Raw genomic sequence first — 144179 nt, forward strand, 5'->3', positions numbered from 1 at the left:
GATGGATGGATACGGCTGAACCCTTTAAATCGGGCGGTGGCTCAAGCCACATAGCCATGTCTTGTGAAATTTTACTCCTGTCTTGCTTTTAGCCACCAATCAGATAACCTTCGCTTGGTTACTTCTAACCTCTTAAAATCCACTTTCCCTTCACTATCCCTAAACCTCAATGCCTTGGATAAGTCAACCATGCAGCTTTCCACTGTAGGGTGAAGCCCTTTACAGAAAAGTATCAAGTGTTCAGCCGTTTCCTCCTCCTCTCCGCACGCAATGCACAAAGTGTCTATCTCATGGGACCTGACTCTATACGTCTTAGTCCGCAAAACTCCAGTCCTGGCCTCAAACAACAAAGAGCTTCCCTACAATTATCATAGATATTTTCTTTGACAATTTCCTGTTTAAAGGTCCGGTATGTTCCCAGTGCCGATTTCGTCAACATCCCTGTTTTCCACAGAGCTCTCTCTGTTTCTTTAACCTTTTTCTTAACCGATAATTGCTGAATTGCCCCCTTACTGCGGTCCAGATATTTGCTTGTCAATTTTCTAGCTCACTTTCTCCATTTCGAGTCAACATTCTTTATATACAGGTATCTGAAAACTTTCCTAGCCCACTGCTTTTCCTCCATCTTTCTCAATCGTTCCTCAAATGCTATCTTACTGCTAGCCTCTCTGCTCTCGAGCGAGCCCATCCCATATCACCCTGTACCCCCTGATTTGGTGTATTGCCATGTGCTCCCAAAGCTAGCCTCCCTACTCCCCGTTGTTTAATTTCCAGCCTTGCTTGAACATCTGGCCTCATACACAGGACCGCATTACCGAAGGTCGGGCTAGGGACCATCACCCCTTTCCAGATCCCTCTTACCACCTCATACCTATCGTAATTCCACAGTGCCCTATTTTTCATGACAGCTGCATTCCTACTAGCTTTATTCATTACATATTTTTCATGCTCTGTCAGATACTCAGCATTGTTATTTATCCATACCCCAAGATACTTGTACTCATTCACTACTTTTAGCACGAACTCCTGTATTCTATGCTCGCCGCCCTCTTCATTAAATATCATGACTGCAGATTTTTCCTTACTATACTTGAAGCCTAATCTATCTCCCTTTGTACTGCATATGTCAAACAACTTCTGCAGGTCTTCCTTGTTGTCAGCCATTATCACTATATCGTCCGCGTATATTAGTCCCGGTAATGTCTGTTTAATCAATTCCCCTTGCTTGAAAAAGATAGGTTGAAGCCTAGTCCGCTCCCCTCTAGCTTGGTCTCCAACCCTTGCAGGTACAACATGAACAACAAAGGGGACAGAGGAAATCCTTGTCTAAGCCCCCGCTGTATCTCTACAGGCCCTGATACATTTTTTTCCCATTTTGTGAGCACTCTGTTACCTATATATATATATATATATATATATATATATATATATATATATATATATATATATATATATATATATATATATATATATATATATATATATATATATATATACACCAGGTGGCGCAAGCTGTCCGCGAAGACGATGAGGTTGCGATCGTGCTATCACGGATCGGCCGCCATTACCGTCTCCTCTTGCCGACTCCAGTTGTTGAAGCGTCTCTCCGTGAGAACTCCGTGACAATTTGGTGGAGCCTGCTGGGTACGAGTATCCCATGCAAGAAACCCCTCCAGGGAGCCGTGCCGCCAGCCCTGCGCCGATTGACACCCCGGTACACCGCTTCAGCCGGAGGCTGCAGGGACTTTCACCGGAGCTTGGACCACTCGCGACAGTCCTGATGCCAGCCACCGGTATTCTCACGCAAGCTGCCGGTGCTACACCTGCCCACTATACCTTGCAGACCCCGCGGGTTCCCAAGGCCTTCCACGGGGACCTTTTCGAAGACGTGGAGGACTGGTTCCTTCACTTCGAGCGTGTGGCTGCTTATAACCAGTGGGACGACGCCGCGAAACTAAGAAACGTCTACTTTAGCCTAGAGGATGGCGCCCGCACGTGGTTTGAGAACCGTGAGGAAGTTCTAACTTCCTGGCGAGAGTTTCGCCGTCGCCTGCTGGAGGCCTACACCAGCGCGGATCGCCGCGAAAGAGCGGAGCGGGCAATCCAGTCCCGCGTCCAGCTACCGAACGAAAGCGTACAAATGTACGTCGAGGACATGACGCGGCTCTTCAGGAGAGCTGATCCTGCCATGCCTGAAGAGAAGAAACTTCGGCACTTAATGAGAGGCGTCAAAGAGCAGCTGTTCGCAGGCCTCGTGCGCAGCCCACCATCTACAGTTGCTGCATTTCTTTCGGAAGCCACAACGATGGAGAAGGTCCTGCAACAGCGTTGCGCCAGTTACGACCGGCCCGTGCATGCTGCTGCAGTCACATCATCGTTTGCCACCATCGGACAGCATCCTGATGATTTGCGGGAACTTATTCGCACAATCGTGCGTGAGGAGCTTCACAAATTTTGTAGCCCGTCGCAGCCTGCGCTCGGTTCCATCTCCGCTCTTTTACGAGAGGAGGTGCAACAGGCGTTCCGGGACCCTGTTCCTGTGGTCGACGTACCACCTCTGCCTGGGGACTACCGCCGTCCGACGTACGCCGAAGTTGCAAGGCGTCCGGCTCCCGCTTCGCCGCCACCAATTCACGCCACGCCTCAAGCCCCGCGGCCCTCTGTGCAACCGGTGCAGTACTTCGAGGATCGTCGAGCACCCCTCCGAAAGGCCAACGTTTGGCGTACACCTAACCGACGACCGCTCTGTTTTCACTGCGGAGAGCCAGGTCATCTTTATCGAAATTGTTATTACCGACGCATCGGCATCCAAGGCTTCCGCACCGACTCACCGAGACCCCGTCAAGGTGAACGACCCCCTGAAATTGAAGAATTCCTTGCGGACCAGCGCAATCCATCCCGAGCGCAGCGGCAGTCGCGCTCACCCTCACCGAGGCGCTCTTCCCCGACACCTCCCGGCTTCTCGCGAGCGGCACCGGGCCGATCGCCAAGTCCTCGTCGGGAAAACTGAAACCCGCGACCTTCGGGGGCGAGGTCGCTGGGGGGGGCGCTGTGCTGAAGACCTCCCGTCGTCGCCGCTACAATCCGACAAAAACCCGCCGACGCCATCACCAGAGTTAAAAAACCGCGTTTCTTTAGAAATACCCGTTCTTATCGATGGTCGCAGAGTAAGCGCATTAGTTGATACCGGGGCCGATTATTCGATCTTAAGTGGACAACTGGCGACCATTCTGAAAAAAGTGATTACCCCTTGGCCTGGCGCGCACCTTCGAACTGCCGGCGGTCATCTGGTTACGCCCAAGGGTATGTGCACTGCTCGCGTTCAGATCAGCAAGTCCACGTTCGTCGTCAGCTGCATCGTCCTGGGCGAGTGTTCTCGGGACCTAATCCTCGGCATCGACTTTCTGCGGGAGTATGGAGCAATTATCGATCTGCGCAACCGAATCGTCATGTTTTCCACAGAGCAAGCCGCCGAACTCGACAACTCCTGCCAACGCAGTGCCGCACTTCGCGTTTTCGCCGACAGCGTCACACTTCCGCCCCGTAGCAGTGTTTTGATTGAAGTCGCCTGTGCTGAGTTGCACGACGCTGAAGCAGTCGCCGAGGCTAATCATTCGCTCCTCCTGACTCAAGGCATCTGCGCCGCTCGAAGCTTACTAACAATTCGCGCTGGCCGGTCTGCGATCCTTGTTACAAATTTTTCTCCAGAGCACCGGCACCTTTTCTCTGGAACTGCGATCGCTACCGCTGAAGCGGTTGTGGATGTTCCGGTCTGCTTTGCGTTCGCGGCAGCGGCCCCTGACGACCAATCATCGCGCGCCACTGACGACCAATCTGTTCCGAATGTCGACATCAACTGCAACCTCCCCGAAGGAAAGCGCCTGGCCTTAGAGCACTTGCTATTGGAGTATAAACAGTGTTTCGCTTCTTCGTCGAAAGTTCGTCAAACGCCCCTAACGCAACACCGGATCATTACGTATGACGACGCTCGCCCTATCCGCCAGCAGCCTTATCGTGTTTCCGCCAAAGAACGGGAAGTAATCCAAAAGCAAGTTCAGGAGATGATTGACGACGGTGTAGTTCAACCTTCCCGAAGCCCGTGGTCTTCGCCTGTTGTCCTTGTTAAAAAGAAGGATGGAACACTTCGATTCTGCGTGGACTACCGTAAATTAAACAATGTGACTAAAAAGGACGTCTACCCGTTGCCCCGCATTGATGACTCCCTGGACAGATTACGGCGTGCTAAGTACTTTTCATCCATTGACCTGAAGAGCGGTTATTGGCAAATTGAAGTGGACGAACGGGACCGCGAAAAAACTGCCTTCGTTACACCAGATGGCCTCTATGAATTCAAAGTGCTGCCTTTTGGCTTGTGCTCTGCGCCAGCGACGTTTCAGCGGATGATGGACACTGTCCTCACCGGCCTCAAGTGGCAAAGTTGTCTTGTATACCTGGACGACGTTGTCGTTTTTTCAGAAACTTTTGAACAGCATCTCGTGCGCCTGCGAACTGTCCTCAGAGCCCTCCATTCCGCTGACCTTACGCTGAAGCCCCAGAAGTGCCACTTCGGTTACACAGAGCTCAGGTTCCTCGGTCACGTTGTGAGCGCCGACGGAGTTCGACCCGACCCCGACAAGACAGCCGCCGTCGCCAATTTTCCTACTCCGACTGACAAGAAAGCTGTCCAGCGTTTTCTGGGTCTCTGTGCATATTACCGACGGTTTATTGCGGACTTCGCAAAGATTGCAGAGCCGTTGACGCGCCTCACCAGGAGCAACACCTCCTTCGTTTGGACAATAGACCAAGAGACGGCTTTCTCTTCGCTCCGCCAACGCCTTCAGACATCTCCCGTTCTTGCACACTTCGACGAAGAGGCCGACACCGAGATCCACACCGACGCCAGCAATATCGGTCTTGGAGCTGTCCTTGTCCAACACCAAGAGGGCATTGAGAGAGTTATAGCCTATGCTAGCCGTACTCTCTCCCGCGCCGAACGCAATTACTCTACGTCAGAGAAGGAATGCCTTGCTGTCGTATGGGCCACCATGAAATTTCGCCCTTACCTTTACGGCCGCGCATTCAAAGTCGTAACCGACCACCACTGCCTATGCTGGCTGGCTAATTTGCGAGACCCGTCTGGACGATTGGCCCGCTGGAGTTTACGGCTCCAAGAATTCGACATTACCATCGTATATAAGTCGGGCCGTAAACACGAAGACGCCGACACGCTGTCGCGTGCACCACTCGACTCTTCCGGTCCCGAAATCGACGACGACAGCGGTTTCCTCGGTATACTTAATGCATCGGACATAATAGCCCGGCAGCGGGCTGACACGGACCTCCGACCGCTGATTGACAACCTTGAAGGTCACGCCATGCCTCTACCACGACACTTCGCTCGACGTCTCGGCTCTTTCTGTTTGCGCGAAGGTATCTTATACATACAAGAAGAACTCGAGAGGCCAAGAAAGAGCTTACCTTCTGGTACTTCCGGCAGATCTTCGCGCCGACATTTTATTGGCATGCCACGACGAGCCCACTTCAGGCCATCTGGGTTTTTCCCGGACGCTCGCCAGGATACGCAACATGTACTACTGGCCCGGACTCTCGGACGATGTCCAAAGGTACGTAAAAAGCTGCCGTGAATGCCAGCGCCGGAAGACGCCACCGCTTAAGCCGGCGGGTTTTCTCAAGCCCGTTACTACACCCCGCTCTCCGTTCGATCAAATAGGAATGGACCTTCTCGGTCCTTTTCCGTTGTCACTCTCAGGAAACAAGTGGATCATAGTCGCTACTGACTATTTGACTCGCTACGCCGAGACCAAGGCGATACCCTGTGCCACAGCTTCAGAGGTCGCCAACTTTTTCATGCAAAACATCGTCTTGCGGCACGGAGCCCCTTCGTGCGTTATTACCGACAGAGGCACAGCGTTTACAGCGCAGCTAATCGACCATATATTTACGTTGAGCTGCACTAGCCATCGCAAGACCACAGCTTATCATCCGCAGAGCAATGGGCTAACCGAACGCTTAAACAAGACCATTGCGGACATGCTGTCAATGTACGTAGACGTTCAGCACAAAACTTGGGATGAGGTGCTACCGTACGTCACATTTGCGTACAACACGGCCCTCCAGGAGACTACACGCTTTACTCCCTTTCGTCTTGTATATGGACGTGAAGTCCAGAGCATGCTTGACGCGATGCTACCATGCCTCGATGACGACCAACTCGCACCCGATGCTCATGAAATTGCCCAACGCGCTGAAGAAGCCCGTCAGCTTGCCCGCGTACACATCGGCCAGCAGCAGGGCACTGATGCGCGCCGTTACAACCTTCGACACCGACAGGTCGACTACAATCCCGGTGAACAAGTTTGGGTGTGGACACCTGTCCGCCGCCAGGGCTTGTCCGAGAAACTACTCTGCCGGTACTTTGGCCCCTATAAAGTGCTACGGCGTATCAGTGATGTTACCTATGAAGTGGTTCCCGACGGTGCCGCGCAACCGAGACGTCGACAGCCCAACAGCTCTGACATTGTGCACGTTGTGCGGCTTAAGCCGTACTATGCCCGGCCCTCCGTTGTGACTCTGTGTGTGCTCTGTTTTCCTCGCGTTCTTTCTTCTCTGTTTCCCTTCTGAACCTTAGCGCGCCTACGCTGCTGGCGGCCCCACTGCGATGCCCTTCTTTTTCGGAGGGGGGAATAATGCCACCTAGTGTTGCCAGGTGGCGCAAGCTGTCCGCGAAGACGATGAGGTTGCGATCGTGCTATCGCGGATCGGCCGCCATTACCGTCTCCTCTTGCCGACTCCAGTTGTTGAAGCGTCTCTCCGTGAGAACTCCGTGACAATATATATATCTTTTAAAAGATTAATTACTCCATTTTCCACATCCAATGTGCCCCGTATGTCCCACAAATGCTCCTGAGTAACGTTGTCATAGGCTCCCCTAATATCCAGAAATGCTAGCCATAAGGGCCTATGTTCCTTTTCTGCAATTTCTATACACTGTGTCAATGAAAGTAGATTGTCCTCCAACCTCCTTTGTTTCCGGAACCCATTCTGTAGTTCCCCTAACACCCCCTCGTTCTCCACCCAAGCCTGCAGTCTATCCTTTATAATCTGCATCACCACCCTGTAAACCACAGATGTCACTGTTATGGGACGATAGTTACTTACGTCTGCTTTGTCCCCCTTTCCCTTATATATCATGTTCATTCTACTTAATCGCTAATTCATCGGGGACTTTCTCATCCACTATCATTTTGTTCACTACCTGTATTAATGTTTGCTTGGATTTTGGTCCTAACTTCTTTATCAACATAATCGGGATACCATCTGGTCCTGTTGATGTGCCACTAGGAACCTTCTTCTCTGCCCTTTCCCACTCTCCTTGCTCAAGTGAAGCTATTGCTGTAACCGGTCTATCCTCCTTCGATAAATTATGTACCACGTGCTTTGCTGTAAGTTTTTCCGTCATCCTTGTTCCTATGTGTTTTATTGCTTCATCCCCTTCAAGTCGAATACCCTCATCTGTAACAATAAACCTTTGTTCTAGCCTAGTTTTATTACTCATTGCATTTAGATGTTTCCAGAATTTTTGGTCTGCATTTCTATCCTTTTTATTTACTTTTGACATCCATTGGGCACCCTTTCTTCTAATTTTCTCATTACTCAAATAGGATGCGTCTCTTCTACACTTTATAAAGGTATCCCATTTTCTGTCTACTTCGGGTTTTGGTTCCCCCCTCTTCTTGGAATATCTGTGTTCCCTGGATGCTTCCTTGCGCTTTTCTATTGCCCTCTTGACCTCCTCATCCCACCAACTCTTGGGGTTGCATCTTTTCCCTTTTAGCTTTACTCGCACCTTAGCTAGCTCTAGCTCCAGTAATCGAGTTAATTTGGTATAAGTCCATTCTGTTTCACTATCCTCAAAAATTACTTTCTCGATTTGCTTGGCTACTGCTTCCAATTGCTTTTCTGACTAAAAATTCCCTCCTGATTGTTCATCTCGCTTCAGTCCTACATTGCTTTTTCTTCTGAAGCTCAACTTGATACGCTTGTGGTCACTACCTAGACTTCTGGAACCATCTTGATCTATGTTCATTACCCCTAATCTATTATACATCATCTGTGACATTCGTGCATAGTCTATCCTCGAGTGCAGACTCCCCACCTCCCATGTTATGAGCCCTTCACACTTCTCGGTGCTGTTGCATACAACTAAATCATGCCTGTCACACATGTACTGCAGCATGCTTCCCGTCGAATCCGTGTACCCATCCAGGTCTTCTATGTGTGCATTCATGTCGCCTAATATAATTATCTCGCCCAGTCCTCCTAGCTCATCAATGTCGCTTGCAATACATTCTAACATTTTCCTGTTTTCCTCTTTGGCATTAACCCCTGTCCACAGGTATACAAAGCCAAGGAGTGTTTGCTTGCCTGCCACTGTTCCTTTTAGCCATAAATGTTCCCTGCATCCCAGTTTAACCCTTTGAAAATTCAAACTTTTATGAATGAATGCCCCAATTCCACCTCCCTTTCTGCTGCCCTCTGTTCTATTGCAATATTCCCATGTGTAGTCTGGGTTACAGGGTGGTTGCTCCATGTCTATAAGATGTGTTTCCACTAAACCATATACCATTAATTCCTCCTGCCTTAACTGTTCTTCTATTTCCTCCCATTTCAGTCTATTCCTGCCACCTTGCATGTTAATTAAACCTATAAATGAATTAACTTGGCCCTGGCGCTTGCGTCTCTTTCTTCCCCTATGGTTCCATTGTTCCTTTGATCTTAATTCTTCCTTCTCTACACTGGTTCCCTCAGAGCTCTGGGTCCCCCCAAAAAAGCTGTTGCCTGGCGACCTATCCTACTACCCACCCTCTTGCCAGTGGCAGCACCGTAGTGGATGCCATCCTGTGCAAAAGGGTGGGGCCTAACCTTGTACACTTCCCTGTTGACTTCCATCACCCCGTATCTTAGTCGTCGACTCAATAGCCTAATTACACGGTTAGCCTCAACGACCCTCCTTTCCGTTTCGCGAGCCTGCCTCTGGACCTCTGGGATTGTGCATATGGTCACATGCACACTCTCAGAGGCCTCTTTAAGCCTACGCATCCCCACCTCCAACTGCGTCTCAAGATTCTGGCTCCTCCCCTGCAGCACATCATTGAGACCAGCATGGATAACGACAAGGTGTTCGCCATCCATGCTGCCCACCACCACCTTCCGGGCTTTGGCCATTGCATCCACCATGCACTTCCCCGACTGAGCCTCCACCTGCACCCGCCTGTCTGCCTTCACTGCCGTCAGAACGCCTCCCTCAACCCTCGCTACGTTCGAGCCCCCGACCACCAAAACCCTCCTGCGTCCTAACCGTTCGCTTCCTAACTCCATCTGTTGGCCTCCGGATCGCTCTAGCTGACTCTCCTGCCGCTGTACGCTATTGTCGCGAGTCTCCGTGCCCGCTTTAGCCTCTTTCATCTCTTTCTCATTTTTCTCACTCAATGCTCGCTGCGCTACAGCTCTGTAGGATCGACGAGCCTCGTCCCCCACCTGACACTTCTCCGAACTAGGGTGCCCAGCCGGCCGCGACCTGAGCACTTCAACCTGTTTTTCTAGCTGGGTCCGCTTTTCCCACTCTTCTTTCATCTTGCCCACAATTCGCTTCAACAGGACGGCATTATCCTCCTCCTTTTTAATCAAATCGGCGACCTGAGCTTCCAGCTTAATCCGTGCCTCTCGTTCTACCTTCAGGTCCGCACTAAGTGTTTTAAACCCAGCTTCCCATTCCCCTTTTAACGTATGAACGGCGTCCCCAAACCGCTGACACATCTTACACGCGAAGCTAGCCTCATCCGCCTCGGCTAAGCTCCCGAACCCAGTCTCATCTAAATAACACCAACGGTTGCACTCCTGGCACTGTACTAACTCACCGTCCTCGTCCACCTTAACTTTCCTAGCTTGCCGACCCATCGTTCGGCCGACTACGCCTTGTGAAAGCCCGCCAAAATTCCTATGCCGATAGCCCTCAGCACTGCGCAACGTAAAAGCCCGTCAAAAATTATTCTCACACACCTCCGTTGGCCTCCCTACCCTTAACTCGGTCTAAAACTACCGCCCGACAGCATGTATACAAGCGCAAATACCAAAAGCACTTAGCTTCGGACGCAGTCGCTGCAGCTCCCAGGAAAAGCGTCCTCTGCGTCTACTGCTCACGCCGCCATCTATGGGAGCCTCTTGTAACACTGCGGGCAACACTGCACAATTTTTTTTCATGCTTAAATTCGTCTACTATGCTTCCTGGCTGCTCCGTTTTTTTTCTTTTCGCGGTCCCATGAAAAAAGCGACTACAATGTGCTGTTACATTCAACGCTCTGGTGCGTTCAACAACTATATGTGGACATGAATGCATACTCAGCTCTCACCTTAGGTTGTACATGCAGCCCAAAAAGCCTCATATTGTCTGTGGCATATTTTAAATAAAATAAGTAATGTTTTGCTGCATATCCAATGAGATAAAATCATCTTTGGAACACCAACTTGCATCTATATGATTCAGCACATTCATCACCATCATCAGTCTGACTACACCCACTGCAGGGCAAAAGCCTCTCCCATGTCCCTCCAATTAACCCTGTCCTTTGCCAGATGGGCCCACCCTATGCCTGATAACTTCCTAATCTCATCCGCCCCCTGCTATGCTTGCCTTCTCTTGGAATCCACTCCGTTGCCCTTAAAGACCAGCGGTTCTCTTGCCTTCACATTACATGCCCTGCCCAAGCCCATTTCTTCCTCCCGATTTCGACTAGGATGCCATTAATACGCGTTTGTTCCCTCACCTACTGTCCGCTTCCAGTCTCTTAAAGTTACACCTATCATTTTTCTTTCCATGGCTCGCTGTGTTGTCCTTAAGCTGAACCCTTTTCGTTAGCCTCCACATTTCTGCCCCATAGGTCAGTACCGGTAAGATACAGCTGTTGTACACCTTTCTTTCTTGAGGGATATTGGTAACCTGCTATTCATGATCTGAGAGAACCTGCCAAATGCGCTCCGTCCCATTCTTATCCTTCTAGTTATTTCCCAAAAAATCTCATATTTAGATATCAGACTTTTCGCCGCTCTTCCTGTGGGCTAAGGGGTGATAGCAACTGCTTTGAGAGAGTGGGAGATAAAGGTGTACATCGCCCATAGGGGCATCCTCTTCCAGATGCACACAAGTCTCGTACATCACCACCTGGATGACATGACCACCGATGTCACATGTACCCAAGAATGCTGATTCCATGGTTGCTGCAGCTAAGGTTTTCGGCCAGAAGCATGGATAATGGTGCGGGCTGGTGCAGGTTGATCGCTTCCAACAGAGAAATATATAATCACAAGAGAAATGCATCACAGTATGTGCACTGACAATTGCAGCTGAACTGGTTTTTATTGCAATGCGAAATATGTAGTAGTTACGGAAGAAAATAAGGCAGGTATTGCACAAATAAAAAAATAAATTCCAGTCAACGGTGAATGCGAGTTTTCAGTTGCAAAATATATATGCCAATTCCAATTTTGCTTCTTGAAAGTACTCTACATGCTAATATCACTCCAAATTTGGTGGTCTACTGAGTGTTTCACCAAAGACGTAATTTTTGAAGATTTTTTTGTTAAGAGTGCATCAAAATAGAGCTAACATGTGTTATTTAACCAGCAGGCTAGTAATCTAATATATAAGATTTAACTTTTTACCAATTAAAGTAATACGCCTTATTTATTGAAAGGTTCATTATATCTGACCGTAATATCTGCCTCAGGTTTTCGACTTTTCAAAAAGCAATTCTCATTGCGGCTACAGCACAAGTTTAGGGTGCCCAAAAGGGCGAAGCCGCATGAGCCAGGAGGGCTTGCACCCACGCCTATGAGTGGATACCCAGCTCTCTCCTCCAGCAGTTCCTGCTGCAGGCACTAAAGTATATATACACTTTATTATCTGTTACCGTTTTTCATGTTAAGCCGGTGTCAAAGCAGGTTTCTTTAAGAGCTGTTCCTTATAAAATAACGAATCCCAGCTAGGACGCATCCCGCCCAGAAAGATTACAGCAGAAGCCTTAACACAGCTGCAATGCATGCCTGCAGGCTTTCGACTGGTAACAAGTGAAAAATGTAGATTTTATTCTGACATATCTGAGCTGAGACCATACACAACCCTGTGGTTTCCATAGGTGTTAACGTATTGTTGGTCCAAGACAGAAGTATTGAGCTTCTATTAAGTCGCTAACGAACTATTTGCAATGATGCTTCAGGTGCACCTGTTCTGATTATATTTTCACTTATTTCCAGCTGGAACAATGAAGCTGCTTTGCAAGAGAAGGTGTGCCATCACATATTAGCAAACAACTATGATTCTTTGTTTGAAACTATGGCCAATAGGTTTCTGGTTGAGACTGGGTGATTTTGGTTGATTGTTGATTTTCTGCTGCACGTAGAAGTGTATTATTTAGCTCAGGTGTTCATGACAACACAATGCATGACTGAGCGAGGTGATATGCTCACCTCGGAAGGTGTTTTAGAGCCCTTTTAAAGGTGCACTGAGGAGGATTCTAAGACCGTCTTTCTACCTCAGGAACTCGATCTACACGCTCCAAGCATTCTTAGAAACTTTGAATTACTGCCCTGTGTGGCCGATGTCCCTATCAAATCAAACGTCCCGGCTTCCGCCTTTCTTTTTTAACTCTCCTCCGAAAGTAGCAGTCAATCAACACGTGGAGTGCCTTTAAGTCAGTCACATGACGGATTGCCGCTGTGCCATCAGCAGAACAATACAGAAAGCAAAGAGTCCAAGCGCATTTTTATTTCCGTGGACCTAATTTACGGCTATGTTGCCGAAGACACTAATCATGAAAACTTCGAAGCAAAAAAAATAGCCAGAGCCTTTGGTGGTATATGTTTGCTTTACAGCACTTTTATCTAAGGGAAACAAGTTGGTCTTGTTGATATAATAAATGCAATAACTTAACAAAACGTATCTTTATTTATTAACACAATTAGCAGTACATTTACTGCTTGTCCAATCACCAAGCTCCAGCCAAGTGATGTCATGTCCACTGCTAAAAACCGCCACTGTATGGCGACACCATAAGCGCCATGAATTTTGTTTTTGAGAGCGAATTAAAATATTAAAAACCGGAGTACACATGGTTCGACCGATGCTAACAGCATCGCTATAACTCATTCTATGCAATTAACAGGCAAAACAATGGGCTGATCTGTTTCGGGGCACCTTTAAGGCATTCCTATAACTTCTATTTTTGATGGAAATGTCATATTAAACAGAAACAATACAACCTGCATCCACGTGGTCAAAAGGTATGAAATACCTATAGGTATTAACCACTACCCCTATCCTTTCCGAGTTTCACTCCCCCCATTCTTTCCCGCTAGTCCCTGCTTAGGTGCTTCAGGTTTCGATAACAGATGGTGCGGCTAGCAACTTCTTTTCCTTCCATTGTAATATTAATAAGTAGCCACTAACAACATACCACTGACCAGATATTTGTGGTCTCTTAATGTAAAACCTCTTTTTATAGATGGTAATGTCTTAATGGCAACACCCAAAGCTTCTAAAACACCGATCCAAACAGGTGATGTGTAAAACCCTTGACGAAAGAAAGCTTTTATTTCTCGCATCTTCAAGCTTACATACAAAGAAAAACATGACAACACAACATTATTTTGTGAAAAAAGCAAGTAGATGTGCAAGTCACCTGCACAAGATGAAAAAAAAGTAAAAACAAAACCCAATTGCCAGTGAGTGCCTTGACTATCAGGCTGACTGTAAGCAGGGGTTGAAAGCCTGCAGATGAACTTCAATTTTTTCTATCAACAAAGACGTTAACACCTTCATCCGGTATGTCTTCAAACTTCAACCCCAACCTCCTTGAAACAGCACGAATATAATCCAAGTGTGACTCAGTGAATCCAGCTGTGAATGTCAATGAAGTTCCAGATGGCGACTGCTTCAGCTTTTCCAGACGCTCATTGATTGTGCTTTTCGAGTACTGAGTTATTCCAGACGTCTCAAGGGCAACAATTCGTTTTGCCTCATCCTCTGGTGACTTTTTGTCAGTAGCAAGCATTCTCCTGGCAAAAAAAGAAGCAACAGCAGGTTAAGTTTTTGTGAAAGTCAGGGAGTCCAGCAACATTTATAAACTATAAAATGTAACAATGGTTACATTCTTGAAACTGATGTCCCCTGATGCCCCGATTTTTTTTTTTTTCTACGCATCTAGCTTGCATAATGTGACAGAGCAGTGTAAATGACAGAATGACGTTCGAGGTAGTTATCAAACCAAGATGGCTTACCAAACAGACAAAGAGCTGCAGCTTGGGATACAACACAAGTGGGACCATCCGTTTCTTTCAATCGCAATGCATGGTGGCAAGCGACAGAACAGAGATGCTCCCCTAAATGTGGTGCTTTCGAATAGACGTAAGTCGCTTATTTATTTATGCACCCTAAGGGCCCTTTCGGGCTTTACAATGAGGGCAGTTAATTCAACAATGTTGATTACACAAAGCATGTATCAGTTCCACTGCATTTCAATGACAAATAGTGTAGTTATCTCTGCAGGCAATTTTTCCCCATGATCTAATCAACGATGCACGAGTGGTTCTGACCCTCTCAGCTTTGGCATTTAAAATTCCGCATACAAATTTTCGTTTTGCCTTCAGTTTCGCAAGAGTCGCGTGAATTTTCTTGCGGCTGATGATAAAGTCCCATTACCACAGTGAAGTTGCGCAGGCTGACTCCAAAACTTATTGTTTGAGTCACCCATTTTTTGCTGACTCAGAGCTTAAAATACGGAAATTATAGATTATGATACTGCAGCTGCACATGCACACTCATACAGCAGCTTCGCTCACCCTGTTATGCCCCTTAGGGCCAATTTCTGCATGCAGTCATCGTAGTGGCCAAAAATTATTTGAGCACTGGAGCTGAACTACTGACCGCCATTCGCTTTCTTCGCCAAAGTGTTCATGCCCAGTCGACTGTGTTATGGTATGTGATGGCTGCCCAAACATCTTTTTTTTCAAGACCAAGTATACCATGCATGTACTTTTGCCGTACATTTGCAACTGGCCCTAAAAAAACAAATTTTCTGAATTTTGAACATTCCCCTACCCCCCTCCTATCTGTAGCACAGTCGAAGGTGTGCAGCAAACTACTGAGAGCACGGGTGTCTCACAAGTGCGCAAGCTAACCACAAAAAATGAAAACCCAATGGCTAATAGCTTCCTCTGCAATGCCACAGAAAGATTTCCCGGCACATTAAGTCATATGTCCTAGCCTCTCAGCCTTGGCTACAATACACTGCAGCTGTGATGCATCCATCCACTCGGGGACTACACTTAAAAAAGCATCACTGGACCAGGAGCACAGCAATATTCATTTTGTTTTCACTCTTTCAGTGACCCTTTGGTACAGATATAATGCAAAAGAATGAAAAAAAATTCAAGGAGGCACTTAAGACCTTAACTTAGGAGCGGTAATGCGAAAGCATTTGTACTTGCATTATGGCACCATCCGCAGGGCTAGCGTCATATATTGTGAGGGGGGTTTTAGTGGGTGCCACATGATGGCGCTACATGCCAGGCATTTGAGGAGCGATTGAGAAAAATGGGGGAAAAGCAGTGGGCTAGGAAAGTTTTCAGGTACCTGTACATCATGAATGTTGACTAGAAATGGAGAAAGTGAACTAGAAAATTAAAAAACAAATATCTGGACAGCAGTAGGGGGGCAAATCAGCAATTATCGGTTAAGAAAAAGGTTAAAGAAACAGAGAGCTCTGTGGAAAAGAGGGATGCTGACGAAATCGGCACTGGGAACATACAGGATCTTTAGGCAGGAAACTGCCAAAAAAAATATCTATGATAATTGTAAGGGAAGCTCTTTGTTGTTTGAGGCCAGGACGGGAGTTTTGCGGACTAAGACGTATAGAGTCAGGTACCAGGAGATACACACTTTGTGCGTTGCGTGCGGAGAGGAGGAAACGGCTGTACACTTGATACTTTTCTGTAAAGGGCTTCACCCTACAGTGGAACGCAGTGGGACTGATTTACCCAAGGCATTGAGGTTTAAGGACAGTGAAGGGAAAGTAGATTTTAGGAGCTAAGAAGTAACCAAGTGAAGGTTGTATGATTGGTGGCTAAAAGCAAGACAGGAGTAAAATTTCACAAGACATGGCTAGGTGGCTTGAGCCACCGCCCAATTTAAAGGGTTCAGCCTTATCCATCCATCCGTCCGTCCATCCAAGAATTTACCAGAAACGTACCATTGTACTCGGTTAATTGCAACATCTGTAATTTATATCATCTTAATTACTCAGGTATGCATCTAAGACAACTCTGCATTCACTGCACTGCAGTTAACGAAGTAGAAAAGTACGTTTCCAGTAAATTTACTTCTTGCTTGGCGTGTCGTAGCGCCATCATGAGGCACCCACTGAAAACCCCCTCACAATGTACGGCACTGGCCCAGCAGATGGTGCATGAAGCCCCATGCACAAACAGTACAGTTGAGCCCACATATAACGGCTCCACTTAAGACGAACTTTCACTTATAACGAACGAGACCTGCGCAACTGTCAAAATATACATTATTTTAATGGCACAAAATCACACGTATAACAAACGGCATTAAGCCCTGCTGATCGGTTACAGCAAACGGACGGCGTAAACCCAGCACTGCGATGCGAGATAACCTGCCTCCGACCACTTTGTGCGCCCAGCGCATGGCGTTTTCCTGATCCTCATCGCAGGCGAACTGCCTGCCTAGTTTCATGCTGCTCTCATGTGAGCTACCCTTTCCCCTGCAATGCGCCTTCCAAGGCCGCCCTCCCGCCCCTTTTCGCAACTCCGCTTCCCTCCTCTCTCGCAAATCTGTGCATGGCCTCCGCGATTAACAGCTGCGCCACCTCGGCCAATCTTGGAGGCCACGCTCCGTGAAGTAAGCCTTCCGTGGGAGCCAAGAGATGGTTGCACTGATGCTCACGAACACCTCTCATTGGTCTCTCCGCTGGCGCTAGCTTGACTGCCGCTTGTGCACGTTGCAAGTCTGCCCTGTCGCGTGCTTTTGTCACTCTTGTTGCAGTGCGGACGTTTCGTTGGCTTCGTTCAAATCTCTGGCCCTGGTTGCAATTAGGGATGGCGGACGGGAACACCGTGCCCATTTCCATTGTATTAAGCGGCAAAAATGATGAAAGCGGCTTGAGCGGAGGTGGCGGCCACTTGCGTGCAGAACTGCTTCCGCAAGGCCGGCTTCGTCGACACATTGTCTGATGCCCAGCCTGATGCTTCGGAAGATGACCAGCCCGGCAGCGATTTGTGGCAGCACGTCGTTGACCCCGCCATGGGGGTCACGACATTGGTTGGATTGATTTTATTTCTGTCGATGATGACACCGACACCGCGGAACCATGCACGGATGAGGGCATCATTTCTGAAGTGCAGGACGAGAGTGACGTAGAGGAATCAGATGGGGATGAAACTTCGGAGCCAGTACCCATAAACGCGCCTGTAGCAGTGGGCTACATAAAGAGCCTCAGACAACTTGTCTATGCCAAGGGCCTCGGCGAAGAGCACGCTCCTGCTGCACGTCCATCATAGACTTTCTCACAAAGAAAAAATTTTGTTTTGACAAACAACTGTCTTTAATGCTTTGGTCCACTTACTACAAACTTTGGGATATAACGAACGGGCGCCGTCTGACGCTCATGTTCATTATAAGCGGGCTCGACTGTATTAAAAGAACAGCACCAGCAGAAGCAGTAGCAGAAGCAACAGGCGACCAGTCATAATGCAGGCACAAATGCTTTCGTATTACCGCACGTAAATTGTCTTAAGTGCCTCCTTGAATTTTCAGAGAACTGCAGAGTGCACTAGGTCATTCCAAAAAAGCAACTATTCCGCATAAAGGCTACCTGTATAAGTTATACTCACCATGGCACCGAGAGCTGGCAATTAGCTAGACTATCATTTTCAGACTGCATTGTGGTTCGACACTAGATGGCAGAACGTGCTCCATTCTGTTGCCTTTTTTTTGTTTGCTATGGTGACAGTGTCACAAAATTGCGGTCCGCTTGCCACAAGCGAGTACTTAGAAACAGAACAGCTGCCTCATTTAACATGGTGCAAATGTCTTTCAGAAACTGAGTGACAATGCTTCAAGCAAAAACTCTGGCACTGGTGATTAAACACATTGCCCATGAGTCGTACTACATCAAATTTTTTTATCCTTCGGTCAAACTGATGTATTTCCCATTTCTCATGCTCTGGGAATCGTAAATATACCACATGAAGTTGATAGCGTCATAGTGTGGTTTGAACACATCTTTCTATTAAGAGAGTGTTCATACAATCACATTGTATAGAAAAACCCAAACGGAATCATTTACTTCAGAGGTTGCACTGCGATTGATTGACCCTAGTCTTTTCGTGCATTTCCATGTGTCTGCATATTTTTGCATGTGTGTCAGCCAAAAAGGGACGGAATCCATGACACACAGGACTCCTCAGCACCTTTTGAAAACTGTTGGGGATCCCAAAGGTTTTTCGATTAAGAACCCATGGTTTACTTTTCTGCACAATTTTAAGGCTCCTAAAATAACATTCCAAAATAATTTCAAGACAACAGGCACAAGACTACACAAGAAAAAAAACTTCCACAAGCTGGAAGAAAAAAGTTAACATTCCAATAGTTTAATATAGTTCTAATAACAAACAATAGTGAACACGTTAAAAAGCTCTTCTCCCATCTAACTAAAGGTGGTATGCCGAAACAGTTATGCTGGCAAGTTCTTTCGTCATGCAATGGCTTCATGAATTTTGTAGGCTTTATAAAAGTGGGCGTCACAAAAAATTTGAGAAATCGTCCCTTATCAAATTACACAACTTTGCTTTTGCAGTCTATTAGGCCACTGCTTCCATATTTTACAGGTTGATTGACCATTGTACGATTTCTGATTAAAAATGAACAAAATAGTTTTTATAGTCCCACAAAAATATTTAAAAAAAATAAGCAAACTTTAGATTTGAGAAACAATTTCCGATGTACGACCTAAACCTGCTGATGCTTTCATATACAAGGCGAAGTTCCACCTTTGAATTCTGTGTCCTTAACATTGTGACCCTCCCTGTAAAGTCTGTGGCGCCTCCTCTTGTAACAAGTGAAAATGGACGGCATTACGTTTTATGATGAGACAAATAAGTAGTCTTTATTTTTGCATGATCTCATTAAATGGCTGTGAATAATGCAATTTACTATTTGGAATGTGTCAGTAGGTTAACGCAGAAATGGCGCACCAAATTTTCAGTGTCATAGACTAAGAAAAAGTGCTGCGGTGGATATTCAGAGTGGCGTGTCCACAAACACGGACATGGCACCTTAATGGCAGAAACATCAAAGTGCTGTTTCCTGGCTTCTATGCACCGTTTTTTTTTTTCTGGGGGGGTGGGGGTGGGGGGGGGGGGGGCGTGTAGCACACAAAATTGGCTTTCTGCTTACAGGTATTGAAAACTGTGCTTCTAAAAGGAGACATTTGGACGACTGCAGTGCTGAAGCGTTGCTCATGAAAATATTTGATAGAGAAGCACCTCTAAAGAAGCGCGGCTGACCAAGCAATGAAGGCCCACAGGAAGTCGCAAAGAAGCCTCACACTGCTGAGCTGCTGCCGACAAGAACAGTGCGCTATGATCAGTGCTTGAAGTCAAGGCGATCTAACAATACTGACAAGAGATTCGAGAGCCTCCGTGCTAGAATGTAGGGACTGCAGGAATACAAAGCATCCAACCAATTTTTATTCTTGTCAGTGGTGGTCAGAACATTCCTTATCTATCATTTTGTTCCTTATCTATCATTTTGAAAATTACGCTGTGGTTTTTAGCAAGAATCATTACCATGCTTTCTAAAACCCGAGACAAAGAAAAAAGTGTCTGCAACTCATGGAAGTCTACGTAATACATACTCAGACCATCATGGGTCGCATTATTTTGGCGACTGGTTAACCTTGAACGCGAAAATTGGAGGGTACACTAAGCTCTGCCTTAAGGATATTGCACGGTAGTGTTAATGCCCATATATACAGAATTGGTCATTCTGAACTTAACATTCATATGTTCCTGGGAGTCCTCATACCAGTCCTTCAGCAATAGTGCAGCAATTAAGGGATGCGCCTGCCACCGGTGGGTCTTGTGCGACCCAAGTTGCCCTTCCTGAGCAACCTCTCGCGATCAACCATTAACTGTCCCCTGCCAGAATGTCTAGTTTGCTCACAATCCGGTGCGTAGGTTGGGATGACCCCACAAGGTAATGTGACGTACGTTGCCCACCGAAGTTGCTGCCTGGGCCACCCTATTTATCGCTCACAAGGCAGACAATGCCAATGAGAGATTTTCTGCGTAACAGTGCGTTTAACAATACTGCGTTAATACAAGGCTGGCAGCACTTCACAAGGGGTAGATGAAAAAAAGAAAAACCTGTGCCCTCACACCACGAGTCAGTCCAGAGCTAGCCGCTCAGCTCCAAGGCTACACAACAACATTGAGCACACTGGTGGAGGAAGGGGATAGTTTGTTTCAGGTCTGTGACATAAACTGAGCTAACAAAGATCTTTAAAAATGATTTCTCCCCTTGTAAAAAAATGCATAAACCAGGTCTCAAGCCACTTTCTCTCCCTCACCACCTGTGCTCAAATCACTAGAGATCCCATTCAATGGAGCCAGACTTCCAGCACTGGCTATGATGGAAGCAACCATTGGTCGCAACTTCTGAACATACCTAAATATACCTGAACATAGGCTAAAGTTTTTTTATCAGCTTTATCACAATATGTTCAATCTGGATTCCAGCTTGTACTTGCGGCCACCCGGAAGACTGTCATCGTGTACTAACCATCTTTTTGCAGTTATGCTGTACATGCCGAGAGTTGATTGTGTATAAGTTTTCGTTTCTACCTAAAACATGTATAGAATGGAATAACCTTGACCGACGCGTATTCGACAAAACACGTTCACTTGAAACCTTTGTAAAACAGCTAGAACTGCGTTGTATTGACTGATTATCTCATTCCCACCTTGTAACAGCCCGCAAGGGCTAACAATATTTGTAAATAAATAAATAAATAAAATACCAAATGCAAAACGATGCAGACATGAAGGCTCCACATCCAAGAACTCTACCTGTCGTCACAGAACGACTGTTTTTATCTGCTTTGTAAGTCATGAGCTAAAGCATATATTCTCACAGCAAAACATTTATTTGTGTAATAAGCAGTTAAGGCAAGAAAATGTTGCAGTGTTCATGTAGCAGCTTTGAGGCGCTATATCCACATATGTGGACGCGAATAAAATGTGCATCAAATTCTCGCATTATTGTTTACACGTCACTTCTCGGTCTACTGATCGTGACTTATGCAAAAAAGATTTTTCCTTTCAGAATTAATTATCGCATGAAGGGGCTAAAGATGAGATCCGGTGCCTGAGACAATTTTTCCGAAGGCTCGTGGGCTCAGTCTGCGCTTGCGACCCGCAGCCATTGGTGCGAGGCAGCTTGCGGCTTTTAGACTTGCTTTGCTGACGAATGCGTAATGACAATCAGATGTGCGTCAACGGTCACAGGTAACAACTTCAGAAATTTTATGCTATGCAGTGGCTAGTTCCAAATCACTTTTGCTGCAGCTTCAGTGGGGAGCACCTTAGGCCTAGAGACACCAAGCAAGTTCGGCACAACAATCCACCATCACCAGGTGGGTAGCACATCGTTACAAGTGCGCCACTGCCGTGGGTACACTAGTCTTGCTTTGACATGAGGCGAGCATTGTGCTAACGTCTTGTTTCCCACCCCGCTTCTGGGGTACCTAGTAGAGGCACTGCGGTTCTATGCACAGTTCGAACAGAAAGTCACATCGTCGGTATGTTTGCACCATGTGTCTCGAAACGCCTTCGAAGAATTGGAACAAACAAATAAACAGTCAAACCTGGATGCAACGAAATATAAAAAAGTTCTCATTTTTTCGTTACCTCCAGGTTTTCGTTACATGCAGTTTCGGGTTGTGAGTGGTAAGGATCATGCATAAACGAAATAAAAATGTGACAGATATCAATTCAAGTGAACTCGCCATTTAAAGAAGTTATTTAGTACAGAAAAACTCGTAATTTTCACTTGCTGCTTTTGCCCGATCGCGGCCACTACTCGGCCCTCCATGGAAACTAAGGCATCCGGGGCTGCTTCATCGTCCTGCGAGGCGACGAAACAGTGCAGAACGTCCACCGCATCCATCAGTTCCCTCGCGGTAGGCACCGCACAAAACTTATCAGGCTCTGACGAACTGTCACCTTCAAGGCTACCTTTAACGGTTTCCCCAAGTGCCGCATCAGTCATCTCTTCCGCAGACACGGCGCCGTTGTCTACGAACAAAAATTCGCACAGTTTGACACCGTCAGGAAAACCACCGTTCATGCGTAGTTCATCCCACGCTTCTGCGACCTCGGGTAGGCTTGAAGGTTTGTCTTCACTGACTAGCTTGAATGACCTTATTTACCTGAGCCTTGGCGAAGCAATTGGCGATAACTTATGATCCGACCTTTTGCCATGACGCAGCAAGCATTTCGATTCCTTGGTAGATGCCACTTTCGTCGGCCGTTCAAGGCGGATGTCCAGGAGCATCTTTTGAATCAATCGACGGCGGTAACAGCATTTAAAGCTGTTAATAACCCCTTTGTCTAAGGGTTGTATCAGAGATGTGCAGTTACGTGGCAAATACTGCAGCTCGACGTTCGGAAGCTGTAGGCCTTCCACATGGTGCGCGGTGCAATTGTCAAGCAGCAAACAAATGCTGCGGCCTTGTCGCTTAACATCTAGGTTGAGCTCCTTCAGCCAGTCAGAAAAAATTGCCTGCAACATCCAAGCTTTGGAGTTTACCACATATTTGACTGCCATCCGCCTTGTGCCTTTAAAACATTTGGGCTGGGCATTGCGGCCAATAACCAATGGGATTCGCTTGTCGCTGCATCAGTGTTGGCGCAAAGCAAAACTGTCACGCGGAGTTTGCTTTCTACCACCGTGGCCGTCTTCTCCCTTTAGTGACAACGTAACATTTGGCAAAAGAGGGCCGTCTCATCAGCATTATGAATGTCGGCAGCTTCATAGCGGCTGAAAATGCCGGGAAGCTTCTCAGCCACCCACGAGGGAGCAGCATCGCTGTCTGCGGAGGCAGACTCGTCAGATATCACTTTTCCGACGACACCGTGCCGGCTTTTAGATCCTTGCAGCCAGCCGTTACTCGCTTTGAAGTCTTCGTGGTCCAGGATGCAAGCAAAATCTATGGCTTTCTGCTGCAATATTGCACCACTTATGGGCACGTTTTGTGCTCGTTTGTCCAAATACCATGCAAACACGGCGTTGTCCACATCAGCATAAGTCGACGTCTTCAGTCTTTTCTTCTTGGCACTTGTGCCCGTCTCCATCGCACTGCGGATGCTTTGTTCTGCAGCAAGAATGGTTGACAGAAGCTGGCTGGTATATTGAAGCGGGCAGCGACATCCTTCTTTTTTTCGCCGGCGGTAACCGCATTGAAAATTGAGAGCTTATGTTCAAGCGACAAAACTCTGCGTTTCCTCACAGCGGAACTCGTCATAACGAACTGACACCGTAAACACACACCAGCACACACGTCAACACACTGATGAAGAAGGCTTATCGTAAATGCATCGCAAGACACCACAAAGAATTATTCATAGTAGTGCCACCTAGTGTCAAGCTGCAAAATGAAAGTTTAACAGTTGCTACGCTTGTCATGGAGCTGCGCTCAACATCATCATCATCAACACCGAAGTTAGCTTGTTTGCTGCGATTGCAAGTGTTCTGCTCGCAGTCTACTTTACCTTTTGATATAAAAACTTACTTAAACAATATTCATAAGTTGCTCGGCCGAATTTTTGGCAAAACATTACAAGATACAGCTCGATAATCAGTGCCGCAAATTCGTTATAGTCAACCGCCGCAACGCATTTGTTACATGGAGATCGCCTATACATGGGCTTCAATGGGGGATGTGTTGGGGAATTGAAAAATTTCGTAACATCCAGGAATTTGTTACATAGAGGTAATTTACATAAAGGTTCAACTGTATAGCACGTCGTCCAAAGCCTCGGTTATGATATGCATGTGACACCCATTCAACACACGGTGATGTGAACGCATGCTCGCCTTGTCCACGTCAAAATGTCCCGAAGTAGCGTGATCTAAGAACAGGCTTGTACGATGAAAAAGCAGGGACATTTTTATAACATGCACGGGAAAAAAGTTGTGTTTAGCGTTTTGATAGCCAGTGCAGCGGGTGCGTTTTTATTAAGTGGGCATTATCTGAGATTTCCACCACCACAAAAATCTCGCAGAAGCACCAATTTTGAAATGGCGAAAGACCAATGATGGCTTATTTTTAGAAAAAAAAATGTTGTTCGGCAATGTTCTGATCCTATTTTAAGACTATGAATTAAGTTTCTGCTTCAGAAAACTTTTCGCAGGTCCTGTGAATTTCATTGCAGGATTCGACTTTGGTTACTGTTTTAGAAAGCCTGTGCATACTCTCTGTGCACCATTGTGAGGAGTCTGTAAATTTATACTTGGTGTTTTGGCATGCACAACACCTAACCCTTTAGCACTTCGCCTACCCAAGCAAGAAATTTTACATAAGAAAATCCTGCTGAACCCTGCTGAACCCCCCAGCAGTGACCCATAAATCTCCACCCTCCCGACACTTGTGCGATTCTGCTTTTGCCAGAAGTAGAACTGTTTAGATTTAACAAACCACTGTGCTGCTAATTATACTTAGCTCAACACCTTCACCGAATAAATAAATACAAAAAGGCTGATGTGACCTGTATTGTACCGTTTACTATAACAATGCTGCATTAAACTTTTGAAAAGCAGAGATGTTTCTAACAAAGCTTTCACGCTTTGATTGTAACGTGATGCTTCCAGGAAAGATACAAGGGTGGCTTGTATAAGCCAGTTTTTCTTTCAGAGCCACTCTCCCAATATACAAACACACAGTTATTTCTTTAGACCAACCAATCACCTGCAAAAAAATGTCGTCATTCACAACAAACACACAGCAGTCTGTAAGACTGTTAGTCATGCATTCTGAATAACAGTATACATTTGCAATGCCTCCAATGGCAGAGGAAAATAGCAACAGCCCATGACACTGACTCAATGCCTGAAAAAGATAAGTTACCTGCACATGGCACTTTCATCGGCGAGTAGCTGCTGCTTCAGAATACTGATTTTGCGCAGCTGTTCTTTAATGGCTGCTGAATTTGGCTCAATCTTGAGAGCTTTCTGTAGATACTTGGTAGCATCATCAAAGGCACCTTGCATCTTGAGGGCTACGCCACATCGGTAAAGGGCACGGGCATCGTTAGGATGGCTGAGCAAAGCTCGCTTGGCGTATGCAACAGCCACTTCAGCCCTGCCAGTCTTTATGTGGCACAGTGCAGCATTATTCAACAATCCAAGCAGCACTTCACAACGCTCCTTGTCCTCTGCTTCGTCCCTTGTGCGAGCCTCCTCCAAGGCTCTTATGGCTGATGAATAGCATCTGATTGCATGTCTTAGTTCACCTTGATGATAAAAGGTGTTGCCATTCTGCCGCTTGGCACGGCACCTCTGAAAAAAAAAATTGTAAATGGTAAATTGTGGGGTTCACCGGTCGAAAACAACACGTCGGATAATGGGCCATGAGGGACGCCGCAGTGGAGGGCTCCTGATTAATTTAGACCACCTGGGGTTCTTCAACATCATTGCACAGCACACAGGCACCTTTTGCATTTTTTCTCCATCAAAACATGACTGTCGCGGCCGGATTTAACCCACGGGGAAAAAAAAGGCTGACACAAGTTTTGCGAGTGTAGAAATTTAATATCTTAAATTCCGCCCACACACCCGCCTGTTGTCTTTCTACAGATTATCGGCAAAAGCCCACGATCAGCCGCGTCTGTGTCGCCAGCGTTTAGCATCGTTCGTTTAAAATATGTTTGCTGCTAACACGATGTGACCTGACGACTTTGTAATAGTTGACAGCACAGGCCATTCATAGTGAGATAAAGTGAACATCCTGAACACTGGCCCTGAAGGTCAGATGCGAGTTTTGTATGCAAGTTTAAAAAAGCTCGCAAGACAGTTGCACATGCGTAATGCAAATTTTAATGCGTTAGCGGTGGTGTGAGAGGGGTTATGCATTTTTTATCCTGATCTCGAGCTCCTGAGCAAATCGCTTGGAGGTTTGAAGGTCTTGCGGTGTAGACTGTGTTTTATAGTGTCCCGGTTCTAAACTGCTATGATCCTCTCCGATGTTAGAGTGCTCAATGACTTTCTGAGCATACATGTGGTGCAGCCAGGCGCGCAGCAGCACGCAGAGTAACCCCCTGCACCAGTGCTCTTGTCAAGGGTGCACTGAGTCTTGGCACTCTGCAAGTTCGCATAGGATGCCAACCCCACATGAACTTTCGTCAAAAGATAAAAGCACATTATGATGTTATCAGCCTGCAGCATCTTGGCGCCCTGCCAAGGTCTGCACTGAGATGGCGCGAAACTGACAAATGCGATAAGAAAATCAAAACGCTTAAAACAAAAAGTGAATTCCCAACAACAAAACTGGGGGCGAGTTCATTATATGAGTGGGTTCATTACATGAGAAAATGTGGTTCCTCTATCCTTGCTCTGCTGCCATAGCTGGCAAAGGGGATGGGGTTAAGAATTTAGTATGATGCTGGCAATTTCGGCTCACAGACAAATTTTGAAAGTAACTTTTGGTCATGTTGGTTGTGCTTAGGAACAAGCAACACAAGAGAGAACAAAAGAAAAAAAGAATGAACACAAAAATATCACCCAAAACATAATACTGCACACAAGAGCCAGAATAAATAATACATCACAAGTTATCAAACATTTCGTAGCACTCGGCGACAAATTTGATGACTATGACTCCTGCGTCAGGCAAACAATTGCCTTTAAATCAAATCTCATTTTCACTGACCCAGCAACCCAAGGTTAGATAAAATATTGTTCTGACACAGCTTATTGCAACCATTGGTTTGCTTCCCATAAGACCGGTTTATCACTTACAATGTAGTTGTGAGAGAGAAAAGATCAGATACCGTAGTGCGGGTTCTGGAAAGCGCAGTGACACGTTTACAGGAAGGAGTGCCGAGTGTGCTCCACTGTTTGCCAAAAGGAGAGATGGAGTGATGGTCCATGGTAAAAAGTGAGCTAGGGCAAGAATTTAGAAAATAATACCCCTGCTACATGGGCACTTCAAATGCCTTCGAACTGAATGTCATGCGACTCGACTGCCGAACTTGCACTGCTGCATGGAGTTTTTTGACAGCATTAGGTTCCGATAACATTCAAGTCGACAGAGCTCCACAGAGATACTGTAAAAACCCGCTTATATTACGAGGTGTTTTTCCAGATTTTAGCATGTCAAATTTCTACTTTGTATCATATGCGGATCCAAACAATTTTCAGCCAAAATCCGCAGTTCCACTTTCATTATTATCGAGCACCGTCACCACCACACTGGATGGATGGATGGATGGATGGATGGATGGATGGATGGATGGATACGGCTGAACCATTTACATCGGGCGGTGGCTCAAGCCACCTAGCCATGTCTTGTGAAATTTTACTCCTGTCTTGCTTTTAGCCACCAATCAGATAACCTTCGCTTGGTTACTTCTAATCTCTTAAAATCTACTTTCCCTTCACTATCCCTAAACCCCAATGCCTTGGGTAAGTCAGCCCCGCTGCCTTCCACTGTAGGGTGAAGCCCTTTACAGAAAAGTATCAAGTGTTCAGCTGTTTCCTCCTTCTCTCCGCAGGCAATGCACAAAGTGTGTATCTCCTGGTACCTGACTCTACACGTCTTAGTCTGCAAAACTCCAGTCCTGGCCTCAAACAACAAAGAACTTCCCCTACAATTATCATAGATATTTTCTTTGACAATTTCCTGTTTAAAGGTCCGGTATGTTTCTAGTGCCGATTTCCTTTGGGCGAAAGGAGGCGCCATCTAGGGGTGGCGTAGGTAGTTTCCAGTGATGGCAAGTTGGTAGTTCCAATTTCGACGATAGTTCACTATGCTGACCTGACCTCGAGAGTCCCGGGACAATCGCACCTCCCAGGTGTCCGGACCGCGAAAGCAGTCCTTGGCTGCCTTTAAAAGGTAAGTAATCGTAACTGACGAAAGCACAGTACTGCATCAAGTGCTGCTACATGATTTTGTCTGAAGTAGGGAGAGCCTGCAGTGACTACCGCCGGACATAGGCCTCTCCAGCCATGCTGTGCAGTTGGATGGTGGACGCTTGGGCCAGCAATTCCGAGGAGCCCACAGGTTGTAATTTCAAGAAATGCGGGATATCAAACCCGCTCGGCCGGCGGAGCCGAAGACTTGTTTCTGTGGAAAGATATCTCTGACAAGAGCCTTTCGGAAGACTGTACACCCGACGAGCACGATCACTAAAGAACAGACTATGGATACTTCGGAAGCGTGCGCGTTTGTATGCCCATGTGTATGCTGGAACCAGTCTGTGCATGCTTGCAGCGCAGGACACAAGTCGGAGTGAGCGCGGTGCCCAGATCTGTATCTGCCATATGTTTGGTGCCCGTGCTACACGTGTCGTATCCAGCATGCTGGCTTACTCAAATAATAGGAAGACGCTTGGCTTTCGCGACTTCCAGAATGCCTTTGAGCTGACTGCGTTTCCTTACTCGCATTATACATGGGTGAGAACCTTTTTTTCCCGATTTGCTATCCCTTAATTACACCTCATGTTATTTGCAGGTCTGTATTATACATGGGTTTTAACAGTAGTTGAGATTTTGAAATGCCTTCGAAACGTGAGCACAACCTGCACCGACCAATAGCAGTCGCCACTGGTTTGCCCTGCCCATAGCCACGCTGCACAACTGCTTGGGCTCTGCGGCTGTTGATATCAATATCTGCTGCTCACTTTATTCTGCTGCTTGTCCAGCAAATAGGCCATGTACTCGTAAATCGAGTGCCTGAAGATCATAGTGCACTACTGAGCATTTACTGTATGAGTGCGAACATTTCCCAGAAATGTGCCACCGATGATGACTGCACTCCAGTAATCATTTACAACCCTGTGTACTAACAGCTAGTACTCGTTTGCATAACATAAAACGCAAGCTGCACTTTAGTGATATTAAAGAGTCATGACACCACTATTTAGACTAAAGCTCTTTATTGCATGTTGTTCACTATACACGTCAGATCAACTCGACAGACAAAATATGACCTCATTCGGTGCTGTGAGTAATTTGTAATTAAAAGTTCTCCAGAACTGTATGGCAGTCAGGCAACAATGGCGTGCTCACGGTTTGTGACGACATAAACCGACAGTCACATGCTTGCTCACAACTAAATGACTGAACTATGCGTAGTGAGCATAGGGGAGTGAGTTGTTCGTTGGTCAGGCTTGGGGTGCAGTGGGCTGAAAGGGGGAAGTTGGAGGGGGCACACCTCCTCTGCGCACCACATCGGCAAAGTTTTTTTTTTGTGTGTGGAAAAGTTGAAAGTAGACTTCGCATGGAAAGGTAGTCGCGCCTGCTTAAAAGTGATATTTTGTTTTGTCTTAATAATTATAATCTCTTTCTCATTCTTCCACGACCTGACATGACCTTGAATATGAAGGGTGACCACCTTCACAGTTTGCACAGCAAAGTGCTGCTCCTTCAGTTTTCGGAAGCACGCTCTTTTGAGGCGCATTCAGCGCAAGTTTTGTGGCCACAGCAGCTTTGTGACCGATGATCATACCTTTGGAAGTTAAAACACCTTCGCGGATTTGGCATGTAATGACTGACATTTATTTTCAAGTACCCTGCTTCTGTGGACTTCGAGAGTGTGCTCAAGTTGAAAGTTTGTACTAGATGCTTTGTAAGTATTTGTCATTCTTCCCGATTTTTATGCGATGTACATTTATGACATTTTGCTCCATGCAACCTTCCAGTATCTCTTCCTCAGTGAGGTGAATGATCTGTTTCAGACATCACACCATGGACGGTGTTCATGGATCAGTGTTCAGTGATTGACACAGCGATGTCCCCAATGGACACTTGGTTGGAAAGTTTGGACTATTGGACAATGTCTTTTAGCTCTAGTAATAGGTCACCATTGGGCATTTTTGACAGTTAGTAGCCTGGACCCAAGGCATCAGTTAGAGATTTTGAGACTAGGAATGGGGGAATGGTTCTTGCAGTTTTTTGTGCTTCCGCACTATGAACGACATGGTATTTTGGAAATGATTCTTTCGTTGTCATCAGTCCGCACCCTTTTCAGAGTGTGATCATTATGTGTAGGAAGTGAAGCCATAGAATATGATTCATTATTCACAACAGCGCAGGAAAGATAGACAGAAGGAGAGAATAGGCAACACAAGCGCCAACTTCAACTGAAATTTATTACCGGAGGGGAAGAATATATAAATCTCTAATCTTAAAAAAAAATAAACAAACGGAATCGGCATACAACGCGTGAACTAATGCACACGTGTCCAACAACAAAAATAAAAAACACTGGCCAGAGGAAGATAACACTTGGACACGTCCTTAATCGCGCTGTGAATCAAGATGGGCACCGTTGAGGAAATCTAGTTCCTTCTGTGGCACCACTACTGAAGGCCGACTGACACAAGTGTCTCCAGAATTATGCATGTGATAGCCTTCCATTATTTCTCTAGCCAATTTGAATACGTAACAACTCGCCCAACTGTTTTTATTCATCACAGAATATGAATTTATGTTCAGCTACGGTGCCAGCCACCTCCACGGAGCCCAATGAGAGGACGAGAGAGGAACCTGCAAGCAAGTGCTGCCCACACCAGCTGTACACCCTATATAAAATATGACACAACTCAGGGGAGTTTGCCACATAAGATTAACCCTGGCCGCTAGGGGAAAAAAAGAAGGAAAAACCAAGAAGTGAGTAGGAGACAGGAGAGTTGTGAGAAATAAAATAGGAAAGTAAAAGGTGGAGGGGTGGACAGGAAAAGCCGACTGCCGATTTCCCCTGTCGTTTCACGCTGGAGGTGCCGTCTATAGGAAGCTGGGGCCAAAGTGGTGAGTTGCCTCTGCCGAGGGGCCTTAAAGGTCGAAATGCTCGGAATCGGCTCAACCACCAGGTTCTTTTTTTCCCCGGACACGGCTGAGCCATGCACAGCTAAATGGGGGCGCTCAGGTCTGTGGTAGTCCACTGCTCACTATCATCCCCCAGCGGGGATGTCTCTGCGGATGCTTGGGACCTCGTGGTGTCGTAACTCACCATCATCTGTATGTAGCAGATGCCCCTTCGGGAATTTTTAATATGGATTAGATAGACACAAGCGCAGATATATTCTTGTCGCCACCTTATTAGCATGAGATCTCGCTCAGCCACCAATCTGCCGAGGACTTGAAGGGCGTCCATTCTCCACACGAATTTGTTGGTGTCGTTACATGCCACACTACAACAATATGCAGCTGTTGGTTGCGGTGGTGTTGTTGGTCTAGTGTGGCTGCAGTGACCACTGACATCGCTGTCGCATTGTTGCGCACACTGAAAATAAGTGAATGGGCAAATGCGAAACTCATTTGACAACAGCGCCACTGCAATATGGTGAGTGAATGCTGAATGAATTTGGAAATTGTTGTGTAGCACCGTTGGAGTCTATCGAGCCCAAATGCCATTCCCAAGTAGTCTTGAATGCCATTAGACTCTGATGCCATCCGAACGTACCTGCGCAGCATGGGTATAACTCGGCAGAAGCAATAGTAACTTATGCACTTGAATGTCATCTGATCAGCACTACCGTGATGTGAAAAGGTCTTTACTCTAAGTCCTATGACTCCGGTTCAAGTACATGCCAACAACCTGCAAACAAAACTTAACAGCAGGCAACATTCCTTTTCTCCAGTAAAGTAATTTTTTTAAGCAGACAAATGTTTTTAACTGTTCAATTATATTCGAACCATTTTTTCAGTCCCACTTTGAAGACTCCGGTTGTTACCTGTAGCAAGAACATTTTCACCAAATGGTAGTACCTCAACTGAAGCCTGCTGGCACTTGTTTTCCATTATAAAACAAAACAAAACACTCCCGCTTGCTTCACTGGTAGCCATTCCCCTTTTGTGCTAGTTGTATAGTGAGCTCATTCACTCACCTCAAGAAGTTTAGGGAATGGCATGCGCCGCTCTTCCTCGTCAGGCACTAAGTTCTTCAGCTCAATCTCATCCTGAGCACTGACCATATGTAGCAGTTCCACCTCGTACAAGATGGTTGCACTGGCTGGAATTCGTGGTGGGCAGCCCATACGGCCAAATGCATACTCTGGTCCAATCATGAATCGTGAAATCTCCCCTTTGCGCATAGTGGCCACAGCAATCGCCAGACCTGGAATGATCATATTGTCCAGCCTGCAAACAAATAGACGTCTTAGTTTCATGCAGCACTGACAAACCTGATCAAGCCCTGCACTTTTACAGCTAAAAAACCATAGGTCCCCTCGATTTGGCTGCACTTTCTGCATCAGTTCAGGAGGTGCAGCACTCTGGCACTCGATTTGACAGTGCAGCTAGCGCCACCTGCCCTTTGACTTTGTGCTGCACGAGTTCTTCTGCACTTGCCTCCCAGCGAGCTCTTTTCTCGAGCAAGTAGTGCAAGGTGCTTGGCGCGCTCCGTAGCAGCTGGCTCCACGTCCATGCTTGTTTTAAGGAGAAAGGCTTTATAGGCTCATGACTCTCCAGCAGGGATGTCCGCAGAAAAGTGTCACACTATAGCTGTCAATTAAAAGTGTACACAGAGATTTCGAGATCTGAGAGTTACTGCGTCCTTTCCTCAAAAACCTTTCCTTTCCTCAAAACATATGCTTTCGCATTCCTCCACTTAAGGAGAAAAATGTCATCACAGTTAAATAGTAATTAGTTAATTAGTAATACTAGTGGTTGGTGTAGTATGTCGCAACTGGGAACTCAGTTACAATAATGCACTGCGCATGCGCAAGGCGCCAGCAGATAATGAACCTGCGAACGACGAAGCCAGGTAGCCTCAACCACAGTCCTTGCTTGAGCAAGAGGGCCGAGGCGTCTGGCAGCTATGGGTAAGCTCAGCACTCTCCTCAGCAATGAGGAGGTGCTGAGGTTACTTTGAATACGAAATCTCTCTTAAAAAAACCTACATCAGCTAAAATTTAAAAACTCTATCCAATGAGAACATGCGGTGATCACCTAAAAATAATGAAGGGTGCATTGGTATGTTAAATGTGTAAAGTTCATGGAAGTGCTGTCGTCTTTGCATATCCAGTCTGGGGCATATGATTAATGTATGGACAACTGAGATGTGGACTCCACATCTCGTGCATTGTGGTGCCGGAGTATCCTGTAAAAGTTGCGAGTGTGTGATGTATGTATGCCCTATCCTCAGTCTGCAGAGAGCGACTTCTTTGAATCTATTTTGTTTTTCTGTGGCATACCTCCCAATCCGTGGTTTTATTGTGTGCAGTTTGTTGATCCCAATCCTGCTGTCACTCTTTGCGAAGTGCTGTCCTAATATATAGCCTGAGGTCCTGGTATGGAAGTTGTTTTATATCCATCTTACTCAGTTCGGCACCTGATGCTGCAAGCCTATCGCCCTCTTCATTTCCGTCTCTTCCACAGTGACCTGGTACCCAGCATACTGTAATTTTAAGGTTCAATGTGTGTGCAGACATAAAGCATTTCAAGAGTGAATTCATTACAGGGTTTCTCAGAAGACAGGGCCATAATCACACTTAAGGAATCTGAGTATATAACAGAACCTGGGACTTTCTTTTCCAGGATGAATCTAACAGCCAACAGAATACCATGGCATTCTGCAGTAAATATGCTTGTGTGTCTATTCATTGTTTTTGTTTCAGAAAATTGACAACTGTTCACTGCACATGAAACTGAGGATGTCTTTGAGGCATCAGTGTAGAACTCTGTGCACTGATACTTTGCTTGTAGGAACAGGAAATGCTGTTTTATGCCAATTGGCGGCCCATTCTTACCAACCTCACGAAAAGATGTGTCGCAGTCAATTGGATACACTTGCCAGGGAGCAATTATGTCTTTAGAAGAAGTTATCAGAATGTTGGAGACTGGTATGTCCATGTCTTGGACAAGTGTGGCGACTCTAACGGGTAAAGGTGGGGTTTCAGACTGTCGGTTTGAAAAGAGCAGTTTACTGGTTGGGTTTCGCAAAAGCGCATTGCATGGATGGTCAGCATGAGATAATACCTTCGTAGCATACGTTATACTCATGTATTTCCGTCATCGTTCAAGTGACCATCGGTCCGCCTCAACGTACAAACTTGCAATTGGGCTTGTACGGAAAGCACCAGTAGCCAACCGCAGACCCAGGTGGTACACAGCGCCGAGCATTTTTAAGGAGCTTTTTCGTGCTGACTCGTACGCTACTGAGCTGTAGTCTATACGTGATAGAACTACACTATTTAGAAAACTCAGCAGGCAGTCTCGATCTGTACCCCAAGACTGGTGGGACAGGATTTTTAAAAAGTTCATTGATTTTATGCATTTAAGTTAAAGGTGCTTAATGTGTTTGATGAATGCAAGCTTTTCGTCGACTATGACGCCAAGAAATTTGTGCTCTTTTTGGACAGCAATACTCTGCCCGTTAAGTGTGATGTCGGGTTTAGGTCTAATACCACGCTTTTTTGTGAAGATTACGCTTACAGTCTTTCTGATGAATTGAGTTTAAATCCGTTTTGGTCTGCCCACTTTGCTACTCTCCTTACTCCTAGTTGAATTTGCCGCTCACAGATGGCCAAATTACACGACTTGTAACTTATTTGTACATCGTCGACATAAACAGAGTACGATATAGATCTAGGCAGGACACTCTTCAATGAATTCATTTTCACTGTAAAAAGAGTGCAGCTAAGAACGCCGCCTTGAGGGACACCATTCTCTTGTATAAACTGTTTGGATAACGAGTTCCCTACACGGGCCTTGAATGTTGCAGAATTGACATCTGAACTAGTTGGTTTTTCATTTTCGAAAATTATATAAAATAAAAGCGCTTGTGTTGTTTGGTCTCCCTTGTCTGTTGTCCTAAGTGCGCTTTATATAATTCTTGAATGTTCGTTCAGAAAGATAACTTTGAATGGTGGACAGCATATTTCCCGAGATACCAAAGACGATACCAAAGTAAGCTTTCTCTAAATCAAAGAAAACAGATAAACAGTGCTGTTTATGCACAAAGGTGTCCCTTACGTAAGATTCAAAGGCAACGAGCTGGTCAGTGGTTGATCGGTTAGCTCTAAATCCAGCTTGGTGCTGATCAAGAAGACCGTTGAATTCAAGAAAATACACAAGGCGACGATTTACCATTTTTTCAAAGAGCTTACATAAGCAGGTGGTTAGGGCAATTGGCCGATAACTGGCCGCAAGTATGGCTTCTTTGCCTTGCTTTAATACCGGGATAATGATCGCTTCTTTCCAGGCTTTTGGAAGACGTCCAGCAGCCCATATCATATTAAACAAGCACAGGATAGTTTCAAGGGTTTCTTCATGCAAGTGCTTGAGCATTCCATATGTAACCCTGTCAGGGCCTGCAAGTGCCTAAGGCAACTTTCAACTCTTGTAAAGTAAATGGGCAATTGTATCCTCCTACTGATGGCCTTTTATTATTGTGAACAGGCTTACGCTCCTCGGCTAGTTTGTATCTCAAGAAGGAATCTGTATAATGTGCTGAGCTAAAAGTGTATTCGAAGTGTTTGCCTAATGCATCTGCTTGGTGCTCCAATGTATCACCAGCAGTGCTAACAAGAGGAATTAGATGCGAACTATGCTTTTTAAGTGATTTAGTCTACTGTACACTTTATGTGTATATGTGTAAGAATTTACAGACGAGAGAAACGATTGTCAACTTTCCCGTTTAGATATACGGCGAGTACGCCTGCCATTTGCTTTAGCTCGCTTAAAGTTTATCAAGTTGTGAATTGTGGGATAACGGCGGAATTTTGACCGTGCATTATTTTGGTCCCGACAAGCTTTCTTGCACTGCGCATCCCACCACGGTCTTCGTTTGTTTTCTGGTTTACCTGATGTCTGTGGGGTGGATTTCTGTGCAGCGTCTATTATATGCAGTGTAATCAGGGATTGAAATTCATCTATACCTAGTTCTATAATTGATGAACAGGGCAATGCTGATAGTTCCTGGAACATCTCCAAATCAGCAATCTGTTCTTAAAACTTCCTAGGGTTATTTACCCTCGGGTTGATATTTTCTGTATATTTTAAAGAAATGGGAAAGTGATCACTTCTATACAGATTTTCAATAACAGCCCACTCAGTAGCTGCCAAGAGCAATGGAGAGCCAATCGCAAGATCTATCGCTGTGTATGAGTTGTGTGTTGAATTAACGTATGTTGGTTCTTTTCTATTGTATATGCATGAGCCAGATGACAACAGGAATTTTTCGATTAGCGCTCCTCGAGAATCTGTTCTGGTACCTCCCCATAATGGGTGGTGAGCGTTAAGGTCACCAACCAACAGGAATGGCTCAGGAAGCTGAACAATGAGTTTTTCGAGTTGATCAGTCGACAGCTGATGATCTGGTGAGATATATGGGGAAAATATGATTATTACTCTGCCAAAAGTTAGGGCTCGTATTGCCACTGCTTCTAAATCAGTCGCAGTGGAAGACATTGCGAGGCAATTGAATTCTGCACCACAATAGCAACGCCACCTGATGAGTGCACACTGCCTTGCCTGTCCTTCCGGTATACTGTGTACTTATTTAGAAAGTTTGTGTGTGTTGCGTTTAAGGGCGTTTCTTGTAGACAAAGTACGCTTGGTTGATACTCCACGAGTATTTCATATATGTCATCCAGGTTCTTAAGTAGACCTCGGCAGTTCCATTGAATAATTAAAGCTGCGAACTGGGCGAGTTGGTATTGATTCATATTTGAACAGCGCAATAAAACAACGGGACACAACGAAGAAAGGACACCACAAGCGCTTGTGGTGTCCTTTCTTCGTTGTGTCCCGTTGTTTTATTGCGCTGTTCAAATATGAACCATTGGATAATGCTCTCTAAAGCCATAGTTCTTGATGAGGAAGCGAAGATTAGTGGGAGTTATTTAGACGTCGCCGCCTTTTATCAGGCGGCTTGACTGGCGGATGTCTTTTCGGTTTAAGGCGGTCTAGAAGACTCCGCCTTTCCATGGGGGCCTCCCTCAGCGCCTCCGACGCCGAGTGTCTTGCTGTCATGTCCATTGTTTCCGGTGGAGACGCGGAAGCAGACATGGAGTTTTCAAGATTGAGGCACTCCCTTTCATTTGTCTGTTTTCCCAGACGTTTGCGAAAAGTTGACCTCTGGGACATGGAAGTCTGGTGCAGCCGGAGGCTGCTTGGTAAGGGGCCGTAGTGGACGCGCACCAGCAATGCTGAAATGCGTGCCCACTGAGACGAGACGCCGCCCGGCCCCCCGGCGTGCTGCGTCAGCTTAGCTTCTTCCGGAGAGAAGAGAGAGCTTCTTCCGGGGCTTCCAAAAATGTGATGTTTTCTGTTACTTTCAGGTGAATTATTGTTTTCTCGTTTTGAAATTTGTGACATGATCGCGAGTAGGCGGCATGTGGCCCGTGGCGGTTTGGACACTCTACTTGAGCGGCACTGCAGTTGTTGGTTGGGTGCTCATGGGCACCGCACTTCGCACATGTGAGTTTTTCCCGGCACGTTTTTGATCTGTGTCCGCATTTTTGGCAATTGAAACATCTTCTCGGGTTGGGGACATATGGACGGACTTTGCAGTGGATGAACTCTGCATTTACAGCGTCTGAAAGACGGGACCATTCAAAAGTCAAGACAATGTGGGGTGTCACCACCTCTTCATCATTCCGCCTTATGGTGATGCTACGAAGGGCAATGACACCTTGATCTCGGAAGCCTTCTAGGAGGTCAGCTTCTGTTTCTTGGATCAGATCACGTTCTGATATGACACCTTGCACAGTGTTTAGATCCCGGTGGGGAGTGATGGTCACCAAGAGGAGAGCAAACTGCCTTTGCCTCAAAAGGATGTCACAGTGGTCTTTCTGGGACACTTCAACAAGAAGGTCACCAGATGAGAGTTTCTTTGCTTTGTACTTTTTCCCAATCAGTTTCTCAAGGATTCGAGCGATAACGAAAACAGACATCGCTGCAACAGGGTCATTATCTGTCAGGGAGTGTATCACTAAGAAGTGAGGAAAGTGGTCAACGTCAGGTCGGGTACTGGTGAATGTTTCATCTGTGCGGTTCCTTTTCAGGGACAGAAATGTCCCACTATTCAGTTTGCCTTTCAATGCTCCTCAGCAAGCAACGAATACTCTTTATTCCACTTAGTGTTGCGCTGAACCTATTAAAGGACTATAGACACCCAATTTTATTGCTTGTTTTCTTCTGTCAAACGATGCATTAGACATTAGAATATGTATTTCCGGGTGGTATTTGCCTACAACTGCAAAATTATTTATAACTGAATTTCTTCTCATGCTGTTTCGGTTTCAGTTTCGTTGACCGAACGACGACTGATGTCAAGTTGATGTTTTGGTCACATGATCCACTAGAAAACCTGTAATACAATCGCTAATATGTAGTTTTAATTCACTATGACATTTAATCCAGCCTCTTCTAAGACCTAGAATGACAAATGACCTGTCACCGATTATTACAGTTTTTCTAGTGGATCACGTAACAAAAACACCAGCTTGACATCACAGTCGTCGTTCGGTCGATAAAACCGAAACAGCGTCAAGAAGAAATTCAATTACAAATTATTTAGCGTTCAAACAAGAATACCGCAGGGTGCTCCACATATAAAAATGTCTAATGCATCGTTTGGAAGAAGAAAACACAAGCAAAAATTTGGTGTCTATAGTCCTTTAAAGGAACAGAGAAGCTATTCCTGTACTTTGGAAGTAATCAGTAGATGTCACTAGGATGAACAAAACATTGAAAAAAAAAACACCAAATTTCACTCAGTTCTTTTGGATCAGTATTTAGGAAGTTACCTTTTGCTGCACATATGCCTGGCAAGCCTCCCTTTTTACCGTTCTTGAGAATGGAGTCACTAGGCCTCAGATTTTAAAAAATAAGCCCATATCATGAATGGTGCAGTGAAACTACCACTACTCATGAATGTTGCCACGAGTGCGACATCTCAATAAGTAGGCTTAACAGAAGCACTGACTGCCTCGCCGCATATTCTCTTTTCGCATGTGCCTTAACACTTTGCCGCCCGTCTGAAAAGTAGTAATTTTTGGGCAATGTAGTAAATATTTATTTTTTCTGCCTTTAACAAAGCACGCTTGATTGAAAAGTGTACAGTATTTTAGAGGAGGAAATTCTCTTTCCAATGGTATTAGTCCCAATCAACACGTTTTTAAAGAGAATAATAAAAAATTGTAACGAGAATGAAAAGCATCATTTCTTCACACAAGCAAAACATAAAAAAAATTTCAGAAAAGTTTTATAAACAGACAGGTCGATGCACTATTTTCAGCAAATATCAGCCTCCTATATAAAGAATTTCTTAAGAAGGATAAGAAAACGGTAACCCTATTGAATATTGTCACGTAGTGGTGACGGCAGTCAAAGCAGCGATGAAGACGGACGAAAGGGTCTTCTAAAAGAAAACTGTTAATTGGGCTGACTTGCACCCAAAATAGACTGAATCACTCGGCGGTGGCGAAGCTACAAGCCTGCTCGGGGGTCGTTGAACAGAATGCCCGCCACTGTCGGCCGTACTCAATTTAAAGCTGATAGCGAACTTTCGAGATAAAGCGTGCAAAGTTACTAGAACATTCCGGAACAATGTAGAGTCAGCTCTGCCTGGCTGCAATCAATCGAGATAAAGCTAGTCGCGTCTTGCGTTGCAAACAAAGAGATAAAGTGGCGGATATTAAAAACGAACAAACACTGCAAATATTCACGGCAATATCATGCTACTGCGCATAACAGTTTCTTGATGTTGTGAAACACAAAGTGGCTTCACATGCCAACAAGCCAAAAATTTTTTCTGCTTGAGTTTTGTTTCACGAAGTACATTTCACATTTTCTGCATTTCTGCCTTCTCTGGAGCTTGTGATGGAGACCCTGAGATGCACCTCCAGGAAAAACCACAGAGGGAACCTTGGGGTTCACAAGATGTTTACCCGAAGCTGTGTGCTGTGTCACTGCTGTTGCCGTTATACAAGAACTTCCGCAGAGATCCATGGTGCGTGCAGTCTGCATCATCAAGGAAACTACGAGTGCTCACCACTCGACTCTCGAGGGGATGCTGGAGGGGTTTTAAATATCACCACATGATGGAAACACAAATCAGAAAAGCGAAATTGAAAATTGTTCCTCTACTACCCGCTGGACGGTGCTAGCTGTCCAGGAGAGCTTACAAAGCAGGAAAGTACAAATTTGAAGCCATCGATAACAGCTTATTGATGGTAATAGGCGTGGGCAGAAAAGTGTTAAATATACTGTGCTTAGATATGTAAAACTGTGTGTGCAGCCTTCAAACCTCTGCACCCATTCTCGCGCTGTTTGAAATGACTAAGTGCCACTTGCTCGCCCAAGCTTCAGTCAGCACTGTGCATGCGTGTGTGCACCCGTCAGTCCTTTGCATTCATTCGTGCGCTGTTTGCATTCATGCGCTGTTTGCATTCACTATATCCCACTGACTCGGCCTACCATCCCATATTAGGTTGGGGCAGCCTAAAAAGAATGAAAAATAATAAGCCCCTGCCTGCACCACTTATGTATAACAGGCTTAATCCAATCTGAAAATAAATGAAAAGGCCCGAAGGCAATGATTAATTTTACCACCCGTAGGTGGGGAAAATGAAAAAAAATAAGGGGGGGGGGGGGGGGGTAAGCTACATAGCGACCCACAGCCGGGGGAGGGGGCCAGGGGAGACTCCCCTGATCTCCCCTGGGACGTAGCAGAAGGGGGTTGGATAAAAGGGTTATGGGAAATAGGAAGGGAATGAGGACAGTGAGTTTTTGCTCTGATCTTTCATAGATCTCGACTCCTCTACTGGCCCGCCTGGCCAGGAGAGGGAGGGCGTCGAGATTGCCTAATGGTGCGGCCCCGCTCACGGGATGCTTGATCACCCACAAACGCAACGGGCTCCGACCGCCGGAGAAAGGAAAACCTAACACAGGGTCAGCCACCTCAGACCCTTCCACGACTTTCAGGGTTTGTTTCGAACCTGCCAGCTACTAGCTGTCGAGTGCTTTCCGTGGTTTTTCAGACACCGAAAGTATGTGTGCTGTGATCCGGCCAGTAGAGGCTTGAGTCGTCAGCCTATCGGCCCTGCAGCCCTCGGCGCCATGACCTAACACATCCGGGAGGACCCACCTGTGCCTCCAACCAACCAACCATGCACTTATTTTCTCCCCTAGCATCAGTCAGCACAGTGTGTGTATCCTTTAGTCGTTTGCGTTTGCTCTCGTGATGTGACTGGCACTAGAATTATTAAATTCTCGGACCAAGCCAACTCACCGAAGAAGCCCTCGAGCTTTACTTCAGCCTACCTGACCACCGAGTGCCAAGTGAAGTAGAGCCTTATATGGCACCGAGTGATGATGATGAGGAAGATGTGCAAGTACCTGTCGTGTCAACCAGTATGAGGGAAGCAACGGCTGATTTATTGGCAGTAGTGTCAGGGAACGATAGGCTGCCTTGAGGCAGCCAGAACAGGCTAGTGCAAGGCTGCCTCACGAGGCAGGAGCCCAACTAGGATGCTCTTCGCATAGCTGCCAACCTGGCTAGATCAAAAATCAGGAGATTTCTTATGCACACCAGCAGGGGAGGGGGGGAAGGGGGGTGAGAATGTTCTGCACAATGACGGCCTAGCTAGCCTTAAACAGCAAGCATGAAATGCAACCAGCCACAGCTACTTTGGCTTGGCTTGATTTGGCTTTGATCCGTTGCTTAGCCGATGGTGCGGAAGGTGATAGCATGCAACATTACTAAATTACTTGTTCAATTTGCAAACTCCTACGCAGCGGATGTTGCCTTTCCCTGTACCGCCGAGTGGGGGCACTCTCATCGCTGCTTGACCAGCTTCTCAGCAGAGTAACCATGCTGACCACGCCAGCGAAGCGTTTTTGCGCCAGGTTTCTTTGTTGGGTTAAACTGAACTGCAAATAGATCGCTGCTCCTGTGTGCCGTTGCCAAATTTACATAAGTGCGTTTGGAGCGACACTGCTTGCGCGGAGTTGGCTCCGGCTGAAACTCAACACAGAAGCCGCAATAGTGTCCGTGCACCCGAGCTATGCGTCCGAGTGTCAGTGTGCCCAAGCTTTCGACCCGTCTACTCTCAAACCAAGACAAGACCAGAGTTCTACGTAATGCGGGACCACAATGCCTGAAAAGCAGGAAGATAACCTCAGCTACTTGAAAAGAGCAGTGGACGAAGCTGTTGTCTGCTACTTAAGCGGATGTGTAGTGCACAAATTTTAAAACCACATGGCATGCATTCTGTGCTTAAGAGACATAAGCAGTCCAAATCCCACTCTTGGCTCAGATGCATAGCTTACCACTAACAGGAGTTTTAAGGAAGGCTGCATGATGCCTCCAACAGTTAAGATGTTGAGCGTGATGAAAGTTATCCCGAAGTAGTTTCTGCTACATCAGACAAAACATTTTCTGGAAAGTGCTGAAGAGCTAGAGAAGTGCAGACATGTGCAGAGCACATATCGGTATTCACTTGTCATATATTGAACTTTGTTATTCTTACAAGAATGCACTTTTCCTCTAGAGACGTTAATTACGATGTAGACAGCAAGGAAAGGTGGCTGTTGCGAACAAAAAAGCATGCGTTTATAACTATTTGGCCCATTAAAAGTGGCTCCCATTCAGGTTTATATGTTTTTTTTCCTATATGGATTGAATAAATTGATTTCAATATGACTTTTGCTATTACTGTCCTTTTTTGCACTTTATGTCCTCAATAAAGTCGAAGTTTCAGGGTGGTAGTGCTGCACATTCCTTTTAAAAACCGTGTATGCAGCGTTGACTGTGCTGGTTTAAACCGATGGTACTTGGCTTTAGGTTTCGATATTTTTGGCAGCATGCAATTCATCTACCGTTTCATGGCGCGCCGTAAGCAAAGAGTCTTTAGTTTTTAGGGAAGCAAATGAAACAAAATACCATACCAAGATCCAGATGTCTCATCGAATTAGCTAATGATTCAGACATCCTGACCGTACCTCTGCCGCCCAGGACCATTCTCACGGTCTTAATGCCACTGAGCGGCACATTCAGAATAATACTTGTGCACTAACTTGAAAATATCTTCATTAAACCGGAATTACCGGCGTAAAGCGCCATGAAACACGGCGCGCTCGTCTCGTCTCATAGCGATAGTTCTTGCGACGAGACCGGCCGGACCGGGCCAACAGCGTCAAAAGCGCCACCTCGTGAGAGGAAGCGGAAGAGGGCCAAGTTTGGCTGCCGAAATTCAGCGCAGTTTGCAAACTGACCAGGTAATCCAGTAACGTTGATAGTGTGCTAGTGCGGCCATTGATGGTGATGGGCTATTACGATGTGGCTGCCGATTCTGCCGTGCCAGTTTCGCAAAAGATCGGTGACAATGTGGAACTGCCAACCTGCAAGGAGGTGCTTGAAATGCCAGACGGGCATGTACATGAAGCGAAGCTCACGGCCAAAGTACAGTAGTGGCTTTCTGCAGGGGAAAACTTCCGGGAGAAAAAGGGTAGAGGGCTCCAACACCGGTGTTGGATGTGTCAGTCATGAGGCGTACAAGTGCATCAGGACATGGATGGGCAAAGAGAGCAACATCGGATAGTTTTGCTTTGGCGGCTTGAAAAGAATCCACAGCAGCTGAAGGCCATGTAAGTCGCGCAGAGTTTGGTTTCCTGCCTTGAAGCATGTCCGTCAATAGCTTGTGCAGTACTGCACAGTGACGTATAAAGCTGCGATAAAAACTGCTCAGACCATGAAATTCACGGAGTTTTTGGACTGAGCATGGCTGCGGAAATTCTTGAACGGCCTCGACAGAAGAGGTCAAATATCCAAACGGTCGACACGACGACCACGAAAGCCGAGCTTTGACTCGCCAAATTGCCATTAGAAAATTATCATTTAAAACTCGCATTGGAAATGTGATTAATTGGATTAACCGTGGTGCTATGAAAATCTGTTAATGCTATTGGCTGGAGGGCCTCCTCTGAGGGGCATCTGCTGCTTCATTCTTGAGTTGTATCCAACAATAGTTGATGATTGTGAATCTTTTTGTTATGGCGCAAGAGCGTCTCAGGCCAGAGAGCGCCACGGTGCAAGGTATTTTCATCTACTCAAGGTCAGGTCAAAGACCCATTTCCCAAGCAATTCACCCTAAAGAAGCCGAGCACCAGACCAGGAGGAAGCTTGTATCCATTGCATCACCAGTGGGCACCCGGTGGCACTGGGGTCGAACCCCGCACCTCGCGCATGCGAGGCAGATGCTTAGACCACTAGGCCACCGCTGCGGTACATGAACAATAGTTAGCAACACTGTGAATTAATTCTTGATTAATACATTAAAGGAACATTCAGGACAAATAAACATTCTTTTCCTGACATTCTAGTGACAAAGAGGCTACTTAAACTAAAAATAGACCTTTTATAAGCTGCAAAAGTCCAAAAATGAAACACACGTGTCACTGCCACCAGCCTTTTTCACAAGTAAAATGCAGTGGCGTCAAACTTTTGAATCCCGATATCTGAGGCTCCACTTTTTGCCAGTGATCAGAGTTTGTAATTCCCTTAATGTGATCAGCGTGAACTGAGAGCCAGAAAAAAAATTCATTTTTAAAATTTCTTAGCAATAAAATTTTCCTTTGATGCTGAATGCGCGTCAATGGAGCCACAAAAGGCCACACAAAGATATTTTACAAAATGCGAAAATTGGATGAAGTATACACAGTATATATAGGGCCTTCCGTTTTTGGGTAAAACTTGATTTTACCTGATTCTTGTACCCAGAAAAGATATATTGAAAATCAGTCAAACCTGATTTCTACCCAAAAATGCACTTTGAAGAGAACATAGTTTTAGAGTGCAGAATGCTCGGGACACACATAAAAATTAGCAGCAACCTTGCACTTAATCAAGACAGGGTGTTTTCAATTAACTGACGATTTTAAATCTCTTAAGCTTGTTAGTCATGACTCAGCTTAATTTCAGAACTAGTTAAAAAGTATGTTTTCGAAGCGAGAGGCCAGAACAGGTAGTCAGCTTACGTCTTACCGGTATTATTGTCTCAAGCTCTAACCAAGCTTATGGCATGCTGCTCACAGGCTCTTGAACGTTTAAAATAGTTGCCATAATATTAAATCAATGTTTTTCCACTGTATGAACAAAGGCAGAGAAGCCTTGCATGGATGCGAAAATGCTATGTAAAATATGGTAGAGTAAGGTATGGAAAAAATTGCATAAATAGAAAAAATTAATGCTGATTAAATATATGGTAATGCAGATGATGAGCACTAGCTATGGAGACATAATCACATTTTAATCACTTGATTAATGTGATTTAATCATGTTCATTGTCAATACCATTCACACAAGCTACTCCGGATTTCCTCTCAATTTCCTATCCTCAGAGCATCATTATCATCATCATTATCCTAACTACGTCCACTGCAGCGCAGAGGTGCCTCCCATTTTTCTTCAATTAACCCTGTCCTCTGTATCCCCGCAAACTTATTAATTGCATCCGCCCACCTAACCTTCTGCCACCCCCTGCTACGCTTGCCTTGTGTTGGAATCCACTCCATTACCCTCAAGGATGAGTGGTTATTTTGCCTTCGCATTACATGCCCTGCCCAAGCCCATTTCTTCCCCTTGATTACAGCTGGGATGTCATTAACTCGCGTTTGTACCCTCACCCACTATGCCCACTTCCGGTCTCTTAATGTTACGCCTATCATTTTCCATTTTCTTTCCATAGCTTGCTGCACTGTTCTCAACTTAAGCTGAACACTTTTTTGTCAGCCTGCCTGTTTCTGCCCCATAGGTGAGTACCAGTAAGATACAGCTCTTGTATACTTTTCTCATGGGGGTGTATCAAAATTCTACAAAAGCCAGCGCGTGGGGAATAAAGATGACAAGGAAAAAGCTATGTTCTGGAGATGTTGCGGACGGCTTCTCCAACAGCTGGATCATAATGACACAGTTGACCACATCTGTTATTGTATCTTGCCAGTACTCACCTACGGGGCAGAAACGTGGAGGCTAACAAAAAGGGTTCAGCTTAAGTTAAGGACAACGCAGCGAGCCATGGAAAGAAAAATGATAGGTGTAACGTTAAGAGACTGGAGGCGGGCAGATTGGGTGAGGGAACGAACGCGTGTTAATGACATCCTAGTCGAAATCAAGAGGAAGAAATGTGCTTGGGCAGGGCATGTAATGCGAAGGCAAGATAACCGCTGGTCCTTAAGGGTAACGGAATGGATTCCAAGAGAAGGCAAGAGTAGCAGAGGGCGGCAGAAGGTTAGGTGGGCGGATGAGATTGAGAAGTTCGCAGGCAAAGGTCTGGCAAAGGACCGGGTTAATTGGCGAGACATGGGAGAGGCCTTTGCTCTGCAGTGGGTGTAGTCAGGCTGCTGATGATGATAATGATTATAAAGAGGTACCAATGTTTAATAACACTGCTTAGAAAGGCATTACGTACACACAGCGGTGGGGTTGGTTCCGCATTCGTGAAGAATCAAATGGCTCGTCAGACATTTCAAGGTAGGCGTTATAGTGAAAGCACACACCGCTTCCTGGTGCCACAACTGGCCCTGCACCAGGTCGAAGCACCTGCAAAAGTATTAACGAAAATTTTTAAAAATCAGAGCTCCGAGCACACCTAAAAAGCTGCAAATTTTTACCTATGACCGATTTCAAATAAGAGCAGGATGTGCATCGTAGACACACGCACACACACACACCACACACAAAGAAAAATTATTCTTAACTGAAGCTTTGTGTTACAGTATGGTATGATGGTTTTAACATCTTGCACCTGTCCCTGGGCTACAAGTGGCTCTGTAAAGATCGTAATCAGGCTCATGATGATAATATTGCATAGCACATGGGCTTCTAGCATTTTGCCTCCACCGAAATGCGACTCCCGTGACTGGGATCGAACCCGTGTCTTTCTCGAGTCAGCAGCCGAGCGCCGTAACCACTGAGCCACTGCGGCAGCCAGAACAGAGTAATGTTCCACTGTATAGCATACACACCCCACATGGCGCTAAAGCAAAAGTAACCACCACTACAAGAATAGAAATGCTTGTGTACATTATCATCAAATTCTGGCAAAAAAGAATCCGCCAGCTTACTTTCTTGAGGACTCCTCGGTCTTTGGTGACAGCTTCCATTAACAAGGCCATCCTCTCAAATGGCAGAGCCAAATCAGCATCTGAGTCTGCTTCATCTTCACTCTCACCTCCATTTAATAAATCTACACGAAAGTTGTCTAATAATTCTTCAGCTTCGAAGACTGGCTCTTGCTCTGTGCTGCTTGATTCTTGTTCTATCTCCAATACCATTCCATTCTGCACATTCCTGCAAGAAGAATATTGAACATACTATAATAATACCCAAGTCAAAGAATAACGTTTTTTTATTTTACATTTTCATTCTGTGAAAATTCAATGAGCAAAGTGAATCTGCAAGAACAATTTGAAGATTACTGTTTAAAGGAGTATAGACCTCAATTTTAATTGCTTGTTTTCTTCTTTGTAATCATGCGTAAGGCATTATTATACATCAATTACCATGTGGTATTCTCCTATGAGCACTAAATAATTTATAATCGAGTTTATTTCTTGTGCTGTTTCGGTTTCTGTTTCAACAGCTGAACAATGACAGTGACGCAAAAAAGTGGTTATAGGTCACGTGAGGCATGAAAAAACTGCAATATAATTGCTGCTTCTATATTCATTGTCATTCCGGATCTTGAGAAAGGCTGGCTTCAGCACTGTGGTGAATTAAAACAATGAAGCAGTGATTATATCACAGTTTTTCCATGCCTCATGAGATATATGACCACATTTTGATGGCATAGCCACCTCTCGGTTGTCGAAACCAAAACCGAAACAGTGTGACAGAAAAATTCAATTGTAAATTATTTAGCGGTTGTAGGCGAGTGCCACCACATGGTGATTGATGCATATAGTGTCTCCCGCACCATTGTAGAGAAAAAAAAACATGGCACCAAAATTAGGTATGTAGCCTCCTTTAAAATACTGGAAGAATTATATCCATAGTTCAGGCAGTGCTTAAGGGGGGAGCCGGGTCTTGAGGGCGAAAAAATCGCGAAAAAGGCGATTTTCCCATTTCATTATTTTTGGATTCCTTATGCTTTCCTGCATCTACTATGTCAAATTCAGACCCCAAAGACGTTATAACTGAAATATTGGCTATAATATAGCTCAAATGACAAGGATCGCGCGCATCCAATACGCCAAATTCGCCCGTTTTGTAGCGTCCGCGACTTCAAAACCCCGCCGCGGATTGTGGCCATCTTGGTCTCATTCGAAGGAGCATCCTTTCGGCTTGCTTTCCCGCCAAGCAAAGGCATCCCAGACTACCCAGCAAACAAAATGCAAAGCAAAAAAGAAAACCAGCATAGAGCTACTTCATTGGTCCCTGCGTGGCGCGAATTCAAACGGCCGCATCTGATTGGTCGGAAGCCGTTTCCGGCTGCTCCATGCGGAAACACGGACAACTAGCGTAGTCGCGATGGCTCGAAAGTTCCACACCGTGCACAAATTTGGCAAAAAACGCAAGAAACGTGCCGAAAAGCGTCGCAGAGTGCCTCTGTCTTCAGCGGAAACCACCGCGGACCTTTCGCAAACGTCGGAGCGCACAGCAACAGCGGAACGCGGTTCGGCAAGTGCGGCGGCCTCGGACCCGCCGCGAACGCCTCAACGCGGTCTAGCGAGAGCGGCGGCCGCGTCGACAGTTCCCGATATGGATGTTTCGGCTAGCTTCAGCTTGCAACCGGAACGCACAAGAGTGGACACGCACTTCTTGTCAAGCGAAGAGTGCGAAGTTCTGACGCAGCGAGCGACGGAGAGAACGGCTGAGTTGGCATCAGTTTCGGCGACGACGCGAAAAACGGAACTTCTCGCAACGACGCCTAGTGCGCCGGGCGTTTCGTCGACGGCGTTCACGATTCTTGACCTCGATGCAGTGAACAGTTTACCGCAATCTACTGCGTGCCGGACATGTCGTGGGACCGTGAAAATCACGAAGGACAATGTCGAGTATGGACTAGCTGCAAAGCTAAGAATGAAATGCTGCGGTGAAATTGGTGCTGAATGGAGCTCGCCTAGGGTCGCAGGGCAGTTGGAGGCAAATTGCAAGCCTTTCGAAATAAATTTGCTCGCGGCGCGGGCTGTTCAAAGCACCGGACTGGCACAAGCAGCTCTAAACGACCTTTTCGCAAATCTGGGAGTGTCGCATAGAGGACTTCATAAAAAGACCTATCACGACTACCTGAAACAGAAACTGAACCCGGCAGCAACACGAGCGTGCAGCAAGAGCCTGGATGAGTGTGCCAAAAGAGTGAAGGACATCTACAAAGAACTGCACTTTGGAAATCCAGGGAACATTGCTGTAAGCTTCGATGGAACCTGGCACACGCGAGGTCACTCGTCTCACATTGGAGTTGCCGCAGTCATCGAAATTTTTTCTGGATATGTACTGGATTATGTTGTTTTGTCCAATTTCTGCCTGGGATGTGAATGTGCACCAGGAACTGACAGCCAGGAGTATCCTCAGTGGAAGGAAAAACATGAGTGCCAGAAAAACACAACAAGCAAGGCAGGCCAAATGGAGGCTGAGGCAGCCCTCATTCTGTTTCAGAGGTCCCTTTCTCGCCACGGCCTGAGGTACACCACAATGCTGTCCGATGGTGACAGCAGGTCGTACCTCGCTGTACAAGAGGCCCAAGTGTATTGGTTCATTTTAGTTGAAAAAGAGGACTGTGTAAATCACATCCGAAAACGAATGGGCACAGCACTCAGAAACATCGTTTCAAAGAAGGCCAATGAGTGCATCGGTGGCAAGGGTCGGCACACTGGAGACCTCATTTCAAAGCTGACCAACTACTATGGATGGGCACTGAAATCAAATATAGGAAATATTGATAGGATGCAGAGGGCAGTCATGGCAACGTATCATCATGTTACATCAAATGATGAGCAGCATAACCACACCCTCTGCCCAAGTGGTGCTGAATCCTGGTGCAAGCACAATGCAGCCATAGCCAGAAATGAGCTCCCACCCAAACACAAGTACAGTCTGCCTCAAAATGTGTGCCAGGCATTACTTCCAGTGTACGAGCGCCTTGCTGACAAAAACCTTTTGCAGCGATGCCAACGCTGCAAGACTCAGAACTCCAACGAGGCCCTTCACTCCCTCATCTGCAACCTCGCATCTAAAGACAAGAATGTGTCTCTTTTTGCAGTGCAGAATGCTGTAGCAGAAGCTGTCATGCGTTTCAACCATGGCACACAGCATGCCAGCTCTAGCATACTGAGGGAGCTGCCGTTGGAACAAAGTGGCAACTGTAGCTCTAGAAATATGGTCTAAGAGCACTTGCTGCTGGGCTAGTTGGTTTTGGTTTATAATTAAATAGTTTTTAGGCGCAAAAAAGGACAAGACACATAGGGTAGGTGACAGGACGAAGCGCCAACTTCCAACTGATTTTATTGCATGCGTGAAACGTACTTAAATAGCTTGTCGTCACATGTGCAGATGGGTCACCTAAAGCTCAAGTACAACTTGATAAGGCGCGCTTCCAGGAATTTCTTTTCACAGTCGTACAATACTATCGATGTGTCACTTACGCACAGGTCGCCTTTCTTTTTGATAAAAAACGCTTCTATCAACTCCCTAGCATTAGTATTCCAGCTTTTGCCCAGAATGCGCACATCAGTGAAGCAAGGCTCACAATTGCGGGACGGGCACTTACTAATGTGCTTAGTTAGATGTGTGCCTTCCTTTTTCTGCTCTACGTTTCTCTCATGTTCCCTCGTTCGCTCATTCAGGCACCTGCCAGTCTGGCCTATGTAGGAGTGCCCGCAAGACGGGGATTTCGTAGACCACCCCTTCAGCACATTTGACGAACGGTCTCCTGTGCTTAGTTCCGCAGCCTCGTTCCTTGCTGTTCTCTTTATCAGTACGGGAGCAAAGGCCACCTAGCTTTCTCGGTGCCGAAAAGGCGAGCCGTACAGCATGGCGGCTGGCAACTTTTTTCAAATTATGGGCCACACGATACACGTATGGCACCACCACTGGTCTTACCTCTTCTCGAAGGACCTCTGGCCTAGCTCTACCACTCTAGCTCTACTGGTAGAGCTAGGCCAGAGGTCCCTCGAGAAGAGGTAAGACCAGTGGTGGTGCCATACGTGCATCGTGTGGCCCATAATTTGAAAAAAGTTGCCAGCCGCCATGCTGTACGGCTCGCCTTTTCGGCACCGAGAAAGCTAGGTGGCCTTTGCTCCCGTACTGATAAAGAGAACAGCAAGGAACGAGGCTGCGGAACTAAGCACAGGAGACCGTTCGTAAAATGTGCTGAAGGGGTGGTCTACGAAATCCCCCTGTCTTGCGGGCACTCCTACATAGGCCAGACTGGCAGGTGCCTGAATGAGCGAACGAGGGAACATGAGAGAAACGTAGAGCAGAAAAAGGAAGGCACACATCTAACTAAGCACATTAGTAAGTGCCCGTCCCGCAATTGTGAGCCTTGCTTCACTGATGTGCGCATTCTGGGCAAAAGCTGGAATACTAATGCTAGGGAGTTGATAGAAGCGTTTTTTATCAAAAAGAAAGGCGACTTGTGCGTAAGTGACACATCGATAGTATTGTACGACTGTGAAAAGAAATTCCTGGAGCGCGCCTTATCAAGTTGTACTTGAGCTTTAGGTGACCCATCTGCACATGTGATGACAAGCTATTTAAGTACGTTTCACGCATGCAATAAAATCAGTTGAAAGTTGGCGCTTCGTCCTGTCACCTACCCTATGTGTCTTGTCCTTTTTTGCGCCTAAAAACTACTTAATTATGTAGCTCTAGAGCTGCTGAGAAAGATAGGTTTCGTGCTGTGAAGTCCGAGAAAAAGCGTGCTGCCTCGGCAGCTTTCCAGACTTCCATAATAAAAAGGCAGCGTGGAAAACCTGATGAAGACTATTGCCCTGGGGCTTTCTAAGCCTTCACACTGCATAAGTGAATGCTTTCCTCCTCAATAAATCCTCTCATCTCATTGTAATTAGTTTTTTGTGTTTTTCTCAAAATCAAAATTTTGCTAGTCTCAAATTTTGTGAGAGGTGGGGCTTTACAACTATTCAATAAATTTTCATCATTCTTTTTTTATTTGAGTCCTATATGTGTTGGGCTTGCAATAAGAGCACAGTGCAACTAATATTTGACTTGGAACATTTCAAAATTTTATACCTATTACAAAAAGGCTGCTTTCAGTTATTGACTTGAAAATTAGAACTTCCACAACTTTGTACAGAGTGAACACAAAATGATGAAACAAGTCTTATTGCAAACCTTAGCCTTCCAGGGACATGCTCATGCAAGTTTTACCTATTTCTATAAAGCAGTTCTTTTTCTATTGTTTTCATAACAATCAGACTAAGTTATTAACATAAAATGTGATCTATACACCAGAGAATACATCTGACTGCATAATTTAAATCAGCATGCAAAACTACATAATTCTGGAAAGTTTCAGGTTTGTAGCTCTAAAAATAAAAAACATGCCACCAAAATTAGGTGTCTAGCCTCCTTTAAAATACTGGAAGAATTATATCCATAGTTCAGGCAGTGTTTAAGTATTTATTGCTCCCTCAAGCATTTTTTCTAGGGAATCCATCATACTGTATTTACTCGTGTAATTTGTGCACTTCTTTTGTTTAAATTAAGGCTTCAAAAAGGGGATTCACAAGTTACGCGAAGGTTTTGTGAACACATCCTACAACTCTTCAAAAGGCCGTAGTGAGCAATACATACTGTTTATTGCTACCTATACGTCACCACTCGCAACGCATCCCTCGCTGGCCAAAAACAAGCCGACTCCAAATATATGACATATTCCTTCCCGACCAGCCCCATGTTACGTAGCTCTCTACGGGGTGGCATCGCAGTGCATGCGCAGCAATAAACGTGCAACAATACAACCGCAAAGCCAACAGTCCGAGGAAAATGGAAATAACAGGTGATAAAACGGGCCCCTCACATGCAGCCTGGCTGACTAGCGGCAAACCGAACAGCAAGCGGTTCGGTAGTTTCAGACTTCAGTGCGCACGCTACTGTTCACTCGGGAACGCTACTGCCAGTGTGAGTGAGCCGGGTAAACGGAATGCAACTCGTCCCCTTGCCACTTTCGCAGCCGCACTAGGCGCCGTAGCTGCGAAAGGTGTGCACATGGCGCCGCAGCTGCACTGATCTTCCCAAGCCACATTTCCAGACATCCGTGTGATGCAGTGTATAATGTGCGTGCAAAAGTTTTTTGTTTTTTTTTTCATAACCTGGGGTAACAAATTAGGGGAGTGCAAATTATGCGACTGAATACGGTATCTGACAATTGCTACTTCTACAACCAATTCTGTATGAAAAGAAAAACTTACGGCCCAGTGGTCGTCACGAAAAATTCTACATTGCAAAGGGCAGTACTAAGCCATACATTGACAGTGTAGTCCACTTATAACGATACCACATTGTGATGCGCCACCAGCGCCCTCAGCACTAGCGGCGGCCTGACGCTCGCTCAGGCGGGAGAAGCAAGGTGAAGAAAAGGAAGTGAGACGCGGGGCGCGGCGCGAACGGCACGAGGAGACGAGCTCGAGCAACGGAGCAGGCGAGGTCACGGCTGAACGGCTTCCTGAACCCGGGTGACCAGGCCTGGGGAAGCTGTCCTCGCCCAGTTCTGCTCAACCAGGAGCCTGCTGTCTCGTGTCTCCTGCCTGTCACTCGCTGCCTCGGAGTGCGGGCGCCGTGCCGGGAACAGGCAGGTGCTGCCTGCCCGGAGATCCTGCCGGCCTTGCTGTGGGATCGTGCCTGCCGTCCCGTGGCTGGGACCCCCTGCCGTGAAAGGGTGCCTTCCTGGCCGTGCCCGGGTGCCCAGACCTGGGCGGCCGTCACCTTTCTGGTGCGTCGTCAGCGCCACCGGTGCTGGTGCTCCGCGCCCGGCTTCCGGCCGCAGGAAGAACAACCCTGCGGAGGTACCTGGCCCCGGCGCCTTTCCGGCTACGGGCCGCGGAACCTCACACCGGAGCCACTCCTCGACCCTCAGCCGCACAGCTCCATACTCATCAGTGACTGCTCTCATATATTAAGTAAACCATTTTTGTTACATCTACGGACGTGCACGGTCTGGGACGACTTTTCTGGATCCTCCGGGGCCCCACCTCGGAGGACGCTCGAACCTGCTGGGGGCCTTTTCCCCTCACACACATGTAACGATATACCACTCATAACAATCAAATTATTTAATTTATCAATTCTCCAATTGCTCCTATGTAAAAATAAACCAAATACAACGATAAAATTATTGGCGAAACAATGGATGCACGGTAGGATTCTGGTCGTGAGGAAAGTGTTTACCACCAAAATTTGGCTGCAAGTTTGATAAAAAATAAAATAATTAGAAGCAAATGATGTGAAAACTCCGAAAACCCACCAGCGTGGCGAAATCCACAAGGGGCATTGCGTACAGCTTTGGTTTATGGGGGCTTAACATCCCAAAGCGACTCAGGCTATAAAGGACGCTGAAAGGAAAATCTGACTACTCGAACCAAGTGCCATCAATGTCGACACAATCGCTGGAGGGATGAGGAAAGAACATAAAGAAGAGCTTGCTTGATGGCCATTGAGTAACACTTTCTCACATGAACGCAGTTGCTGCATTTCCGCCCGTCTGTGGGCTTGTGAACTGGGTAAAAATGGCGGCGACTATGTGAAAGGAGATATCTCTGAACCCCCCTTTGCATACACACATACACTTTGGTCTGAGAATTTACTACATTTCTTAAAGTGTTAGCTTTTCTTAGCACGTTCCTCAGTTTCTGTCCCGCGCGAAGATGCTGTCTGCCGCTAACATCACATCAGGGCGTGTTTATCTTCTAATGGGAGCTCCGGTGGGGGTTTAGCAGCTGCCTTTATTAACATTTTGCTGCTGTTCTTTATCTGAACATCGGGCCATACATTCTCTCCTCAGAAAGCAGTGTCATAGCCAGAAATTCCTTACGAATCTTGGGACAGGGTGAGGATGAAACTGCTATTTATGTAAGGTCTCCTCAGTTCAGTGGCACCAGTTCAGGTGGTGTCTACTCTCATACTCAATTTGTGAGTGCAGCTAGTACCACTTGCAATTCTGCTTTAGCCTCCCCATGAGTTCTCTTCTCATGCAAGCATTGAGAGGTTCTTCGTGCACTCTGAAACAAACAAGTAGCAGATGGCTCTGTGGCCATGCTTGTTTTAGTAAATGACATTGAAACTGTCTCATTTCCCGTGCTAGATGACCATGGTAGCCACATGCAGCGTGATGGAGCGTTTGTATAAAAGAAGGAATGAGAGCGCTGTTTTAGTGTGAAAGGTTTGGTTTACAGGGGTTTAATGTCCCAAAGAGACTCAGGCTATGAGGGACGCCGCTGTGAGGGGCTCCGGAAATTTCGACCACCTGGGAATCTTTAATGTGCACTGACATCGCACAGTACACCGGCCTCTAGAATTTTGCCTCCATCGAAATTTGACCGCTGCGGCCGGGATCGAACCTGCGTCTTTCGGGTCAGCAGCCGAGCGCCACAACCACTGAGCCACTGTGGCAGCCCTTTAGCACTACTTCAGGAGGTCTAACCGGCCCATAGAGTTTGTATGAACTTTGACCTTGAAGGTGACCTTGGAAAAACCTAGCATAGCAACACCCCATTCAGAAAAAAATAAATGCTGCAACTGAGTTTCGAACCCGCAGCAGCACGAACAGATCACCTTCACTGGCCACTGTATGAGGGCACTATGCTATTACCGCAGCCGATCACACCTCATGTTAAACTTCAAAACACTCTCACGCTATGCATTGTGCATCTTCGTCTTCATCAACTTCCATCTGCGACACGAGCAGATCAGATCAGCTTAACTCTTTCCTTCCCACGGCACTAAGCGTGGATCACCGGTAAACGAAGTTTTTGAGCGCACATTTAAAAAAAAACGCTGCGCCCCTGGACTCGTGGCGGCATCTCGGTGATTGTATACAAAGTAGAGTTTCCGTTTCTGCACGGTTCACATTTTAACCGTGTGGCGGCGATTTTTAAAGGGCGCGCGAGCTCGAAGGTTGATGCGCACTTGAGAGGAGTGATGGCGTTGACATCTGGAACTGCACGCGCTCGAAAGATCGCAGTTTCGCTCGATCCGACGATCCGGCAAGTGATCTTGAGGACTCATCGAGCACAGATGACTCGGACATCGGTGTAACGTCATCGGAGTTCAACTCAGATGACGAAGACACAGTTGATCAGCCGGGAACATCAGCTGTTACCTGCAGGTGAGTTTCGGATTCGCCGTCTGCTTCATTTATGGATATCTAGAGCGGGTTCCATTGCCCTGTTGGTGTCCAAACTATTATTTTCTTTATTTATAGAGTGTCCACTTCATTTGGGCACGATGCGCTTCCACCAGCTTAAAGAAGCATGGAGTTTCGATTGCAGAGAGATCCACACCGTATCTAGCCGTAACGCGATCTAGCTGTATCGCGAAATTTCAGTGGACGAAAGAATGGTAAAATCCAAAGCGTGCTCTGGAATTCGGCAATACATTAGAGATAAAGTTGATAAATTATGGGTTCTTGCGGACCCGGAAACCGGCTACACCACCCAGTTCACAGTGTATACAGGGAAGCGTGAGAAACCAAGTGCCAATGGGCTGGCCTTTGATGTGGTAACGAAGCTTTGCAACAAGTACCTTGATCGTGGGTAAATTATCTATATGGACAATTTATACACTTCGACCTCTCTTCTTGTGCACCTCTTGGAACGCAAGACACTAGCGTGCGGCACAACATGAAAAGATCGCCGGGGATTCTCCACAGAACTGAAAGGCGTTACTTGGGAGAGGAGAGCTAAAAGAGGAGACATCCGCTGGCTGAGAAACAACGGAGTCTTGTATCTTCAATGGAAAGATTGACGTGTTGTCCATATGGTTAGCACTGCACACACAGCTAACTCGCACGTGCTTGCCAAACGGTGAGGAAAGAAGGATGGGAAGTGGCATCAAATCGCCATAAAAAAGGCACAGCTTGTTGACGAATATAACGCCGGAATGCTTGGAGTCGATAAATCTGACCAGCTGATTGCCACGTACAATGGTTTGAGGAAATGCATCCGCTAGAGGAAAACATTATTCTGCCACTGCATCAATATCGCAGCTGTGAACAGCTATACTATTTTTCAAGCATATCGCACACAGCATCCCCAAGCATCCGAGCTTTCTAGGCCTTCTTGATATGACCAGCTGCCCTTCAGGACAGAGCTGATTGGACAGCTCCTAGAACTAGAGGACACAGCACCAGTTCCTCTCCCTCCCTCGCCAGCTGCACAACGCACAGCTGTACAACACAAGCCTGAAAGAAACGATGTCCGCCAGAACTGCTAAGAGGAAAAAAAAGTTGAACACAAGACGAAAGTGTTCTGTCGCACATGCAATGTGCATTTGTGCTTCACAATGATAAACTGTTTCGGCGAATGGCACACCAATCTGGCTGAATGAAACATTTATGACTCCAAAAGCTATTGAGCTATGACTTTCAATTTTGCTGCGATATTCTCCTATGGAGTGTTAACTGTTTTGTATCTATAGTAAGCTTTGTAGAATTTATTGCTCTGAAAATATAAGTTACTCATTAAGAAAGTTTACGGTGAATTTCATGAATTATTTGTGATTGCTAATTTTTATTACACATTTTGTTATTACTGTTTTTTTAATGTGCTTTTGCAATGTGTATTTAACACATGCATTTTGGTATGTAATATTGTGTTATAAGTTAATCTTTTCCTTGAAGAAACAAATTGCTAAGTAGGACCAATCAAGAGCTTGAATATTTCACTGTGTCTTGTAATTTTTCTTAACATAAAGAGTACTTAATATATGGGTATAGTTTTTTAAAGAAATGTTGCCTAGTGACATACCCACAATTTGTATATTTTAAAATTTCGCAAAAAATTTTTTGCCAGAAATATTACTCCTTACTCAAACTTATTTTTGAAATTTGTTTTTTTGTTCAATAATTTTTATGTAAATGGTTTTTTTTGTATTTTTAAAATAAATACTATTTGAAAGCATGTTCATTTACCTTCACTTTTATGTGTGATAGCGTCAAGTGCATGACGCGTCACTTTGCCATGACGCGCACTGATAACAGCAGCGGATAAGCAACCGCTGCGTATAAAAGAAGCGTCAGACAAATAAACGCTGATTCCTTGTCCTGCACCGGTCTTCGCTGGTTCTTTGGTGCGGCCGCTCGGCTGCCGCACGCTACAACATTGGCAGGCTCAAAAGTATTCTGCGTCCTAGACCTTGCTGCCGCTTACCAGCAAGTAGAACTTGCCGACGATGCAAAGGCGATTTTATCTATAAACACCCACCAAGGCCTTTACCAGTACCAGCGGCTCCCTTACGGCATTGCCAGTGCTCCTGCCATATTCCAGTCGCTCATGGACGGGCTTCTCAAGGGTATCCCTCAAGTAGGGTGTTATATTGATGATGTCATCATTGGAGGTTCAAGTGAGAATGATTGTCGGAAAAGGCTGGAAGAAGTTTTGACACGATTGCAGGAGCACAATGTGACGCTGCGCATGGAAAAATGCAAGCTCTTTTGCAGTGAAGTCCGCTATCTGGGCCACATAATTTCAGCGGATGGAATAAAGCCACTGGAATCGAAAACAAGGGCAATAGAGCGTGCACCGGAGCCTACAAATGGTACTGAACTGAAGTCTTTCCTGGGAATGGTAACATTCTACTCCAAGTTCCTGTCGAACTTGGCGACTGTGGCTGCGCCGCTCTACGAGCTCCTGAAGAAGGGCACGCGTTGGAAATGGACAAGCGAGTGTTCTCGCGCGTTTCGAAAAACAAAGAACTTGCTCACGACCAGTCCGGTACTTGCTTACTACAATCCGAAGCAACCCTTGGCTCTAAGCTGTGATGCGTCGCAGTATGGGCTCGGCGTGGTTCTTTTTCACATACTTCCCAGTGGGCAAGAAAAGCCTGTCGCTTTTGCTTCCAGGACGTTATCGCAAGCTGAGCGCGGCTATGCCCAGATCGAGCGAGAAGCGTTGGCAATAATCTTTGCTCTCAAGAAGTTTCATCGTTACCTATATGGAAGGGCATTCACGTTGTTCACGGATCATCAACCATTACTAGGCATCTTAGGGCCACGGAAGCAGGTCCCATCTTTGGCGGCTGCTCGAATGCAACGGTGGGCGTTAATCCTGGCTTCTTATCGCTACGACTTGAGATATCGGAAAGGATCTCAAATGGAAGTGGCAGACGCGCTGTCCAGACTGCCTGTTGCAACCGAAAACAGCGTTGATGAGCATGACGCAGACGCGGCAGTACCCCCTCTCCGCGATGATGCACCAACCCCGACCCCGCCACCACAAGACGGGCAAGAACTGCAGCTGCCAGCTGCTCACAACGCACATCCTGAGGCGCAAGCTGAAGCGCCTTCCGACTCTCCACCAACAACACTGCACAGAAGCCAGCGCGCCCGGAAACCACCAGACCGATATACCTCCCACGATTTCCGCCACTGCAGCTAATGAGTGGAGGCGAAGATCTTGGAGGGAAGGAATGTGATAGCGTCAAGTGCATGACGCGTCACTTTGCCATGACGCGCACTGATAGCAGCAGCGGATAAGCAACCCCTGCGTATAAAAGAAGCGTCAGACAAATAAACGCTGATTCCTTGTCCTGCACCGGTCTTCGCTGGTTCTTTGGTGCGGCCGCTCGGCTGCCGCACGCTACAACATTACATTATGTACTGCATGACAATGTAAACTTAGTGACTGTTGCACCTAACTAAACGATACAAAAAACAGCCAATTTCCTCTTGGTAAGGAAAGAGTGAACCTCGATCAGAGCTTAACCTGAGTCTAATATCGTCGCCAGATGCAACAACCCAGCAAAGCAAAACCATGAGCCAACCAGGCTAAACACACGCTTTCGCACGTCTACTCAGTTTAGCTACGTTAAAAGGGCTCTGAAAGGGGCTCTAATAAAGTTGCAGTATGGCTGGGTTGTTAAAGCACGCCCCTTCACGAATACTGTCCAGCAAGAAATTTTCTAATGCGCTTTGTAGAAGCTGAGTTATTTGCAGTCAAAATTTGAATTTCAGCATCTTTGCGCCTTTCCCTCTCCTCCCATCACTTTTTGCACGCTGGAAGGTCGGCACTCCTACGCCAGCCCCACCTCCGGGAGGAGCTTCCTGGCCCACCAGAGCTACGTGGCTTATTGGCAGCGGCCTTGGTAGCTGCCTGACGTCTGAAAGAATCTAACCAGTAGCCACCTCTTAACATGTATACGTAGATGCGAGCGACGGAGGAGGGTGCAAGCATGAAAAAGTCGCCGGAAAAGGCTAGCCAACTTTCGCGCATGATTGTGGGTCCTCTGCTGCTTGTACAAGTGTATTATTTGGCTCAGGTTTTCATGACAACACAATGCAGTGATTAAGCAAGTTGATGTGCTTTTCTCGGAAGGTGTTTCAGAGCACCTTTAAAACCCTACCACTTTTTTTTTAATACGTGGGTGGTCACGTTTGTGATGACTCACAGCGACTTGTTTCTTTTTGCCTAGATGACCTTAAAATCAGCACTCAGCATGTGGCAGCACCAGATGCACCTTCGCTTACACTAGTGACTAGCTTTGAAGTCGCTAGTCGGTGTGCATGCCGTCACCTGTTAGTCTGCCCATGCTTTTGTTTGCCAGGAAGCCCATGACAGTCACTCTGCCACCACCGTCCACTGACAGTGAATGCGAGTTGTGGAGTTCAATTCAAAACAAGTCAAAGCTCCACACAAAAATCATGGCCACTGCCAAAAGATATGTCACTTCGAACAAATGCACAGCATTCAATACAACCACCACAATCCCAAGCACATCAAACCACACATCAAACACCAACACACTGCACCAACACCAACACACGGCACCAGCACCATTTGGTTTTATGGTTTTATGAGGGTTTAACGTCCCAAAGCGACTCAGGCTATGAGAGACGCCGCAGTGAAGGGCTCCGGGAATTTCGACCACCTGGGGTTCTTTAACGTGCACTGACATCGCACAGTACACGGGCCTCTAGAATTTCGCCTCCATCGAAATTCGACCGCCGCGGCCGAGATCGAACCCACGTCTTTCAGGCCAGCAGCCGAGTGCCATAACCACTCAGTCACCGCGTCGGCCTCTAACCAGCACCATTTCTGCACTTCTGTGCCTGATTTGGCTGCTGCACCGAGAGCGCTAGTGTAAGGATACATTCGCACCGCAAGAACTGGTGCTGCATTGACACGGCACTTCTGTGAACTAGTGCAGAAAGTGCAGCCAAATCGAGAAGACCTATAGTGGGCAAACTACACTTGAAGAAAATGAAAGGGAGGGGCTAAGCTTAGCCAGGCCCTCTACTCCCCTGTGCCCTTGCCAGAAAGTGTTCAGAATAAGAAAGCTAAACTATGTTTCTATTAAAAAAAAAGAATAAAAATATTAAATTGACCTTATTCAAGGCTGAACGAGCACACAAGCCATCCCAACACTAACATCTGTGTTATTTGAAAAACACTCGAGAAAATGTGCCATGAGACATTATTCAACCCAGTTTCATGACACCTGGCATTCCAAACATGCCAAAAGACAAGGTGTCTTCAGTAGGATACAACTTAAAAAAAAACAGCAGTTCTTAAGACTGGGCCACGGTACGTGGTGTACTGCATTACTACATGTGTCAGTCACAAAGGTAAACTAAATCGCTTTTTAATGCTTAATTTTATGAAACAAGCCAGGTATCAAAATTATAGAACCTATAACTTTTTTTCTTGTGATTAACTTCTTGTTTAGGTGACAAGAAAAGTTTTAACGATAGACTACATTTTTTGTCATAGAGGAATTCTACTAGCGAGTTACTCTTTTCAAGTTCCCTAACCCCTGAAGGGGATGAAAAGAGTGGTTACGTTAATGAACCGTAGACATGATCCCTTCGCAGTAAAAAAGCCATTTATGGAAACTGCAAAAGCCATAATGAAAACAGATCTGCTCTTCTTGCTTAAAGGAGCTTTTTTCATAAAGGAAGTGCACATTCAATCTGACTTTTGAAGTAACCACTACTTCTCTTCGAGCTCCCTAAAGGATCCCGAAAAGGATGTTCGAGGTTGGCTATAATACGCACGCATTATATTGACTATAGGGCATAAAGCGTTCATACTGCATACAAGACCTCAAAAGCACGCAGATCATTTACAATATATTTTAAAAAATTCACGCTTCTACACTCCGCAGCGACAAGTGGTGTCGGGCTTTCGCCCGAATCCGCACGCAATGCAAGCAACGCAATGCCACAAAGCACATTTTTCTTGCTGGAGGAATGTGACGCGACGTCCTTTAACACCCTAAACATACCGCAACTTTATTGAGAGCCCCTTTAGTAAGGCTGGCTGCCCTCTTCCCGTTTTTCCTAGAATATGATGTTTCCAGTCCATGCCAATATAGAATTCTTGGTCTTGTGGTGGATAAGAGCAATAAATACTATCGAATTATCTCAAGAAGTTCATAAATCAAAACAGATAGTTTAAATAAATAGAGAAAAGTGTTTCCACACAGCACAGCAATGAAAGAAAGACTGATAGCACACATTCTTTCAGGCTTTCAACAAAGCACCCCATGTCCATACGGACGCCTACAGCAGCACTGCTGTGGGATAAGCACAAGATGATTTTCACAAATAGTGCTGGCTTTGATGACCTTGCCATCACAGCTCAAACTACAGAGCAACTAGCCTGTATTTGTTTGAGTTTCTGCATAGTCTACAAGTTTAGCAAAGGCCATAGAGCCAAGTTTCCAAAACAACGAATTTGATGGCACAGATACTGATGCCAACAATTTTCATGAGTGCGAAGTGAAAAAAAGTCATGCCAATGTGCATGGATAGCATGCTGGGAGCTTTCTGAATCACTGCAAGTCATGGCAAAGTATGTGTTAGTTTCAGCCACTAAATCTTCCAAACTGTGCAAACTTTTTGATGATATCCCTGGCAATTTCCAGATTTCTCCAGGTCCACAAAATTTCCCTGACAATTCCAGGTTTTCCAGATCATTGGACACTATGAAAGACATTAGGTAGGCCAAGGATATCAGGAAATCACCCAAGGGACCAAATTTCTTGGAAAGATGGAATGATGGTGTTGCTTCTGTTGTGTCTAAGGTTCAGCTGAATATTCAAAAACATTATACCCGATTTGATACATATCAGGCAACACAGCAGAGGCTGCGAAAATAGTGCACCTACCGAACCATATTACTCCGCCACGTATCATTCACTCCTCTTGAAGCCATGGTGACAGTTTGGACGAAAATCACAGCTGAAACTGAAGCGCTCACTGCTCGGGCCCTCTGGCTATAACTTTCTCTGAGTGCGCACTATGTTTTTGGTGTGCAGAGCGATTTGTGTGCTAGCTTTGGCCGCGTTGCCTTCTGTTTATGAAATGGAGTATAATCACACTCAAGGTTTCGTTCAATTAAAATAAAAAAATAGCCCAGCATTTAGAAGAACAGAAAGCTGGGCGAGTTGGTTGTTATCCATATTAAACAGCACGAAAAAAGACGAGGATAGAACAAGCACAACAACACGCTTGTGCTTGTTCTGTCCTTGTCATTTTTTTGCGCTGTTTACTATGGATAGCCCAACATCATTGCTCCAAATTATAAAACACCATTTACAGTCAGTGCATCTGGATTTAGAACTTTCTAAACTTACAGGGAGTGTGAATATAGGTGGATATTATGTTCCCATTCATGTGTAAACAAGGCATTCTGCACTCAGATGACAACTTACTCAACTGTCACAGGCTCCTTCAAGACAGAAGGGCCACATGAGTAGTCCTCTGCAGATGTCTCCTTTTTCTCCATGGTATATAGTACCTGCACAGATTTGTAGAAGCACGTTTTGAGACAAACATTATGCCACTCAAGTAATGCTTTTTCTAGGCGATGTGTTGCTTAGCCAAAGCACTCTTTTACGCAGAAATGAAATCCAGATGACCAATCATATTGCGTTTTCGACTCGTCACTTTGAAGCTCTCTAGAGCACTCTGAGTGCTCTCATTTGGCTGGTCGATACCAGGCACTGTTTTTGTATTCGGCGGTTCTTTCGGAGCATCAGCCACAAGTGCAGAGTGCTTTCATACGGTCCGGAAAAAAAGAAAAGTTGGCACGACCAGGCACTGGTCACGTGGGTACTTCAAGCGAATCTCAGCGCATCACCAGTGTGTCGGCGGAGCCCAACGGCACGGTCGCCCGGCTGCGGGCGGCGAAGGAGCTATGAGTGTTTGATGATCTCCTGAAGTTCAGCACTAGCTTCAATCTAATGAATTTCATCAGTATACCAAGCCTCAGAACGTTTCTTCATGGCGCATGGCAGCTGCGTGCCAACGCAGTAATGTCAATGACTGCACCAGTGGCATTTGGACGAGGCATCTTGTAAGGTATATTTGCACTTGCATTTTGGATTATACATCTTTGTGTCTCCGTTGTGCTGTGCAAATACAGTGTTTATTAGAGCATTGCACAGGCTCAGGACAGGCCAGAAAATGTACTGTTTTGCCAGGCCTGGGCCGGGCCCAGTCTTGGAAGTTGCAGGCCTGGGCTAGGGCCCCTACCTAGAGAGGCTGCATGCAGCTTTGATTTACTACTGCACAGTGAATTGCACGAGTGTTCTAGGAGCAATACAGATGAAAATAGTGTTTGTTGAGAAAAAAAAATTACTCAGTGCTTATTTACTTATTTTTGGAGCCTGCTACAATTGCTTGCTCCTGACACAAAAAAAATTACAAAAATGCTGATTTTTTTTTTAGACTGTTGCCCGAAACATCTCGAAGTGAAAGAATCCCTAGAATCTTTGCAGTGGTTTCTTAATAAACCATTGCTATTAATTTTCTGCCGATGTGGAATGAGAGAAAGCTCATTCGTAGACATGCTTTAATCAGCATTACTGTGATTTGTCCAAGTAATTTCAGACACGCACACCTTGCGGCGTTGAACGATACAAGGGAAGTTAAAAAATTGGTGGTGGTTTAGCTCTGGATAAACCGGGAGTGACGCGATAGCTACAGCTGGCTGAGTGGAACTTGGTCACGTGACCAACCACGTGACCAGCCACGGCGCCGCAATGCCGGCAGCTGCTCCACACCACGTGACAGCGTGGCGGCGCAGTCACAGGGTGGATCGCAGCCATAGAATGGCACGCCGCCACGCTGAAGGCTCGGAATGCTACTGTAATGTAGCTATTGCTACAAAAGAAAGTGCGCAAAATCCAGCAGCGGGCTGCACTACAGTGGTGTTTTTAATGGAGCTTTGCAAAACCTGATTCACGGCTCATTTGCACGAGTGCACTCACGTACTAGATTACACCGCACCGCTGGCTTAGCAGTTTCAGCTATCGGCTGCACATGCTTTCAGATCTGCAAGAAGGCGCTCCAGATATGCTCAGTTTTGTGTTACTGCTAATGACTGGACAACATCAGTCTCATAAGAGCCGGTCGAGAAGGACAATCATTCAACTGTTCAACAAGCATCCATTGCTTCCAGGAGAGTTTAATTGTGTGCCTCTGGCTCCCAAAAACACATCTCATGCTACAAGAAACGCCACTGACATTGGCTTAGGGCGCGTCGAGTCTTCAAGCACATACTACGCAATAAATGGGCATTACTTTTCGTGCAGCCATGATTCAACCCGTGAAATCGTGCTCATTAAAAAATAAGAAATGTCATTGCTCCAGCTTCGAGGATGTTTTAGTATTCATACATAGAAGGCTGTAAAAAATGACTGATAAAACACCAAATGCAACGCAAAGTTCGTTGCAAATTTATGCAACCTTTTTCATTGGCTCTTGGATGTTCAGGGCTATTCACAGAGACTATCACTGTTTGAAAAGCCGATCGGGCAAACCCACCTTATATTCTCATTTCTGTATTCACCCAAACCAATTTTTCTAGCATTATTGTGATTTGAGCGCCTTTGCCTGCCAATTCTTTGCTTGTGTAGCAGGAGAGAAATTGTACTCAGTCAACAATTTACTTCTTCAGCTGCTGCAGGAACAAGAATGGGCCTGGACCCGAGCCAGGCATCATGTCGAGCTTGGCAAGCCGAGCCCAGGCTCAGTAAAGTGACAATGTAGCAGATCTGGGCTTAAAGTCTCGGGCTCGTGCAGTGCTCTAGTGTTTATCAGTGCATACAGCACAAAAAACCTGCATGTGCATGGTGAAAATGCAATGTTTTCGTAGTTGACTGTGGCAGTGTCAGCTAGCGAACTTTTTTGCTGGCGACCACAATGATAAGCTCGAAACGTTGCTATCTGTCGGTGCTAGCTAAAAGGCTTTCAGGGTCTGCGCTTCAGTCATGTGACCGCTCCGAGAGCACCTCGCATGTTCGGCTAGCCGGTGCCTCCTCAGAATTAAGATTTTGCTACCAATCTGCATGCTCTTGGTCAGAGGATCAAGGCGACCAGTCAAAGATGCCATTAGTAACCAACATCAGTGAACACTTCTAGTATGCCGGCAAACTGCACTTGTGGTTTGCAGATTCACTCCTCTGAACTGCATGACTGAAGCCTTTCATAACAGCAATGAGATCGTTCAGCTGTATCGTAATTGCATGGAACCATGCAACTGAAAGACCTTCCTGCTGCAATACACGACTTCTATCAAAGTAAGCAATGCACTCACAATATGAGTAAAAGATAAAACTATTATCGCCATTTTGTCAGTGGTCCAACAGTTGCTAGTGGTCACTTCCAACTACTGCAAACCTTTGTTGACACAAACTGCACGTTCAAGCTAGGCAACATAATTATGCTTTATCTACATGTCACGACAGGAATGGTGGCGCCATCTTCTTTGCCGGCCGTGGAGATTCTGCAACGGAAGTGGGGGAATATTTTGGGGGAAGGCTTGAGGATGCTGTACCACGAAAGTCTTATTAGTACCTCAATGGACCACTAGGGGCATTACATGAGGGGTGGACTAAGATATTGTTACGCCGAGGAGTTCGAGGAACAGGAGAGAGGTGCATGCAGACTGATCTGGGCTCTGGGCCGTCGGCGACCTGCTTTCATCCGTAGAGCTCTCACCTGTACTAAAGCCATTTCATTCGCTACATTTGGTGCTAGGTGCTGGGTACACACGTCCTGGATTCGCCAGTACCCCGTTGCAGCCACCGTGTAGCAGGTTTGCCACCTTTCTCGCCTCAGGAGTTCCTCCCAATGCCTACCACGCAAGCGACCTGACCAAGAGACGGCCTTGCTCCATCAGCGAGAGCCGTGTACATTCCACGGCGAGACCGAAGAAGACGTTGAAGAATGGCTTTGACATTATGAAAGGTGCAGCAAGTACACCCATTGGGACTCTACCGCCTGCCTGTACAACGTCGTTTTCTTCCTTATAGACACGGCTCTGACTTGGTTTGACAACCACGAGGAAATTCTTACGACCTGGAGCCGATTCGTTGAAGAAATCAGCAAGTCCTTCGAAGATACTCTTGTGAAAAAGGAACGTGCTGAGCAGCAACTTTCCCAGAGAGCCCAGCTGCCCGGTGAAACATGCACGCGATACATCGAGGAAGTCTTGAAACTTTGTCGCATTGTCAACCGGCAGATGCTAGAAGACGACAAGGTAGGGCACCTTCTCAAGGAAATTGCTGAGGACGTGTATCACTTCCTTATTTCACGTGACACCCTTGCTACGGTTACAGGTGTCATAAAGCAGTGCCGTGCATTTGAGGTACTTAAAGCACGCCGGATAGCGCCCAAATTCGGCCACCTTTCCAATGTGACAACCGTCGCCAGCATCGACATCCCCGAGCCAGAAGACATCGCTTCTATTGTCAGGAGGATCGTACGCGAGGAGTTGGCTGCTCAGCGTCAACGTACAAATTTTGATCTCCCTTACCAACAGACATCGAGGTCTGTGCCATCATGGGAACAGCGGACGCCATGGACTGCACCAAATAACGGACCATGTTACAACTCCGGCTCCACCCGGAGCATTTATTTATGTTTTAATTAAATTAATATCATTTAATTGGGTCAGTGATGAATGATTTGAAGGATTCCAGGACGGATGAAAGCTTCAGCAGGCAGGTTGTTCCGGTCTCTAGCAGTCTGGGCGAAGAATGATTTCAGATGCGCAGAAGTGGATGCTCGAGGTGTATGAACAGCTTTCGGATGACTGATGCGAAGTGATAGGTGGTGTGCAGGAATGATAACGAAATTCTCAAAGGGGAATGATAAAGCATGTGGAAAAGGCAGAGTCTAGTTATTTTCAGATGGGATTCAAGGCTGGGCAGGTTAGCTTTTGTTTTCAATGCTGTTACGTTCATATGATACGAATAATCAGAATATACGAACCTTACCGCATGGCTCTGGACAGACTCAAGGGTTTTGGCTAGGTTAATTTGTCGGCGGTCCCAGATTGAGCATGAATATTCAAGTTTAGGTTGAAGAAGAGTTAAATCAGCGAACAGTTTTACGGAAGCAGGTGCTAAACGCAAGTTACGTTTTAGATAACCAAGAGCACGGTTAGCTTCGTTGGTTATGTTCATTATGTGGGTGGTCCAAGGGAAATCCTGTGTTAGGCTAATTCCTAAATATTTATATGAAGATGCCTGGGATATCATGGAACCGCGAAGGGTGTAGTTAGGAGCAGGATACGATTGACGAAGACGAAATGATATTAGAGTTGTTTTATTAACATTTAAGGACATTAGCCAGTTTGTGCACCACTCTTCTGCAAGTTTTGTCGCATTGCAGATGGCAAGTGTCTCTGTTATTAGTGATGCTCCAGTAAATGACGCAGTCGTCGGCGAACAAAAGAAAGATGGAAACAGATTACTTGGGAGGTCATTAATGTAAATTAAGAATTATAGAGGCCCCAAAATTGTGCCTTGTGGTACGCCTGAGGTAGCAGGGGAGATGGAAGATGCATGATTGTTAGCCCATACGAACTGCTAGCGATTAGTCAAAAAATTTCGGAGTCAATCATATACTAGTGGTGATGGAAAATTTTGTCTAAAGCTTTTTCAAAGTCTAAGAAATGAGCATCCACAGGTGTGTTAGTGTCCATACTAGAACTGATGTCGCGAGTAAAGAGAGCCAGTTGGGTAGAGCAGGATAGGTTTTTCAGGAATCAGTGTTGAGAAGGGTGAAAAAAGATAACAGCCTACAAGACGGTCACAATGTGCGAGTAAATTACGTGCTCCATTAATTTAGAGGGAACGCTAGTAAGGGAGATGGGACGGTAGTTCTTACCAGATGATGGAGGGCATTTCTTGTGCACTGGGATGATTTTCCCCACTTTCCAGTCGTGAAGTACAAAACCGGACTCGAGTGATTGCTGGCAGATATGACAAAGAAGAATGGCTACAACGTTTTTAGTATTCTGGAGAACTTTTGCGTCAATTTCAAAAAATAACAGCTGATGAAGTTGCTTTCATGGAATCAATTAATGCGATTATTCGGTTAGGGTCAAAACGTATGTCTGGCATAGGAGGATAATCAAAACAAGGTTAGTCAGGGATGTCGCCTGCAGGTTCGTGGGTGAAATTGGATGAAAATGTATAATTTAATGCTTCGGCCACCGTGTCAGTATGTGGAATAGGTGAACCGTGTTAGTCGCACAGCGATATTGGCAGGGTTGCTTTTGGGTTTATGGGCTTCCCAAATTGCCTGGGCTTGTTGTGAAGCATATCAGGAAATGTGGATGAGATGAAGGTTTTTTTGGCTTCTGTTGCATGAGAAAGGAAGTTCTTTTTGGCAGCCTGATACATTTCCAATGCGTGCGCATTATTAGAATTCTCTGCAGATCGGAAGAGCCTTTTCTTTTGTTAAGCAGCCTTTTTAACGTTCCGTTGAGCCTTGGCAATGATGACCGTGTGGAGACTGTTTGGGGGGGGGGGGGGGGGTAGGTGCGAATGAGCTCGTGCATTTTATCAGTGAATAGAGGCCAGTTAGTTTCAACAGAGTGATTTGAAAAGTTTGAAAGGAAAGAGCTCCGTGAAGTTGCTATTCATGGTATCGTAGTCACCTTTGTTGTAAAGCGTTAATGTTTTCGTTAATTTTTGAAGGCGTAATAAGGGACTGTGATAGGTGCCATAGGTTACCGAGTGATCACTCGAGCCTGATAGGTGCGTGAGCGGTGAAATGCTGTCAGGATGAGCAGCAAGCATGAGATAGACCAATTGTGAGGCACAAGTTCAAAAAAATCGCTCACGATAGTATGCTTGTTTAATGTTGTTGCAAGGTCATTCCACGATATGAGAGGGAAATTAAAGTCGCCAAATATAAGCAAAGGTGTGCGCGAATGAGATGGTTATGGACTGGAGCGCATCGTGAAAGTAGTGCATGACAAACAAGGCATCAGCGTCAGGAGGCCTGAAATGGGAGCAGACGATAACAGGAGGGTTAAATGCTTTGGAGCGAGCGAACCTGATTCCCAAACATGAGGTGACATTTATGGGGTAGCAGAGCAAGCTTTGATGGGTGGCAATTAGGACACCACCGCCACGCCTGTTCTCATGATCGTGGCGGAAAATATAATTAGGGAAAGCGGCAGATAATTCAGAGTTAGAAATGGAAGGATACAGCCAAGTTTCCGTTAGTACCACTATTTTACTTTTGGTGGTGTTAATAATGCTGCACAGTGAATCTGATTTTGGTAAAATGCTTCTGATGTATGCGTAAATGAAAGGTACATACTTAGCATGGGATTTGGAGCGTGATGCGGCCTCTACCTACAGCCGATGTGGAGCAACTGTTTGACAGGGAACGACAGACAGTGCAGTTTTGGCCAAACTAAGTTTTCTGTGATCTTTGGTAAAGCAGTTGCTCAACAATCTTCAAACCTCCCGCAAAAGGCCCCATCCATCGCCTAATCTCCACGGTCGACCAACGAGATGGTGCCACGGGTGCAATTGCTGATAGAGAGGCCTGTTTCTTTTCGTCGTCGCCGCAGATGATGCGAATATCCGACTTCTTATTGGTTCAGTCAAGCACCCCAAAGAAATGTGCTATAAAAAAATTCTGCCAACCAAATGCCATTTCTGCGCAAAATTTGAGCTCGAAAAATTCACTGGTTTAGCTGCGAGGAGCATTCTGCGGTGCGCGTATAACTGCGCAACAGTCTGTATGAGGAAGGCTGTCTACTCAGTTTTCGGAGCCTCGAAGAGTTGTGGAGCGACATGGACCTTCCTCATACCTGCTGGATGATGGGCAAGTGTGGCACCCACCCAAATTTTCGGCTGTTCATCAAGAAGTCGTTCAGCAGCAGTTACTGTCCTCAGCTTCGGCACCTTTTTTCGCCGGCATTTTGCCACGCATCGACTAAACTCGAGAGCCGACAAGTCCACATTCCAGAAACGCGAATCAGAGCTTCTCTTGTAACACACCTCCAACCAAGCATAACCCCAATACCGCTGATGTCACTCAGAACCCTTCATTGCGCCTGGTTTCGCCTGCTCCAGAACTGACAGCCACTCCTCAACTTTCGTGCACCTTAACAGCAGCAACTGCTAATTTGCCTCGCAGAAGCACGCGTCAAAAGAAGCTACCCACAAAGTTTAAAGGCTATGTTATGGATTGGAAGAATTTTTTTTTTTCCACGTGCGGCGGAAATGTACTTCAGAGGCCGAAGCGTTGTAGGCGCGACGCACACGCGCACACGGAATGAGGAACGAAGGAAGGAATACACAACGGCTTGGAGGAGGTCGATTGCTGCGTCTGCTGTCTTCCCGAGTCCTACTTACGATACAACGTTTTTCATATACTGAAAATGTACTGAACGAAAAATCGGAGCGGCATGCGAGTACCCCACGGTCGAAAGCAGATTTTAGGTAACAGCGAACGCGAAGCGAAACACCCCGAACGCAAGCAGAAAGGCAAAAACATACATGAAGTCTTGAGACAACCATTACGACAGTCACAGTGCACTCACATTCAGTTGCAAAAGTAATGTTTAAAAGTAGAAAGTGAAATAGGCACCACGAACGCGAAGCGCAACACACCGAACGCAAGCAGAAAGGCAAAAATCATATATGAATTCTTGAAACAACCATTACGACAGTCACAGTGCACACTCACACTCAGTTACAATGTAATGGTTAAAAGCAGAAAGTGAAATAGGCAACACAACAACGCGAAGCGCAACACACCGAACGCAGAAAACATACATTAATTCTTGAAACAACCATTACGACAGCCACAGTGCACACTCACATTCAGTTACAAAGGTAATGGTTAAAAGTAAAAAGTGAAATAGGCGAAGTGCCATTCACTTACAGTATGAACCAAAGTAAAAGCGCTTTCTTTCGATGCGGACCGCACTAAGCTCTGCAACAAAGTGGAAACAAAGCAAAAGTGGCAAAGGAGCCGTTTTTTTTTTTTTTTCTTGAAGGTGACGGTGGCGGTGCCTGGGGAGGTGGCTGAAAGCAGCGGTAAACGCCCGGATTGCTCAAAACTCCCCGAGACAAGCTCAAACAAGCCAATCCAAAAATCTAATATGGCTACAGTGAACTAGAATACTATCCTAGTGGCGCGAACGGAAGGGCGCGGGCGTGCCGTTTGGCGTAGAAACCACTAGGTGGCGCCACTGCAACTTTTTTTAGCGGCGTCGCGGCGTCTTCGCTGGAGCTTGTGTGTGTTTCTCCGAGTCGTTGTTCCGGTGTGGTGTACTAATACGCCTGTAGTTAATAAACATGCATGCCATTTGCTTCAACTAGCTTCAACGTAACCTCATAGGCACCATTTTTCTGCCCTTTGAGCATTTCGGCGATGATGAAAAATCGCGTCGTCGTATGCCGTCTGCTACCGAGAACGGGCGCCGGGCAATGAGAGAGGCTCACGGATTTTCCGGTGGTTGTTAGTTGTCTAGGTGCATCTATTGCCAGGCTGATATTGTTTACTTCGATTATTGTTTGGTGCCATGGGTTTTAAAGTCCTAAAACAACTCAGGCTATTAGGGACGCCGTAGTGGAGGGCTCTGGATATTTCGACCACCCGGGTTCTTTAACGTGCACTGACATTGCACAGAACACGGGCCTCTAGCATATCGCCTCCATCAAAATGCGATCGGCGCGGCCGGGATCGAACCGGTGTCTTTTGAGTCAGAATCCGAGCACAATAACCACTGAGCCACCGCGGCGACTTAATTGTAGAGAACTACACCCCTCATTCATCTGTGCGCGCGCCTACGTGTGATCTAGTCTTACGGAAATCAGTTTTTTCCTGAGACGGTTAAGCGGCCTCAGAAACGCATTTTGGTCAGAAAATTTTACCCATGACTGAAAATATTTCCAACACAATTTTCGGCAAATTTTACTTGCAGTGTATGCATGACATAAGCCAGGTTGATAGTAGACGGGAGGCGAGCATTATACTTTTATTGGCAAGTGCGGATATGTAAAAGAAAAACTGAAGCAAACATTGGTTTGATGGCAGGCACATTATTGGCGTAACCAGCCTAAATTAGGTTACATAGAAATTTCATCCGTGGAAACAAGGCTGGGCTTGCAGCTACCCTAACAGGGTGCTTCACAAATCTAAGTGCATCGACTCATTTTCAGGGACTTAGAAGCTTGGCATTTCCGGTTGTTGCTGCTATTGATGCTTTTCATAAAAAAGTGAAGGCGGGTTGTTATGTAAAAAGCAGTGAGCTCGGTTGCAACATTCTCACAGTGGTCTGGACAGCCAAGTCGAAGCTCTGTTTTTGCCTTAACCACATCTACAATATCGATGATACTGTCTGCATGTAGTTCTAGGAGGCTAAAACATATTGTGAAAGCTTTTTCTAGGTCAGCTACAAATTCGTACAGGGCGGCAGCGGGATACAGAAGACCACCGTTGTCTTTCATGCGAGTGAACTGGGCTAGGTTTAATTTCCCAGCCGCCTCTTTGGTCAACAAAAGCAAATTGAGGCAGCTTTCACAGCCCGTCTTCAGAACACATTTCCTGGCCACATAACCAACTGTACAAAAATATTAGCCGGCTGTCACTTCATGCCACAGTGCAAGTGGAATGGTCTGGGGAACACTGCATTTGCTGCATCTATGTTGCCTGCATCTAGCAGTTTATCAACAAGTTCCTGCCTGCTACTATGGGAGCTTTGCTGGCCAGCATCTGCATCCAAAAGGGAACAGCACGGATTTATCGTGAAGAATCTCAAGTTTGGTGTCTCTTCGTATCGATGTTGTTGCGAAGAGCACGCTGGCGTCACTGTCGCAATTTATCCGGCACCGGGTCTTTGAGGGAAACATATCACTCCTCGAAGCATGTTAACTGTGAAGGGCCCACTCTCAGTGGGGCCTGCAGCTTCATTTAGAGCGTTCAGCTCGGAAATCGAAACATCGGTTACAGGCTGACGAAGCGCTTCCTGCGCGACATCTGCACTTTCATTCTGTGCGTCTTGTCGCTTGCTGTTGCTGGCCTTTCTGGCCTCTGTTTCGCTCTTCGGACCGAAAGGTAAGACGGACAGTCAGGCAGGAGGGTAGGCACCGCACCATGTCCCAGTGACGGCTTCCCACGGGGAAGTCGCACTTCGGAGCCATTTATCATGTGTATGTAGTCCCGCAATATGCACTCCGGCTCAAAGTGGCGCTCGCAGACCGCTGAGGACTCAGTGAAAGGTTTGTGATCTCTTCGCAGATTGCGCTCCCACTTCTTCCTAAGTTCGTCGTCCGTGGGAGCGGCGAAAAAATTAGGAGCTCCTGGATAACCGCTCCGACAGCCCAGGGCAAAGCAATGGGAGTCCGTCTTCCTTTTCGGCATCGTGCCTCTCTGTAGTGTATTTATAGCACGAACTTCACACACGCAAGACGATTTTCTACGGATCACTCACAGTTTACAGCTCGAGGAGCCACGCCGAAACGTAGAACGCAGACAAAACACTTCGTTTCAGCCAGTTAAGCGCCCGGAGAGCCGTTCCGAATGCGAGAAGCAGCCCGGCAGCGGCAGCGCGGGGATAGTAAAAGGCGCAGTAGCGCCCCTTGCGGCGAGGAGAGGCGTTCTGCCTCAGCCGCTACGCTGCCGCGCGCCTCCGTTCGCGCCACTAGATAGGTATTCTAGTTCGCTATAAATATGGCGGCACACATTCAGGCGACTGGTTGCGTTCGGTTGCTCGCGCGTTCGTAGTGCTGGCGAGCGCTGGCGAGATTCAAGCTTCGTACTTAGTGGTGACTAACTGCTTTCCTGAATAATTTCCTATGTATTTCCGTTATGTGCTGCGTGTATTCCGACGTGTTTGTTGAGGTGGTATGGTGCATGGTGGCGAGCGGCGAAAAGCAAAAGCGTAAACAATTCAGTGACGTGACGTCACATCCGCCTGCTCGTTGACCCGGCCACCCGGCGACCATGCTTGATGCTTCGTCAGTCTTCGTTCAGTGCTGTGCTGCCGCGGATGCTTTCAAATTCGTGGCACCGGCACCGCTCACAGCTCTTCTTCATCCGATTTGTGCCTGCTATGGCGCCGCATGAACCTTTAAACGCGGGTTATTACTCTGAACTCATCGGCAGTATTCGCGTTCGTTACGAAGACAAGTTGAAACTGTGCGATGATATCGATCCATACACGCTGCGGCCCGGAGTGGACACAAGTGCCGATGTGAGTGGCGTCCCCGAGATTTCGCACGGCGACATCGTCACGTATCTTGTGTTTTCCGCGAACTTTGTGACTTTGGAAGACATGAAAGCGTACAAAGCTTTGGAGTCCCACAATTATTTTACAAGCGGCTGGGTGAAGCACCTTTCTGCCAAGGAATTCCAGGACGGCAAAGTTGTCCTGCTCGGCGAGGTAAGCATTACGAATCCATTTGATGATTGCAAACCTTGTTAATCTGTATGAGCAAAGCTGTGACGAATGGTCCGTACGCCGTTTGCGCTAAGCGCTCTGTGCGGCGCATCTGAAGCGCGACATTCGGTTATGTATGTACGCGAGCACGTGAAGTGTCCGCAAAGCGTGAAAGGAGGCGGAAAAACCTTATCGGTTCCAAAAAACAAACAGAAAAACGGAACTTGAGGTCAAATCTAGGTGATCAGAATACTTTGCTTCGTGATGACCTCGGTGGCTCGCTCGAGGACCCGGCGTTGAACAGCCAAGTCCGAGCTGGGCAGCGCAGTCTCCCACAGATTAAAAGAACCGAGTTGCAGCTCCCATTATGTGCCTTTGTTTTTATTTTGCACAGTCTGAATGGCATTGCAAATGAGCAGGTTCAGACAGACAAGTTCGTGCACCGCAACTCTGAAAAAAAAAAAAAAACGGCTCAAATGTTTTGTTCTAAGACGACATCCCTAGGCAAAGTGCAACTGAACCGCAGCAATTTTGAAACGATAGGTCAGTAAAGCCGACGTTTTTTCTCGTTGTCTTCGCAGGTGAACCACTCACAGAGGCTGGGGCACAAACCTCTCCAAGTGTGGATTTTGTGCAAGAAGGATGGCGCTGTGATCACTGCGCACTGCACATGTATGGCTGGAGCAGGGGAAGCATGCTCCCATGTTGGAGCCTGTTTGTTTGCAGTTGAGACCGGCATCAAAATGATGAAGTCAAGAAGTTGCACCCAGAAGGATAATATGTGGCTGCCCGCTTATGTCGAAAAAGTACAATATAAGCGACTCAAGGACATAAACTTCACATCATCTAAAGGGAAAAAGCGGCAGCTTGATAGCAATTCCTTTGAGGCAGGTCCAGTCAAGGAGCGGGCTCATGTCCCGCCACTTTCAGAGCAAGAGCGTACCAAGCTTTACGGCTCAATTCAGGATGCCGGCATTGTTCCTTCAATTTTTTCAGTCCTCCGCGGATATGATGGACACATTCAAAATCCTGTACCGATGCATGATGCCCTTTTGAGAAACCTCTACTCCGAAGAAACGTTGGCGCATGATTTGGATGTTTTGGTTAAGAAAGCCAATGATGTCATGCCATCAATAATTATAAGTGAAGAGACCGTAAAGGCCGTTGAAGCTTTGACAAGGCAACAGAGCAGCTCGTCTAATTGGTTTTTGTACCGAGCGGGCAGGGTGACTGCTTCTGTAATGAAAAGGGTGTGCCACACAAGCATTGATAACCCTAGCATATCACTGCTAAAACTGATATGCTATCCTGAAAAGCAGTCGCTGAAGATGCCTGCCATCACATGGGGAGTGAAAAATGAGCCCCGTGCCTTCAGGGCATACCAAACCAGTGAAGCCGAGAAGCACAACATGTTCAAGTGCTCCAAGTCGGGGCTGCACCTGAGTACAAGATATCCGTTTGTTGGAGCAACACCAGACGGTCTTGTTTGTTGCGCATGCTGTTGGAAGGGTGTTGTTGAACTTAAGTGCCCATTTTCGCTCAGGGAAGTGAAGGACGTTACAGAGATGGCTACTGCAGGTTCCTGCCTGGAAACTGTCAATGGTGTAGTCCAGCTACGGCGACAACACGGATATTTCTACCAAGTGCAGACACAAATGGCTGTATGTGATGTTCAGTGGTGCGTCTTCGTGGTGTGGACACCTAATTTGTTGCACGTGGAGAGAATACAAAAAGACAGGCACTTTTGTGAGGAAATTCTGGCTGCTGGAAGAAAATTCTTCATTCATGCAATCCTGCCCGAGCTTTTCAGCACCTACTTCACCAGGCAGCATGCTGGTCCAGTGGTAAACTCTCCCAGTGATGTCTACTGTTTTTGCCGTGGACCAGAAACTGGAAAGATGGTTGCTTGCGACAACGCATCCTGCCACTACAAATGGTTCCACTTTTCATGTGTGGCACTCAAGCGAGCACCAAAAACTACACTGTGGTTTTGTCCAGAGTGCAAAGGACCCAAAGGCTAAGCAACCTGTAACACAACTTGGACAGCTGCCTCATGTTTCAACCTTGGAAGTGCGTCTTGAGGCTGGAACACACGTGGCCCATATGGGACACGCTGAAATCTGGCGTTGAGAAATGACAATGCCGTCAGCAGATTCTGAGTTTGCTTTATTCAGACATGCAGGAGCAGGACTCACAATCACTTATCCACTGAGGCCGAAGCCTGCTGTCCAGTGCTTTATTCAGACATGCTGAAGCACGATTCACAATCACTCATCCACTGAGGCTGAAGCCTGCTGTCCAGTGGCGTCCTTTGGTGCAGCAACAATTGATGCACACAAGTTAGATAGCACACAACACACAGCTACAATTTTGTCGAGTGGTGCGACTTCATCTCCTGGCCGGCACACAACGTAATCGATTGGCACGACAGACTTCAGAAAAATAAACTTATTCCTAATGAGTCCAATTACTCTTTCCACGTGTATTCGCACGTTTGCGAGCTTTCTTGTGCTCTGCACATCTGCTGAAAGTTGTTTCTTTCCCCTGGTAAACGCTGGCACGTGAAGCTTTGCACAGTAGAAACCAACGCTTTCGCTGATGTTAAAACCCCTGTCTGCGAGTACGTCTCCAGGCACCAAGTTGTGCAAAAACCCACAGTGTTCGGTGATATGTTTGTCACTTGCCCTGCCTCCCCAACCTTCGGATATATATGTAACAACACCTTGTGGAGCAATCCCAATCAGGAACTTGGCTGTATTGCTACCTTTATACTGGGACCATGTTTCACAGCTTGGAAGATACGATGATTGCCTTTCTATCTTGATTTCGAAGCAATCGATGATGACTGCTACATTCGCACCAAACGAGTCGTAGAATGCCTGTGGCATTGTCTTTTGCAAAGCATCTCGTGTGGGCCAGTTTATTTCATCTTTAAGTCTGCAATACGCCACGTGCAGCCACTTGTCGAAAATGCGCGATACTGTAGCCTCTGAAATATTGAACCGAAATGCAAGGTCAGCGTTTTGCAGATTTACTTTTAGCTTCATCATGAACAGAACGAATTCTTGAAATTTTGTGAGCTTATTGTTGACATTGAGTGAAATGAAGCTTGCTAGTGCTTCGAACACGGCAAATAAAACAGCAAAGTTTGGCATCCCAGTGTACAGTCGCACCTTTACTTCACAACTTTTCAGTGACCTCACCTCGAGCTGCTCTTTCTGCAATGTGTACAGATGTTCATTCAGCACTACAGAATGCTGCTCCAGTGCCTGTATGTCTTGCATGGTCATGTCGGTTTGAACAGCGATTCCTGTATAAAAAAAAAAAAAGTTTATAAGCTCGTAAACTAGAGTGGCAGCCAGCGAAACTGCATGCTGGCTAGGCATCACAAGCACTAGGTAAGCGGACCGACGCACCAAAGGCCTTGGAATGCATCGTAAGCAAAAACAAATGACCATGCATTACTATGAAAAAAAAAAATGCCTACTGACCTGTCTCATTTTCATCGGCGCTGACTTCCTCGGCTTGCGGTGGCTGTGGGGAATCGGGACAGGCACGCGGCGACGCCTCCGATGCCACTGCTGTCGCTTCAACATCGGCCCGTCGATTGTGAGCGAGTCTTTTTGCTCTGCGATCGTGCCGCGCGGAATCAGCATGCCTGGTCCCGTGGCAGAGACTGAGAGACGGGGCCCAGTCTGGATTTGTCTCGTCGAACAGGTTGGACGCTTCTCCTGCGGACGCAAAGCTGTTTTCAAAGCGTTCCACGTTGTCGTGTTGGCTTTTTTTCTATAAAACGGAGATACATACAGTGGGCTCACCTTTTATGAAATGCACACCGCAGACGCGCACATTGGGGCTTTCGTGGTTGAAATTAGCACGTTTTATGCGTGCTAACCACAAGCTGCGGCGCTTCGCACTCAGAGTCTTGGTTCGCTCGCACTGGTTTTCGATCACTTTCGGCAGAGAGAAAAACCTCGCGCTAGTTGGCCTTTTCTTTCTCCCTGTAACGTCGCTGCGATTGGAGCAGCCCACAACGGCGCAGTTGACCATGCTGAGACTGCAACGCTTACGCACACGCGGGAAACAACACGAGCTGGCACTACCGCGACCACACCAGTGCGCACGGAGCGGCGGTGGGTCATGAATATGGCGGCCGCGTATCCCAGCATTCCTGTTGAATGTACAAAAGTGGTGATTCTAAGCATCAGTGACATGGCAATATCGGTTACAGCCACTCCAAACAATCAAAATCGAAAAATGCCAGTATGCTGCAAAAAGGTACGGTACTATCAAGGTAAGTATGGAAAATGCTACATCAATAAATACAGTATTGTGCGTTTTTATCGCTGACACTTTCCAAAATTTCCCCGCCTCAACCGCTGGCTCGTTTGCGGTGAAACTGCACACAGAGCTTGCGTATTATGGTAACTTTTGTATCGTAGCAAGTTTGACAATGGTACTTACTTAGTTCAGGCGCACATGATGCGAAAACGTAAACGTCTACGAGAGATCGGTGAGCCAAAACCCGCAGACGACGCTTTTTTTCGCTAAAGGGCGGCAGTGGCGCTATCTGTTTTGGGCAGCGGAAAGCGTCACGACTAGGCCGCCGAGGCGAGCGTTGCAAGGAGCGCGGGCCCTTTGAATACGCCGTTCGGCATTTGCGTCTGCTTCAACTGAAGCGCATACAACATTTTCGACTAATTAAGCGGAAAAATATCAGAACAAATGATTTAACGAGGCTTTACCTTTTAAAGAATATTGTTTGCAATGCTCGCCTCGGCGGCCTTGTCGAGACGGTTTCCACTGCCCAGAACAGATGGCGCCGCTGCCACCCTTCAGCGAAAAAGCGTCGTCTGCGGGTTTTGGCTCGCCGATCTCTCGTAGACGCTTACGTTTTCGCATCATGTGCGCCTGAACTAAGTAAGTACCATTGTCAAACTTGCTACGATGCAAAAGTTATCATAATACGCAAGCTCTGTGTGCAGTTTCACCGCAAACGAGCCAGCGGTTGAGGCAGGGAAATTTTTGAAAGTGTCAGCGATAAAAACGCACAATACTGTATATGTGCATATACGATAACTGTACAGGTTCAGGTAAATGGCACTGAAGTGAAACATTTCACATGTATTGATATATATCGATGTGTGGCAGTGAGTAGAGAGAGCCAGCGAAAAGTTTCAGCCTTGTGCAGACGAATTCACAGTGCATAAGTGCAAGGACAGCATAATATGATGCAGTGCTACATATAGTTTCGTGTACAGACACCAAGAAAAATTCACCTTCCTAAGAATGGGCATGTTTGCCTCTTGGCTAATAGGCTAGCATGCTTTAGGGCATGGCTCATCTGCCTTGTTTAATATACAGTGCTGTGCGTTTTTATCGCTGACACTTTCAAAAATTTCCCTGCCTCAACCGCTGGCTCATTTGCGGTAAAACTGCACACAGAGCTTGCGTATTATGGTAACTTTTGTATCGTAGCAAGTTTGACAACGGTACTTACTTAGTTCAGGCGCACATGATGCGAAAACGTAAGCGTATACGAGAGATCGGCGAGCCAAAACCCGCAGACGACGCTTTTTCGCTGAGAACCGGCAGTGGCGCCATCTGTTTTGGCAGCGGAAAGCGTCACGACTAGGCCGCCGAGGCGAGCGTTGCAAGGAGCGCGGGCCTTTTGAATATGCCGTTCCTGTCGTTTCGTCTGCTTCAACTGAAGCGCTTACAACATTTTCGGCTAACTGAGCGGGAAAAATATCAGAACAGCTGATTTAACGAGGCTTTACCTTTCAAAGAACATTGTTTGCAACGGTCGTCTCGGCGGCCTTGTTGTAACGCTTTCCACTGTCGAAAACAGATGGCGCCACCGCCGCCTTTTAGCGAAAAAGCGTCTGCGGGTTTTGGCTCGCCGATCTCTCGTAGACGCTTACGTTTTCGCATCATGTGCGCCTGAACTAAGTAAGTACCATTGTCAAACTTGCTACGATACAAAAGTTACCATAATACGCAAGCTCTGTGTGCAGTTTCACCGCAAACGAGCCAGCGGTTGAGGCGGGGAAATTTTTGAAAGTGTCAGCGATAAAAACGCACAATACTGTAGATACAAAAGGATGGAAAATGTGGCTAAGGCACGTCGAAAAACGATTTTTTTTAAAATTCGGAGAACAGTTGTTGCCGTGGCTGGCGCACATCAGTAATCAGAGGTCATGAATTCAGTTAGCAGTGATGACACACTGGAGGGTAACCCAAAATATGCGTATAAATAGCTCACCAGAGAAATAAAATAATTAATGTGCGATGTGTATAACAAGCCTCTAATTTTCTCTGTGTGGCATTATATTGCATCTACCACAACGTTTGATGATTTACTAAATGCTAAATTGCAAGTGGTCCTTGTACTGTACTACAGTGTTCGCACATGTTAAGGGATCCAATATAACATGCCGGTCAATAGTACTACGTCCCTCTTAGTGCATGTGTTCCTTGAAGATGTAAAACCCTCAATGTTACAATTTGCAGAAGGAATACCTAAAACAGTCACTATAGCACTTTATCTCAGTTTGAGAATGCCTGTTTTCCACACTAGCATCCATGTCAACCAAGTCGCATCATATGTGTATACCCTTCTTAATTGTTACAGAGCCGAACACTTGAGCCAGCCTGTTTTTTGCTGGCGCTGGGTTCCAGATATTACTAATTACCCCAACAGCGAAATAGAGTGCAACAGTCATGACCAGGAGATAGCAAATTATATACCACAAAACCCTTGGGTTCTGCAGAGTACTTACTGGATTTTTCGAGCTGCTGAAGCCTTGCATGTCTCAACATTAAGTTTCACTATTTATTTTTTTCACTAATCACGCTACAACTGCTTATAGAGACTGATTTCAGGATACACCTAGTCATTTTTAATTGAATTCTGGCATTTCTTGAGTGGCTGTATGGCTATGTGCTTGTTGAACAGGAGAAAGAAGCCATATAACACGGGGTCCCCTGGTACGTTTTGTAAGCTGTTAGTATTCGTCAGTAATAAGTAAATTCAGAACCCGTGGTCATAACAATGCTCACACTAACAAGGCACACAACGGTACCAGAAAGCAACCTTGCATTTCATAAAAGAAGTAAGGCAGCAAGAGCAAAAGCATCAGTACAGTATATGCATAACCAGAGCAGAATTATAAACTGTAGCGTAGCAGTCACGCTCACTCACTGTGGTGAACTGTGTACGTGTGTGTGAAAGACACTTAACAGAAGGTTGTTGTGGCTCAGCAGAAGATCCACAACCCCCCTTACAAAAGACTTTCGAACATAAAAAATAAATACTTCAACAAAAGTTCAAGAGAGAGCACATAAGCAGTAGGCAGCAATAAAAAACTGAATATTTTAATAATTTACTAGTACGATCCATCATGAATATAAATAGTACATTTACGCTTCTTTCTGCTCGGAGCACTGTGTTTCGACTTTGTATCTGTGCTTCTGTTGATGAATGAGATGTAGCCTTGTGTGGCAGATTAATTCAAGAAATTTCAGACTGCAGCCTACTGAACAGAAATTACCGTGCCGGTTTGCCATACTTTCAACCAGATTCTTGCAAACATTCGATATGTAGGCACACTATATGATTTCTTGTCTGAATCCAATTCCTTTACTTAATATAGACATTCTTCAGAGGTTGCAGTAGCAGACTTGAAAAGGCGCTCACCGTTTTCCTTGAGTAGTGTTGGTGTCGCTCATGGACAGAGCCACCATCTGCTGCAAGCAGTGTTCTCTCACATGTACACTGTGTAGTTCTCAGATCAAGAAAGCTTTTCACAAGAGTGGCAGCGACATGGTACACAACATTTCAATATACTATGTGAGGGGCATGTTGTAAAGACCATTGCACATCAGATGAATTGGAGCCTTGCGACCTGCTGTGGCTTGAGGCTGGTATGCTGCTTTGTGACAACAATGCGGAAACACCCTCCAAGTTGATGAGGAATGCATTTGTTGTCACTTCGTAGTCTCCTTGAGAAAGCTTAAAAACATTTCCAATCCAGTTAAGATTCAGAGTGGCAACAAATTGGTGCTGAAAATAAAATTGCCAACACAGGAGTAGGAAAAGCAAATTTATCAGTGAGCCTAAAATTCATGAATTTTGCAACCTTTCCTATCATTATATTAGAGATAAATTGTTTGTGTTATTCATGAATTTTATCTTGCCACTTGGAAATTCAGCATCATACTTGCTCGCCATGTTTCAGACTGCCTTAATCATGCTAAAAAAGCAGCTTACCCTCCATGTGCACACACCACTGTACATCTTAATTTTTTTTTGTTCATAGAGCCAAGGACTGCAATTGCCTTCGTGCCGATGCAATTCACCGCTATAATCTTGTGCACTTAAAGCATTCACTGAAAAAAATCAATGAGATGTGAAAATCCGCCCTTCCCATAACACTACTGGTGTGCTTGTGTTGTCTAAAATTCTGTCTGCTGTCTGTGCTTTTCGCATTGCATTGGAAAAAATGGGCTTGGGCAAGGCATGTAATGCGTAGGCAAGATAACCGCTGGTCGTTAAGTAATGGAGTGGATTCCAAGAGAAGGCAAGCGTAGCAGAAGGCCGGCAGAAAGTTAGTTGGTTGGAGGGGATTAAAGGGACACTGAGGAGAAATTGAAGTTGGCTTGTATCGATAGAATAGCAGCTCCTGATCACAAAAACGCCACTCTTACTGAAAACAAAGCTCTTCTAATGTAGAAAATAGCAAGAACCAAAATACAGGTGTCGCCGCCACAGGCCAATCTCGCAAGTACAAGCGTGATGACTTCCTAGGATAAGAGGCGCCACCTTGGAGGAATTTTCGTTACTTCATGGAACCACGGATCTCTGAGGCTGGCAAAGGAAGGTTGCGCACCGCACCGCTAGCCGTCAGAAATCACGGAGTCTGCGTTTACGTCACGTATCACGTCACTCCGTTCTGAGACGTCATAAGACTTGCCGTGGCGTCATAAGAGTTCCCTGAGTTTGAATCAGAGCGGTGGGAAAATCTTTTTCATCTTCGAATCAAAATTTCTTTGAAATAAATGCATCTTTCGCGCCCAGACAAGCGGCAACAAAGCCATGAAATGCCGAACTATCAGATTTTGCTAACAAAAAAAATGATGGAGTTCTCCTCAGTGTCCCTTTAAGAAGTTTGCGGAGATACGGTGGTCGCAGCTGGCAAAGGACAGGGTTAATTCGTGAGACATGGGAAAGGTCTTTGCCCTGCAGTGGGTGCAGTCAGGGTAATGATGATGATGAATGTTATTTCGCTTCTGCTCGCCCAGTTTCTGGCACTTAAGTGTCCCAGCAAGGACCATTTGAGGCATAATTGAATGAATGAATGAATAAATAAATGACTGTTGAGATGGTCTGAGTGACTGCAATTACGGATGACCACATAGAAATTGCATTGTGGTGGTTGGGATTTTGGATTAAGGAAAGCATTGTGGATGCATAAAAGCTTCAGTAATTGACAGTCAGTGCTTTATGCCATCATTGGTACCTCAGCAGATTGTGATATTTTTTACCTGCAGGGAACAAAGGCAAAAATATATGATGTGCAATGCACTGTCATGTCTAGTGCCTGGCACATCTTAAGGGAGCACTCAGACACATTGGCTGACATCTGAGAGCAAAAAACCCTCATGTTTATTTCTGCCTTCCTTATATACTGGTGTGCAATGAAAGATATGTGCCACATTACCATAGTAGCACACCACCATGGCCACACAATTCGGAAGCACAGCATATGTGCGAAGCTACCGCTCCTCTAAAGTGACAGCTGAAGACTTCACAAGCAAACAGTTTTTAAGCATTTTTATGCTTTTTACACACCGATGCACAGTGTTATCTGAGGGCTCTAATACAAAGCGGTGATGGGTTCTTGTCCCAGACAACCAGCTGACATTGTAAATTATTTGGCTTTTGAAGAAGGCCTTCAATTTGTTTCCTGATTAGTTTCTCTGAGGAGGTTGCCAAGCATTAATTATATGCATTGCCAATCCGCTCTATGTGTTCTGTGGTCGCAGGTGCCTATGACACTCGTGAAGGGCTGCGTGCTGCACATTTGGTCAGACAGCCATGTATAGTTGGGCCGGAATAAATCATGAACACACATATAGTGTATTTTTCTTCTTTGTAGTGATGTGATGTCCATTTAAAAAGAGCTTAAACATGTGTACTTCGTTGATCCTTTGCACCGAAACATGAATCAGGCTAGTTGCATACTGCAGCTGAAAGCATGCAGATAAAATATTTAGTTTTGTTCATAGGCGCTGTTCGCATTTTATTCCACCCTGACTGTACATGTGTGCCTTGCCGTATTTTATGAATACTTGTGTCTTCATCTGAAATTCAGCTGGACATATTCTGTAGACAGCAATCTTTTATATGCACTACACTTATTGTTTGCAACTGCACTTTGTCTCGCTTTTGTCTTTAGATGAACTGGTGGACGCTTCTTTCTGGCCTGTCACAGATGCCCTTAGCCCTTTATTTCTTGTTGTTGAACGCTGAACTGTTTTTTTCTTTTTTGCTCACCAAAACAATGGTCATGAAAACACAACTCTTCAAGAAAGTTTCTGTCACAAACGAGAAGTTTCTTTGAGCAGTAGAACATTAAAACCATTGTAACACGTCATCTTCCATCTTCACTCGCTGCCTCTATGTTCACCCCTTCCCCATAGTTGAGTAGCATATGTGAAGACATTTTCTTCCACCCGACTTCACCTTTCCTGACATTATACCTTTTCCTTTTACGAGGAGTCTTGCTGCATTGAAAGGAGCTGCCTGGTGCTGCTGTGATGCAGTACTGTTGTCCTACAGCAGAGGGATAGTAGGGCTGTGCATGACAAATTTTGTTTCATCTCTTGCATTTTGGTGCGTACTTGCAATCACATGGGCGGTCACAGCATGCTAATGAGGTATATGTCCCATTCAGATTAAGTGAAATGCCAGCACTGCGAAATCTATGATCCTGTTGTTAGTGGACTTTTAGCTGTGTTTGTATTTTTTTTCAGCACTGGCAGGAAACAATACCTCCTGATTTTGCTTTCGCATTTGATGCTTCTGAAAATAAGACATTATACGTGTTCAGAGCATTGCGCTTGAAGCGATTCACAATTGCATTTCGTGTGCGGCCGCTTGCAAACGCAACCAAAGATAGTGTTAAATTTGATGCACCTCAGTTCCTAAAATGCATAACGGATTGCAGTGCTAAGCATGGTTTTTTTGCAGCCAACACTCGCTGTCTACGGCCCCGCTTGTGGAGACCGATCTCCCGCACGCACTGCACCACTCCACCCTGCGCAATACGCCGCTGAAGACAACACGTTGAGGTTAAGCTTTCCAGCACCACTGATGTGTTGAGGCTACGATCGCCAGCCGATAGCGAGCCGTTTCTCCGCCAACTCCTCTCTCCATGACGATGATTGCATCTCATATGTACGGAATCGCCGCATGTGGTGATAATTCAACTCGACATGCTGCGCGATGGCTTCTGGCGATGAGCTGAGAACGGTTTCCTCAAAGCTGCCGACACCTCTTAATCAATATCCATGGATCTATATGTTTAAGTGCAAGCTTTGGGAGGAGCTGTGGCATAGAAAAAGGTGTTCTAAAAGTCTGAATGGGGAGCTACCACAAGCCTACTGTCTCATAATGCGAGGTGAGTGAACACAGAAGCGGCCACAACTGAGCAACGATAATGAAACGCATCGCGGCTCTACCGCCAAGTCTCGTTGATTTATGCGAATGTACCAGCAGCAGCGTCGCGAAGATCGCTTCATGCAGTATAATTATCGCAAAACTTCATTTCCGTGGTGACTGGCTTGCAGGGTCTTTCGTGTCGTGTTCAGCTAGGGGGAGTTGGTTCAGCACCATCACCCAGTAAATGTCTGTGGCATGTATGCCAGGACTGGCACCGCAACACATTTCACCATCCCTCTCTTTCGTGCTACTGTGCGACGCATATGCACATACGCGCCACAGCTGCTTGGCTTCAGGCACAGCTTTAGGGCATTGGTGTTTTTTGTACTTGGTGCCAAGTAGCAGATGACATTTATTTTTTCATACTTTTTCGTTATTTTTCAGCGTCGTCATTCTATTCTGTGTTTATGCACCTTGGCGTCGCCTCAGTGCACGCGTCATAGGTATGGCCTGCTCTGGGCGGATTGGCGAATATCAAGAATCGGACCCCAGGGGTCACAGTCGTATGAGCAGCACGTGCATCTCCCTCGCTGTGTGCGTCTGCTCTAGCCGAACAACCCGAGCTTGACCGTTGTAACGGTTACAGGTGGTTAGGGGTGGTGTGGTGTCACGGTGGTAGCAGCCAGTAGCGGCATCGGTGGCACTGCTCGGAAAGCGCGGTGACCCGTCAGTTCAATTATACTTGAGCGAAGTCATTCTGTTCTGGCCACTCCCAATGTGTCACATATATTAAGGAGCCTAAATTAAATTTTAAAGGAAAAAGGTATGAAGAAGACGACGCGAATTAACCGAAGATTAAAGAGGAAGAAGAAGCATTCGGTGAGCTGGAGGGAGATGATTGGTGGAGAAGCATTCGGTGAGGTGGAGAGAGATGATTGGTGGAGAAAAGAAGAAGACGACGACAAGGCATACTTGGACTAACACCGAGGCTATAAAAGGGCGAGTGAGAGCGAGGCCCGGGGGGAAACAGCAGAGAAGCGGAGGCTCCGGCGGGTCAGGGACACTTTGGCTGGAAGAGAGCGACGCCGGCTACTGATCCGGTGAGCTCGCGTTCTACCACTCCGCATCGTGGACTTCCTGCCGTGCCTGAGCCCGTTCCGGGGAGTCAACAGAGGACGCTACCACCTGCTACGACCAGGGGTGTCTCCAGCGCTGTTGCAACCCATCCGGGTGGTGCCCCCAACGCCAACACCGGCATCATCTCCACGGGCGCTTGGACCTGGAGCTTATACGACGCAGCCAGCGACGCCGCCACCAAAGCCAACAACACCGGCATCATCTCCACGGGCGCTTGGACCGGGAGCTTGTACGACGCAGCCAGCGACGCCAGCCCGAGCACGTCGAACACCGCCAGCAACGCCAGCCCAAGCACGGCAGACGCCGCCTCGACGCCGCCTACTGGATCCGTTAAACGACGCAGCCACACCGAACCAACCGTGAGGACGAACGCCGACCGCTAATAGTAGAGCACTAGTAGTAGATGCTAGTAGCAGTGTGCCCGGGTCGTGTGTATTTATAGTCTTTGTGTTTCCTGTTATTTTTGTTAGTTTTTTTGTTCTAGTGTGTGTGCCACGTAGGGTGTATTAAATGTGCGTTTGTGTGGGTACACCCGTCGCCTAGTCCATTCTTTCGGTCCGAGTGTTCTCCGGAGAGATCCGTGACAGATTCGTTTGCTGCAAGCCGACAAGGAGGGTGTTTTTGTGGTGGGAGCGCGTTGTCTTGTCCACGTTTCTTGTGATTGTGTTATTTTGCGCTAACGTTTGTACATAGAACTATGCACCAACTAGCCCAGCAACAAATGTTACTTCGATCCCTGCAGCGGGGGTAGCATTCGGTTGGAGGCTAAATGCTATAGGCCAGTGTACTATGCGGTGTCAGTGTACGCTAAATAACCCTAGGCGGTCGAAGTTATACGAGCCATCCACAACAGGGTGTCTCATAGGCAGAATCACTTTGGCAAGTTAAACCCTATAAACCAAACCAAAACTTTTTCAAGGAGCTCATTTCGCTAAGGAAGTGTTCGAGGAATACTGAATACCTTGGTGATTCATACCACGAATTTTACGGATAATTTCTGTGCATTGTGCGAATCGCCGAATTCAGCCACATCACTCCTACCTTAAATCTTGAGAGAAAAATTCTGTATTTTATTTAATTCCCAAACGTATTCGGTGTGCAATTCAAAATTTAGATATTTCATGAGCTTTTTTTTTTTTAGTGGAGACTTCAACGAAACATCTCATATGTAACACTACAGGTGCTGCTTCAGATTTTCCTGAGAGGCTGGTGCGGAAATTTTGCACGTGTTAATCTGTGAATGCCTTTGTTGAAAGCAACAAAGTGCAGCAACAGAGTGCAGCAACAGCAGTTGCTCCACTCAATGCAGTTAGCATTCACAAGTAATGTAACAAGAAGACCGCAGCAACTATTTCCACACACTCTCATCCTGGCATGTCGCTTACGCAGCATGATTTGAGTCTCGCGCAGTTTTGCTGCAAATAGAAAACTCGAGGCAGGTTCAACGACAACACGAAACGCAAGCAAGTCATTTGAGCTTGGCATATGCTTAACTTCCCTACAATTTAAGCACTTCGCAGGACATAGGTTAGCGGTCAAGAAACTTGAGAACCGCATTCCTGTCAGTAGCACTTGCGGCATAGTTAGTGAACGGCGGCTTAATGAACTTGGATTCGAGAACTGAGGACTGACTTTGCTCTCGTCCAAGCAGTTGTTCATGCTCTTTCTGATGTTGAGGGCCTTGTTCAAGCATTTCGTGAGGTGTTTGAACAGAACTTTGGAACTTTCAAGGGTCCAAAGGTCAAAATCCACTTCCTGCAAGACAGTCGAGCCACGCCAACTAGCCTTTGCTCTCAAGAATAGGGTGTCGCAACAGCTTCAGCCCCTGCAGAGGAAAGGCATCCTAGAGCCACCCAAACACCATGCCACTCCACCGATGGCATATCACTGTTTAAATTGGCATGAATATCGGTCCTACATTGGCGTTTAGGCAAATTGCAACCCTTTCCAAGCATGGCCCATCGTTCCCACGAAAAGAATGGGCCGATGTTCAGTCAGTCTAAGTGCCAACAATGGCTCGAACATCACTGCCAATGCACGGCCCAGTATGGGCAAATAGTGGCTTTTCAGTGTCGGCATAGCTTGGCTGCCTCCAGGTATTTTGCCACTGAAGCCAATGCAGAATTATTGCATGCATTTAGAGGTCCCGTCCGTGGTTTTCAATACTGTGGGACCTCTAGCTCTATGTGCAGTTTGCTGTAACTCCCATGAAAATTTGAAAACTGCACGCAGTCTTTTGATTTATTGTATTTTGATTTGCAAACAGAAGTGCAGATTTTTTACTTAATGTCCAGCAGCCGTTCATCGAAAGGAGCTAACAAGAATTTCGGGAAAACATTTTATTGCACAAGATTTATTTGGAAATAAATAGAAGAGCTTCAACTTGCATTGTTATTTTGTTTACTTTTGCCTGTTTTGTTAAACTACTTAGTTTGTATCCCCACCCTGCTAAAATCCCAACTTCGGGTTTGCAGTATCAATAAATACATAAAAAAATTTTATTGCCAAAATTTAAGTGTCCGGCGCTAAAGTGTGGTGCCATGCAGGTGGTAGGGGCCGCGCTTAGGGGGGACGCGGTGCGGGGGATGATGGCCACACCCGGAGGGGATGCCATGCAGGAGGCTGAGGAGGTGTCGATTGTCGCGAATCGGTAACGCATCCCCGATTTTCCGAAGGGGAACGCTATCACGTGCAGGTTCAAACAAGAGAACAAAGAGATCAAACAAAACGAAGCCGTATTTATAATTGAATGGAAAAGAGCCGATACAAAACGAAAACAAGAAAAGCACACTCAACACGCATACAACACTACATAAATAAAGGAAAGAGTTCACCAGGTACTGAGCGTCCCAGGTGAAGCGGGGATGCTTTGCAGACAGGATGGACACGGGTGGATGTAGTGCGACGCGTCACTGGCGTTGTGTCGAGGGAAGCGGCGAAAGACAGCCAGGTCGTATTAGGAGCGGAGAGGAACAGAGGGAGACGCCGCTGGTCTCCCGTCAACAGCCCGAAGAACTTGGCAGCAGCAGGAGAATCGTAGCCAGATCCCGTCGACGGCAGTCCGAAATGCCAGAGGCTTAAAGCAGGCTATTCAAGGGTGCCTTTAGGCTGCACGGACCCTCAATCCATCTGCTGCCATCTCCACACTTGCAAGGAACGCAGGAGGCTTGCGTGGGTGATCCAAGGGAGGTCCACAGCAGCACGGACCGAACGTCCAAGAGCTCCCACCTCTACGCTTGAATGACACAACCTCCGCTGCACTGCCTTCCTTTACACCTCGATTTTCTGACACGTCAGAAAACCACTACCAAGGAGAGGAGAATCCCACAACAGACCGGCCCATCACAAGGGAAGAAGTTGTCGAAGCCATACGAGCAACCACGAAGAACACGGCGGCAGGGGTGGACAAGATTCGCAATTCGCTAATACGAAACCTAAGTGAAGAAGCAGTAGACCAACTCACCCTCTACCTCAACAAATTATGGGAAGAAGGAACAGTCCCAGCGGAGTGAAAACACGCCGTGGTGGTCATGATTCCCAAGCCCGGCAAGAAACTTGAAATTGAAAACCTCAGACCAATTTCGCTCACATCGTGCCTCGGCAAGCTGTTTGAGAGAATCGTGACCCGACGAATCCAAACGCACCTAGAAGACGGAGGATGGTACCCCAACACCATGTTCGGCTTCCGGGCAAACCTCTCCACCCAAGACATCCTGCTACAACTAAAAGAGGTACTCGAAACTATGCCGAAAAACGGGGAGAACGTCGTCATGGCCATTGATATCAAAGGGACCTTTGATAGCGTATCCCACGCCGCCATTATGGAAGGACTCAACACTACCAACTGCGGGAAGAAAGTAAACAACCACGTCAGAAGCTTCCTCACAGATAGAACAGCGACAGCAGGCCTCGGAGACCTGCGGAGTGACACCTTTCAAACGCCATGCAGGGGCACTCCGCAGGGCTCGGTAATTTCGCCGATACTTTTTAACATCGCCATGGTCAACCTTGCGAAGAAGCTCAACCAAGTCCAAGGAATCAGTCATGCCATGTATGCAGATGACATAACCATCTCGACTACCGAAGGATCACTAGGGGACAAGCAAACGCTACAGAAAGCCGCCGCTTGCATCGAGGAATATACGCAGCAAAGAGGCCTCAGATGCTCCACGGAGAAGTTTGAGCTCCTCAGAGTGGGAAGGCACCCAACAGACGCCCCACTCGAAGTAAAACTGGAAGGCCAAAACATTCCGGAACAGAAAATGATCAGGATCCTCGGCATGTGGCTGCAGAGCAGCCGGAGGTGCAGCCACACCCTCTGCCTGCTGAGTAGAGCAGCGGGACAAGTGGGCCGCATGATCAGCAGAGTTGCGCACAAGCGATACGACATGAAAGGGGAAGATACCCTCAGGCTGGTCAACAGCCTGGTAGTCAGCCGGGTCACATACTCCCTGCCGTACCATGTAACCATCAAAGCCGAAAGAGAACAAGCCAAAGCAATCCTTCGGAAGGCATACAAAACAGCCCTTCATCTCCCAAGAAACACATCCACTGACAAGCTGATGCAACTGAGAATCAGCAACACGTTTGAAGAACTAAAAGAATGCCAGCTCAAGGCACAAGCGCGAAGGCTCAGTAACACAACAACAGGAAGGGCGCTCCTGACAAAGCTGGGTTGGGAAATAGAAAAACCGCAAAGTAGTAGGGCAATAATACCGGACCTGCTAAGGAAGAAACTACGCATACAACCTGTCCCCTGCAATATGAACCCCAATCTCCATACCAGCAGGAGACAGGCTAGGGTAGAATTCTACGAAAAAACGATAGGGCAGAGAGACAATACAGTCTACACAGATGCTTCCCTCTATCCAAAAGAACACAGGAAACACGCAGTAGCGGTAGTTGCTAATAATCAAAGCAAACTAATCACAAGTCTCACGGCAGCGGTATCAGACATAACCGAAGCAGAGGAAATAGCTGTCGCACTGGCAGCAGAGGAAGGATACAGGATAGGAAAATCCCTCAACATCCTAACAGACTCACAAGAGGCGTGCCGAAACTATATCAGGGGTAGAATAAGCAGCACGGCACTCAAGATCCTTAGTAGAGCACCGCTCTATGAAGGACAACCTACACACAACATAATCTGGATACCAAGCCACGCAGGGATTCAGGGCAATGAAGGGGCGGACAGCTTAGCTCGAGGCTTAACCATCCGAGCGGGCACCTCAGTCCCCCCGGGAGAGCCTCAGATTACTTGCGGGGACAGTTATTCAGAGCTGCTAAACCTATATAGAGGGCTAAGATTCCAATACCCCCACCACACAAAGCGTTGACGAAGGAGGAAGCCGCAGGATGGCGTAGACTGCAGACGGGATCCTTTCCAAATCTTTACGTACTAAGCAGGATGTTCCCCACACAATATTGCGCCGTATGCCCGTGGTGCGGAGCAAGGCCAACACTATATCACATCACATGGGAATGCGAGAGAAACAAGACATTCCACAAACATACAACACCAAGTGCGGAGCAATGGGAGAGCCGGCTCACCAGCTGCGAGCTAGGGGTCCAAAGGGCCCTCATAGCACACGCAAGTGAGGTGGCCCGACTCAGTGGTGCCCTGGACTAGGGGCCCACCCAAGGCTGGAGAGGACCCAAAGTTATCAAGAATGAAGACTTCGTCCTCAACTCACTAATATCTTAAGAACCAATAAAGTTTTCCATTCCATTCCATTCTGACACGTCAGCTCTTCATTCCTCGTGCTCGTCACGTTCTTTTTCGCCGTCGCCTCGCACACACCATTCGCACGTGCACACGTGCAATGCTGGGCTGGCACGCGCAGCACTCCACTGTCCGACGCACCACTGTTGACGCACCATGTTCAAAAATCCTCCGAAGATTTGTTGTGCACCTCGCATATGCCCCCCTTCGGAAACGTTTTTTCACATTGAAAAAACTGCCGTTGGTGCACACAACACTTATGTTCATGTGGTAAACAGACAAGTTAAATGCTGCAGAAGTCACCGAAAGCACTTTAGGCAGTGACACCTGGAAATGAAATGAATGAAATGAAAAACTTTATTAGGGTTATTTTTCGCAGCGTAGGTGGAGCCCTCAGTCCAGGGCCCCAGCGGCCTTTGCAGTCTTGCGAGCCCTGTCGATCAGCTTGAGCTGCTCTTCAGGCTTCGAGCTGGACAGCGCAGCCTCCCACTGCTCCGGTGTAGGTGTGTTGTTTATCGGCGCTGCCTGCATTTTCTGACAGGCCCATGTAACGTGGTAAAGCGTTGCGTGTTCACCGCATAGCGGGCATTTGTTTTCATAAGTGGATGGATAGATTTTGCTGAGTAAACTCAGATTGGGGTATGTATTAGTCTGTAGTTGTCTCCAGGCAACCGACTGCTGTTTACTAAGGTCTTTGTGGGGAGGCGGGTAGGTCCTCCGGAGGGCTCGTTGGTGTTCTAAGATGGCTCCATACCGTCTAGTGACTGCGTCCAGTTCCCCTTCGGTGCGCGCCTCCCGGTTGGCGTATGCTCGGGCATTGGCGTCCGCACATTGGTTCCCTTTGACAGCCTCATGGCCTGGTGTCCACGTGATGAAGCATCTCGTAAAAGTGATTGTCCTCGCCTTGAGTATGTGAATGGCTGCAGTGGATATGCGTCCACTGCTGTATCTTCTGCACGCCTCTTGCGAGTCTGTAATGATGTGTGCATGGGGCTCGTCACTCTGCTGGGTGATGGCGAGTGCAATGGCTGCTTCCTCAGCCTCGAGTATGTTGTTGGTTTTTATCGAAGCGCAGTTGATTTCCCTGAGCTGGTGATCCACCACGCTGGCTACCGAGCCATATCGGTGTCTGTATGTTGTTGCGTCAACATATAATACGTCTTTTGACCCAGCGAAGCTTCTTTCATGGAATTCAGATCTTGCCTTTCTTCTCGCCTTATGTATATCTGGATGCATGTTTTTTTGGAATTGGACTGATCTCAATGATCCTCCTGATTTCATTTGGAACGCTCGCTGTGCTATTGATTTCTTTCAAAGCGTCCCTCATGCCCAGCAACCGCAGCGTGTTTCTGCCTGTTGCGGACAGCATCAGTCTTGTTTTCTGCGCGATAAGGTGGGCCTCGATATGTTCTTGTACTGTGTTGTTTATGCCCAGTTTAAGGAATTTCTCCGTCGAAGTGCTGACCGGCAGTCCGAGAGCACATTTGTATGCTTTTCTAAGAATTGCCTCCAACTGCTCCTTTTCTTGCTCGAGCGGTGTTTGGTAGGGGACGCCGTATAAGATCCTACTGACCACGAGGGCCTGTACTAGCCTACATGTGTCTTCCTCCTTCATACCTCTTCTTCTGTTGGAAATTCTTGCAATCATCCTGGTGATCTGTGCTGTGGTATTTGCTAGCTGTCTGATCGTGTGATCAATACGACGGTTGCTTTGGACCCACATGCCGAGGATCCTAACTTTCGATACTTCTGGAACCTTCGTTGCCCCTATGTAGATATCTATGGAGTTTTGCAGGTCATACCCTTTTCTGTAGACTCTGAGCACCTCGGATTTTTCAGGGGAGCATGCAAGTTCACAGTGTCGGGCGTATGCGTTGACCGTGTCTGCCGCTCGCTGAAGAAGCTCTTGTTTTTCGCCTAAGGATCCCCTTGTCACCCAGATTGTGATATCATCTGCGTAGATGGCATGCCTGATTCCTTCAATTTCTTCAAGCGCCCTTGCTAAACCAATCATTGCAATATTAAAAAGCATAGGTGATAGCACAGAGCCTTGTGGTGTTCCTTTTTCTGGGGTGTTGAAGGTGTCAGTCCTGATGCCTCCTATTCCAATGGTAGCGGTTCGGTTAGTCAGAAAGGCTTTCACATAGTTGAATATTCTCTGCCCACAACCCAGTTTGCTGAGCCCCTCCAGCACAGCCCTGTGACTGACGTTGTCGAAGGCCGCTTGAAGATCGAGAGCGAGCAGGATGTTTCTCCATATTTTGGAACGGAAGTAAGCACCTCCTCCTTGATCTGCAGGAGAACGTCCTGTGTCGATAGGTATTTTCGAAATCCAAACATAGTGTGCGGCATGAGTTCGTTGTCCTCAAGGTGGGTCTGCAACCTGTGATGCACAACTCTCTCGTACACTTTTCCCAAGCATGATGTTAAGGAAATGGGTCACATGGAAACGTGCACAGAGGAAACTTCGGTCAAACATTATACATCTAGAAAAAGAAGGAAAATAAGAACCATACAAAACATCAGACACAAACTTTAAACACGTCTGTACCATAAAGGTGAACATGTGCACACTGAACAACACATAACCGGAGAACAGAAGAAGGAAAACAACCCACAGACACTACCCCATGTGTTTGCACAGGTCACCATTGCAAATATACCTGACAGTAGCGCTGTACATTGGGCATAATCCTACAGTAATTTACAAACGACCCATGCCAATCGGCGCCTATGTTTTCGGAGCCCTTGATGTACTCTACACGAAAGGTATACTCTTGTAATGTTGGGCTCCAACGCAATACCGTGCTGTTCAAGTGCTTTGCCTTTGTTAAATATTGCAAGGGTTGGTGGTCAGTCTGAATGATGAAGAACGACCCATACAAGAATATGTGGAATTTCTCAATAGCCCAGACTATCGCCAAACACTCGTCACGTGGAGGTGGCAGCACGGACCCAACGTCCGACGGCTGCCACCTACACGCTTGAATGACACGACCTCCGCTGCGCTGTCTTCCTTTACACCTCGGTTTTCTGACACGTCAGCTCTTCATTCCTCGTGCTCGCCACGCTCTTTTTCGCCGTCGCCTCGCACACACCATTCGCACATGCACACGTGCAATGCTGGGCTGGCACGCGCAGCGCTCCACTGTCCGACGCACCGCGTTCACAAATCCTCCAAATATTTGTTGTGTACCTCACATCGATCCAGCACAGGGGTTAGCAGGCGGCGCCGAGTCGGAAAGGGTTTGTGATGGAGGAGGCTGGAATGCTTTGGCAGAGTGCCTCTTTCGGCTGCCCCCTCAGTCACACGCACAGAGCAGCCGCCTGCCAATGAAACCCTACGCTGCCAGGATGTCCACACCCTGCTTCTTCCAGATGGCACCTGCGCCAGGTGAGTGCACTAATAAAGACAAAAAAGGCAGATTTTAAAACGATACACTTCCTGCAAGCATAGGAAATCCAAGTTCATTATTTGACAGACAGAAAAAGAAAAGAACATGTTATGACACACAAGGTAGTCTGACAGACTCACACAGGGATTGTAACAGTAATGAAATGCAAAAAAAATGAATTCCCTTGAAGAAGCCTTTTACCCAGTGACTATGAGCTATCATGAGGACACCGCAGTCAATCACCTTGCACTGGCAGGGAGGTGCATGACAACTGATTACAATACGCCTAATGGACACAATTGGTTTGAGGAGCATCTGCTGCTTCGTTATGGTGTTTTTATGAGTAAGACCCCAAACTAATCACATAAACGCTTACAGCAACAGAATATTCATCAGGTGTTATACAAAATTATGGCAAGATGCAGCAACAAAACAGCGTGAAAAAACTTCTTGGCTGTTTAAAAGCAGGAATCTTTCAATATTTTGAAATCAAAAGCTACAGCGATTCAAAATCAAATATGCCTGTCATTACCCTGCACAGCTTCACGCTGAAATATTGCCCCCTCCCTTTCCTTCCCTGTAGGCTGAACAGTCTGCACGGCCACACCCATCACCACACTCATGCTCCCTCCTATGTGGAGAAGCTGCTTCTGCTGAAAGCAAAAAAAAAAAATTGCAGTTGCCTAATGGTTATTTCACATAAAAAACTACATTCTATAACCATCAAACTTGTAGAACGCTTAACAGTGATATGGTGTGACTGCCAAAATGCTCGTATTATAACCAGCTACAATACAGCAGCAATTATAGTGCAGGTTTTCTATACCTCATGTGACATAAACACTTCTTACACGTTGGCCACCATTTGGTTGTTGCAATCAAAACAGCATTAAGAAGTTTAATATCAAATTATTTAGCAGCCGTAAGGGAATACTCCATGGTGATTCATGTATTGAATGTCTTATGCATCATTACAGAAAAAATATGCAAACTAAAATCAGTTTCTATAGCTCTTTAACTGTCCTGGTTAAAGTACTGCGCTTCAATTGATAAAAGGCATAAAAAGCAATAGCCACGCTAGTGGCTGGTCAAAGCTGTCTCCTTAATTGGAAAACAATGAATAATGTAAAAAATAAATTGAGGAACAGCACTGCCAGTCAATTGTCTCAAACCACTAATTAAAATAATTTGAGTGCCACCTTAGCTATGCTACAATACATTAACTGAGCCAAGCTTTGTGTCAAAATATAGATTTTGAATATACTTAACATTACACTACTAGCTTAAATTAACTTGCTGGACCCTCACATTACAGCCTTCACATGAGGCTGAATACTTTGATGGAATGTGCCACCAATTGTAGTAGAACATCACACAGTCCTTTGATTAGCTAAATCAAGGCAGCATTGCAATATCACTCTTGAAAGCATTGTTAACAGCACAGATATAGTACACTTGTTAATTCAAACTTCAAGGTGCCAGCTATTTTCATCTGAATCATCAGGTGTGCCATATCGCGAAGATTATTTCATCTGCTAACAAAACGCTTGGCTTCTTAAAGCGTCATCTCCACTCTGCCCCCCAGCATGCTAAGCTACTCGCATACAAATCACTAGTTCGATCAAAATTAGAATACGCATCGCCCATCTGGTCTCCGAAACAAGTATACCTTACTAACTCACTTGAATCAGTTCAAAATAGGGCAACTAGATTCATTCATTCCTCATACTCTTTTGATATCAGCATATCAGCTCTGAAATCGTAGTCCAATCTACCTACTCTTGCACTTCGTCGCAACATTGCTAGTTTATCCCTATTTCATAAATTCTTTTATTCCGAGCTATCACAGGAACCCTATATCTGTCCTACCCCACCACGCTTTTCTCTTCGCACCGGACATCGGCAGCAGGTATCTCGGCCACGAGCACGCACAACAACCTTTTCTTCGTCATTCTTTCCCCGGACTGCTAGCGACTGGAACGGCCTTCCCCATGAACTTGCTGCCATCACATGCCAAACTATGTTTCTTAACCAAATTACGCGTTTGCTTGCATCACGATAATCATTTTTCTTTGTATAACTCGTTCAATTTTTGTGTACTTTTTCTGTTGTTAATCTATATGTGTCCCACCCCTTATGTAATACCCTCACACGAGGGTCTTTAAGGAAGTAAAGTGAAGTGAAGTGAAGTGTGCGCCCTCATATTATCCAAGCAGGTAAAACTTGCCTTAGTACCCCATCAGTATCAGTGACGAAGAAATAACTTTTTCTGGCCAAGGATGTGCTATGGCAATGACAGCATATAATTACTAAGCAAAATGTTTTAATTATTTTTGTTCATTCTCGCCTTGTTTCCTTTGCACCTATTATATCAGGTGAAATCGTGCAATAAACCTCGAGATGCAGTAGTGCTGTCCGTGTGTATTTTTTTCCAGTGTACTCTCGTGCGCTTTGTTCCACAAGTCATGAACCCCAGTCGATACTTCTAAATGAATATGCTATGTGAACTACAAGCACTGAACTGCCAGGAAGCTAATGACAAGAGGCCCGACCTACCACCAGCTGCCATGAAAGCTGCAATGAGGATTAATTACATAATGCATGCAGTCAGCTTATCAACAGGGATCTTGATAAGGAGCATACGACTGCAGTTGGGAGCTTGGAAAGCGCAGCGCACTATACTGAACAGCACGGAAAAGACGAGGATGGAACACGTACAACACCAGAAGCACTGACTTTCAACTGAAGATTTATTACCAGAGACGACATAATGTTGACATTATGTTCACTATGAATAATAACCAACTTGCCCAGCTTTCTGTTCTTCTAATAGGGTCTGTTTTGAAGAAACATTCATTCCGATCTTAGAACAAACAGAAACAAGGCACTAATTTCGATTTTAAAAGAAACAAAAACAAGGCACTCATTTCGAATTTAAAACAAACAGAAATGTTAATTCTGTGCAACAGTTAGGATTTTTTACTGTAATACAGGAATTAGACTTACTACAAAAGAAATCTATGCAACTGTCATGTTCGGTGTAAGTGGGCATGATGGTATCCAGAATCTTCAGTTGTAGTAAAACAGAACATTAACAACGTCACAGTAACCCTACTATGTGCAGACTTTTAAAATTTCATCCATTCCCACCATATCAGCAGGAAACTTCAACATGAACAGCAAGATTATGGATTGGGCATGGCAAGCATCTACTTTCTCAATATATCTCAACTACATTAAGCATCCAATAGACTACTGTAATAAAACGTTGAATGAGAAATTAAATTACTAGGGCAGCTGCTACTCTGTCATTTTGAAGAGCAACTTCTGCCTCCTCGAAATCCTCAGTGCTGAAGGCTGGCAGCTGAGGGCACTGTGGTGGGAGGGATGATGCAGCAGGAGATAGCGGCCGAGCCCTGGGCTCTTCCCGAGCTGGTTCTAGCCAGCTCACCCTCTGGAGGATCTCGCACTGCTGCTGCCGTATTTCCAGAGCACCTTGAGCATTGCCGCTGAAATGAGCAAGGTTTCCAATGAGGGCGGGCTTTTACTGCAGGTATATAGTATACGTATACACCTCAAGGAGGCAATACGAGCAATACACTGTATATACATGCTTGCAAGTACACCTATTGTTTTCAAATTTGAAAATACGAAGTGTGGGGGGGGGGGCGGGGGGGGGCTGACTTACAATCGAAACCAGACCATGGCACCATAAATAAAGGGGAGACAAACGAGTATGAGGGATGATGCAGTGATTGAAATTTCATGTTTGCTCTACAGCTCTACCTAGGAGAATTCAGCTATCCTGTACGCTTGTTGAGAACGATTTTTATTTTTACTCTTTTACATTTAACTGCGCATTCGGCGCTCTTGGGAGTGTCGATAGTTGTTGGAAGGGCCACTGTTCCAATTGCGGTGGCCACTTGGAACAGCAACGCTTCATGGGAGTGTAGGCAGCTGATGAAAAACTAAAAACAGCGCCGCACAACGGACAAGAAAGAAGAAAAACAAGCGCTATTTTTAGTTCTTCGGTGATGCACCATCTCACTCAGTTTTTGGTCCTTCTGTAGCTGATGAAAGAGCTGATGCCGCACATACAGTTCCTCCTTGGCTTTATTTGATGCATTTTATGACTCCCGGCTACATTTTACCAGTTTTTAATGTGGTGCTCCATCAATCGTGCTCGGGGGCAGGTAAGCGTTGGGCGCTCGTTCATGATTATGTTCAAGATGGCTGTTATCCTTTATAGAAGAACTGTGCACCTGGCCGCAAGTTTGACATATCGAAATGGGTAATGAAAATGTGGTGGCTGCCTCGAGGAAAAATTTGTGGCTGTTCCACATGATGTCATGGCAAGATTGTTTGCGAAGTGCGGGATTTTGTGAGACGACGATCTGCTGTAGTTTTCAAAGTGGAGGATTTCGCTGGATGACATTAGAACAATTACCGCCCTGTGGGACTGCAGTATTGATGATGGTAATGTGGTAAGCGAATACTGGGCATCAACATGATCTGTATTACGCTCCTAAATTGGCATTGATTCTACCACTACAAGGCACAGCAAAACACAGAGGTAATTATTCTGTGCAACTGCTCTATCCCTTGCAGATCTAAATGTCATAAATGCACCATGCAAGGGATAAATGTCATAAATACCTTAGTCAAAAATGGCTGCTCTGAGTACTGTTCCTTCCACGTGCCACCAACAACAAAAAGTATAGCACGCTGAGAAAATTAAAAATGCATGCACAGAAGTTAGAGAAACTGCATAGATTACAGTGAACAGCACTTTGCAGTCCTGAGCCATATTCTGTAATGTTTCGTTTCATATCTTTTTGTTCTTTGTCTTTCAAAGGTTGTGGCTTCCTAGTTACATAGGACAAGGGAGACAACACCAATAACAGGACCAAAAGAAACGAATTAAAGGAAACAGAATGCTGCTCCTCGGGAAGACATAGCAACTAGTTAGTAGGAATGAGATAATAGAGCTGTGTAAGTGTCAAGTGGCAAATTTTATCACCGGTTAGGTACAGTATGATTTCTGCTGAAAAATACTTGCTGCAGGCATTTATACAAGCAGCGGGCATTTTCAATTAGCATATTTTTAAATATGCACCAGGTCCCCTTTGAGGCTGAACAGGTGCGCGGCGACGGCAACGTGCACGCCACATCTTCTGCTCCTCTCCAGTTGCCATCGTAACGGTGCATGTGCACAACTGGCCTGTCCTATGTACCCCGAAATGCTCGACTGGTAGCCCAGTGTAGCTCTCGCTGCAAAACAGCTTGCCCTAGTTGTGCTGCTCACCTTTGCACAAGCAGTGGTGAAGCAAGCGCAAATACGGATGCCTATTTCACTGCCCCTTTGATAATGATGGGCTCATATACCCAAGTCAAGCTCTATCAAGTGTTATAAAGCTTATGGAAGACAGTTTCAGCAAGAACAAGTTGCACATGGAAAGCTTGATTCAGTTGGCCAGCCTTTTATATTTTCTAACATTTCCAACCATTGAGTACCCAGCGCATTATGTTCTGTTAATATTTAGATTTTTTGTCAGGGGTCTTAACAAGGAATGAGACGGGCAGCGAGAGCGACTGAAATTGTTAAATCTGCGACACTGCAATTGAATCCACTCTTTTCTGCCGCTTCGGTTCACCAGGGCATTGCCTTCAACTCGCACTGTTCGCTTTGATTCAACATGCTGTATTCGTTCCAGTAAACTGATTCTCTGTTTTGTGAAATCTGTAGTTGAGTTTCCCCCTTCAGGTGGCGATGAGAGGAAACACCTTGTTCATGATGAAATCGAGGTTTCTTGATGACCCGGTGGTTCTAACTCGCAAACATTCACGTTACTCGAAGAAAGGAGAAGGTTAACTATTTATTTACAGCATAAATAAAACAAGAAGAAACCAAGGAGAAAACTATTTACAGGACTAAATCGTTGATCAGACGAATTCAGCTTGTCGGTGTAGCGTTTACGTGCTAGAAACGATAGCATGGAAAACGGAGGTGGCTGCCGTACGGTATGGTCAGGAGGGCATGATGCAAGGTGTTGAGCAGGAGGAGGCTGAATTTCTAATGAAGGATGGCGTATATGAGAATATTAAAAGTACGATATTAAGGCTATTGAAAATGAAAGGAAGCACTTGAATTTATTGCCAACTCAAATTGTGGGTGTATTTAGACGTAAACTCCTACTAGCGCTATTTTATTTTTGCAGGCGGTGTTAGGCTGCTCCAACCGATCGCTCTGGGCCCGGGCGACCTAACACCACTATAGACGTTCTCTTTGCACGGATCTTTTTTTTTTCATCTTACTTTGAAAAAAAAATGCATGTGTGTTACCGAATAAAAATGAACCAATTTGGCTCATCTAGCGTTCCAGGCAGATCGAAAACTGATGCTCAATTCTCCTGAAGATAAACAGCCTCTTCTTTCCGTTTCATAAGAAAATGCACTTGCAGAAGATCAGGCTCCGGTTCTAAAAGCGGCATTAAAGTAATTTGACCTTGCGAGATCTTCCAATTCTGAGGAAGTCGCAGGATCGTTTTCGCTAATAGCTGCGAGATAAGTGCTCTCCAAATAATTATGCGACTCACCTTTCTTAACCTGACTTAAAAGATACTGGTTGCGTGCTGCTATATTAAACTCTGTCCACCCTATATCTTCGACGATCGCCGCTTTTTGAAGACAAACGACAGGTGGATAGACTGGATTGATCAGAAATCGCGTAAGAACGGATTTTTTCTTCAGTGCGCCTTGTGTACCCCCAGACGTCACCATTGATGTCTACGCTTCTACGCTAAGTGATTGTTTGAAACTTAGTCACATATATTGTGTGTTTTCTCGAGCAGCCTGACAGCGCAGGGATTTTCCTGTTTTTCACTTTTTCAGGAACAGAGGGTCACATATAGTGAGCAAATTGCGGCCATTCTTACATATCCTCAGCCGCTTGTGCAACCGCGTATGAAGCAGGCAGTCATATTTGTTCAATGTCAGATAATCAGAGAGGATAAAGCAGTGCCACACCACTTAAACGCTCGGAAGTTCAATAAGAATAACACTTCCTGATCACAGGAAGCGGCTGCATGTGCATGAGTGGTAGTGCCGTTCATTACATCTTTCAAACTTTTCCTTGATAGATATCAAACTGCGAAGGAGAACAGCTAGCCGTTACTGAAAGCCTTGAATGAAATGACATCTCGAGAAGAAAAAAAATGGACGTAAACATTCTACCACCATATCCAACGAGATGAGCACTGCCGCCCGCACCGTGCGACGGCCACGATGGCGCAAGTATAGTGCCTAGAAATTAGAATATACTGGCTAGTGTGCCGAGCGCCAGCGCTGCGCAATGGGAGCAGGTGGCACCGTTTGCAATGAAAGCCCACCGATGGCGGCAGAGGGCGCTGCTTGTCGGGAGGGTGCTTACAGGGGTGGAGCTTCCCCCTTCCACGTGGAAGCAACGTGGCTGGGAGCTGCAGCGACTACGTCCGAAGCTAAGGGCTTTTGGTATTTACACTTGTATACATGCTGTCGGGTGGTAGTTTTAGACCGAGTTAAGGGTAGGGAGGCCAGCGGAGGTGTGTGAGAATAATTTTTGGCGGGCTTTTACGTTGCGCAGGGTCGAGGGCTATCGGCATAGGAATTTTGGCGGGCTTTCAAAAGGCGTAGTCGGCCGGACGATGGGTCGGCAAGCTAGGAAAGTTAAGGTGGACGAGGACGGGGAGTTAGTACAGTGCCAGGAGTGCGACCGTTGGTATTACTTAGATGAGACTGGGTTCGGGAGCTTAGCCGAGGCGGATGAGGCTAGCTTCGTGTGTAAGATGTGTCAGCGGTTTGGGGACGCTGTTCATACGTTAAAAGGGGAATGGGAAGCTGGGTTTAAAACACTTAGTGCGGACCTGAAGGTAGAACGAGAGGCACGGATTAAGCTGGAAGCTCAGATCGCCGATTTGATTAAAAAGGAGGAGGATAATGCCGTCCTGTTGAAGCGAATTGTGGGCAAGATGAAAGAAGAGTGGGAAAAGCGGACCCAGCTAGAAAAACAGGTTGAAGTGCTCAGGTCGCGGCCGGCTGGGCACCCTAGTTCGGAGAAGTGTCAGGTGGGGGACGAGGCTCGTCGATCCTACAGAGCTGTAGCGCAGCGAGCATTGAGTGAGAAAAATGAGAAAGAGATGAAAGAGGCTAAAGCGGGCACGGAGACTCGCGACAATAGCGTACAGCGGCAGGAGAGTCAGCTAGAGCGATCCGGAGGCCAACAGATGGAGTTAGGAAGCGAACGGTTAGGACGCAGGAGGGTTTTGGTGGTCGGGGACTCGAACGTAGCGAGGGTTGAGGGAGGCGTTCTGACGGCAGTGAAGGCAGACAGGCGGGCGCAGGTGGAGGCTCAGTCGGGGAAGTGCATGGTGGATGCAATGGCCAAAGCCCGGAAGGTGGTGGTGGGCAGCATGGATGGCGAACACCTTGTCGTTATCCATGCTGGTCTCAATGATGTGCTGCAGAGGAGGAGCCAGAATCTTGAGACGCAGTTGGAGGTGGGGATGCGTAGGCTTAAAGAGGCCTCTGAGAGTGTGCATGTGACCATATGCACAATCCCAGAGGTCCAGAGGCAGGCTCGCGAAACGGAAAGGAGGGTCGTTGAGGCTAACCGTGTAATTAGGCTATTGAGTCGACGACTAAGATACGGGGTGATGGAAGTCAACAGGGAAGTGTACAAGGTTAGGCCCCACCCTTTTGCACAGGATGGCATCCACTACGGTGCTGCCACTGGCAAGAGGGTGGGTAGTAGGATAGGTCGCCAGGCAACAGCTTTTTTGGGGGGACCCAGAGCTCTGAGGGAACCAGTGTAGAGAAGGAAGAATTAAGATCAAAGGAACAATGGAACCATAGGGGAAGAAAGAGACGCAAGCGCCAGGGCCAAGTTAATTCATTTATAGGTTTAATTAACATGCAAGGTGGCAGGAATAGACTGAAATGGGAGGAAATAGAAGAACAGTTAAGGCAGGAGGAATTAATGGTATATGGTTTAGTGGAAACACATCTTATAGACATGGAGCAACCACCCTGTAACCCAGACTACACATGGGAATATTGCAATAAAACAGAGGGCAGCAGAAAGGGAGGTGGAATTGGGGCATTCATTCATAAAAGTTTGAATTTTCAAAGGGTTAAACTGGGATGCAGGGAACATTTATGGCTAAAAGGAACAGTGGCAGGCAAGCAAACACTCCTTGGCTTTATATACCTGTGGACAGGGGTTAATGCCAAAGAGGAAAACAGGAAAATGTTAGAATGTATTGCAAGCGACATTGATGAGCTAGGAGGACAGGGCGAGATAATTATATTAGGTTACATGAATGCACACATAGAAGACCTGGATGGGTACACGGATTCGACAGGAAGCATGCTGCAGGACATGTGTGACAGGCATGATTTAGTTGTATGCAACAGCACCGAGAAGTGTGAAGGGCTCATAACATGGGAGGCAGGGAGTCTGCACTCAACGATAGATTATGCACTAATGTCACAGAGGATGTATAATAGATTAGGGGTAATGAGCATAGATGAAGATGGTTCCAGAAGTCTAGGTAGTGACCACAAGCGTATCAAGTTGAGCTTCAGAAGAAAAAGCAATGTAGGACTGAAGCAAGATGAACAATCAGGGGGAGATTTTTACTCAGAAAAGCAATTGGAAACAGCAGCCAAACAAATCGAGAAAGTAATTTTTGAGGATAGTGAAACAGGATGGACTTATACCAAATTAACTCGATTACTGGAGCTAGAGCTAGCTAAGGTGCGAGTAAGGCTAGAAGGGAAAATATGCAAACCCAAGAGTTGGTGGGATGAGGAGGTCAAGAGGGCAATAGAAAAGCGCAAGGAAGCATCCAGGGAACACAGATATTCCAAGAAGAGGGGGGAACCAAAACCCGAAGTAGACAGAAAATGGGATACCTTTATAAAGTCTAGAAGGGACGCATCCTATTTGATTAATGAGAAAATTAGAAGAAAGGGTGCCCAATGGATGTCAAAAGTAAATAAAAAGGATAGAAAAGCAGCCCAAAAATTCTGGAAACATCTAAATGCAATGAGTAATAAAACTAGGCTAGAACAAAGGTTTATTGTTACAGATGAGGGTATTCGACTAGAAGGGGATGAAGCAATAAAACACATAGGAACAAGGATGACGGAAAAATTTTCAGCAAAGCACGTGGTACATAATTTATCGAAGGAGGATAGACCGGTTACAGCAATAGCTTCACTTGAGCAAGGAGAGTGGGAAAGGGCAGAGAAGAAGGTTCCTAGTGGCACATCAACAGGACCAGATGGTATCCCGATTATGTTGATAAAGAAGTTAGGACCAAAATCCAAGCAAACATTAATACAGGTAGTGAACAAAATGATAGTGGATGAGAAAGTCCCCGATGAATTAGCGATTAAGTAGAATGAACATGATATATAAGGGAAAGGGGGACAAAACAGACGTAAGTAACTATCGTCCCATAACAGTGACATCTGTGGTTTACAGGGTGGTGATGCAGATTATAAAGGATAGACTGCAGGCTTGGGTGGAGAACGAGGGGGTGTTAGGGGAACTACAGAATGGGTTCCGAAAACAAAGGAGGTTGGAGGACAATCTATTTTCATTGACACAGTGTATAGAAATTGCGGAAAAGGAACATAGGCCCTTATTGCTAGCATTTCTGGATATTAGGGGAGCCTATGACAACGTTACTCAGGAGCATTTGTGGGACATACTGGGCACATTGGATGTGGAAAATGGAGTAATTAATCTTTTAAAAGATATATATAGAGGTAACAGAGTGCTCATAAAATGGGAAAAAAATGTATCAGGGCCTGTAGAGATACAGCGGTGGCTTAGACAAGGATGTCCTCTGTCCTCTTTGTTGTTCATGTTGTACCTGCAAGGGTTGGAGACCAAGCTAGAGGGGAGCGGACTAGGCTTTAACCTTTCTTTTTTCAAGCAAGGGGAATTGATTAAACAGACATTACCGGGACTAATATACGCGGACGATATAGTGATAATGGCTGACAACAAGGAAGACCTGCAGAAGTTGTAAGACATATGCAGTACAGAGGGAGATAGATCAGGCTTCAAGTATAGTAAGGAAAAATCTGCAGTCATGATATTTAATGAAGAGGGCGGCGAGCATATAATACAGGAGTTCGTGCTAAAAGTAGTGAATGAGTACAAGTATCTTGGGGTGTGGATAAATAACAGTGTTGAGTATCTGACAGAGCATGAAAAATATGTAATGAATAAAGCTAGTAGGAATGCAGCTGTCATGAAAAATAGGGCACTGTGGAATTACAATAGGTATGAGGTGGTAAGAGGGATCTGGAAAGGGGTGATGGTCCCTAGCCTGACCTTCGGTAATGCTGTCCTGTGTATAAGGCCAGATGTTCAAGCAAGGCTGAAAATTAGGCAACGGGGAGTAGGGAGGTTAGCTTTGGGAGCACATGGCAATACACCAAATCAGGGGGTACAGGGTGACATGGGATGGGCGTCTTTTGAGAGCAGAGAGGCTAGCAGTAAGATAGCATTTGAGGAACGATTGAGAAAGATGGAGGAAAAGCGGTGGGCTAGGAAAGTTTTCAGATACCTGTATATAAAGAATGTTGACACGAAATGGAGAAAGCGAACCAGAAAATTGACAAGCAAATATCTGGACAGCAGTAAGGGGGCAAATCAGCAATTATCGGTTAAGAAAAAGGTTAAAGGAACAGAGAGAGCTTTGTGGAAAACAGGGATGCTGACGAAATCGGCACTGGAAACATACCGGACCTTTAAACAGGAAATTGTCAAAGAAAATATCTATGATAATTGTAGGGGAAGTTCTTTGTTGTTTGAGGCCAGGACTGGAGTTTTGCGGACTAAGACGTATAGAGTCAGGTACCAGGAGATAGACACTTTGTGCATTGCGTGCGGAGAGGAGGAGGAAACGGCTGAACACTTGATACTTTTCTGTAAAGGGCTTCACCCTACAGTGGAAGGCAGCGGGGCTGACTTACCCAAGGCATTGGGGTCTAGGGATAGTGAAGGGAAAGTGGATTTTAAGAGGTTAGAAGTAACCAAGCGAAGGTTATCTGATTGGTGGCTAAAAGCAAGACAGGAGTAAAATTTCACAAGACATGGCTAGGTGGCTTGAGCCACCGCCCGATGTAAGGGGTTCAGCCGTATCCACCCATCCATCCATCCATCCGTGCTGCCGCAGCAGACGACGCGGTTTTCTCGCTTCGGAAGGCAGCGACCTGGTCTTGTGCGTGCGCGATTAGCCTGCTTGTGCACGAAATCTTGTTGACTGAGGTGCAGTGTATGTTGTCCTGTGTGGCTCCTTGCACATGAAAGTCGACGCATCCGCTCCTCCGAGCAGTTCTGTGGTGATTTCGTCGGTTTTGTGCGCGCGTTCTGTGCGTGCGTGTATCCGTTCTGCGGGCTTTCACCGTGTAGTCAAATCATGCACTGAGCTCTCGATTGTTTTTTTCCCGTGTCCACCACTAAACTAGCTACATGTGACTGCACAAAAAAGATGTCAAAGCCAAAGAGACAGTGCAAAGAGAAGACTTGCTTTGTGCCAATGTGTAAAAGCGGTTACCGCTCGAACAAGGAAAGTGTTTCCATGTTTACTGCACCATCTGATGCTACGCGACTTGCAGAATGGGAAAGAAACATCAAAAGAGAGGACAGAAGGCTGACGCCAGCTGCTGTGGTTTGCGAGAAACATTTTGAGAGCAGTTGTATCGAGCGCACATTGAGTGTCAGCGTAAATGGTGTTACCAGCGAGCTTCCCCGCGATAAACCGCGCCTGAAACCCGACGCCGTGCCTTCGATATTCAAGCATTACCCAGAACACATTCTGCGTAAAGTGTCAGCTAAAAGAAAAACTAGAAATCTGTGCCAGCAAGAGCCTCCAGCAAAGCGTGACAGGCGTGCTGCGTCGGAAGCCTCCGAGTTGTGCTCAGGCATTGATAATGCTGAATCGGTGAGCATGGAAGCATCTGACACCAACAGCGGAGCTGCAGTAATTGAAAAGTGCACCACCCCACGCTGTGTTTCTGCAGAAGGAAGCGCTGGCGAAGCGCAAAATGCTGGTGACGAACGACTACGAACAACCAACGATCGTCTCCATCCATTCTCCAAAGTCGCTATTCCAGTGACATGGATGAAAGTGCCATCCGTGACAGTCGATTCATTAGCGTACGCCTATTGTGAGGCTGAAAAAAATAACTTCGCTAACCTCTTCATTGAAAAGATGGTAGCATTTGCAAAGCCATTACTTGATGGACAATCAGTGGTAGCCACGGTTTACCTCAGGGGAAGGGAAAAGTCAAAACACAACTTGCGAAGAGGCCGAAACTTTGATCAAGGAAGTTGCCTTGACAAATCTTTGTGATGGATGCGGCATAAAGCCGGCCTCAGAAAAGCACACCTCCTACAAAGGCATGATTTTTTCTGAGAAGTGTTCATTATCTGTGAGGTCTGAAGGTGAATCTTGCGCTTTCTGCAAGTACCAAAGGATTCTGGCTCAAAACCAAGCGTGCAGAAAAAAGCAAAGCACAAGTGAAATTGCCAGAAAATCTGATGAAAAGAAACAGTGCAGGAACATTTCTCGAAGCCTGTCAAGAACCAAGAAAAGATTGGCAAATGCAGGATACAGGTGGCTCACATGAAAGAGCGAAATGAGGCTCTTAGTGAAGAGACATTTAACAGCAAAATTAAATCTCTTCCCTCAAAGCAGCAGCTGGTTATAAAGAGTTGTTTCCTTGCTGCAAGGCGAAAATCACACAAGGGAATGCGATACGATGATGAGTGGATTTTAGAATGTATGCTGATGAGGATGCGAAGCCCGAAGTTGTATGAGCATCTCCGCAGACAGTCTATTATAGTTCTGCCAGGGCGAACTTGCCTGAAAAAGTACCTACAGCGCTTCAAGGGTGGCTTTGGCCTCAGTACAAAGGTCTTCAATGCCCTAAATGAAACAACAAAGACCATGGATGCTTACATTCGTCACGGTGGCCTCGTCATTGACGAAATAAAGCTTTCGGAGCACCTAAATGTGAAATCAGCTGGTGAGTATAGCTGCAATGAATTCTTGGACCGTTCTGTGTATACGGTAAAAGCTCTTTGATTCAAACCCCGCAATGCGAAAATCCGCATAATTCTTACTGCCGGCGCGGTCCCGGCCAACGCTATGCAAGTCTATGGCGTTGCACGCTCGCTGTTTCGGAAGCTACGGGTCTCTCACCGGTTAATTCGAACGGGCTCCCAAAGGAGGTTGTGTACATACAGGTATCGGTTCGGCAAGCGGTCGTCCAAATAGCCCCCCTCAAAGCTGAATTCTGTGCTGCAGAATCACTCGCGCACCTCTGACGCGCTGAACGGCAGGCGTGATGGCGGACGGACGGCCTCATCTACAAGAGCGGACACACTGATAGTTTCGATTTTGCTTTTCTGAAACGTACGCCCAACCGCACTAGCCAGCCAGCCAAACCCAGCTACGCGCCGTTTATAGCGTTGGTTGGCTGTTTCGCTAATCTTCCCTATCCACATTTTTTTCTTGCCGCTTCGGAGCTGCTGAGCAATGCCGTATTCATCGCCCGTGAATCTTCCGCGCTTGCGGCGTGCGATGCACTAGCGGCAGAGCTCCACCGCTAAAAATAGTGATTGTTGCGCCGTTCTCATCTAAAATAACAAGCAACTACTGCCAAGTCTTTCACCAAATAAATTTACCGCGATGCAAGCGGTTCTTGTCAGTTTTTTTTTTCGGGGTCATTCGATAGTTCGAACTTAATTTCAGACTATGCGAACATTTTTTCCGGTCCATTGAAGCACGAATCAGCGAGCTTTTACAGTATGAGAAAAATACGATGTTCTGCTAAGCACTACAATATTGCTCGAGCCGTGCAGTGCTCTGGTAATATTCAATCGTCAAGTCTTTTAGCACGTGTTTCTTTTTATGCTGGTTTAGCACCTTTGCCATATTCTGATCTGTGTTGAGAGATGTCTGCGCATAAAACAAGGTGTTTTTCCTGTGCTTTTTTTTACAATTCAGGTGATATTGAAGGCTTTGTTGACCTCGGAGGTCATACACCTGCTGACCAGAAGAATGTGCTGGCAGACCATGGGATTATTGTGCTGTTTCAGCCATTTACTGGTAAACTTTTTTTTTCTCTTGGTTACAGTTCGCAGCTTTATACGTAAAACGCACGTACATTTGTGAGAGATTACCTTTCCGCAGGAAAATGGACGCAAATCCTCGGTGTTTTTTCCTCAAAGGGCAATGTGAAGGCCCCAACGCTGGCGAAAATCATTTTGGAAACCACAGTCCTTGCGGAAAAGGCTGGTCTGTTCGTGGATTGCATAAGATGCGACGGCGCCAGCTGGAATAGGAGCATGTGGCGGCTGTTTGGAATACAGGGTAAGGCTGTAATTTCACGCAAAATGCAAGATTGTTTAGAGTGTGCATGGTGCTAGTGCAGATTTCATGTTTCTAATGTTTAAATATTGTGATGAAGAAACTGATCGCAAGTTGTTTTTTTTTCAAAGGTTCTCCAAGCCACGTTCGGAGCAGCACCAAACACCCAGTGGATCCTAAAAGGCAGCTCTATTTTTTGTCAGATTTTCCACACCTTTTGACGAATGTGAGAAATGGATTTGTTGGAAAAGGATACCTGACACCAGCTGGGCATGTTCACACTGGTATTGTACTAGCAGCCTTCGAAGCGGATCGAGAAAATGTTACACTGAAAGTTATGCCAAGCCTGACAAATGCACTCCTTAAGCCAAACTGCTTTGAAAAAATGAAAGGGGACATCGCATTTCAGCTCTTCAGCGACCAGGTCATCAAAGGACATTTCATTTATAGAGAACACATTGAAGCCTCACATAGGACCGTGCAGCCGACAGTAGATTTCGTAAAAGAAATGAATCGCCTGATTCGTGTTATGACATCACGAACAAGCGAGAAGGCACTCAAGCCTGGCAGTCCAAATGTGCAATTTCTGAAAGGCTTCCTAGAGTATCTGCAGGAATGGGAGCAAACTGCAAAACCAGCTGGTGGTGGTTTTCTTACAGAAAGCACGTCTGCTGGGCTAAGGGTTACCATCAAGAGTACACTTGGCTTGTTGTCCTACCTGACGTCGACTGTGGGTTTCAAGTATCTTTTAACATCCAGATTAAGCCAGGATAAGCTTGAAAACCTTTTTGGTATAATTAGACAGTCGTCTGGCTGTAAAGACCATCCTACAGTGTCACAGTTTCTGATGACTGCGAATTTACTCGCATTCTACAACCTGGCAAAGCCACCTAGAGGAGTGAACTGCACCCCAGACGTAATCAAAGCACTGCTGAGCCCAAAGGAGGTGTGTGAAACTACGAGTAAGTTCCTTTCAGACAAAATAGATGACCTTCTTGACCACGGAAACGTCAGTGAAGCTGAAGATGTAGTTCAAGCTGTCGTGTCTAGCAGTGACCATGCATCGTGCATAGAGAAGAAGAGCCACAGTGCTTTGATCTACTACACTACAGGCTACGTGGCAAGAAAGATCATTGCTAAGAACTGTTGTCCACAGTGTGCAGGCTGCCTATGTGTAAGCAAAGCTGAAGCAAGTGCCGACGCCGCTTCGTACTTTACTAGCCATTTTGACAATGGGGGCCTAGTGTACCCCAGCCAGAGCTTGTCAACTGCTGTAAAGGCCATGGAAGATGCCTTTACTGTGTTTTTTAGTAAAAACAAGCTGCATGAAATGAGTTTAATTGAATTTTCGAGTCAGCTACAGACACTGTCTTTTCCTCAACTTGGCTGCTCAGAGCATGAAAAGGCAGTTTTATCTACCGTTGTAAAGTTTTATGTTCTCTTAAGGTTTCGTTTTTTTGTCAAGGGCCTCAACAAAGAGAGGGAAGCGCAAAGGCAGCGGCATAAGTTTCTAAAACTGCGTCGCTGCCAATAAATGCTTCTCATGTGCACATATGGGCCCTGCTTGCTGTACTTCTGTGTTTCCTGCGTTATTCACATTGCATGTGTTTACTCGTTCGCAAATGTAGTACGCACACAGCGAGAACACCTAAATATAATCCAATAAAATTAACCTAAGCGCTTCGCCTACTTTATTAGAGAAAATGTTACCGAAAAAGTACTTCCTATATATATATAAAAGATATCTATGTACAGCACAAGTTTCGTGTTTCGAAACACGAAGTTGTGCTGAATTTCACAGAAGCTTTCGCGCAAGCGACAAGTGCTAAATGTGCAGCTCCTCGACAGAGACTCAAAACAAACCCTGAAACCTATACTCAGCTGCCTCCATGACAGCTTTGGTCGATTACAGCTGAACGAAAGCAAAAATGCACTAGACCTCTTGCCGATGTTGCGAGAGCGTTGCGGCTCGGCGGCACCCTCCCGACTTGCAGCGCTCCATGCGGCGGCCGTCGGCATTCATCGCTCGCGGTGCCACCAGGAAGGCCACGGTCGGCACACTAGCCAGTATATTCTAGGCACTATAGCAATAGAGCAAATAGATTAAGATATAGACTCTTCGTCGGTAACTTCCATGGCGAGACTGATCAACTAACGAGTAGCGCACCGCTATATATTGTGATATGTTATCAGTTCAAGCACGTGCCTATGACGTAGGACCGTCTCGGAACATGCTATAAAAGCAGAGGCATCGTGGAATAAAACACATTCGTTCCTGCCCTCGCTCGTGCGTCGTGTCTTCTCTCGGCCACGACAGAACAACTGGCGACGAGGATGGGATGATGCCACGATTCTGAAGCAAGCACCGGCGCAGCGCTGCAGCGGAGCGGACGGCCGGCCCACGATAAGAAGGCAAGCGTTTCAAAATGGCACTCCCTGTAGCTTCGCAACGTTTCGGAAGCATGCCAGAGTTTAACCCAAGAAGCGACGATATCAAGTCGTATTTCGAGAGGTTTGAGAATTTTGTGGCCCTTAACGACGATCCGGAAACAAAGAAGTTGAGCTTGTTCTTGAACGTAGTAGGCATTACAGTATACGGGGAGCTCAAGAAAATTCTAGTCCCTGACAGTCCTACTGACAAGACCTTCGCAGACATAAAGAAGGTACTTGAACAACACTTCAGTTCCGAGTACTCAGTAATAGCCGAACGTTGCAAGTTCAACAAACGCACGCAGCAGGAAGGAGAATGCGTCAAGGAATTCATGACGGAACTTAAACATCTGGCGCGTAATTGTGAGTTCAAGGCGTTTCTGAATGATGCTTTGAGGGATCGCCTGGTGGCAGGATTGCGCAACCAAGAGACTCAGAGGATATTGTTCGCAACGGAAAACTTAACCTTTGAAAAAGCTTGCAAGATTGCGCTCGAAAAAGAACTTGCTGCGAAGCAAACAAAGGAGCTGCATTGCCAGGCAGAATGCTCGGCCGACGTAAATGTGGTTCGAGGAAGAGTGGAAACGAAAGCCAGGCTGTCAGGAAGAGGAAAAGAAAAGGTGCAAAATCGGACAGTTTGTTATCGCTGTGGAAAAGGGCACGATTCAGACAAGTGCTGGTATCGCAACGCGAAGTGCCGCGCATGTGCAAAGACGGTGCACCTACGAACGATGTGCCAACAGAGAAAAAGTCGTCCGGTGAACTACGCTGAAGCGACGGACGAAGAATCTGATGATTCTCAGGCATTTCACGTCGTGCTATGCACGAATGATAAGAAGCGAGGCTACAAGGTTTCCGTGCAGATTGAAGGGAAGACCCTTCCTATGCTTTTGGATACGGGCGCAGCTGTCACGTTGGTGCCTGAAAGAGTTTTCAAGCAATGGTTTCCGCAGATTAAATGCAAGCCAACCAAAGCAGTTTTGAAAACGTATACAGGTGAGCCTGTAAAGGTGCGAGGAAAGGCGACCATGACCGTTGAGCATAACGGCTGCAAGGCTGAACTTCCACTGCATATAGTAGAGGACCAGGGCAAGGCTATGCCTACACTTCTAGGCCGGGATTGGCTTGAAAAGTTCCAACTTGACTGGAAAACCGTCAGTGCTATCACAGAAAACACTGATGTCGATTCTCTGCGAAAGACATTTCCAGAAGTTTTCCGTACAACACCAGGAATAGTCCGCAATTTCGAAGCCAAAATAGCCATAGACCAGAACTGTACGCCTGTGTTCTGCAAAGCTCGGTCTATGCCGTTCGCTACTAAAGAGGCAGTCAGCGAAGAACTTGGTAAGCTGGAAAGTCAAGGCATTTTAAGAAAGGTCGCCAGCAGCAAGTGGGAGACGCCCATCGTACCGGTTCCGAAGCGTGGAGGTGGAATCAGAATTTGTGGAGACTACAAAGTAACAATCAATGCAGTACTCAAGACTGATTGTTACCCGCTCCCGCTTCCTGAGGATTTGTACTCAATGCTAGCCGGTGGTAAGGTGTTTTGTGTGCTGGACTTGTCCTCTGCGTACCAGCAAGTGCCTCTCAGTGAAGATTCCAAGCCACTGCTCACAATAAATACACATCAGGGGTATTAATTACTTTGTCTCTTCTCAAACCAAGTTTTGCAGGGGACATGGCGGAGCGTCAGAGACTAGACACGGAACAACGTAACGACCGAAGAGGATGCGCTGAATCCTTCTCCGTGGGCGATGCAGTCTACGTGAAAACTACACGTGGTGAGCCTGTATCGTGGCTTGAAGGTACTGTTGAACAAGTTGTCAGCCCAGTCACGTACATGATTAGGGTTCAAGGCCGACTACAGTTCACTCACGTTGATCACCTGCGGACCAGAAAGACCAGCGTATGGACTGAAGCCACCAATCATACGACAGCACTAACCGGTCAGGAGAAAGATGGGGCGAATGGTCTAGGAGGTTCAGAAGATCCGCGATGGGTTCCCGAAGATTTGTCTTCTCAAGAGGTCTTTTCCAGGTCCCTGGATCGGACAATCGAAGTGCAGAGCCAACCTTCTCCAAGAAGAGATCCAACTCGGGGGACCTCTCCAGAGCCAAGGGTGTCCGCCGACCAACAGACTCCTCGGGCCCTGCTACCAAGACCACCACAGGACCCACAAGCAGTGGCAGGTGGAGGGCGTCCAGAGCGCGGCGAGACCAGATCTAACGGCACAGCACATGAGGAGCCTACCCCTACAGGAAACCAGTCATCAGCAGTAGCATTGCGACGAAGCACCCGTGCGCGAAACCCTCCCGAGAGATACACTACAGAAGACTTCAGGAAGAAGAGATAGTAGTAATTAAAATGACTTTTGTTTCACTAAGAAGGGAAGAATGTGATATGTTATCAGTTCAAGCACGTGCCTATGACGTAGGACCGTCTCGGCACATGCTATAAAAGCAGAGGCGTCGTGGAATAAAACACATTCGTTTCTGCCCTCGCTCGTGCGTCGTGTCTTCTCTCGGCCACGACAGAACATATATATCCCAGTGAAGCCTCCACGGAGCGAGCGCAAGGCGAGGAGGTCGTCATATCAACGCAGAGACCACCTGGTAGGCGCGGCGCCGGCTCGGGCGCCACGGCACACGCGACGAGCGGCGCCCTTCTAGCTGCGGCGGGGAGCAAGCTTAGAATTTAACTGTTCCGAAGCAGTAGAACAACTAGATTAAGATATAGACTCTTCGTCGGTAACTTCCATGGCGAGACTGATCAACTAACGCGTAGCGCACCGCTATATATATCCCAGTGAAGCCTCCACGGAGCGAGCGCAAGGCGAGGAGGTCGTCAAATCAACGCAGAGACCACCTACTAGGCGCGGCGCCGGCTCGGGCGCCACGGCACACGCGACGAGCGGCGCCCTTCTAGCTGCGGCAGGGAGCAAGCTTAGAATTTAACTGTTCCGAAGCAGTAGAACAACTAGATTAAGATATAGACTCTTCGTCGGTAACTTCCATGGCGAGACTGATCAACTAACGCGTAGCGCACCGCTATATATATCCCAGTGAAGCCTCCACGGAGCGAGCGCAAGGCGAGGAGGTCGTCATATCAACGCAGAGACCACCTGCTAGGCGCGGCGCCGGCTCGGGCGCCACGGCACACGCGACGAGCGGCGCCCTTCTAGCTGCGGCGGGGAGCAACCTAAGAATTTAACTGTTCCGAAGCAGTAGAGCAAATAGATTAAGATATAGACTCTTCGTCGGTAACTTCCATGGCGAGACTGATCAACTAACGCGTAGCCCACAGCTATATATATCCCAGTGAAGCCTCCACGGAGCGAGCGCAAGGCGAGTAGGTCGTCATATCAACGCAGAGACCACCTGCTAGGCGCGGCGCCGGCTCGGGCGCCACGGCACACGCGACGAGCGGCGCCCTTCTAGCTGCGGCGGGGAGCAAGCTTAGAATTTAACTGTTCCGAAGCAGTAGAACAACTAGATTAAGATATAGACTCTTCGTCGGTAACTTCCATGGCGAGACTGATCAACTAACGCGTAGCGCACCGCTATATATATCCCAGTTACACATAGCATCCTGTTTCATTGATGATGTTTATATGTGTGGTAAACGATATCAACAAGCATCTCTTTGTTGGTTAACTGCTTTACTATCCACGCACTGTCATGCAGTGCATACGCAATCACAGTCCAGTGACTGCAGAGCGGTCTGCAACCAGTGACTTGCAACTATACTATGCAGCAAGCTTCTTTGCACGGTATTTGTTACATTTATTGAACGATGAGACGGAATTGGTATGGCGATTTCTACACAGTGCATTTCCTAAAGACTCCTTTCTGCCATACTGTACTTTTTACCCAAAAAGCTTCCTACAGAGTCATTTAAATTGCTACGTATAAAGATGTTTGTAGAAGGTGTGTGAGCCCGAACAAAAAAAAATGTTTTAATTTTCCTTAATTCTTCAGTATTCCTGATTATCACGACATGGGCATCTATATGTTGGTACAACTTTTTTCAGGCATCACAACTGATGCACCGATGTGTTTGGTACTAATTCATCTTCAGACCTTTCATGTCTGTTGGGTAAAAAAAAAAATACGAAATAATAGTTGGCTGCATTAGTTTTCACTGAGATAACTAGCATCACACAGCATGCTCTTGAAATTCCTCTAGCTGTCTGTAATTGGCTTCATTGTACAGCTTCATACTTGTTTAATTTAAACTCTGCACACTGCTCTTTTCACCGCACATGGCGACATGGCACGCGGAGCCCCATAGGAATGGGCGAGGAGGATTCAGATTTCGGCTGCTACTTCCCTGGAATCCAAACACAGCTATAGGCACCTGCAAGTCACGGTTCATTTCGGAAAGGCAGCTTTCCCCGCTTTCTTTCGTCGTCTTGTCCGTCGTGCGTCGCGGCGAACCCGACAAAGGGGAGGCCATCAACCCCCTTCCCCTCCCCCTCCCCTACTGAAGCAGAGGAAAGATCCCATAAATAGTTTCCTAGAGAGGTCCTTTTTTTTCCCTGCGGTGAACGAGGGGTCAAACGACAGGCCCAAGCAGTGTGAGGCAACGTTCTCTGTTCATTCTAGAGACGCAAGCTTACACTGCAAAATGAAACCTTGTCTTTCTCTTCCAAATGCAATTTCATTTCATTTTTACAAAATGCAAGTTACATACTACAGAGATGCAAGGGCTAAAAGCTGCTAAAAAGCAGCTTGACTGGGCCCAAGCGCCTCTGAAATGGCAGTACACGACAAACGCACTTCAAGCAAAAAAAAAAATGTTTACATATACGTATAAAAAAGCATTAAAAAATGTTTACGTGCTCTTAACGCAGCGCCATCCACGTTCTTTTATTGATGACGCCATAAGCAGAGCTTCAAATCTGAACCATAGTCAAATACTCCAGGGGCACCGAAGAGATAACCGAAATGATTACACTACAAACCTTATTCTCACATTTAACAGTAACGCACCGAACATAAACAGAATTCTTAAGCACTTAAATATTCTCCAGCAAAGTCAACGACTATCGAAAATATTTACATGCGCACCCCGCGTGATTTACAGGCGTGCCAAAAACATTCAGAACCATCTAGGCCACTCCAAGGAACACAAAACCCCAAAATATGGATGCCAGCCCTGTGGTAAAGGTCGCTGCAAAGTTTGCAAGCACATGAAGACTACGTGTTCCACAACTAGTACGAGGTCAGTTTTCCAGCATTCAATCAACAGCAAGTTTGACTGCGCCTCATCAAACATTATTTACCTTCTTGAATGCACTGTGTGTAACCAGCAATACATAGGAGAGACAAACACTGCATTCCGCATTCGATTTAACAACCACCGAGCACACACCAAGTCTCTCCCCAATCTTCCCCTATCCAAGCATGTAAACTAAGAAGGACACCCATTTGACCAACTAAAAGTAACAATTATTCAAGGGGGCTTCAAAAACAGGTGAGAACGTGAACAACGTGAATTCTATTTTATCCACAAGTTTAATACTATTCAAGAATGTCTTAACGAAAAGCCTGGTATCCTTTCTTTTATTCACGACCTCCAAACAAAATAATACTGCACATCTCGTTAATTGGCTCTCAGATATACCCTTTATAACTCCTATCGTATATCCCAGGCAATCATACCCCTCCTTACTTACACTATCCTGCCTCGTGCAGTATTGATAAGCTTTGACGTTCTTTCCTTACTTTTTCTCCCAATTTGAAATCTTTGCACACAGCTAGCCCAGCCCTCCTCCACTACAACCAAGTAATCCCGACGAAGTTGGTTCAACGACCCGCACAGGGAGAGGAAACCCAGACCCCGTGAGTAAGTTCTTACACATGTGCTCGTTAACATAGCCCACTCCTTCCTTAACGTTCTAGCCTTCGGCTCACCGGAAATTAGTGAGACCCCCCAAAAGGCGCCTGGTTTGGCCTGTTCGTCGCTGCCAGTGTCATTTGCGCAGCGGCGCCCATCTTTGTGTTTGTGCATTTTGTTTGTGTCTTGTTTGCACGTTTTGCTTTCGTACGCCTGTGGTTGCCGCGCTGCCCATGTCGCGGCACCGTCTTCCTCTCCCTTTCTCTCGTTTCAGCTTCTTTTTTTACCCTGTCCTTCCTTACTATAATAGTTCCCCCCACTTTTTTCTTTTCTTTCTATTTTTTGCTTCCTCCCCCAATCTTGTCCCTGTCTGCTCCCCACACACCTATCTTTATTTTTTTACTTTTTTGTTCAATTTTTGAACTGTTGTTGCTATTTGCTTGTTACACTCCTTTTGCCCTCCTCTGCAGCTCACAAACTTAAAACGTTGATTTGACGCGAGACCACTTCAGTCCTGAAGAAGACCGCACCGCGGTCGAAACGTTGATAAACAGATGTGTCGCTGTAGAAGTGCCCACTTCTCTTATATATATATATATATATATATATATATATATATATATATATATATATATATATATATATATATATATATATATATATATATATATATATATATATATATATATATATATATTGTTACGGTGTGGGATGCCACGGGCCCGCCCAGAGAAATATAGCAGCAGTACGGAGGAGAGCCGGCGAAGCACGACCGGCGGCGGCCAAGCTTTCTCGTTCTATCTCCCTCGTGCTAGAGCCGCGCGCTCGCCGCTCGCGCTCGCCCTCCGCCTCTTCTTTTATTCCCGTATCACCTTTCCACCGGGGGGGGGGGGGGGGGGGGGGGGGGGAGGCGGAGAAGTCAGGCCGTGCTTTGATGCAGGGTTTCCTGGGGCGATGCAATGTGGGCTCGCAGATAGGAAACGGTCACACTCTTCGTTGAATTCGAAGTGTGTGAGCTGGGCGAAGGTGTCTGCAGTCGCCGAAGAAGGTCCCACACCGGTTAGGCTAACTTCAGGGAGTTTTATGCATATTGAGCGGCGATCCGTTTGTGGGACTGCATTGCGTGGGGAAGGCATGGAGCCAGCAGGCGACGACGGCACTGATGAGGACCCGGTAGCTAAGTCGGAGTCACCGCAGGCGCCGTAGACATATCGCTTCATGTTTGAAACATGCTCTGGGAAAATGTGGTGCACACCGCATGGTCGATGCTCTGGCAGGTCTTCGAGGCGGTATGTCACGGAGCCGAGTCGGGCAACGACACGGTAAGGGCCGCGGTATCGGGGCAAGAGCTTTGCGGCACGGCCAGTCGCACGGATGGTGCGGCGAACGAGGACCAAGTCACCGGGCCGGAAGGGGGGATGTGGTGGTGCTGCCGCGTTGGCCGCTTGCACACGCGCGTGAGCCGTGAGGAGGTTGCGCTGGGCGTCGAGGCGGGCGGAATGAAGTCGTTGAGCAGATTCAGTTGGTGACGCAGTGGGATGGGGAAGGCACAACTGCGCGTCGAGAGGGATGGAGGGCGTTCTGCCATAGACGACTGAGAACGGCGTCACATGCGTTGTTTCTTGCGCTGCAGTGTTGACTGCAAAAGCTGCAGCAGAAACAAAACGATCCCAGTTTGTGTGGGACGGAGCGACGTAGGATGCGAGTATATCCGTGAGGGTACGGTTAACACGCTCCACGAGGCCATTGCACTGCGGATGATTGACGGATGTAGTGGAATGCGCAATGCCGAAGGAGCGGAGGGCTCGCTCGAATTCATGGGACATAAAGCAGCTCCCACGGTCCGTGATGAGGCGCCGGGGAACACCGTGCCGAAGAACGAGATGCTGTTCCACAAACGCGACGGCATGAGCGGACGACGTGTCTGGAACGGGCAGTGCTTCGACCCACTTGGAGAAGTAGTCGATCGCAACAAGAACAGACCGGTTGCCGGCACGCGTCTGCGGAAACGGGCCCAAATGATCCAGTCCAACCAGCTCGAAAGGTGAACTTGGTGGCGAAAAAGCCTGCGGGGGTGGCTTGGGTACACCTGTGGACGGTTTTCTGTACTGGCATGTCTGGCAGGACGCCACGTGTTCCTTGACATCTCTGGACATATTAGGCCACCAAAACCGCTCCGACACTCGTGTGTAGGTCTTGCCGCGACCAAGGTGACCAGCCGTGGGAGCGTCGTGTAAGCCGCGCAAGATTTGCGACCGCAGTGTTGCCGGCACAACTGGCAACCAGACGGGTGGTCGACCACGGAGCCGCTTCACATGACACAAGAGGTCGTCCTTCATTCGATAGACCCGGCGTAGTTGGCGGAGGCCTGCGCCGGCGGCGGTGCCAAGGGAGTGGATTATGGCAGCAATGGCGGGATCTTGCGTTTGTGCAGTCCTCAGGTCCGTCAAAGCCGTCACGGAACAAGGGTGGCGAGAAAGGAAATCGGCATCTTGATGGGCAGAGCCGCGCCGATGCACTATTGTGAAATTGTACTCTTGAAGTTGCAGGGACCAGCGTGCAATCTTGGCATTCAAATGTTTGGCGGACTGCAGCCAAGTGAGAGCGCTATTGTCCGTGACTATGGTGAAGTGACGGCCGTACAGGTAGGGACGGAACTTCTCGACGGCCCAGACAACGGCGAGGCACTCGAGTTCTGAAGAATGGCGGCGGCGCTCAACGTCGGAAAGCTGGCGGCTGGCATAAGCTAGGACTTTGTGGTCACCAGACTCGTCTTCTTACAGGACGACAGCGCCGAGCCCATCTTGGCTGGCATCCGTGTGGAGGACGATGGGGGCCGATTCGTCGTAATGGGCCAATGTAGGAGGCTCGAGGAGGGCGTGCTTGACGTCAAGAAACGCGAGCTGTTGGGCCTGCGTCCAACTCTACGGTGCATTCTTCTTCAGCAGGGCGGTCAATGGAGCGCTGCGCTTGGCAAAGTCCGGAATGAAACGACGGAAATACGAAGCAAATCCAAGGAAACTTTTGAGCTCCTTGGCGGTGGTGGGAGCTTCGTAAGCTGTAAGCGCTTTTAGCTTTTCAGGGTCGGGACGGATGCCATGCCGGCTCACAACGTGACCCAAGTACGTCACCTCCTCGAAACCGAAGAAACATTTTTTTGGTTTTAAGCGAAGCCCAGCAGAGGTAAGGGCTTCGAGGACGAGTTTGAGGCGTCTCTGGTGTTCTTCAAATGTAGCCGCGTAGACAATTACGTCATCCAGGTAGACCAACGCCATAGTCCACTTCAAATGGCCTAAGACTCGGTCCATGAGACGCTGGAAGGTGGCTGGAGCGTTCGAGAGACCGAAGGGCATACGGTTGAACTGGTAAAGGCCGTCGGGAGTCACGAAAGCCGTCTTTTCCGCATCATCGGGGTGAACAGGCACCTGCCAGTAGCCCGAGAGCAGATCTAGCGTGGAAAAATAACGGGCCCCCTTCAGGCGGTCAAGCGCATCGTCGAGGCGAGGCAGCGGGTACACGTCGCAATTAGTAATAGCATTTAGCTTCCGATAGTCAACGCAGAAGCGGAGTGTTCCATCCTTCTTGCGCACAAGGACGACAGGGGAGGACCAAGGGCTACAAGAAGGGGCAATGATTCCCTGGTCAAGCATGTCGCACACGTGCTGCTGGATGACTCTCCGTTCGGCTGGCGCTATACGGCGAGGTTGGTGATGAACGGGCCCGCGGTTTTCGGTGTTGATCCGGTGTTGAGCCCAGGAAGTGCACCCGAGTTCACCGGCGCTGAGAGCAAGGCAACTGCGATGCTCGAGCAGCAAGGTCTTCAGAGAGGCGAGCTCCGCGCAGGTCAGGCTGGGTCCAAAGTTAAATTCTTCCCATGATAGGATCGCCGGCGCTGGAGGGTGGCGAGGCGGGGCTTCAGGTTGCAGAGACGCCCCTGGTGACCCGGGGTCCAAAACTGAGGCTGTACCCAATTGCGTGCCGGGAGTCAGCGCGAGAGGTACGCTGCTGATGTTGAGTATAAATACGTGGGCCTCTCCATTGAGCACAGGCAGAAGGCTTCGAGGGGAGGTCATCTGACCGGCTGGAGCTGAACACCGGATGGGTTCGAACAGCACGTCTGCTGTGACCGGACTGTCAAGCTTGGCATACACCCACGTTGCCGCACCCGGTGGCAGGGTCACGGCGGACGCCACAGTCACGGTAGTGACGTCGAACGGCTTGACTCGACACGGCCACTTCGTCGCGAGGTCACGCAGAGATGCTGAGGCACGCTTGGTCGCCGACACCAGGGACTGCCACAGGGCGACACCGAGGCTGGAAACCCGGCTAAGCCAGCCCGGCCCACAGAGAGTTCGGCTCGCCCGTGGTTTGGTTCTAGTAAAATTAAGGACGACTCCGGCTTGCTGGCCCCACCCGCACCCGAGGACCACTGGCCAAATAGGGCTGTCTGCGACAACAAACTCGGTGGAGATGGTATTTCCGAGTGCTGTCAGGTTGACGACGACACGTCCGACTTGCTCCACAGGGGTGCCGTTAAAAGCTAAGAGCCGGGTTTTGGCGGCTGGCAGAAGCAGGTGGGGCGCGTTAGCAACAAACGATTTGTGCAGTACATTGACAGCCGCTCCAGTGTCAACCAAGGCCTTTACGTGCCGGTCAAGCAGGGCGACGTCGACGAGCACGTAAGGAGCATCAGTGGTAATCGGAGCCGACGAAAGGAGGGGACGCGGAGAACGAAGGGGTGTGGGGACGGATTTGGCGGAACTCCGGGGGCACCGTTCCGCCGAATCGTTTCCCGACGTTGGAGGGCCGGCACAGTCCCTCGCGTAGTGTCCCCGCAGGCCGCAGCGGAAGCAGGTCATGCGGACGTCGTTACGCAGGCGTCGGATAGAGGCCGCAGTTGGGGCTGCGGACCGAGGAGCCTGCACCCGGACGCTGCGCTCGGCAGACGGTGGCGACCCCCGCGTGGCCAGCAAAGTCAATTCCGCCTCGATGGCGAGCGCCATGGCGGCGCGGACGGAATCAGGACGGCCATAGCGGACCAAGCGCTGCACCTCGGGGAGTCGGATGGCGTCGACAAACGCCTCGGTGCCGACCAGGGCCACGGCGTTCTGAGGCGCTCCCGGCAGCGACTGCAGAGCCAGGCGCTCAATGGCGGCGGCGAGGTCCTGGTACGTCTCCCCGGGCTCTTGACGGCGGGCTCGCAGGCGGTGGTACTGCACACGGGGTTGACCTGAGGCACCATAGTGGTCGGCGAGGAGGCCCGCCAGAACAGTGTAAGAGCCCAGCTGGTCGGGCGGCACGTTCTGCAGCAGCTCGGTGGCGCGGCCCCTCAGTTTTGCAACGAGCATCCATGCTTTCATTTGCTCGTCCCAGCCTCTCGCCGCCGCAATACCGTCCAGCTGGATGCGGTAAGCATCCCACGAGATGGTGCCGTCAAATGTGGGCAATTCCACAACGTCCAACGAACACTGCGGCGAGGACGCACCCGCGCCGAGCACGCCATTGGCGGCCACGACCGCAGGCCCAGCGACGGCAGAGCCGTAAACAGCGGCGGCGGGGACGCCCAAAGGCACCTGACCTGTGCTCGGCTCGGCTGGCACCAGGCGACGGAGTTCGCGCCGGAGAGCTTCCATCTCCCCAGCCTGGGCAGTCAGACGGGCCTCCCATGCGTCCATCTGTTGGGTGACTGTATCCAGGATGCGCTCAACACCGGCGTCCGGCTGCTGCGAAGAGCCGAGCCTCTCCGATCGCCTAGGTCTAGCGGCGCCGGCCGCCGCGTCGTCGGCGCTATCGGCTGGTGGTGGACTCCTGTCGTCTGGCACGTCGGGTGCTTGATTCTGGGAGCGGGTGAGCGGCATGATCCCACCGCTGCCACCAAAATGTTACGGTGTGGGATGCCACGGGGTGGCCACGGGCCCGCCCAGAGAAATATAGCAGCAGTACGGAGGAGAGCCGGCGAAGCACGACCGGCGGCGGCCAAGCTTTCTCGTTCTATCTCCCTCGTGCTAGAGCCGCGCGCTCGCCGCTCGCGCTCGCCCTCCGCCTCTTCTTTTATTCCCGTATCAATATATATATATATATATATATATATATATATATATATATATATATATATATATATATATATATATATATATATATATATATATATATATATATTAGAACAAACACAAAAACAACGAAGCAAGTGACATATAGATTAAAAGCAATGAAAACAATGAGCATGTATGTTCACTAACAATAGTCTACAGGCGCATGAAAACAAAGAGAAGACCCGAGAAAAGTAAAGAGAAACGAAACACTCAATAGGCATACATGGCACCGGCAGACAACAAAGGAACATTAAATGCAACCTGGCTATATATTAACAAAATACATTTTTAACTCGCTTGGTTTAACACTATCCAAAACTTTGTGCTTATTAAGAGTGGTCGGTAAATTATGTTCAAGCGTTTGTAGTTTATAATTAATTCGAAAATATGGAATATACCAGTGATCGGTATTTAAGGTGTAGAGTCGATTAGAAGCGGTCCTTAAATGTGTAGTACGTATTAAGAAATCTCTATAAGCAGGAGAAGAATGGTAAAAGAACCTCAAAATGCGAAAAACATATCTATGTTCAAAACGAATTATGTTATAATTTCTAAAAGCAGTTTGCGTTGGAGAGACAGATAAGAAAGGTTTGCAATGTAGCGGATCATTTTCTTCTGCAGAACCTGTATTTTTATCACATTTGTTTTGTGGTTGTTGCCCAGAGTTACGGAACCGAAAAGAGCATGATAAATTTGAATTTTCACGTGAGTGGGAAGGAGCCATCGACATCGTGTTAGAACACCTTCTACTGAAGAGAGCTTTTTGCAAATATTTTCGACATGTCGATCCCACCTGAGATGTGACGAGAAAGTAACTTCAAGTATTTTGTGGCTGTCTACAATTTGAATTTCTTGACCTGCGTATTTAGGAGCGCGTTGTAGTTCGACTGGCTTGTTCCTTGCACGGAAAATTATTACATTAGTCTTTGTAGGGTTTATTTGGAGGCAATTAGAAGAGGACCAGTTCTCTAGTTTCGTAAGGATTACGTTGCACTCTTCAATTGAACTTGTTTATGTCGTGACCAGGGATTATTAAACTGCTATCATCGGCGTATATAATAAATTTCGCTTTGTCACAAATATGCACAATGTCATTTATATGGATGTTAAAAAGCATCGGGCCCAGATTGCTGCCTTGAGGCACACCATTTCGTACCACCAGAAAAGAAGACTGATGGTTGTGGATATAGACAGATTGTTTTCGATTTTGCAGGTATGATTTCATGAGGTCTAAAGGTGTTCCACGAACTCCGTTTTGAGAAAGTTTATGAGTTAAAATTTGATAGTTTAGGGGATCGAAAGCCTTACTAAAATCAATGAAGAGTCCGACAGTGAGAACACCTTCTTCAGTGTTTTGCAGGATACATTTCTTAAATGATAACAAAACCGTTTCCGTAGACTTTCCCCTTCGGAAGCCAAATTGGGCATCAGACAGGATTTGTTTTGCATTAAAAAAGTTCACTACACGGGAAAAGATTACTTTTTCCAAGCCCTTTGAAAAGACTGGAATCACAGATATTGGTCTATAATTGGACACTACATCTTTATCTCCCCCATTAAACACAACTGTCACTCTTGCTTTCTTCATTTCTTCCGGGTAAACTCCCGTTTCAATGAACAAATTGAAGATGTATGCAAGCACAGGTGCAATATATGATAGTAAATATTTGACTGGTTTTATCTGAATATTGTCAACATCTAAGGCTTTGCTATTATTCAAATTCATAAAGGTCTCATTGGTGGGCTCAAGGAAAAGGCTTTCGAAAGGGCTACAAGATGAAGGAACTTCAGGTAGATGCATCCTAGGTAAATGGGTAGTTAAAAAATTGCTGTTTAAATGGTCAGCAAGAGCCTGACCGGATAATTCAGAGCCCTTATAGATTATTCGTTGAGCTGGCGCATTTTTCGTATTGCGACGTAACAAGTTATCTACAACTTTCCACACAGTGTCTGAATTTTTCATTCTAACATCAGAGAACAGTTTTTGATGATACACAATCTTAGCACGCTTAAGCTCAGCATTTAGATTTCTTGTTTTTTTTAATGAGAGATTCTAGAGAGCGATTATTTAAAAAGACAGGGTACTTGTTTTTGCTCTTTATCATTCTTCTGAGCTCTGGCGTGATCCATGGTTCTCTTATTCGTTTAGACTGCTTAATGTTCTTTATATATTTGTACAAAAACCTTGATAAACGCTGAATATGCATTATTCGAGTCTTACATAGAATAACTAGTGTGACATTCCGTGTATGCTACGAGGATCCACGTTCGACGGCGCGGCGTAGACGGAGACCCGTGACAGCGGCATCATCAATTACCCAGCCATGCTCTTTGAGTGACGACCAGAAAAACCGGACCCGCCGCCGCCCCGGGGAAACAGGCTTTATCCTCCCCAATTTCCGGGCCACTGGGACAACATTCTTTCCCTCCCCCCCCTTTGTCGTGGGCTATCGCCGGGAAGGCACCCACAGCTTCCCAGAAGGGCCGTGACGGACACCTGTCATGGCGGACAGGCAGTACTCGCCAAGAATGTGGAAAGACAGGCGCTAGTGAATTAGCTCCGAAGAGAGAGCCTGTGTATACTCTCACTTGAGAGAGAGTGGTGGCGTTTTTGTTGTTTATTTAGTTTGTATTGTTAACAGACTCTGGGTTCGAGGCTAAGCTCAACCCAAAGGGGTGGTCCCCATCTCGCATGTTATTTTGGATTGGAGAATTGATGCTTTGGGCGGGCCACTGGAAATGACCGCCCTTAGTCCTTTGTTAATCAAGTGCTTAAAAGCGCATGTAAACGGATGCAGTCCAGTCTGAGCTGGGGCTCCATGCTTAGCATGTAATGTGATGCTACTTAGGCACTAACCTGCCCGGTCGATGAGTAAAGTAGTGCAAAGTTTGTTCTGTTGTAAAATTATGCTCTGCTGTCATCATCTACAAGCTCGCCTCCTGTTCATCTTCCAAGCCGAACGACACTAGAGGAAGGGTTTGTGAACCATCCTCGAAGAAACGGACGACTATTGAAATTCTACTGCAAGCCTGAGCTGAGGACGACATCGTTCGCCAAGAGGGCCTTCAGCGCCGAAGCCCGACGGCGTGCAGCTTCTGCCAGCAACCGCTCGAGCCCAACTCCGGATCCACTCCATCGCCCCCATGAAGTCGTCGGCACGTAAGCTCGGACGCCCCAGCCTCTGATGTATAACCTTAATCATGTGTAATTATTGAATATACCTGTTTGTTTAAACTGAGCCATACGGTGTCTCTTTGCCTCTCCGTCCCGTGTGGACCTGCGCATTATGGGGGTCATCACACTGGTGTCAGAAGTGGGGTCTCAAAAGCAAATGTCCTCTGAATGCTGTGACATTCATGACTTCAAAATTGTAATCAAAAGGGAATCACGGGACTGATTGTGGGACTTTTACCCCCATTTGAGAGGCTTGAGGCACTGGAGGGCTTGAAAAAAAAAAATGACTGTATCTGAGGGAGCTCCCACTCCACAGCCGTCGCTCGGAGCAAGCATGCTGGCATTAGGAAGCGTCATTCCGACGTTTACGGGAGGAGCTCCCACTCCACAACCGTCGCTCGGAGCAAGCATGCTGGCATTAGGAAGCGTCATTCCGACGTTTACGGGAGATAAGACAGGGGTTCCAATCTGCGATTTCTTTTCCATGCTAGAAGAGATTGGGAAAATGGGGGGATGGTCCGATGCTCAAATGCTGGGAATGGCGAGGTGTAAGATGGCAGGAGCTGCTCATGATTTTGCATGGCGAGACGAAAAAGTAAAATCCACAAAATCATTTGCAGAATTTAAGAAGCTCGCGTTTGAGCATTTTGACACTGAACCACGTCACGTGCGAGTACAGAGGTTCCGTGACGCCGGACAGATGGTAGGGGAGGACGTGCGAACGTTTGCGTCGCGGCTTCAGCGCTTAGCGCGCGATACGTTAAGCAGGGGGGAGGAAGGAGACCAGCTTAAGAAGAAATACGCGGAGGATATACTTAAAGAGGAAATGACCGCTTTGTTCGTGGCTGGTCTGCAAGACCCCGTGCGCCGGTTCGTGCTCTCGCGCAAGCCGAGCAATTTCGACCAAGCCGTGGAGGCCGCATTGGATGAGGAACAAAATGAGGCGTTAACGACAGCCGCAGCGAGAGTACGCGTCATAGAGAGAGCGGTGCCCAACCCTGAGGTTGCTCTCTTGACAGAGCGGTTAGATCGCTTAGAACAGCTGCTATCTCAGCAGGTAGAATGCCAGGTTGAAGCGCGCGCTCAACAGCGCCCATTCGCTGGAAACCGGAGACCGCCACAAAGCTACAGGCGCGGTATGCGAGATTTTGAAGAAATCGTATGCTTCGCTTGCCAGGGTCGCGGACACATCGCCAGGTTCTGCCAAAACGTGCGCCGTGGGGAGCCACAAAGAGAAGCAGGCGAGACACGCCCTAAGCAAGCCTACAGCGGGGCTCCAGATACCGAGTCAAGAAACTAGTTAGTCCTCCCCAGCCTGAGGAGCGTGGGGAGGGAGCAGTAGATGATGAGGTGGTGGTAGTTTGTGTGGCCGACGAGGCATGCCCTGTTGTGCGTTGCAAGTTAAATGGTTGTTGTATGGAATTGTTGATAGATACGGGGTCAAAGGTGACATTGCTTAAGGAGAGCAGTTTTAACACACTTCGAAGGAAGGGGGACCGCGAGGTGTTGGAAGCGTCTGGTGGTATGGCAACCAAATTTGTAGGCATAACGGGGGATCCTCTTGGCATAAGTGGACTCTACCGGTTACACTTCTCTCTCGGCGGAATTGCATTGGAGCACCCCTGCTACGTATGCCCGGACACGGTGTCTCTGCCAAACGGAGTGTCAGGTATATTAGGGCAGGATTTTTTGAGAAAAGGGAAGGTAGTAGTCTCATTCTCTGAGGAAGAGGTTAATGCGGGCGGCTCAAAAGTTCCGTTTTTGAACAGGAGAGGGGCTGAGATTCGCATTACCGATATTGACACCCGTCAAACAGTGGGATCATTGGAGAAGGTATATTCGCGGGTTGCCGTCCGGCTGGTCGAGGAGGCGGTCGTCCTTCCTTGGTCGGAGCACATTTTGTACGCGTTTGTGCCTTCAGATGTAGAGAGCGGCGCCGTGGGAGTGCTTGAGCCGGTCGACTCTCTCAGCAATGGCCTGAAGGCAGCCGCGTGCCTCGTGACAGTTAATGACGCCCACAGAGTGCCCCTACGGGTGGTTAACTGTAGCCAGCAGCCACTGAGCCTTCCCAAGAACAAAACATTGGCTTTCTTCACCTCTGCGATAGAGCAACGTGAGCCCACCGATACGGTACTCGCAACTGTAGAGCATGCTAGTCCTTCGGCTGCTCCAAAGGTGTCGTTCGATCTTTCTCACGTAAAATCCAGGGAGAGGGAGGCTCTGGCTGGTTTGCTGAACGACTACTCGGAGGTATTCGCCGCGTCCAACCTGGATTTGGGCTGCTGTGGCGTTATAAAGCACAGGATAGAAACCGGCACTTCATCGCCCGTTTACCAGCGTGCGTACAGGATTCCTTACTCCCAACGTGAGGAGATGGAGCGGCAGGTGCAGGACCTGATTGATCGCGGCATTGTCGAACACTCAAAGTCACCCTGGGGAGCACCAGCACTATTGGTGGAAAAGCCAGATGGCTCGTATCGATTGGTAGTGGACTACCGCAAACTAAATGCCGTAACTCGCATCGATCCATACCCCATCCCCAATATACAGGAGACGCTTTCTCAGCTGGGCTCTGCCAGGTACTTCACGGTAGTGGACATGGCGGCGGGATTCTGGCAGATAGCAATGGATCCGGCAGATGCCGAGAAAACGGCATTCAACACGCCCTCAGGGCACTATGAATGGAAAAGAATGCCGATGGGTCTGGCCAACAGCCCTGCTGTCTGGCAGAGAACCGCTGATGTTATCCTGGCAGGTCTTCTGGGGAGGCTGTGCTTCGTGTATATGGATGACATTATCATATACAGTGACAGTTTTGATAACCATTTGCGCGATATTGAGCAGGCTTTGGTGCGACTAAGAGCAGCGGGTCTCAAGCTGAAGCCCTCTAAGTGCCAATTCCTCAAAAACGAGGTGAAATACCTCGGGCACGTTGTTTCAGCTGACGGCGTGCGACCGGACCCTGAGAAACTAAGGTGTGTCTCGGATTTTCCATCCCCGACTAGCGTCCGCCAGGTCCGGCAGTTTCTCGGCCTGATCGGTTACTACCGAAGGCACATAGAGGAGTTCGCCAAGCTCGCTAAGCCGCTCACCGCCTTAACAGCCAAAAATGTCGCCTTTCGCTGGGACGAAAACGCGGAGAATGCTTTTGGGGCCCTGAAAGGGAAGCTAATGAGTGCACCGCTGTTGCGCCACCCGGATTTTAATTTGCCCTTCGTTATGGCCACAGATGCGTCAAAGTTCGCAGTGGGTGCCGTGCTATCTCAGGTTATCGAGGGCAAAGAACATCCCGTTGCTTTTGCTAGCCGACAGCTGAGCCCCACAGAGCAAAAGTACGGAGCTACGGAAAGGGAGTGCCTCGCCGTTGTCTGGGCAGTAAAGCACTTCAGATGCTACCTTTACGGCCGCAAATTCAAGCTAGTCACAGACTGCCATCCTCTGAAATGGGTGATGAGTGTCAGGGACCCTAGCTCGCGACTCGCTAGATGGAATCTACACCTGCAGGAATACTGCTTTGAAGTTGAGCACAAGTCAGGAAAGACGCATCTGAATGCTGATGCACTCAGCCGCACAGCTGCCGTGGCAGCTATAGATGAGTTTGTCCCCGTAGTCGACCCCGCCGAATTACGCACAGAGCAGTGCAAAGATCCGGACCTGAAGCGAATAATCGAAAGCTTAGAGGACGCACCGTCTCACCCCGAACAGCTAGGTTATTTCATTGGCAAAGACGGCACCCTGTGTCGGCGCACGAGGCCAACCAGGAAAGGGAGACCAGAGAAAACCGCTTGGGAGAGAGTCGTCATACCTCGGTCGTGGATAGAAAGGGTTCTTCGCGCGTTTCACGATGCGCCATGCGCCGGTCATTTTGGCGTAGCGAAGACACGCAGGCGTGTGGAGCGTTTGTACTTTTGGAGGGGCATGCGACAGGATGTTAGAGACTACTGTGCGAAGTGTCATTCCTGTCTCGAAAGAAAAACACCCAAGGGACGAAGACCAGCTCCAATTCAGCCGTTCCCTGAGGTTTCGGCTCCCTTCGAGCGGACAGGTATGGACATAATGGGCCCATTGCCCACGACCACTTCCGGAAACAAGTACATTTTAGTATTTGTCGACCACCTTTCAAAATACGCGGAAGCGGTAGCACTCCCCGATCAGAAGGCAGACACGGTTGCAAGAGCATTTGTCGAACAGATCGTGCTCCGACATGGACCCCCGAGGCAACTCTTGACAGATCGGGGAACGAACTTCGTGTCGCAGCTAATGAGGAGAGTTTGCGAGCTGCTTAAGATCGCTAAGAAGCAGACAACACCGTACCATCCGGCTTGCAACGGCGCGGTGGAGCGACTGAACCAAACCGTGGCCGGGTTCCTGTCGCATTTTGTTCCGCGCCACCAGCGGGACTGGGACTTGTGGCTCCCGTATGCAATGTTTGCCTACAATTCCGCAGCACACGAGAGCACGGGCGAATCGCCATTCTTTCTTCTCTACGGCCGAGACCCGGACCAGCCTAGTGAAGTGCCAGAGGGCCCCCGTCGTGTCCCATACGCTTCACTGGACGACTATAAGGTTGAGCTAGAATCGCGCTTGCAAGTGGCGAGGGACATCGCAAAGGAGTCCTTAAAGAAAGCGGCGAAGCGCAGGAAGGAGGTGCACGATCGCAGTGCTAGAGACGCGCCGTTTGATGTGGGGGACAGCGTGTACATTGAAAACTGCCAAAGGCAGATTGGGCTAGCTCGTAAGTTCCAGACGAAGTGGAGAGGACCGTGCGAGGTTGTCGAGAAGCTTTCTCCGGTAAACTTCAGAGTCCGAGACGTGAACCGGCGTTTGATAAGGATACACGCAAATCGCCTCAAGTCGGCACCGATTCAGTATTCACGAAATGAGGAAAGGGAAAGCGCGGATTTTGATGGGGACAGAAGTGAAGCGGAGCGCGCAGATAGTTCGCAAGAAACGCCCTCTCCTGCATTTGTTCGGCAGGCGCCCGAGGTGACGGCCGGAATGCCACCGGATTTACTTCATGCATTGCTAGAAGAAGAAGCGCGCGAGGTTGCCGCGCAGATAACGCCAGGAGAGGCTCCTGCCACGAGCCCTCGCGAGTCCCAAAGCAGACAAAGGGGCACAGACTTACTTAGTATGACTCATGAAGGCCGATATCCGCTGCGAAATCGGAAAGCTAAGTCGGACTAATGGCGTAAACAGAGCGGAGTTGTGAACTGGTTAGAATTGTGTGATGCCGCAGCTCATAACATTGCTATGTGCTTATGTGTTAAGTTATCGGAGTTGGTAGTTAAACCTTTCTGTCATGAAGTAACACCTTCACAGGAGAGCATGCGGAGCGCATGCAGAACCTGCCCTACTTCCTTTCGTTATCTATATTTTTGTCTGTGCCGTGATCGTGCTAGAAGTGGGAGCTCCTTTGTAACTGTGGTAAATTTATTTCGTCCAGTTTGGACTAGAAAGGAGAGGCTTGGGTGCTGAGTTTCATGTTTATCTGTAAAAGAAGATCAGTGCTGCCCCTGGAGACGCCAGTATTGACAGCGGAGGCATATGGTGTTGTGCAGTGGTGTTGAGTGCAGCGAAAAGTGTTTTGTCGGACGCACTGTGCGAGGCGATTCAGAAAGACAAGGGGAGCTGCGTGGACTCAAATGTTCGGAGAACATTCTTCTGGAGGGTGAGCGAGTGTGACATTCCGTGTATGCTACGAGGATCCACGTTCGACGGCGCGGCGTAGACGGAGACCCGTGACAGCGGCATCATCAATTACCCAGCCATGCTCTTTGAGTGACGACCAGAAAAACCGGACCCGCCGCCGCCCCGGGGAAACAGGCTTTATCCTCCCCAATTTCCGGGCCACTGGGACAACATTCTTTCCCTCCCCCCCCCTTTGTCGTGGGCTATCGCCGGGAAGGCACCCACAGCTTCCCAGAAGGGCCGTGACGGACACCTGTCATGGCGGACAGGCAGTACTCGCCAAGAATGTGGAAAGACAGGCGCTAGTGAATTAGCTCCGAAGAGAGAGCCTGTGTATACTCTCACTTGAGAGAGAGTGGTGGCGTTTTTGTTGTTTATTTAGTTTGTATTGTTAACAGACTCTGGGTTCGAGGCTAAGCTCAACCCAAAGGGGTGGTCCCCATCTCGCATGTTATTTTGGATTGGAGAATTGATGCTTTGGGCGGGCCACTGGAAATGACCGCCCTTAGTCCTTTGTTAATCAAGTGCTTAAAAGCGCATGTAAACGGATGCAGTCCAGTCTGAGCTGGGGCTCCATGCTTAGCATGTAATGTGATGCTACTTAGGCACTAACCTGCCCGGTCGATGAGTAAAGTAGTGCAAAGTTTGTTCTGTTGTAAAATTATGCTCTGCTGTCATCATCTACAAGCTCGCCTCCTGTTCATCTTCCAAGCCGAACGACACTAGAGGAAGGGTTTGTGAACCATCCTCGAAGAAACGGACGACTATTGAAATTCTACTGCAAGCCTGAGCTGAGGACGACATCGTTCGCCAAGAGGGCCTTCAGCGCCGAAGCCCGACGGCGTGCAGCTTCTGCCAGCAACCGCTCGAGCCCAACTCCGGAGCCACTCCATCGCCCCCATGAAGTCGTCGGCACGTAAGCTCGGACGCCCCAGCCTCTGATGTATAACCTTAATCATGTGTAATTATTGAATATACCTGTTTGTTTAAACTGAGCCATACGGTGTCTCTTTGCCTCTCCGTCCCGTGTGGACCTGCGCATTATGGGGGTCATCACACTAGGACTCCCGCCCAAAACCATTTCAGCTTATCTGGGTACCTCTAACCTTTTTTATTTGCGTGTAACTCCAGCCCCTCTTCATCTTTGTTATTGTAGCCGCTATTGTTTCTCAAGTACCATATTGATATTAGCAGTTCCTAATTCAAGCCTTCTGCAGGGTTTGAAGGACCTATTTAATTGGAAATGAGGAGAACACGTGCACAGGGTGGAAAGCGTGTGATCTGCCAGGAAACACTGAGGCGGCCCCGAGAAGGGCCTTTATTAAGGTTGATAGCCGTTTTGTGCTTCTTCACTTGGCAGCGACGACACAGCGTGTGCGGTCCCCATGGTTTTGCCCCAGCTGTCGAAGCAATCCTCGGGCACGACGTTCGACATCTGATGTCTTTATTTAAAAAAACACATGGACCAAAGTCGTGCTGTATGCAGTGCGTACGCCATGTGGTTCCAGTGACGGCGAACAATCATCCACCTAGCCCGGCTCTTTGGACAGATTCAGGAAACGACTGAAAAGAACAAAAGTAACGAGCAAACAAGTTAAAACGCAAACAAACGAAGGCGCTCTGCGCTAATGCTGTAGCGAGGTCTAATATGTAAATTTTCACGGCTGGCGTCGATTTCTACAAAGCGCGGGTAGTCGCTACGGAAATAAACAAAGGCGCACTGGAGCTGGGTAAGTCTGAAGCTACAAGCACGAGTTTTTTGTCTCTACCGCCGATTTCCACACCGCGCGATCATCATAACTTTTCTTGGACTTGCTGTTGAAGCTGACAGCGATCATAAAAATTAAGGCCGCCGACTGTAGTGACAGAGGCTTGCCACTAAAGGAACAAAGCCGTGCACTTTGTCAACCAGGCAACGAGGCCTAGCGCGAGTTTTAGAGCCGACTTGGACAAAGCGCGAGACGGCGCGCGCTTCTAACGCTTGCCGACGCAAAGAAACAAAGGCGCGCTGCGCTGGGATAAAGCCGTAGCGAGGTCTAATATGTAAATTTTCACGGCTGCCGTCGATTTCGACACAGCGCGGGAAGTCTCTAAGGAATTAAACAAAGCTGCACTGCACTGGGTGAATGCTGGACACTTAGGCCAGGCGCGATTTCCACAATGCGCGAGTCGGAACTTCTGGACTTACCGTTGCAGCTGATAGCGATCCTAAAGGGCAGATTGTAGTGGCAGAATTATCGTGGCCACTTTTACCCTGGACTTTCCACTGCAAAGGAACAAAGGCGCACTGGGGTCGATGCCCCGGCGTCTCGCCACGTGGTATCGGTCCGCGGCAAATAAGGACAGCATCGGCTCGCCAGAAGCATCCAGGAAAAGATGCTGCAAAAAAAGTTACGTTACAAGCGTCGCAATTTGGCGAGTTCTGCGCGAGAAAACTTGCGGAAACGTTCAACCCTTACCTCGTGATTGAGAACGTGCACGCCCGACAAGCGCTTCATCGTGGCTGTCAGACGGCGGTCCTCAAACCGTACCTTATGTGGGTCGTCGTAATGGAGTTGCAAAATTTTGAACACCAGCACGACACTAGCCACGTGCTCCTGCAGCAGGAAAACGAGGTCCTGGAAAGCGCAATGCATGTAGGTAAGCGGTACAGCACTTCATGAAGCGAAAGGTCTCCTCGATTTGGCTGCACTTTCTGCACCAGTTCAGGAAGTGCAGCACTCTCGCACTCGATTTGACGGTGCAGATAGCGCCACCTGCACTTCGGCACTCGATTTGACTTCGTGCTGCACGAGTTCTTCTGCACTGCTGCACTAGCCTCCGGGCGAGTTCTCGCAAGTAGTGCAAGGTGCTTGGCGCGCTTCGTAGCAGACGGCTCCGCGACCTTGCTTGTTTTGGTGAGCGGCGTTGAGACCATGGTTGAGACGGCCGCGTACCCGTGAGAGACGCGGCATCTGCGCCGGCTGCCCTCACCAAACAGCTGAAATGACAGTGCGCGTACGTGTGTGCATGTGCGCGTGTGTCTGTGTACGCGCGTAATCGACTGGCTGGTTCTCATCTTTCTGTCCAGCCTCGCACGTCGCTTACACCATTTCTCTTTTGTGTGCAATTATTATTATAGACGCAGCAAGATGTGGCGCTTCCATAAGAGCCAGATGGTGAGATGTTTTACAATACGTGGGTGATCGCAACGTTTGTGACTCGCTGCGACGTGAGTACCTCCGCTTAATAAGACAGCGACTGGGCTTGAGCTCGCCGTCAGTATACACCTTCGCCTGCCAGTTAGCCTCTGACAGTCACGTCACGGTCCGTCGAAAGTGAACGCGATCTAGTTGAGTTCAAATACAGATCGGGCAACTGTTGGCGGAACAGCGCAGTCACTTTTCGATAGAACGGAAGCAGCCCGAATCACGCGAATGAACTGTAAAAGATCGTCTCGAGCGGCAATCTGAATGACCAAGCGATTGCGGGTCGGTGGGCTGGAAACGCTGATTGGTCAAAAAAATGTGACGTCACGCCTGCAACGTCATAATCACGTGACTTTTAATGGCATCATTTTCGGTTGGGGACAGACATTTTCCCTAGAGTTTTCTCGGAATTCCCCAGGTTTTTGACAGCGCGCGCGGGATTAAAAAAGCGCATCTGATGCGCTGCGCTTTCACACTGCATGCGCACTTCTGAACAGAATGGCGTCAGTGTTTCCAAACCAGAGTGAACGTCAACCTGAGCACGGTGACCATGATTTGCATCACGACGATCATGGTCGACGTTGCGGCGTCTGTGACAAAGTCTTCACTCAGCGGAAGAACATGCTGCAGCATATGAGGATTGTCCACAAGTTGGAGGCAAAAGGAGCTTTTCTTCGCTGCGACCAATGCAGCAGCCAGCTATCAACGCTCGAAAATTTGGTTCATCACTGCAACGTGGTGCACAAATTTCCAGCCGAAAATCTGCAACTGTCCTTTGGGAACGACAAAGGTAATGAGACATGTATGCAACGCGACGTGCATGAATTTGCCTGCAATGCCTCTTTGGCCCTTTTTTGTTTTGCTTTAATGTTATTGCAAGTTTGTGCGAATGCATATACAGTATTGTGCGTTTTTATCGTGAAGAGTCAAAAATTTCCCGGCCTCAGCCGCTGGCTCATTTGCGGTGAAACTGTACACAAAGCTTGCGAGCGCTCCCCTCACACAGTCTACAGACGACCGAAAAACATTTAATACACTCAAAAACAAATAACTGGTCAGTTTTGGGGTGTTGACCCTGTGAAAAAAGTAGACGCCAGGTCTGCAAACACATGCAAACATCAAGCTGTGCACAGCTTGAGGCTTCAAATGGAAAATAATGGCAAAGTTGATTGTGATTCCTGCAACGTAATACACCTCCTAGAATGCAGTGTGTGCAGTATGCACTACATTGGGCAGACCGTTAACCCTGCACGAATTCGCTTGAATAACCACCGCGCGCATATCTTATCCCTACCCAACCTTCCCTTGTCAAAACACATTAATGAGAAAAACCACCCATTTGATGCTTAACAGTCTTAGAGGGTGGGTTCCACAACACCCGAGAAAGAGAGCAACGTACGCGAGTCGTACTTTATTCACAAATTTGAGTCAATTCCTCACGGCATTAATGAAAGTCCGGGCGTATTGACCTTAGGAGCGCCGACTTGACCAACCTCGGTCGTTTCTCGCCAGCGGAATCTTTTTTCAAGCTTCGCCGCCCATCCGCTTACTCAAAGCTCTTTACCCCCCCCCCCCCCCCCCCCCCCCCCAAACCCCAGCCCATCTTCCAAGTTCAACCACCTTGCCGAGCGGGGTGCAATTGAAGCACCCTTGACTAAATGCTCCCGCCATTCATATTTCCCCCCACACGATACTTTCCCGAACTCGGATGATTTGCCGCTTTTTTCTTTTGTGTGTTTGTGTTTTCATGCACAGTGCACATGTCACTAGTTAAGCTAACTGCGCCGCTTTCCGCCTTGACTATGCGTGCCGATCGAAGAGGCTCGAGGGAAGTTCCCTGCCCTGTCGGCGTTTGATTCTGTTTATTTGTTTACTCGTTATGGCCAGCGGCACCCGAGTACGTGCATCTATAATTCTTATCTGTTCCGCGAATCCGACGCCGTCTGATTCTGTTCTGTAGTCGCCGCCGCTGTGCCTTGAGAGGTGCCTTTTCTCCCCTCCCGCTCCTTTTCCTTTCTCTTTTCTTTTTCTGCCCGCTGCCCGCGGCTGCTTGGTAGACAGGGCCGGAAGCGGGAGGGGAGAAAAGGCACCTCTCAAGGCACAGCGGCGGCGACTACAGAACAGAATCAGACGGCGTCGGATTCGCGGAACAGATAAGAATTATAGATGCACGTACTCGGGTGCCGCTGGCCGTAACGAGACACAATGGTGCATTTAACTTTGCAGGGGTGGTCACTATGCAGAAAGATGAATTGAGGGATGACGGGGAGGGGTGGTAGCCGACAGAAACCTGCAGGAAAACATGAATGATACAATGTATGAAGGGTTAAATTTATAGAAGCTTTCAGTGATATGCCAGTTTATGCAACTCAGCCAAGTTTTTTAGTACTAAGATGCTGAAGTGTTTTGAATAATGAGAAAAGATTAAACAAGCATTACGGCTTTGCAAGCCTTCAATGTCACTAATTAGGTTACATTGATCATGATCCAAAATGTGTGATGCATGTCCTAGTTTTGGGCTAGGATTAGTGTAATGTATGCAAGTCATTTTTTCATTTACAGGAGCTTATTCTAGATGTTCAATAAATCCCAGGGAGGTGTTAGCAGAACACAGTTATTCTTTTGATTCCATGACAGGTATATGACTGAAGATGAACACCAAGATATTCATATCTTGTGATAAGTACACACTACTGTTATCTGGAAACTATCTGGTGGATATTCGGGTACAGTGTGAATGATGAATTCAGCTTTAGTGACAGTTAGAGACATTGAGGAACAAGAAATTGTTACCTTGAGATGTGACTTTTAATATTAGCAGTCCATATGAGTAATCACACTGAGGTAAATCAAAGCATCATCAGTGAACAATCTAGCTCGCGACTTCATACAGATGAGTATTAAGCTGTTCATATCTAGATTAAAACAGTAAAAGGCCAAATTCACTCAGACAACCTTGAAAGAGTCTACATGTTAATTTTCCTGGGAAGAACTAAAATAATTAAAGTAATTTGAAATGATAGAAAACTGTATCATTGCAAAGGCGTCAGGGTGATTGTAAAAACAGCCCGAGGTGGGAAACACAGCCAAATGCCATAAAATCTAAAATATGTGTCAGCTTTGGAACTAATATGTAGACAGGAATAATATTAACATGTATTTAATACCTGGCCATTAACAAATCTGGTGAGTAGCATTTTACACACATAGCAATTATGAAAAGCCGGTGCTTATAGAAACTGTGTTCCGTGAGGTAGTTAATTATTTGCATATGTATGCCATGCTCTGAAGTTTAAAGCAGTGCTCAATAATGAGATGTGGTGATGATTGAGTGTAGATGAATCATCCCAAAATTTTAAGATTAGAATCAGGCTTGCTAGTGTTGGTTAAGATGAACTAGACCTCTTGATAATGACTGAGCGCAGATGAAAGCAGTGAATGCACACTGTAAGATGTATTCATTACAATTTCATTGAAATGGAGGTGATGATTACTTTGTGTTTTTGTACTGTGCAATGCACCTAATGGAGGAGAAGTAATGTCCATATAGGTCAACACTGCTGCAAAAATTTTGAGTAGATGAGCACATTGAGACTTGGGGGCTGGTGTGCTGTAGGCATTCAAAGCGGTTATGTCCAGGTAGGGGTTTGGCTTTATGGCATTCTAGAAGTTGTCAGGATAATTTTTTACTCTATTTCAAGTAATTGTATTGCAAGATCCATAATATCACAGGTTAATTCGACACCTAATGGTCTGTTGCTGAGTGTTATCAATTCATCACAGCTAACCAAAAAGTCACCATTCAGCCAAATTGCTTGCTATGCTACTAGTTTCCCCAAAGGAAATTCAGCATGATTAGTGACGTGTTATGTGGCTTTCAGGTGATATTTATGCATTTAGGCACATTTTGTGTTCAAAAGACAGTATGCACTTTTTCAAAAGAACACTCCAGTGAGTGGTCTTCACAAAACACTACGGATGTATTATTCACAAAGGTAACTGTGACAGGAAAATAACTGTGCAAAGAAAAACGGCATTACAAATTTGACAAGTAACTTTTTATTGCAAGCATCAGTGACCAATCTGCAGAATGAACCCCAAGAACTTTGTGCACAACTGTGATACTAGGGGAAAAAGTTGATTCCTGCTTAGACGCCACCGTGCATAATGTGCTGTGCTGTATAGTAAGTCGAAGATCAAATGACGAA

At 47.1% G+C, this 144179-nt stretch overlaps 3 protein-coding genes across 4 annotated transcripts; 1 reads left to right on the forward strand and 2 right to left on the reverse strand.

Annotated features, from left to right (window-relative positions):
• Positions 1-13647: 13647 nt before the first annotated feature.
• Positions 13648-80734, reverse strand: LOC144127859 (inactive peptidyl-prolyl cis-trans isomerase FKBP6-like). 2 transcript variants are annotated; one of them, XM_077660826.1, is made up of 7 exons: positions 80669-80734; positions 64212-64297; positions 47450-47675; positions 46795-46925; positions 32263-32515; positions 25284-25714; positions 13648-14130 (listed from the first exon to the last, which is right to left on the reverse strand). In XM_077660826.1, exons 2-7 carry the CDS (start codon positions 64283-64285, stop codon positions 13857-13859), a joined length of 1389 nt encoding a protein of 462 aa, XP_077516952.1. In that variant the 5' UTR covers positions 64286-64297; positions 80669-80734; the 3' UTR covers positions 13648-13856. The 2 variants fall into 2 exon arrangements, with proteins under 2 accessions (XP_077516952.1, XP_077516951.1); XM_077660825.1 differs by lacking the exon at positions 80669-80734 and adding an exon at positions 72703-72828.
• Positions 75490-78327, forward strand: LOC144127857 (uncharacterized). Its single transcript, XM_077660823.1, has 2 exons — positions 75490-76207; positions 76786-78327. Exons 1-2 carry the CDS (start codon positions 75776-75778, stop codon positions 78223-78225), a joined length of 1872 nt encoding a protein of 623 aa, XP_077516949.1. The 5' UTR covers positions 75490-75775; the 3' UTR covers positions 78226-78327.
• On the reverse strand, positions 78350-80358 carry LOC144127858 (uncharacterized). Its single transcript, XM_077660824.1, has 3 exons — positions 80023-80358; positions 79696-79935; positions 78350-79514 (listed from the first exon to the last, which is right to left on the reverse strand). The coding sequence occupies exons 1-3, from the start codon at positions 80252-80254 to the stop codon at positions 78472-78474; spliced, it is 1515 nt and encodes a 504-aa protein (XP_077516950.1). The 5' UTR covers positions 80255-80358; the 3' UTR covers positions 78350-78471.
• Positions 80735-144179: the final 63445 nt, after the last annotated feature.

The sequence above is a fragment of the Amblyomma americanum genome, chromosome 4, assembly GCF_052857255.1.
Source record: "Amblyomma americanum isolate KBUSLIRL-KWMA chromosome 4, ASM5285725v1, whole genome shotgun sequence".
In the NCBI taxonomy this organism is placed as follows: domain Eukaryota; kingdom Metazoa; phylum Arthropoda; class Arachnida; order Ixodida; family Ixodidae; genus Amblyomma; species Amblyomma americanum.

Coding starts and splice junctions, on each gene's coding strand:
- LOC144127859 (XM_077660826.1), bottom strand. CDS start 64,285: ATGGAGAAAAAGGAGACATCTGCAGAGGACTACTCATGTGGCCCTTCT. Junction 32,516..46,794: donor AACCAACCCCACCGCTGTGT/GTACGTAATGCC, acceptor ATTTGTTTGCAG/GCTGGACAATATGATCATTC. Junction 14,131..25,283: donor GATGAAAGTGCCATGTGCAG/GTAACTTATCTT, acceptor TTTTTTTGCCAG/GAGAATGCTTGCTACTGACA.
- LOC144127857 (XM_077660823.1), top strand. CDS start 75,776: ATGCTTCGTCAGTCTTCGTTCAGTGCTGTGCTGCCGCGGATGCTTTCA. Junction 76,208..76,785: donor AAGTTGTCCTGCTCGGCGAG/GTAAGCATTACG, acceptor TTGTCTTCGCAG/GTGAACCACTCACAGAGGCT.
- LOC144127858 (XM_077660824.1), bottom strand. CDS start 80,254: ATGGTCAACTGCGCCGTTGTGGGCTGCTCCAATCGCAGCGACGTTACA. Junction 79,936..80,022: donor CGGTGTGCATTTCATAAAAG/GTGAGCCCACTG, acceptor TTGCGTCCGCAG/GAGAAGCGTCCAACCTGTTC. Junction 79,515..79,695: donor CGCCGATGAAAATGAGACAG/GTCAGTAGGCAT, acceptor TTTTTTATACAG/GAATCGCTGTTCAAACCGAC.